At 38.2% G+C, this 102,752-nt stretch overlaps 9 protein-coding genes and 1 long non-coding RNA gene across 17 annotated transcripts; 1 reads left to right on the forward strand and 9 right to left on the reverse strand.

Annotated features, from left to right (window-relative positions):
* Window positions 1-11,251: 11,251 nt before the first annotated feature.
* On the reverse strand, window positions 11,252-14,067 carry LOC131331764 (squamosa promoter-binding-like protein 8). 2 transcript variants are annotated; one of them, XM_058365673.1, is made up of 4 exons: window positions 13,865-14,067; window positions 12,952-13,662; window positions 12,028-12,191; window positions 11,252-11,632 (listed from the first exon to the last, which is right to left on the reverse strand). In XM_058365673.1, exons 2-4 carry the CDS (start codon window positions 13,602-13,604, stop codon window positions 11,478-11,480), a joined length of 972 nt encoding a protein of 323 aa, XP_058221656.1. In that variant the 5' UTR covers window positions 13,605-13,662; window positions 13,865-14,067; the 3' UTR covers window positions 11,252-11,477. The 2 variants fall into 2 exon arrangements, with proteins under 2 accessions (XP_058221656.1, XP_058221655.1); XM_058365672.1 differs by having other exon boundaries at window positions 12,952-13,655; window positions 13,865-14,065.
* Window positions 14,068-23,337: 9,270 nt separating this feature from the next.
* Window positions 23,338-29,219, reverse strand: LOC131331766 (uncharacterized). Of its 5 annotated transcripts, none has more exons than XM_058365679.1 (5): window positions 28,926-29,219; window positions 27,144-27,240; window positions 26,791-27,058; window positions 24,968-25,131; window positions 23,338-23,563 (listed from the first exon to the last, which is right to left on the reverse strand). In XM_058365679.1, exons 2-4 carry the CDS (start codon window positions 27,225-27,227, stop codon window positions 24,983-24,985), a joined length of 501 nt encoding a protein of 166 aa, XP_058221662.1. In that variant the 5' UTR covers window positions 27,228-27,240; window positions 28,926-29,219; the 3' UTR covers window positions 23,338-23,563; window positions 24,968-24,982. The 5 variants fall into 5 exon arrangements, with proteins under 5 accessions (XP_058221662.1, XP_058221661.1, XP_058221657.1 ...); XM_058365678.1 differs by having other exon boundaries at window positions 28,930-29,100; XM_058365674.1 differs by lacking the exon at window positions 23,338-23,563 and adding an exon at window positions 23,672-23,689 and having other exon boundaries at window positions 28,926-29,100.
* Window positions 29,220-36,899: 7,680 nt separating this feature from the next.
* LOC131331767 (malate dehydrogenase-like) lies at window positions 36,900-40,223 on the reverse strand. Its single transcript, XM_058365680.1, has 7 exons — window positions 40,140-40,223; window positions 39,354-39,512; window positions 39,082-39,257; window positions 37,845-38,122; window positions 37,441-37,576; window positions 37,204-37,315; window positions 36,900-37,053 (listed from the first exon to the last, which is right to left on the reverse strand). Exons 1-7 carry the CDS (start codon window positions 40,180-40,182, stop codon window positions 36,953-36,955), a joined length of 1,005 nt encoding a protein of 334 aa, XP_058221663.1. The 5' UTR covers window positions 40,183-40,223; the 3' UTR covers window positions 36,900-36,952.
* Window positions 40,224-41,222: 999 nt separating this feature from the next.
* LOC131331768 (malate dehydrogenase-like) lies at window positions 41,223-47,007 on the reverse strand. 2 transcript variants are annotated; one of them, XM_058365682.1, is made up of 7 exons: window positions 46,841-47,007; window positions 44,590-44,748; window positions 44,336-44,511; window positions 43,400-43,677; window positions 42,269-42,404; window positions 42,044-42,155; window positions 41,223-41,454 (listed from the first exon to the last, which is right to left on the reverse strand). In XM_058365682.1, the coding sequence occupies exons 1-7, from the start codon at window positions 46,881-46,883 to the stop codon at window positions 41,360-41,362; spliced, it is 999 nt and encodes a 332-aa protein (XP_058221665.1). In that variant the 5' UTR covers window positions 46,884-47,007; the 3' UTR covers window positions 41,223-41,359. The 2 variants fall into 2 exon arrangements, with proteins under 2 accessions (XP_058221665.1, XP_058221664.1); XM_058365681.1 differs by lacking the exon at window positions 46,841-47,007 and adding an exon at window positions 46,355-46,562.
* A 1,955-nt stretch (window positions 47,008-48,962) lies between these two features.
* LOC131331769 (uncharacterized) lies at window positions 48,963-54,348 on the reverse strand. 2 transcript variants are annotated; one of them, XM_058365684.1, is made up of 8 exons: window positions 54,226-54,348; window positions 52,519-52,576; window positions 52,186-52,429; window positions 50,494-50,646; window positions 49,957-50,062; window positions 49,728-49,842; window positions 49,406-49,468; window positions 48,963-49,271 (listed from the first exon to the last, which is right to left on the reverse strand). In XM_058365684.1, exons 2-7 carry the CDS (start codon window positions 52,564-52,566, stop codon window positions 49,430-49,432), a joined length of 705 nt encoding a protein of 234 aa, XP_058221667.1. In that variant the 5' UTR covers window positions 52,567-52,576; window positions 54,226-54,348; the 3' UTR covers window positions 48,963-49,271; window positions 49,406-49,429. The 2 variants fall into 2 exon arrangements, with proteins under 2 accessions (XP_058221667.1, XP_058221666.1); XM_058365683.1 differs by lacking the exon at window positions 54,226-54,348 and having other exon boundaries at window positions 52,519-53,588.
* Window positions 54,349-54,820: 472 nt separating this feature from the next.
* On the reverse strand, window positions 54,821-55,599 carry LOC131331770 (uncharacterized). The gene is made up of 2 exons (XR_009201521.1): window positions 55,275-55,599; window positions 54,821-55,176 (listed from the first exon to the last, which is right to left on the reverse strand). It is a non-coding gene; the product is annotated as an uncharacterized LOC131331770 (long non-coding RNA).
* Window positions 55,600-58,240: 2,641 nt separating this feature from the next.
* Window positions 58,241-62,406, reverse strand: LOC131331771 (pentatricopeptide repeat-containing protein At5g04780, mitochondrial-like). The gene is made up of 3 exons (XM_058365685.1): window positions 59,021-62,406; window positions 58,865-58,918; window positions 58,241-58,704 (listed from the first exon to the last, which is right to left on the reverse strand). The coding sequence occupies exon 1, from the start codon at window positions 62,236-62,238 to the stop codon at window positions 59,416-59,418; it is 2,823 nt and encodes a 940-aa protein (XP_058221668.1). The 5' UTR covers window positions 62,239-62,406; the 3' UTR covers window positions 58,241-58,704; window positions 58,865-58,918; window positions 59,021-59,415.
* A 1,385-nt stretch (window positions 62,407-63,791) lies between these two features.
* Window positions 63,792-80,758, reverse strand: LOC131332037 (nuclear pore complex protein NUP62). The gene is made up of 18 exons (XM_058366054.1): window positions 80,398-80,758; window positions 78,822-78,918; window positions 78,489-78,564; window positions 78,144-78,266; window positions 77,372-77,449; window positions 76,977-77,080; window positions 75,005-75,083; window positions 73,662-73,752; window positions 71,743-71,838; window positions 69,589-71,094; window positions 67,767-67,863; window positions 67,414-67,492; window positions 67,064-67,186; window positions 66,300-66,377; window positions 65,898-66,001; window positions 65,025-65,112; window positions 64,838-64,936; window positions 63,792-64,461 (listed from the first exon to the last, which is right to left on the reverse strand). Exons 1-18 carry the CDS (start codon window positions 80,663-80,665, stop codon window positions 64,369-64,371), a joined length of 3,279 nt encoding a protein of 1,092 aa, XP_058222037.1. The 5' UTR covers window positions 80,666-80,758; the 3' UTR covers window positions 63,792-64,368.
* Window positions 75,530-76,133, forward strand: LOC131333474 (fasciclin-like arabinogalactan protein 19). Its single transcript, XM_058368012.1, is given in 3 exon segments — window positions 75,530-75,733; window positions 75,735-75,842; window positions 75,844-76,133. Coding segments are annotated over 3 exon segments (453 nt in total). The 3' UTR covers window positions 75,985-76,133.
* A 4,179-nt stretch (window positions 80,759-84,937) lies between the features above and the next one.
* LOC131331772 (carotenoid cleavage dioxygenase 7, chloroplastic) lies at window positions 84,938-89,745 on the reverse strand. Its single transcript, XM_058365686.1, has 8 exons — window positions 89,303-89,745; window positions 88,283-88,620; window positions 87,924-88,052; window positions 87,672-87,803; window positions 86,624-86,944; window positions 85,649-85,734; window positions 85,236-85,553; window positions 84,938-85,086 (listed from the first exon to the last, which is right to left on the reverse strand). The coding sequence occupies exons 1-8, from the start codon at window positions 89,725-89,727 to the stop codon at window positions 84,943-84,945; spliced, it is 1,893 nt and encodes a 630-aa protein (XP_058221669.1). The 5' UTR covers window positions 89,728-89,745; the 3' UTR covers window positions 84,938-84,942.
* Window positions 89,746-102,752: the final 13,007 nt, after the last annotated feature.

A 102,752-nucleotide genomic window follows, 5' to 3' on the forward strand; every position in this document is an offset into this window, starting at 1 on the left:
ATATATTTATTATGGTTGTAAAGTCTAATTTATAATAGTGGGGATGATTAATTTATAGGGAGAATTTTTCATAAGTCCATTATAGCACTTTCCAAACCCATCTAGTCCACTTCTAAGTTTCATAACCCACTAAGTCCACTAATAATTTTAATGACAAAAATACCCCACCTAAGAAACAAGGGCCTTGTTTGGCTAACACGAAAATATATTTTTCTCTTTTTTTTTTTGTTTTTGTTGCAATTAAGCCGCCGCCACCAATGTCGTCGCTGCCGCATATAACGTTATATGTGTAACAAAAAACGTATTTTTTCATTTTTTATCAATTTTTTTATTAAACCCGCCACACTTAACATTTAACGTTATATATGTGACAAATTTCTCTTTTTGTTTTTTCCTATTTTTCTTGTATTGATTTTTTAACGTTATATGAGTGATAAAAATTTCCTAACATACAAAATTATATGTGTGGCAAAAAATTTCTAACATGCAACATTTGTTTTTGGTTTTCTTGTTTTTAGTCTTTAACGTTATATGTTGGTCCATACAAAACATATAACATTATATGTGAGTTTTTGAATATCTAAATATCGCAATATATATATAACATTATCTCACAAAAAAATAGAACAGAACATATAACATTATATATTCACATATGTGAGCTTCTGTAGTTCTAAATCTAATAAAAAAACAAAAAAACAGAATATATAACATTATATCTAAGCTTCTGTAGCTCTAAATCTCGCAAAACATGACATATAAAATTATATATTTTCAAAACAACATCATATATTTCCAACAATATTATATATCTCAAAAAATAACATTATATGTTCATATATCATGCCACCATTATCTTTCTAACTAAGAATGTTTTAAAAAAATGACATTAAATAACAACAAAAACACACAAAAATATATTTTTTGTGTGACACGAAAAACACACATATAACTTTATATTTTTTCAAAAAACACAACCTGTTCCAACCTTATATGTTAAACCTAGAAAAAAACACACATATAACCTTATATATTTATTCAAAAAACTCCAAATATATCAGAAGCAAGTCGAAGAGGCCGCTGCGCGGACCAAATCAATAAGTGATTGATGAAAAGCACAAATATAACCTTATATATTTATTCAAAAAACTTCAGATCTCTAACCCTAGGAAAAACACATATATAACCTTATGTATAAATCTCCAAATCTAATGAAAATCGAACAAGGGACAAACAAAAGATCGGATCAACTTTCTTCACGAGCCTTAAGATTTCAAATACCACCACTAAGCTCACCATCATTTCAAATACCACCACTAGAACAACACCACTAATCAAAATGGGAAGAAGACAGCAAACTACATAAAAGAGTTCACAGATCTACACCTGTACAAGTCAAACACAAACTCATTTTGTTTGAAAATGAAAGAACACAAAATTGCATCTAAAAGGCCACTGTGCAAAACCAGAGGAGCTCCGGCCCGTCGTTGGGCAATAGACCCTGGTCTCCGGCCCGTTGTTGGGTTGGACCGAAATCGGGGGGTGCGAAACCAGAGGGGCTCGCCGAAACCCAGTGTGGCCGGTTTGGGTGCGGCCCGGGGGGAAAGGACCCGCTTGAATTTTGTCACGGTAATGTTGGCCACAGCTTTGCAGTCGGTGTTTAGTTCCACGGACGAGTCAGAGTTCGGAGGAGAGATTTTAAACTGAGATCTGTAGATACCCATCACAAGCTCCATGGCCATGGCGGCGGCGACATCAATCGAGAGACAGAGAGGAGGCTGTGCTCCAGATTTGTTTTTGGTCTAGGGTTTCTGTCTATATGATAGCTTATATAGGAGGACATTTTTGTCTTGATTTAATTTCTTTTTTAGAAGAAGTGGACTAAAGGCCTTACTAAACTATATTAGTGGACTAGAGGGGTTATAAACATTAGAAGTGGACTAATTGGGTTACAAGTTCCCTATAGTGGATCTTAGACCAATTTTTTATAATTTATACTTGGACGCCATACTTTAGACAAATAAGCGGACTAGGTTGATGGGCTTGGAAAATGAAACTATTAGAGGGCCTTTGGAATAATCAATGAAGCCCGATTATTTATGGGTCGGACTTGAACATGCTCATGTCTCATTATTGTCCAGTTTAAGCCCGATCTGGTCCGATGTATGTGCACCCCAAGCTTGTGTCGGTCTTCTTGGTTTTGTCTTTACTTGATGCAAAACTAGATCTTGTTTTTATTCTTCAAATTCCTCGAACATTGGCAGAGAAGCATGATCGATCGAACCATATTAGGGATGGCAATTCGAACCGAACCGATGGGTACCCGAACTGATAACCGAAATTATCTCCGAACCATAACCGAAATTTTCCCCGTGGGTACGGGTATGGTTGGCATAGAGAATACCCGAACAGGTTTCGGTTCGGTTTTGGTTCAGTCAATACCCGAACCGAACCCCGAACCGAACCGAACCCGAACCCCGAACCGAAGTAGTAGTAAATTACAAAAATACCCCTGCCTATATATATACCCATACGTTTTAGGGCTTTGTCCCAATTTTCACCATCTTTTGTGATGTGATCAGTTTTTTTATAACCATTGATAATATTTCGGTTGAAAACTGATAATATTGATAAGCCAATATTGATAATAGTGTCCAGTTTTTTTTAATGCTTGAAAACTAAAAATATTTCGGTTCGTTTCGGGTCGGGTCGGGTAAACATATTATTCTAATTCCATTCGGTTACCCATTCGGTTCGGGGATTACCCGATAACCGAATGGCTCGGAAATGGTTCCATTCTTCCTTCCCCGTTCGGGGATCGGGACGGATATGGAACATACTTCGGGTTCGGGGATCGGGTACGGAATACCCATTTTCCGCTCCGAATGCCCCGAATGCCATCCCTAAACCATATAGACACACTTTCATATTCTCAATCTCCTTAAATAAAAAGTCCTCCAATGTCCCAAAAAAAAATTCTACATCAATCTCCATGTCCCTACAAAGGACACTCCCCTTCTCTTTTATCACGTGGGGAGCCTGCAAGTCTATATGTATCATTTAGAACCCCACATCATGGAAAATTACTACTTGTTTTAATTTTGAGTACCGTCATGTGATGCTCCACGATCTTTTTTCACTACATGTGAAAGCCATACATATGGTGTTGTTAGATTTATGAGAGTCAGTATCCACTCTGTACTCAAGATGTCTCCTGTTGGTGCGAGGCAAACGTATTGGAAGAACTAACCGTCTTCACCCGTCGATGCTATGTGAATAGCATTGTGAAGCCCCCTCATGTCCGTATGTCGCTAAATGCAGGGCTCTATGTGCTGCTCTTTAAAGGTTAAATTGCGCCTTCCCTTAAAAACAATTGTTTTTAAAGATTAAGTTGATCGAATAGGTGGTGAAACCTGATTGGATGGCAAAAGCCGCTGAAGCACCATGTGCCAGAAGGAAGTAATAATTTTCCCACATGGACCCCACAAAGGCACAACCTTCCGATTCATAAAAACTCTCCACATGCTAGTTCTGAAAAATAGTACCCTCCATAAAGAACCAACCAAACTATAAATGGGTAGCTAGTTGAACTACAAGGGTAGGCCCCCTAGTTTTGACCCAAATATGTGGAATCACATTTCACATGCTGGTGTGAAGCAATGAAAGAGAGAAAAGGATATGGGGTACTGACAAAACCAAGATATTTGGGAATTAATTAACTGAGTGAAACTTTCTTCTTCGATGAGGCCAATTCTCTTCCGCACCTTTCCTAACAAAATGGAGAGCGCAACTTCGCACCCATGCTAGGGGAGGAGTTGAATTTGAAGAAATATGTTGAAATCCAACTTCAAAATTTTGCCGAAGAGAAGAATGGTGATTTCGATGTTTTGGAGGATGGAGAATTTGCATATTTGGATGAGGGTGCATCCCTATCCCTAGAGTCTTAATTCTTATGCTCTCGGTTGGTGATGGTGTTTCGATTTTTGTTTCGAGGTGTTCAGTGGAGTCTTTGGGTGGTGAGGGCTGGTTGGTTTGAGAGGAGTATGCGGATATAGTCTCTCGGGGCGTTTTGAGGGATCGACGTCATTCGGCGGGTTCTCGGCTTTTACTTGCTGCGGAGGCGGCGGTATCTCGTATTCATTCAATTTCAGGTGTAGGGTTCTAGTTGGCAGTGGGTTTGTTTTTGGGTTTTTGTTGGTCTTCGACCATTTGGGTCTCAGGTAGCTGTAAAAATTAAGTAATTTTCATTTTCATTTTGCCCTTGCCCTTTTAATCTTTGTAATTTTTGAATTCGGAGATTAATAAAATCTTTTTGGCTGATTAAAAAAAAAAAAAAACTTCGCACCCATTAGGCTGTTGTTTAGGAGAAAATTTTCAGTGACGGGTGGGCACGGGATATGTGGTGCCCATGCCCATCTCGGCCATCCAATGAAATGTTTGACGGCTCAGATCTGTTCGGCAATTTTAAAGTGTGAAATGACTAAAATACCCCTCGGCAACCGAACAGATCTGAGCCGTCCAACACTTCATTGGACGGCCGAGATTGGGCACGGGCACCACGTGTCCCGTGCCCACCCGGCACTGAAAAATTTCTCGTTGTTTAGACAGAATTTTGGACGACAAGTATTGCCTTTTTCTGAATTTTTGTCAGATTTACGTTAACACTTTTGAATTAGCAATTCATCTTGATGCGCGAATATTGTAGTTGGAGGTGAAAAAAATGAAATGCAAATCCCCTTGCCATTCTTCGAAATTATTTGCCTTGATACAGCAAGGGGATCTCCCGTTCTCAACTCTCTCCCTCTTTCTGTCTCAATCTATTAATAGGCAGCCGTACGATGTAATTAGAATTTTAAAAAACATGCGAATCACGTAACATGATTTCGCAACGAAATGCACTTGGCTATCAGTATCATGCCGGCTGGCGTGCCGCACCGTCTCCCTCAATCCTTATCCTCGCATCTGTATCAATTTTCATTTTTTCCCCGCTTGGTTAGATGCATGTTTTAATCACTCTCTTCGTGGTCCATGATGCACCATTTGAAAAGGGAAAATTCTAAAAATCAGCTCAATGAGTAAATGTGTATTAAAAGGTTCGTAAAAATACGTGTTTTTCTTATTTTTTAGTATGCTTATCGTCAACTTAGTGGGTTGACAATAACAATATCGTTTGAAAAATTCAGTGTCCGGACATTGAATTCCAGCGCATACATGACTCCTGCAATTATGGTCCCTATTTGTTGCAAAGTGCAACAGGTCTCATCTGACAGGCGGCCCTAAGAATTGAGTTCAGCGGTGAAAAAAATGTCGAAAAAAAAACTCAATATAAAAGTAAAAGATATTGGGCTTGGTTTATTGCGGGCTGTAAAACAATATTTTCTACTAACTCACAAGTGTTAAGTAAATTTTGTTTACTTCAGCTTCCTACGAGTGATCCAGTGCACTTCATTTTTGGCCGATCCAAACACAAAAATAGAGTGCTTGGATCGGCTACTTACGCATGTCGGATGTCGTTTATTCTCGCGTAAGCCCACTCGGTTTTTTTTTTAGAATTTTTGGACGGCTCGGATCGGCCGTTCGGTGACCGGAGCGTTCCCGGTGGGGCGTTGGGATTCCGATCGGGAAGTGTAGACTTGCTGGTTTATTGCGGGCTGTAAAACAATATTTTCTACTAACTCACAAGTGTTAGGTAAATTTTGTTTACTTCAGCTTCCTACGAGTGATCCAGTGCAGATGATACTTGAGAAAAAAAATTAAATTGTGAACAAAATGACAAATTTTAGTGTATTTTTTGAAATCGGGAGATTCCTTTGAACTCCCCAAACTATGGCAGAGTTGCCCCTGCCACCTGAATGATTATTGTCGTTCATTTATAGGGCTTGTTAAGCATATGTGTGATATGCAAAAATTTAGCTTAATCGAACAAAACTATCCCCACAATCCACACAAATTTATCTAGATACAAATTCATATGTCGATCTATCATTTCTTTTTTCCAAGAGAGGATTTTCTTCAATATCTGATCAACCTGAATAACTCCTATCATCAAACAAAATTTGTCGTGGCCATTCAAAAGCAGTCCATCAAATGAACTGCACACAATTCAACCCAAAGTCATGTTTTCACAAATTAAGGCTTGTTTGTTTGGGCGTAAAATTTTCAGATAAAATGTTTTAACTATTTTTTGGTGTTTTGTTGTGTAAAAAATGATGAAAAAGTAAAATATTTTCCATTAATTGGATGAAAATGACTTACTCTTAAATCTTCCGTAAGTTATTTTCCGAAATGAACCCTCTGCCTTCTACTGCAATTCTCACTGCTCAGTTTCCTTGATCGTCAATCCTAATCCACGTTCAATTCCAATATTCTCATATTTTTGTACCGTTTAAGAGGGGCCCCCCGCCCCCCCCCCCCCCCCCCCCCCCCCCCCTCACACTATTTTTTCGATTCAAGTGTCAACTAAATACCGGAAATAAAAGTTTGAAGTTTGTTTAATTTCTGAAAAAATATTTTACATAAAACACAGGCTTTACAACCGGGGATGGTGTTGTGCACCATCCGAGCCATCCGTTTGGCAATTCAACAGTCCAATCCCATCTCCACCGGATAACATCCGAGCCGTTCATTGCCGAGATGACTACGTATCAATAGGTTCAAATACTCCTTTTTTCCCTTCCAAACTGTAACCCTTTTTTCCCTTCCAAACCTTACAGTTCAAGAGAGCCTTTTGCACTGAGATACAATTTCTGATGTTTTTACTTTCGTTTAATGAAATATTAAGGAAATCATATGGTTTATTTACAGTTGACATCATTTCATGTGATGTATGGTACAAAGGAGAAGCAAGATGCTACTCCATTCGTATTTTTTCCAGTGGAACTCGAACCACCTTCCTTACATAATGTCTATTTCCATTCTACACGTACATTACAATTGAAAGGTGCTTAATTTTGCGTCCATTGGCATGTATAAGACTATTTCATCATTTGGTTTCCTGCTGGAGTATATCACAACACTAATGAGCCATGAGGCCATCACAATGCTTGAAAGAATAATATACACACAAACGTGTGAAATTCCTCGTTCTCGTATTTATTTATTTATTTTGTAACTTTTGTTCTGGAGAGTTAATAAACCTTTAGTATCCATGTTCCAAAAGCAAAGTCATGCAACTTATACTCCTAATTAGAACACGGCCTAGATAGGACATAGAATTTTGAGACAAGTCATCTGAATTGTGTATATTTTTATGTTTTCCTCTTTCTTAGTTCACAATAACACACATTTGAATGTACTCCTAGCTAGCTAGTTACCTTTCAAAAGAATTCGAAACAAGGCAGTGGCAACATAGTAGGAGCAGAAAAGGATACGTGGCACATAGTGTAGGCAGTGCCAAACTGCCAATTCAAAGAACATTTGATGCAGAAGATCGAGTACTGGAGTGTCCTAAAAGAAAGGACCGGAGTTTCAATGAGGGGTATAAAGTGATAAGGATCACCTCTCTCCAAACATCGTTATACACACACATATGTAGAGAGAGAGAGAGAGAGAGAGAGAGAGAGAGAGAGATAGGATTTTTAAAGTTGCAGTAGAAGTGCAAGTGGAGATGTAAATTTCAAACACGGGATCCTAGGGAGATTTTTGGTCATGTGGGGAAAGGTGGGGAAGTTTGGGGCACGGTACTTTCTTTATTGTTTATTTATGGTCTGGTGTCCCAAGTGCATGCCACAAGGCTACAGTCGTCAAGCCCTAGGCTTACCTATTAAAAAACCAACATCCCCCTTCCGACTTTTCATATGGTGGTGATGATGATGTCATACATGAACCCTATGTACACATCTTTTTGACTTTTCATTTTTCAGTTTCCCTCAATTTAATTATGGACTAATTAATTAAGAACTGATAAGAACTTGAGTTCCTTTTCTAATACTCCATTAGTTGGTGGTGTTTACTGTTTAGATCTTGGGTTATTAAAACCCCGCTTACGTAAAATTAACATTATATTGCACCCGTTTCGTTAAGATTTTTATTTTTTAAGTACTTATTTTTCGCTTTACGAGACAGGTCATTCTCTCACAATACCTCACCTTTAATTCAAAAAATAAGTAGTTATTTTAGTTAGTGAAAAATAATAAAATTAACATTATTGCACTTATGTGAAATTAACATTGAGGCCTAATTTTTCAAGTGTTAAAAGCCTCTTTTAGCTTAGGCCTAGTTTCCTCCTTAATGTTGGAAATTAAATCTACTTCCCCCGTCACCTTTTAAAAGTCGAGTTTTTATTTTGGGTTATTCTTTAATAAATATCCATTTTGAAAAGTTAGTTGTATAGAATGTAATGATGATATCTTTATAAAAAGTTTGATTTGCGAAGTAAGAATCTTAGGAGGGAGAAACTTTTTGAAGAAATACGCTTCTTTCTCTCTCCCTCTCTTTCTCTCTCTGTGAAAAGTTAATAGTCTCTCAAAATGAACAAAGGGAGTGGGTTATGGGTGGGCGAGGGGTGGGAGTCGAGGGAATTAAGGTGGAGGGGCGTCCGTGGGAGGATATTGGTGGAGAGAGAGAGAACCTGATTTGGTTTTTTTTTTTTTCCAGTTGTTGACGTGGGGCCACTCCGCCATCAACGTCATGTTTTGTATCGTAAGTTGGTATCCTGCTCCCTAGACTTATTGTTTGGTTGTAAGTGACGAGACATTATATTGTATGATAATTTTTGTAATTATTTCAATAACTAAAGCTTATATACCAAACTTTATGGTAGTACAATAGTACATACTTACTTGTAAATGGAGTAAAAGTAATTTGTAGGTAGACATACATATATGCAGAATTTCTCAATGTTTTCTTCTTCAGCAAAATGTCCCCTTATTATATCCCTTACAAGTTACTACAACCAATTAAGCATAACAAGAAGAGGAAAATGGAAAACGAAATACTCTCCACTCCAGCAGGCCAGGCCAGGCCAGGCTAGGCCAGGGAAAGAACAAGGAAAGGGACGAGGGTCCACGCTCTAAATTTCCAGGAAGGTGCAACGAACCTTCCAATAATCACCAATCATTACATGGATTGGAAATATGGAAAGGAACCTCTCTCTCTCTCTCTCTCTCTCTCTCTCTCATACAACACAAGAAGAATCATCATGTTCATGCATACGTGAATCACAAGTGACAAGCCATCAAATTATTCAAAAGTTTAGCGCAAACAAACATGAGAATTCAAACATAAGGCTATTGTGCAGGGAAAAAACCCCCCTCAAAAGTAGTTGAAATTGTTGAATAAACAAAACAAATAGTAAATCGAAATCTATTCTTAATCAAAAGTAAACTATTCCATAAATGTAAGCGAATTTTTAAACATGCATCTATTCTTTTCTAATTTGCCCTCTCAATTGCGAATTCTCCATCCGCCTCCTTGTAATACCGTACCGGTGATAACGTTCCAAGAATCGAAAAGATAAAATCAATTAACTTTAGTACTAAGCCCCGTTCCAGAAACTTTTTTAAAAAATAAGTAGCTTATTTCACATTTTCAAACTCAAAAATAATGTAAATGAAAAATAATTTTTTAATTTTTTTTTTGCATTGTATAAAAGATCTCACTCAAATAAGATCCATATTGCATATTTTTAGATTTCAATAAGCCCATAATTTTTGAATTTAAAATTGCCTTCTTAAAAAAATTTTTTTTTTTTTTTTGCATTCTGAAATGGAGCTTAAGTTTTTTCCACATCTATTATTGTTGCATTAGATTCGGGTAAAGGTGATGCCTATCGTTGATTGGTTTGAAAACGAAATTAATTGAAGTGAGCGAAATCTAGTCCGGACCGTATTAGCATAAAAGGTGTTGCCTAAACTTTAACGTAACATTATTGCTCGAGAATCACAAGGCTGATATTCACCCATCAACCTCATACATTTGTTTTCGTAGGCCCCATATCAACAAATTTACCCACACTCGATCGTACAACAGTGAAAAAGAAAGATGCATGTGGACCATCAGATCAAACCTCTTTTTCCTAACGAGGGGCCCACAGCTGCTTGATCATAAAAACAGCCTCCCAGCAGGAGACAGCTTCACTTTTTGACTTCTTCTGCACCAGCATATACCCTTTAGGAAAATATAACCCATTTCCCTGCCCTTCATTTATACAGGGTTGTTCGAAAAATCCGATTAACCATGAAATATTGGTCTGAATCAAATCGATCCGTATGTAATGCACTGTTGCACTTAAACATTGAATGGCGGATTTGGAATGGTGAAAATATAGAATGAATCTGCCAATCAAGAATTCAGAATTCAGAAATTACCAATCAGTGCCTCGAGGGATTGAAGTCGAACCGAATCGTGAGACTTTTGGTCTAGACACAGATTATATTTTCTAAAAACCGTAACTCGCGCGCGAATTAGAATCGGATTCATAGAATCCGAACCGATCTGATTTGAACCGTATGCAGCCCTAACATTACACACATGGGTCACTTTTTATCTTCTTTAATTTTTAAATTGTTTTATGCAATAGAATTTTTGGGAAAATATCAAGGACACAGAATAATGAAATAATAATACAATCACCGGAAATAGTAAACAGACCTGCACACGAGCGTATGTTCCCCAAAGTATACCATAGCAGGTATATAGAGAGAGGTTTCGGGATACATAACAGTAAAGGTTGCACTACAAAGTCTACAGTTACCGAGAATTTTGTTTACAGCAACTGAGGCCCCAGTCTGCTGATTAGCAATATTTTTTTTTTAAGGTTTTGTCTTTGTTCAAAAAAAAAAATTGCATTCGTTACTTTTGTGCAAAACTTTTGTGAATCTTTATAGGAATCGGAAAACCCAAATATTTTAAGAAATATCCAATTTTAAGAAGAAAAAAAAGGTACTCCAATTTTTTTGACTTTTTTTTCCTTCTGAAAAGTGGCAAGAGAAATCAGAAAACCCAAATATTTTTGATAATTTTAAGAAGAAAAAAAGGACACTTTTTTGACTTTTTTTCCCTTGTGGAAAGTAGATATTTTTTAAAATAATTGGATAAAAGTAAAAAAAAAAAATTAACTTTTTCGATTTCTCTCATCGAAACGAAACAATAATTCACAAAAGTTTAGTGCAAAACTAGCGAACGCCATTCTTTGAAAAAGACAAAACCTCCAAAAGGCGTTTTTTGCTTAGTGGAAAAACAACACGTGAGTAGATTGTAGCAATGAAATTTAAATATGCTACCTCAAAAAATGACTTGAGAAGATTTGTCGTGAATGAGAATGAAAGTGCGAGCGGAGGGACTTGAATTTACGGGAATTTAATGTGTCCACAAGTACAGCCACTTTTGATAATTCAAATGCAAAGAGATTAGACTGCTAGATCGGGTTAATAAATAACAACTATTCCTTAATTCTTCTTCACTAATAAGTCATGCTAGCTAGTCAACCTTTGTGTCCTGATTCGATCGGGCTGGTTTTTGAATTGCTGGAAAAAAAGTCACCCATTTGAGAAGAACAGTGAGCTTGTCGACGGAGATGAAGACGTGGCGGCCTGATATGATCTTTGCCGCAAAAAATCCAGGGAAATTCGCGGCGGTGAGATTGCCACCGTGACCGAGGAAGATGAGTGAGCTCCGGAGTCTGCTGGAGACCCTAAAACGCAAAAATTGAAAAATAAATCTCAGAATTCTAATTCGATCTCAATTTAAACGAGCACAGATTGAAAATGCATCAAGTATATATGCATGAGAAAATGGACCGATACTTATGGATTAAAACTGCATATTCGTGAATTACTCCTTATGTATGATGTATATCAACTAGTACTATTTATTTTCACACTTTCTACTAATAAAATCTCGGCGTCTTCATGTGATTTCTGAAATTTCACGTCATTGTTTGTTAAACATTATAATTTCCTGTTAAAGTAAATTTGATTTTAAAGAAATTTAGAGACATAATAAATTATAAACAATAGAGGATATATAAACAAAAAAAAGGGAGAGAGAGAGCGGCTTGTGGCAATTGGTAACATGGACGAGGCTTACTTGGAATTAGGTTATCAGGCGGTGAAGAACGAGCATTTTCGAGGGGGGATTTGGTTTCCTGATGGTTTGGCTGATGATGAGACTTCCGCCTCCGGCGATTGTGATCTGCCAACCTTTTCCGGCAGCTTCTTTTCCCATTGTCAAACTCCGAAAGAACATGGAACCTGCTATACCAAACCCAAAAAAAAATTTAAAAAAATCACATTTCAATTTATATGTTCGGAATCTCTTTAGGTCTCTTAACTAATCTATATGTGATTTTATCCCGACTTTATACGGTAAAATTAATCATCGAAGAATTCATCGGATTGGTCGAAGTGGAAGAATTAAAGCTAGCCTATCCGTGCCATAGGAAAAAAGGATGGTACAACTGGTAGCTTAGCTACAGAGTTAATAATTACAGTAAAAAGCCTAAACAAACAATTTTGGAAGCTGAGTTTGATCAGTAAATGCTCCCAGAAGGAGGAAAAAACAAACAGTACGTAAAACCATTAAACCCTCGGACCAAAGTAAAGAAAATTCTCAGGGACTCAAATGCCCTCGGGATCGCCCCCGCATGGATACGTACGGCTTATAAACAACAATCATTTGCTCCAAAATACCACGAAATCAGACCTATTGTTCGATAGAATGAGGGGATGTGAATAAGGAGAACGTATTTTGTTTGCCGGGGCAACCCCACGTGGCGTGTTAACGCGTTGCGGTTCCACTCATGTTCGGCCGCATGTACTTGAGATGGGGCTTGATGCCAAGCTTCCTAACCACTTATATTGTTGTGGCATCGCGCCCCACCTCGTAGACGAGCATGAGTTCGACCGCAATACCACGTCAGTACGTCACATGTTGTTGTCCCGGTTGCACAAAATACTTACTCTCTCCTATCGGGGGAGGGACAAAGGATGTTAACGTAAATCAGAATACGACCTGCTGCACTGTTGGCAGAAACGCTGAGTCAACCCGTTGGCGACGACGGTGGCGGCCTTGGAGTGGAACTCGCACACCTTGTGGCGCCGGTGGTAGTGCTTGGCGTGGGTCAGATCAGCGTTACACCCCTCCGCCTGGCACCTCGGCGAGTTAATCGACCCGGGCTCCCCCGGCCTGGACCGGCGGTACAGCCGGTTCACGAAATCGTCCTCCGCCGACGAAAAATAAGTCCGCCCGCCCAAATTCAACCCGATCCTCGACCCGAACTCCACGACACCGCAGCCCGGCTCGTTCTTCGGGACCGTGAAAAACCCTGACGGGCCCGCCCCGCCGGTCGGGTCGAGAGACAGCATGGCCGGGGAGGGAGGTGGATAGGACGCGCCGAAGGAGGTGCGGGGGTCGTAGAGGGAGTGGAAATGGGCCTGGTTGTGGGCTTGGGCTTGGAGTTGGGCTTGGTGGTAGTTGGTTGAATGGGCCTGGGGTTGATGAAAGTGGTGGTGGGTTTGGGGGAAGGAGGCGGTGGAGTTGACGAGGGTGTCGTTGAAGGCTTGGGCGTAGTGATCGAAGTTCTGGCGGGAGTGGTCGGAATCTGGTCCGGGTTCGTCGCCGGCGAGCATGACTGCTGACGGGTTTCCCCATTCGTACTCCAACATTGCCCTGAGTTTTCAACGCGTTGGAGAGTCCAAACCAAACAGCTTATTGATCTGTACACTAAGCAAGAACATTAAACATAGTTATACTTATGTAGAGAGAGAGAGAGAGAGAGAGAGAGAGTCAGAGAGAGAAGGGGGTGGAAAGGGTGCAATTGCAAAGATACTGGGGGAGTTAAAAGAGTGTTTTGAAAATTGCTTATAGGGAAATGTCGGGGATTTGAGGGTTATGTCTGCGGAGTGTAAGGGAAGAAAGTACGTACCTTGAAGCAAAGGTAATTGAAACCCTATTTGTTGTTGTTCTCCATTTCTCTGGGTTTTTCCTTTTCTTCCCAATACTTCCGTACGTGCATAAAGTATCCCTTCTCTCTCTCTCTCTCTCTCTCTCTCTCTCTCTGCGTGTGTGGTGTGTGTAATTGTAATTGTAATTGGTTGGAGTGCTGGAGGAACTACTGGGGTTATGACTTGTAGACGGCTTTATCTCCAGTGAGAAAGGTGTTTGAGTGTTCAGTAGGTGCTGGAATTGAATTTACCATTCTGCCCAATAGGTTATTGCTTAGTTGCTGATCGAGAAGGCCACCACAGTTAGATTGGGAGTGTATTTGGGCAGGAGAAAAACTTTTTCATGGAGCAACTCGTAAATAAAGTTTACGGCGCTCAATTGCTCGCGTCTAAAAATATTTTGGATGGTTCGGATTTTAAAAAAACTATTCGCGACCATTGATTGTTGAAAATGACGATTGAAATTGCGCGGAACCTCACGGCGGAGCTGTAAATAAGTTTTTCCCTTTGGGTTGACCTAAGCAAAAAAAAAAAAAAAAGTTATCAACCATCATCAGCAAAAAAAAAAAATTTTTTGAACAGCCAAAAGGATTTTATCAGCTAAAAAAAAGTTACCAACTATCTACTTGAATTCGTATTTAGAAGGGTTCCGACCCGTCGATTGCCTAGATGCCACTCTGCATCGCTCTACAGGGGTTGCTGCCAAAGCATCTCCCATTCATAAAAAGACATACACCCACAACATTGTGAGGCTTTGTTTGGTAAATTACTTTTTGATCATTGTGTTACTTTCTTCTTCTTTGCTATGGTAGTATGGCAATTTTAGTATAGGGAGATTAGCTTTACCTATTGTCATGTCGGCAGTAATGCTTGATCCAGGGGATCATATTAGTGTGGAAAAAATGGGAGTAGTCACCCTCTATATTTTAAAGAAGGCGCGAAATGGGAAATTTTGAATTATAATTTCCTTTGGTAACTCATTGCTAATATACATGATAAGATTGGCTATATTTTATTTTTAGGAGTATTTTTTTTATTTGTCATTTGTTATACCTAATCTACTGTATCTTAAGAGATTGGTTATATTTTACCTTTTTAAAATATTTAACAAAAAAACTGGATTGAAAAAACCATGGGGTTTCTACAATCCAAGTTTAATTCCCGATGTCTAAAAGGCCAAGAAAATTGCTGACCAAAAAAAAAAAGGCCAAGAAAATTTTCATGAAGGGTGTTTTTGTAATTACATTATGAAGTTCTAGACTACACACTTGACTACGATGGACGCATAACGTGCAAGCCAATAGGAACGAAACAGCTACTAGGCTAAATTACCACGCGATTCTGTTGGGCGTGAAATACAACCTACCACTATTAACTACTCCTACAAATAGATGTTTTTGGAATTACGACTTTGTTTAGTTCGAATTTTGATAGGGGTTTTGACATAACGAGCGGGGAGAGATAAATAGAGAAACGAGAGTAATAATTGGAAGAAAATTTATACTTCCTCCGTCCTAATTTAATTATCACTTTTGGAAGATCGTATCCATTTTCAATAGATTATGTCTTGTAATTTATAATATTTTATGTGATTTTAAAAATATTATATTATAGAACAAATCAAGATCTATCAAACAAAATTCATATTAGATAAAAAAAACTCATTAACAATTCAAAATTTTAACTATTTTTTTTGTCTAGTTAGAAAGAGAGGTTGGTTTTAGAGACCCGAAGTGAACATCAGGTTTTTTTGTTATTATTCAAAAAAAAAAAAACCGCATTTGTTATATTAGAGTCAAATTTTGTGAATTATTAGTTCGTTTCGAAGAGAGAAATCAAAAAAATAGAAATTTATTATCCAAACTCAAAAAAAAAAAAGGAATAGAACAAATAAACGAAAAATGTCAATTTTTTTTTTGTCTTTATTAAATTTTTTTTGAGTTTTGATCATAATTTTTTATGTTGTCGATTTCTCTACATACCATTGCTAGTGGGCACTGCCGTAATTAAAAGGAAAATATTTGGCATTTGTGGGGTGGTGACGCATCGTGTGTATTACGGAGTAATTGGCAAGGGGAGAGTGGTCACTAGCTAGTGGCCAATCGTATCATGTCGGGAGATACGAAGAGAGAGATTATTATAGAAGCAAATATGATAGATACTGTCAAAGAAATTTGTGATTCTCGTATGGAAATTGATTTTGACATTTCAGTTTTAGTTACTGACACTTAATTTGTGTGTTAATTATGTGAAAAAAATAAAATAAAAAGTAGAGTGTCACTGGCAAAAAGTAGAATGTCAAAATCACCTCATTTTCATATTTGCATTTCCATCCATGTGTATTGTGGTCTGGTACAGAACAGGAGCGAGAGAAAAGGAGCAAAGGATTGATAGACTTACGTAACGCATGAATGTTTGGAAACATTTCTGTTCGGAGCCGTTGATGCACATGAGTGTCACAACGATGTCTATGCATGTGATCCACACGCAAAAAGGAGCTTTAGTAGTAAAATATATACATACATAAAGGGGTAAATGCATGGTAAGAATTAATCTCTGGACAAATTTTAAATGATTGAGTGATCCCCGTTGACCCAGAAAGATAGTATACTACGAAATAACGTATAATTTTTAGATAAAAAGAAAAACTAAGTATTTCGGTGCATAAATTTTAAAATTTTTTACACCAAATTAAAATTTTCTGTCATTCTTTAATTTGGTGTTAAGAAATTTAGAAAATCATACACGGAAGTAAGCTATTTTTTGTTAGACAATTGTACGACTTCTTGTTGTATTTTCAGGATGGAGGAATATACATAATTAGTGGTTTGGGTAATGATCAAGTACTTGAATTTTCTTGTTCAATGCTTGAGTTTGAATATCCGTAATCGCTTAATAGAACAAAATCTATTTGTTAGCGCTAAGAACCCGCATGGAGATCTAAATTGCGAGTTCTATACGGTCTTAACAAAGAGTCGCATAACTAAGAATAATATTATTCTGTCATGTATGTGGAGTAATTCGGTCAATCTGACCGTCCGTCTTGGTAATGGATGAACAACGGAGGGCTTAGATTTGTACGAGTTTGAATTAAATTTAAATCCGAACAGTCCGTACCGAGATGGACGGTCAGATCGGCTGCAGCAGCAGCGCCCCCCATTCCGAATATCTATTACTACTGCTGCTACTACGTCTTGATCATTTTGGGAAATGTCGGTGCATGTTTACAGGCATGAGGAAAGACGGGGAAATTTTTGTGAATAAAGAGAAAACGAAGGGTACCTGGATAATTATCCAACAAAAAGACAGGAGAGGATACGATCGTATCCATATCGTACGATGTATTATTTGTTCGGCTGTTTGCCTGACATGCAAAGCGTACTCGCGATATCTCGCTGACATCTGGAATTTCTTATTTTCCCTTTCCTCCCTCTTGTATCTAGGGAATTTGATTTCAAATGACAAAAATACCCTCATACGATCACATGTGTGTCGTCGGACGAGGCAGCTCTAGATAGAGCTCGATGATAAAAACAAAATCCACGTAATCGGCCGCAATCGGTTGAGACAAAGGCTCGGTTTAGTCTAGTTATGAGCACGTGCATAGCGATGGCAGCGAGTAGAGATGTTAAGTTATGGTTGGAGAGTGGTGTTGTGAAAAGCGTTTTTCTATATGTATAGGGGTGTGTATGTATATATTTGGATGAGAGAGGTCGTCTGGTTGATTTGGTGGGAAAAGGCTGACACGGACGTTGACTCTGCAGTGTACGGAATGCCGACTAGGTCACGCAGATATGGAAGAATAATTTAGAGAGAGAAACTGTGAGCTTTTTGTCAGTTCGTGTGTGCTTTGCTGTGCTGTGCTTTTAGAGAGAGAGAGAGAGAGAGAGAGAGAGAGAAGGAAATAAAGTAGGCTTTTCTTCGCCTTGAAGCTTGAAACAGTAGCCAAAGAAAAAAGAAGGAAAATAATTAGTGCAGTGATTTTTGTACTCCCCTAATTACTAATTGCACTTTAAAAGGAGTTGATTTTCACACCCTACTTTTGGAATGTATTTGGCTGTTCCACAAACTCAAAATAGTACTCATTTTCGAATAATTTTTTTTTTTTTTTGCAATTTTCAAAATTAAAAATAATGGGTTTACTGAAATTTAAAAATATGCAATATGAATCTTGTTTAAAAATACGATGTAAAAAAATTAAAAATTATTTTCATAAGTACATTATTTTTGAAGTTTGAAAAATTGAAAATAAGAAGGTTCGTGGAATGGCGGTTTACTCCCTCCCTCCCAAATTGTTGTTACTTTGGGAAACCATACATTTTGCATGCAAAAAATAATAATGTATAAGCATGAGTTTTTTTTTTTTCAAAACTTTTTACACCAATTTAACGATCTCATCGAGAATAAAAATTTGGCGAAAATTTATTTTCAACAAAATCCTCATAGGTACGTTGTTTTTTTGCCAGAAAAGGTGCAAGCAATTTGGAATTGAAGAGTATTTATTTTCAAATAATTATTGCACTCAATTTTCTTTTACCCGAACTATTGCACTCAATTTCTACATATAAGTTAGTAGAGTGCAAAAATCATTACTCAAAATAATTGTATAATGATCATTCAAAACACAATCACTTCAGCTAAAAAAGTGAAATGGTGGCAAGTTTGTGATTGAGTTTACCGGATTTACATTGAGAAATTCACTTGGGATTTCCAAAACCACCATCCTTTGGGTACGATTTTCTATTTATTATTCTCATCTCTCTATCTATCTCTCTTCACTTAATATCCGAAAAATCTCCCTCAAAACCCTTACCAAACCTCCTCGTCAATAGCACAGGGCTTTATTATCCATTGTTTTGTAGGATTCAATATCCACCCAAAATTGAATCTCACTTTTAATTATTGCATTTATAATAACTATAAAATGATTAATAAAAACTTTCACCGTTTAAAAAAAAATGCAGAGGGTGTTCCACTTTTGTGGAAAAGTAATTTAAAAAAAAAATGCAATTTCAAGCTCAAAAATCATGTGTTTACGCAAATAATTTTTCTAGCAATATGGATCTTGTTTGATAGATCTCCGATCTTTTAAACGATACAAAAAAAATTGAAAAAATATTTTTCATTTTCATTATAATTGAGTTTGAAATTACATTCTTTTTCCAAATAGTTTTTTTTTTAGAAAGTGGAACACCAAAATAAGAAAGATTTTACTCTCAAAATTGGGTAGTTGAAAACTTGGAATGGAAATTTTGATCCTAAGATAAATAGGGCATGTTTGAGTGACTGACGAAGGGTAAATGCGGAGACCTACTAAATTCAATTGCGGTACGAGCAGATCCGCCTGCTATAGTTCTATTGTAAAGTGGTCTTTAGCGACAAATAAATAGGAAAATGATTTTGCCACACTTTTTTTTTGTTAACGTCACTCCCCTGTAAGTGTATTTTACCAAAAATATACTTGCAAGGGATTGACGTTAACAATAAGAGAGTGACAAAATCAGCAGCCAATAAATCAAAGTGCAAGAACACACGAGAATTTTTACACTTGGTTCCGGTAAATTTGGTTAGGCAAATGATTTTGGCACTACACTTTTTTATGATGACACGTACTCCAAAATTTGTCTTTTAATATAAAAATTATACATAACAAGGCACATTCAAAGACCAATTTTAAAGGGTCATCATAAAAAAGTAGAGTGCTAAAATCATTTTCCATTTGGTTAAACACCAACATATCGTACTACTAACTTGCCAGTTGCCACTAATAACTACTACTTACAGTCAAACATAAGTTGAGCTAGTAAAAAATAGTAAGTGCTGGAGATACACTCCTACTTATAGAAAATTACCGAGAGAAAAAGAACTCCCACAAGAGGTAAAAATAAAAATAATTAACCACCACTGTACAAAAATGTTAGGTAGAAGAAAGGACGACAAATTCTGTAGGGCGCCGCGTGGCCTATCAGAACAAATGAAGGGCTGTCAGGGAGTTGCATATGGAAGGGAAAATTTTTCAGTGCCGAGTGGATACCACATGGTGTCCGCTTGGCGTATCCGAGTCGTTCATTGCGTTTTTGGACGATTTAAATTTGGAGAGAGAAAGTGTTGGCCTGTTGAGGTGAGAGGGTTTTAATCCGAACCATCAAAAATTGTGTTGGACAACCCGAATGTGCCGAGCGGGTATCATGTGGGATATACCCACCCGGTACTGAAAAATTTCTCATACAGAAGATTCGGCAAAAGCTTATTCATGCCCATGTCAAATTTGGTAACAAAAATAGCTTTTTAGAGCATCTCCAATAGCCTCACTACAATTCTAGCTTGATTGGTTAGGAAAAGAGGAATTTTCTCCTTTGGCTAGGCATCAAATAAGAGCACTACCCGACAGCCTAATCAATTTACATGCCAAAACCAAATCTGAGTCTGACCACTGAACTTCGCCGGAGTCCCAAACTGAGTAAACCAGATATGACCGGAGTCCCAAAACCCTAAACAAGATCCGGAGACCCTAAACCCTAAATGAGATCTTGCCGAGTCCCAAAACCCTAAAAGAGATCTCGCCGGAGTCCCACATGGAGTAAACTGAACCCTAGTTCGACGGTGACCTCTCCATACCAAAACGGAGTAAATGAGATCTCACCGGAGTAAACTCAGTACATATACGACGGAAATAACTCACCGGAGTAAACTACATCTCAGTCGTCGGAGTAAATGGCCGGAGTATACGAGATCTGAGTCGTCGAAGTGACTAGCCGGAATAAACGATCGTCGGAGAGGACAAGCGAGGGTGTGGCGAGGTGTTGTATCTCGTTGGGCGTGGCGAGGTCTTCAAGCGAGGGGATAAACTGGCGAGCTTCTGACGAGGCTGCTAGAAACCAGAAAATGGCAGATCAGCTCGCGTCTTTAACCTCGCCGGAGCTTACGTGAGTCTATTGGAGATGCTCTTGCTACTACTAATTTGATAAGTACTGTAATTTCTAAAGCAACTTTGGCTTACCCGTGGAGAACACCAACTTTGCTACATACTACATTTTTCTCATTTCTTTTACCCTAACAATGGCTCTTGTGAAAAGTTTATACAAAAAGGGCAGAGTCTGAGAGAGTTTAAAGCCAAATTCACTGCTCAATTTCAAGTTTTAAGGGCATGGCCACACCAATACCCAGCCAAACTATATGGTGAACAGTGCATTTTTTTTTTTGGGGGTTTGGCTACCCATCTTTCTTTTGAACACCCCAACAACACTAGTCATTTTTACCAATCATCTCTATTAAAAAATAATACTGTAATAATTTCCCTGCCTTTCCCTTATTTTTGTTTACTCCTTTTTCATTAGAACTGTGCAAACTTCAACAAACGATGGCTGGCCATTAGGGGTGTAAACGAGCCGAATCGAACCGAATATCGGCATGTTTGAGCTCGGCTCGATCAGAATTCGTCTGGCTCGAGCTCGGCTCGAGTTCGAATCGAGCCGGAAAAGTTCGGCTCGGGCTTGGCTCGACGAACATGTACAAAGCTCGAGCTCGGCTCGTTAGTATTCGGTCCGGAATAAACGAGCCGGCTCGGCTCGAATTCGTCAACTTTTTGGCCTTGATATTGAAAAATTGGCTAAATGAGCCGAGTCGAACCGAATATTGGCATATTCGAGCCGAGCAGAACCTATATATTTCGAGTAGAGACAAACCTGTTCGCGAACCTATGTATTGCATGTTCGAGCCGAGCCGAGCCGAACCTATATATTTCGAGCCGAGACAAACCTGTTCGAGCCGAGCCCTGCTAGGTTCAAGCTCGGCTCGTTTATCAAACGAGCCGAAAAATTGAGCTCGAACTCGGCTCGTTTATCATTCGAACCGAGCCGAACTCGCGAGCTGCTCAGCTCATTTACAGCCCTACTGGCCATTATACTCCAGCTATTAATTCTCCAATTCCGACGGCCAAAACTTAAAGGGAACATTAATTTGTGAAACAATCAGATCCAAATGTAACTAGTACTGCCATGAAACAGTTCCACCGCCCTCTGTCCCTCAGCAAATGAGGCGAGGTACTGTTCGTTGGGCCTAATTACCGAGCTTCAATTGGAGGGCTCATTTTGTGGTTTGGCCTTGGCTAAAAATGTAATTTACCTAGACTGTTGGGCTTGCCCAAGGAAAGGATTAAGAGAAGATTCGAATCTGGTCCACTTTTGTCTTTTTATCACTTGTAATTTTTATTCCACTCCAACCATCCAAAAGTTCCTACGTAGAAAGCCCTTGAGGCCACGCAAGCAAGAACCCACTAAACTGGCATTTTAAATTGTTTGTTCCGAATTTTGTATAGTGTTATTCATGTAGTTTGGTCAATTCTTTTGGTTTCTTAAGGCCTTACAAGAAAAATGCATGAAATAGAATTGGGCAGAAATCAACGTAATAAGTCTACTTAGCATGGGGTTAAAAGGTCCAGTTCAGTTTGATTGGGTCCCATCTAGTCCAGTTTTTTTTACTTCATGAGCCTATCTCGGGCCCACAACAATGATTAAAACCATGCATTTTGTGGACCTTGTCGAAAACTACAACTGCGCAAAAACATCATGTCGATCAAATACCAATCAATACCTAAGACTAGCATATCTTTCTTTGAAAAAATGCACAATGCACACTAGATTGGACCCATTTGTTCAAGACAAATTTGTCTGATCATTTTCCTACAGATGATATTTTGCACGGTTGAAGTCCTCAACGGGCTTGGCAAAATGAACAGTTTCGATCAATGTAGTGCTCGAGGTCGGCCCATAAAATCAAAAACTAGACCGGACTAGAAGCGAAGGAGTTGGTCTAGTAGTTGAGCACTAATTCTTGAGCTCATGAAGTCGGAGGCTTAATCTCCCGTCCCTCTGCCACAAAACCTGTTTGTTTTAGGTCTCAAAACTAATGCGCAGTCCTCAATAAATTTTCTCCATCTCGCTCTCTAAAAAATCTCCCTCAAAATCCAAACCGAACGGAATAACTTTCACAATAAAAGCAGGACAAGCCAAGAACATTTCCGCATTACGAATCCTATTTCCTATGCAATGTCAACATCTCATTATGCAAGAAATGCCAGTTTATAAGTACTCACAGATGTATGGTGGAAATTATGAACCATTTCCTCTAGACCTTAAGACAAGTTCTACGATCATCTGTATCCACAGATTCTAATGTCCAAAAAATGTCCTCGTTTCGTCATGATATGTTACTTCCACGAAAATAGCAGAACACGCCAAAGGACATTTTATGCATTGTGATGGCTATTTCCCATGCCTTGTCAACATCTGATAACTCTTGACTACAGGTTGATATTTCACGACTTTAAATGGTGTTTACCATCCGATTAATTGATTCAAGCATGAAGCATAATATGTAGACTTCCGTAAAAAGGTCCAATCATCAGTTTTACAGAGAAAAACACAACACCAACTTTAAGCGACGACAATTAATATGAAACACCGAAACAAGAGATAACAATGGATATAAGATGTTTAAGAGGTCGTTACAATTGTCTTCATTGATAACTCACTCAGTTTCTATAGATACAACTTTTTCACAGATGAGGCTTACCTTACCTGGAGAATCTCTCCATTTCCCTGAAGCTTCCTAAGTCACTGTCTCTAGAGCATACCCAATTGGCCCCTCTCCTGAGTCGAGAATCCCTCGAGTGCCTCTACCTGAAAAGGACACGAATGAATATGCTTCTCAAAGTAAGGGCTCGGTGAGTCGGTGACACAAACCAAATAGTTCCCCATCACTAGTCTTTCAAATCCACAGAGCGCTCGGAATTTAAGTGATCTCACCTATTCAGAATCAAGAAAACCAACAGAACAAAAACTGCAATTTCTCTAGTTCTAAGCATCCCATGTATTGATTTGTTTACACATAAGCATATATCAAGTCTAGCTTAAAATAGGACCAACATTCATTCCCTCTAGTATTCATTGAACAGTCTAGCTTAACCGTTTCACCCATGTGAGTTTCAGAGAAGGGACCACAAGGAAACAAGACAAAGGAATTAGAAATTGGGTACGACCATTTGAGCAGTTACCGCTAAACTCCAAAGATTATAAAGGAAGTCTGAAAGTAACGTGGTACATGAATCTATGATTATCCTTCTGGTAAAATGTTTGAACAGGAAAGAAGCAAACTAAGTGAAGGAAAGGAGAGGAGAACAAACCAGACCAAATGCTAGCATTTGTGGTCACGAAACCAGTTGTCAGATATGTTGAGCAGGAGGCAGCAGCACCCCCACAGAACATAACCATAAGGACAGGGTTTAACAAATGTACTTAATAAATCAGTGTTTGGACATAGCTGTCACCATGGAAGAACATGTAATGTTAGGACATTCTAGTTGCAAAAGAACAAGCCATAGCATGACCAATAAATGCATACACACTGGGGGCTGGACACTACGGATTGAATACTCAGAATTTTACAGAGTTCGCAATGGATCCCTCAAGGATACTTCTTCTTTAGTTTTTAACAGTACTACTCCATAGGAAGGTAGAAATGCAAGTAACGGTCAGAACGGTTACTAACATGTTTGCTGAGGGTACATGCAGATCACTAATCAGAAAGATAGAACAAAATTTCGGAAACACAAGCCCCTCCCAAATAAATATCGTCAAATAAAATAACCAATAGAGAGATGCGTGCTCGCAAATAATTGCTGCAACTAATCCCTCAGGATGCGTATGGATGATGACTTTGTGAACAATTATGGAGGGTCACCGAATGGAAAAGAAAATAGATGAAGATTATATGTGAAGGGGTTATTATTTTTCTGATTTCCTCATTATATTCCTTCGCCTTGGGAAATCCCACCCACAGAAGCACGATCCAACAGATTGAAACTCTCTGAATAGAGAAGTTGCGCAAGAAAATATATCAACTTCTGAACATGTGTTACAAATGAAATGGCATTAGAAAGAGAGCTGTTACAGTTTGATCTTTCTTCCCAGATGGGGGTGGTTATTAATACACACAGATATCGGAGGTAATGCAGAGAAAGAAAATGTACACTGTTTAAGGACTTGCTTAATTTTACAATGACAAGTGAAGACCTTGACTATTACCTCAGAATATATAACCTACTTTGGTTTGTCTGTTAAGGTCACAAGAGATCTGAGAACGCCTGGACTGATCTTGTCAGCAAGAGCACCTTTTTCTGAAATCGAAAAGGATTTCTCCTTAACACAGCTTTGTAGAACCTTCGCATCCACCTCAAGTTTTTCTTGATCTGCATTATATTATGGTCAATATTTAAGCACTCCACATACCACAAAACAGAAAGGAACAAATGCACTTGGAGAAGAATGGAAGTTCAGGTAGGAGTATGGAATAAAAATAAACTGCTCAAGAGGTAAAGCACATAACAACAAATGTCACACAACATTCAACTTCTGACATGACAAGATCTCTGAATGGTAATTAGGTCATTCAGCAATCTAGGAATGGATTTAGAAATTGCTTGGACTCAAAAGAGGCTTAGCATTTGCAAGCTGTTAATGCTGAAGCAGGTTTCCTTCATGGTGACAACATTCTACTCTACTGGCCATTAGTGTAACATGAAAAACCCTTTTAGAAGTGAAGGCATGCATACGAGAAATCGATAAGTGAGAACATTTGAATTCTTTCAGAAGTATCATAAACCCTCTTAAGCATTTGCTAGACATCCTTGTTTACTGTTTTTGAGGAGTAACGAATGACGCCAACTTTGTTTTCTTCCAAATCTTCCAATGTCAAGCAGGACAGTGTGAAAGCAAATAGATTCTTAAGTTCTGCATTCTAGAGGCCAATAAGAGCATAACTTACAGTGAATCTGGAATAAGGAGGCTGCGCAATACATGAGAACAATACTTCTAAATTGTGTTAGTAGTCAAATACTTGGCCAAGAAAAATTTCAACTTAAGATTATGTTTAATGAAAATTTTAACCAACTTGATGTTGAAGGGTTAGCCGACCACTCAAGGGTGGAGTTGCTCCTATTCTCAGTAGAGGAGGCCCTGATCGCGTTAGATGAGCTATGGGTAGACAAAGTCAAGTCAAACTATACTTCATGCCATGAACTAAAAAGTGCACAAATGGCCAAAGCTTTGATACCAACTCTGAGCCTCAACTATCAACATCAAGCACAACATGAAGAGAGAAATTATAGTTGTAAGTTCAATTGAACTACTGAAAAGTTTTTTTCCTTACTATCTCTCACACTAGTATTGCCGTCATCAATTCCTAGGTTACTACCATTTCCCTGCATAATGCAAATATGTGTCCTCTTGGACATGCTCAAACCATCTTAATCAATTTGCTATGACCTTACTGCGAACAAAAGTTACTTATGTCATCTCAAGATTCATTCATTTCCAAGATTTGTATCCTTCTGTTTCAGGCTTTCAGCAATGCTCAGTTTTTTAGCGTGTAGTTCCTTTCGACTATACTCATCTTTTAAGTATGTAGCTCCGTAACTACCTAGCATTTTGCCTAACCTGATGGCCTCACAATGGTCTCCTAAATTTTCAATCATTTTGATAAATGTGTCAATTACACCAAGCAACCTTCCACATTTAGCGATACTTAAAATTAATGACAAAACATGGTTATCGATCTCTACTTATGGCAAAAAATGTTTATCAATATCTAACTGTCCTCAATCATCGAGCCGAGGCCTGAGGAATTAAAAACCACCTCATATTTTTGGTATCCCTTGAGCTTTCTTTCCAGTTTGGCAAAGGTTATATCTAACATTTTAAGCTTCAATCCTACCAATTTCATACTCCATTAACGCTAGAGCTTCCCCGCACTCAAATACTGCTTCTATCAGGTAGATATCTGGTATTTTGAGCATCTTTTTACTTTCAAGCATTAAAAGTTTCAAGAGAAAAGTGGATCAACAGGAAACCTTTATCCAAAATGGCATGAGCTGCATGAAATGGAATCCTAGCAAAGACATCAGTTCCAGGGAACATCATCCATGTTTTCTCTGTTGAGTCATGATTGCCACAAGTTGTGCACACCTCCTTCACCAGGGGCCTTGATGCGGACCCCTCAATCTCCTTCATTATTGACTCAAAAGGCGAAGGGATACTGGTTCTGGTCGTCCGAGACCTCTTCCTCAGAGCTGTCAGCGCTTCCCTATTCCCATTCCTCACTCTATCATTTTCAACCAACTGCATTCACAGTTGTTACGGTAACTAACTGCTGATTTTAAGCAGAAAATGAATTAATGTCATGTTAAATTTGCACTTGAATTACCTGGTGTCTGGCCAGTAGAAGATTTTCAGCTTCAATTTCGAGCTCAATTAAACTTTCTAGGAATTGCTCATCCATTTGATTCATTTACAACTTACAACTGCACGGTCAAAGAAATAAGGTTTCATGGTTGAAGTCTTATGTCACATGTAGTATGTAGTTACTACTAAAAGCCCAAAATGCTAAGGAGAACAAAAATGTATCTCTACATGTATATTATACTGTATCTCTGCATGTCTTTGGGGCAATTTAACGAACAGGTGGAAGCCGCTGACAAAAATAAAAACGTGCAAGGCTACGGGGTACGGCCATGGAGGAAAAAAATGAACTTAAAGCCTTATTGCCTGATAACTCACCGGAACACGGACTTAGTGGAGGACACAGGAATTCTATACAACGGGGCAACTATTATTCACAATCTTATACAAAAATTTGCAATCAACCACAATAATATAACACTAGGGTCAAACATTGACCCTATATGCTTCCAAAAGTTCATAAATATTGACATTCTTCCTGCACAGATTGTTACTAGTGTTTTTTTCTTATACTAGATTCTCGTTCTAAAAGCCACCTCAATAACAATCCTGTGTTGTGGTATAGTATCTCATAATGCCTCTCTCTCTCACCAAACTTTATTTTCATGGTGAGCTGTTCTAGCAAGCAAGACTGGTGCTTCTTTCTTTTTTTTCCTGGTCTCTTTATTTCGTTCTTTTTTCTTTTCAGCATTTGGTGAATGACCCCACCGATCACTACTTAGCTGCAGTGTACACAGCCATCAGATGCATCAACGACCCAAAAAAGTAGTATGAAGAGGTAAGTAGTATGCTTCCTGCACAGAACTAAGAATGACATGTCCCCACGGAAACATTGGATACAATTGATGCTGAATTTGCCTTCTCTTGCAATTTAAGGAACCAATTGCAGTCTAAAATGAGGAACCAAAAAACTGCAATTGGTTCCTTGAGTTGGATTTTCCTGACAACTCTTTGATGCATACTTTCGTGGCTCACATTGAAATTTGACAACATTTAAGGAACCAAAATAGGTCTTTTGAAACGAAAAGGGAGAGGAAATATCTATATGTTTTCATTAAAACTTCTAAAAGTTTGGCTTCGAAGATATCTGGTATTGGTGACTAGTTGAAATTGTTGAATATGGTCTTATCTCCAATGCTAATTTTGTTCGTGCAACTCTTAAACTATAGCCACTTACTAAGTATTTAACGGAACTCCGAACTCGTGCCCTCTTTCTCAAAACTTCGGTCCTTGAAGCAGTTTTTTAGACACAATTTCAGATCATGTTTGAGCATAGTGCCAAAAAGACTAGCATTGGTACAGGAATCTATAGTCAAATTACTAAACAAGTGGGATGCCACAAAGATTCACTTTTAGAACTACAGAGCAACAACAGAAGCCCTAATTTGTACCACAGAGCTACAACAGAAGCCCTAATTTCCTAGGTCCATAGCCCTAATTCCACCACTTAACAAAGCCAAGAATAAACCCTCTGGAAGAAAGCAAGTAAACAAAAAAAACATAAATTGGGATTGCAAAACATTTACAAACGCATTACCCCAAAATCCAAAACAGTAACCTCCAACTTCATTGCATCAAAGTTTTTTTTATTTTTTATTTATCGGCTTCATTGCATCAAAGATTGCAAACAAAAATAAACATTCACACGAAGAGGGGAGAAAAAAATAGAACAAACAAACAATAATGGTTCCGTCTTTTGAGTCAAAGCCCTAGAAATCGAAGCACAGTTGAGAAACAAGGACAATACCTGCCTCATACACAGCGCTCCATTACGCAATAGCTCCGACCCAGGAGGCGTTACGTACGTCGAGTAAAATCGGCAGTTAAAAACCCTGCATAAGTCAAGAACTTGTTTCTTCGTGTTTCTGCCATTACAGTTCGAAATCAAGGGTTCCGGTTTCTGCTACTCGTACGGAACGAGAGAGAGAAATCAAGGGTTCCGGTTTCTGCTACTCGTACGGAACGAGAGAGAGAGAGAGAGAGATGTACCTTTTTCTTCTTCGAACTTCTCTTCTTCTTCTCCAGATATTCGTTCGTCTTCGTCGTTCGACCAGAACCAAAAAACTTTAAACACTTACCGTATTTATAACTAGCGTGGTACTCGTTTTATGCACGTGACCAAAAAATTACATTGGTATTTTTTCGTTTCGGTGTATCAAACGGGCAAACCGCTAATTAATAGAAAATATAATTTTAAAAAAAACTAATGTCAATTTTGTTGGTTTCATACATCGAACGGGTACATCACTAATTGATAGAAAAATATAATTAAAGGAAAAAAAAACATAGGATAAAAAATAAAGTTTGATTTTTGGAATTTAGAAGTCTCGTGGTGTTCAAATTAACAAGCAATTAAGATAAATAAAACAAATACTAAAAAAAGTATTGATTTTTTTATCATTCTTTATGTCAATAAAATGAAATTGTAAATTTTCCTAAAAGCTCTCCCTTCCTCTCTCTCTCTCACACACACATTCTCCCTCTCCCCACATCCTCCCTCCCTCTCATTCTCTCTCCCAATTTTAAAAAATAAAAATTCTAAGAAATTAGTATTGGAGGTTTGGAGGCTTGTGTGACTGAACTACATTTGCATATGATATAGATAGAATAGAATAGAATAGATAGATAGATTTACTTTCTCTGGTCCGAATTTTGGTAGGAGTATTTTAATTTAATAAGTAACACTTTCTACTGTGCTAAAAACATTGTTCTCTTAAAAAAGTAATTGACAAAAAAGGATAAGTTTTCTCTCAATAAATTAGGACGAGGGAGCAATATTTCTTATGTGCATGTGAATCTTGTTTCGTAGCTCTCAATTAGTCATGCTTAATAATTTTTCCAAAATTATATACATAAACAAAAAATATTAACGATGATTTCGTTAGGAGCACATATGTCGGAATTGGTCCAACAAACGTGCATTTTATTGGGCAAAAACATTATTTTTGAAGTTATGTTAAAATATTTTCATGAATTAAAACTGCTCCGTCTCATAGCAAGCTTAAGGATGTGTTTGGCATTCACTCCCAATATCAAATTTCATCTCCTCTGGTTAGTTTTCAGAGAACAAAGTTGGAACTCTTCTCCCTTCAATGGTAACTGGTAAGGAGAGCTAAATACTCTTTTGTCTCATATTTCCTTCCCTTTTTCTTTCTTCTTCCATTCTTTATTTTCTTTGCTGAGCTAATAATAAGTACTTTTTTCCTTTGAAAACAAAAAAGGAAAAGCCAAAATGGAGTTAATACAATTCACCTTCACTTTCTTTCCCTTCCATCTTCTTTTCTGTTTCTTTCTTTCCACAATTTCCGAAATCAAGAATAAGCAAAAGCAAACAGGAAAAAATATAGAGTGTTATTGTTCATACACACTGGTCCAAACCAACCAGCTAATTTAATTTAAGCTTCTTTCTTTCTATTTTTTTCCCGCCGGACAATAATAAGCAGAATATTAGAGCATCCACGGTGAAATAAGCAAAATAAAAGGTTGCTAAAGTTAGCAATGGTTGTTCAAAAAAGTGCTTACATTAGAATAACCAAACTTAACAACATCTTAATAACTCATCAAATTTTGGCTTTTGAATAATAAAAACTTGCAACCTTTTGCCATAACCAAATTTTGTGATCCTTACATTTTCTCAATCAACTACACCCATCATTACACAAAAATCTTCTTTCTCTCTCTCCAATGTTTTCAAAAAATAATTATCAAAAACTATTCTTACTATTCTTTTTAGAAACTTTTTCTAAAAAAAAATAAAAAAACCGTCTTTATATGAACTTTTTTTTTCTTTTTTTTTATAAAAACTGTTTCTTCAATTTTTTTAAAGCTAGTTTTAAAAAAAAAAATTGTATTTACACAATTGTTTTTTTACACATTTTTTTTTCATAAACTATTTTTTTATCCAACTATTTTTAACTTAAAATGTTCTTTTTCTTCCAAAAACTGTTTAATAAACTGTTTTTTTTCAAGAACAAATTTTTTTTTTTTTTTATAAAAACTGTTTTTGATATAAACTAGTTTTTCAAAAGATTTATGTGAAATGAAGAGGAAAAGTTTGGAGAAAACTCAGGGAAGGAAGCAATGGTCCCATTGGTTTTGATTATGAGGAAAAAATAACCAATGTGAGACTTGACATTGCTAACTTTAGCAACCTCTAAATGGATAATCAAAATCTAATGTGACATGTTTTGATTATTCACTTTTGCTTATTCCATTGCGGATGGGGTTAGTAGTTATACAAGTTACAACATGAGTCAAACATCTCTTCCATGAGATCTCGAACTAAGAGCATGTTTCTCGAAAGGCGAGGAATGAACAAACTCGTGTGTTCCACTACTAAAATAAGTACTTATTTGAATTATTTTTTGAATTAAAAGTGATGTATTACGAAAGAATGACCAGTTTTATAAACGAAAAATAAATACTTAAATTAAAAAATAAGAACTTTAGCGGAAGGACTCCCTTTTCCCCCTTTTCACCCGACACAATGAGCTCACTGTTGATTGATAAATGAAGAGGCCAATGATTTCTCTCCCATTAGCTCTATTGCTATGGCATCCATCTTCATTCTTGAAAACTCATCGATCTTTAAGTCCTGCCGGGTAGATAGGCTGGAGAGGTATCTAAAAGAAGAGGAAACACGACGGAGAAAAGGAAACTGACTGGATAAACAGGCATAGGTTCAATGATTCAATCCAACAATCCTAACTTATTGAAATTGCAATTCGACGGTTGGAGAGGTGCTCATGTTTAAATGGGTAGACAAAAAACCAATCTGTTATTAGTTTAAGGAGTGGTTTGGCAAAATAAGAAAAATGTTTTTTTTTTGTGTCTTTATTAAAAAAAAATAGCATTTTTTAGTTTTTCATCGATTTTTTTAGAATTATTGCTTTTTCATTACGAGAGAAATCTAAAAAGTAAAAAATTACGATCAAAACCTAAAATTTTTAAATAAAGAAGAAAGAATTGTTCGTGCCACATATATTTACTCTTGGCCGCCGCGAATTACACCTGACCGCGTATATTTACTCTTGGCCGCCACGAATTACACCTGGCTAACTATAATTACTCTTGGCCACCACGAATTACACCTGGTCGCGTATATTTACTCTTGACCACCACAAATTACACTTGTCCGCCTATAATTATTTTTGGCCGCCACGAATTACACTTGATGAGGTTTCTATCCAAAACCTCATCACATGCTTCCATGCTATCCTAAATTATAGACCTAGACCTACACCAAACCAGGGACAACATCCCTCAAAATGAGGAAGAGACATGTGCCGAGAAAAAGAAAAGATTGGATTTGGTTTGTTCTCTTGCATCATACACCGCTATAATATGAAGCCCTGTAAGCCTAGAAGTGGAGAGCAAGAAAAATAGAGAGAGGTGTAATTATAGCATCACATGCTATATTTTTCCCCTTTGCTTTGGGCTCACGCATGTAGTGTAGAGAGAGAGATTGAATCGGCTGGAGAGAGAGGAGGGGAGAGCTCCCTTGCCTATAAATACCAACACCACCGACCATTTCATCACACCTCATCTTCATCCCATTTGTTCTTGTTCTTGAGAGAAAGAAACAGAGAGAGTAAATTCGGCTGTAAAAAAAAAGAAAAAAAAGAAAAAGAATTAAAGTTCAAGCCCACCCCATATTGTCACCTTTCCGCCACCACTCAAAACCACCATTCGATCTTTCAATTTCAAAATTATAAAAGTTGTTCGGGTTTGTAGTAAAAAGAAAACTATTTTTCTTTTTATCAAATTCCAACCGAGGCGACGTCACTTTCGTCATTTTTCGACCAGGCGAATCCGTAACCCGCTACTGCCAAGAAGAACGGTAGAAACCTCCTATCTACTCACCTAAATATAGTAGTGTTACGTGATCATGTGATTTTTTTAAAAAAAAGTATTGTTATACGAGGTAGAGTTTTATATTACAGTAGATTAATTGGAATGTTGGCTCGAAAAGATTAAAAATGTGGATTTCTAATAACTGAAAGCGTGACTGGAAATTTTTAGCTGTGCCGTTACAGATGTTAAAAGGAAATAGAAAAGCATGTGTTATTATTATTAAAATCAAAACTCTAGACTTAACTGTTACTACATGGTGAAATCCATAATGTTTAAAGTGGAAATGTTCGATTGAATTGATAGGTGATGTTGCTGGAATATTTTTTTAGAGATGCATGAGATTAGATATTTGATGTTTTATCGCATGATTTTAGCAAGCTTTGAAAGAATAATGTGATCGCGAGAAAATGATGCATGTTTACGAGACACGAGAAACGAGACAAAAAAGAGACGAGAAAACGGAATGTGAAAAGATTGATAATTGTGTGAGTATGAGAGCCCGATGGGATCAATAAAGCTGGTCGGCGGAATCATGAGTCGGGTGTGCGTGTGTGAGCATGAGAGCCCGATGGAATCTGAAATGGTTAGCGGAATCATGGCTCGGGTGTGTGTGTATGTGTGTGTGAGCATGAGAGCCCGATGAAATCTGAAATGGTTAGCGGAATCATGGCTCGGGTGTGTATGACCTAGGAGCCCGATGGAATCTGAAAGGATGGTTAGCGGAACTAGTGTCATGTGAAAATGGTGAAAGAGCCAATGAAATGAATAAGACTGAGAACCCGATGGAATCTGAAAAAGACGGTTAGCGGAATCAGTGCTTTTGGGTGGAACAAATTAACCTGGGAGCCCGATGGAATCTGAAAGACGGTTAGCGGAACCAGTGCTCGAGAAAATAAAATGGAAAGTGAAATCGATACTAATAAAATGGTGACACGAATTACGATACACTGCGTTGACTCTGAAAAGACATTGACACTCTTGTTGAATTGTTATTTATATGTTGAACTGTTAAATTTCTGAGTTTTACTTTGCAAAGTTATTTATATTATTTTTGCTAAAGTATGGGACATAGAGATAGGAGTTAGCTATTGAGCTTAATTGCTCACGGTGTTACTTTTTGTGGCTTTGGCATCTTATGCCAGAGTTTAGAGATGTACAGGTTTAGTACTATCCGTCAGAAGAGTATGGTGCTGATCAGAGACTTGCTGAGAAGGAAGAAGGATACGAAAAGTAGATTACCTTAGTGCCCACCTTTATCTATTAAATAGATGTAATTTGAATTTATGGAGTTTGTAATGACCTTATATTCATTTTTATTTAATTAATGTTAAAAAAAATTTAAACTAACGTTCCCAAAAATCGGGGCGTTACAGTCTTTATATGAACTTTTTTTTTTATTATAAAAACTGTTTCTTCAATTTTTTTAAAGCTAGTTTTTAAAAAAAAATTGTATTTACACAATTGTTTTTTTTCACATTTTTTTTTCATAAAATATTTTTTTATCCAACTATTTTTAACTTAAAATGTTCTTTTTCTTCCCAAAACTGTTTAATAAACTGTTTTTTTTCAAGAACAAATTTTTTTTATTATAAAAACTGTTTTTGATATAAACTAGTTTTTCAAAAGATTTATGTGAAATGAAGAGGAAAAGTTTGGAGAAAACTCAGGGAATGAAGCAAAGGTCCCATTGGTTTTGATTATGAGGAAAAAATAACTAATGTGAGACTTGACATTGCTAACTTTAGCAACCTCTAAATAGATAATCAAAATCTGATGTGACATGTTTTGATTATTCACTTTTACTTATTCCACTGCGGATGGGGTTAGTAGTTATACAAGTTACAACATGAGTCAAACATCTCTTCCATGAGATTTCGAACTCAGAGCATGTTTCTGTATTTGAATTATTTTTTGAATTAAAAGTGATGTATTACGAGAGAATGACCAATTTTGTAAACGAAAAATAAATACTTAAATTAAAAAATAAGAACTTTAGCGGAAGGGACTCCCTTTTCCCCCTTTTTCACCCGACACAATGAGCTCACTGTTTATTGATAAATGAAGAGGCCAATGATTTCTCTTCCATTAGCTCTATTGCTATGGCATCCATCTTCATTCTAGAAAACTCATCGATCTTTAAGTCCTGCCGGGTAGATAGGCTGGAGAGGTATCTAAAAGAAGAGGAAACACGATGGAGAAAAGGAAACTGACTGGATAAACAGGCATAGGTTCAATGATTCAATCCAACAATCCTAACTTATTGAAATTGCAATTCGACGGTTGGAGAGGTGCTCATGTTTAAATGGGTAGACAAAAAACCAATCTGTTATTAGTTTAAGGAGTGGTTTGGCAAAATAAGAAAATGTGTTTTTTTGTGTGTCTTTATTCAAAAAAAATTTAGCATTTTTTAGTTTTTCGTCGATTTTTTTAGAATTATTGCTTTTTCGTTACGAGAGAAATTTAAAAAGTAAAAAATTACGATCAAAACCTAAATTTTTTAAATAAAGAAGAAAGAACTGTTCGTGCCACATATATTTACTCTTGGCCACCGCGAATTACACCTGGCCGCGTATATTTACTTTTGGTCGCCATGAATTACACTTGGCCGCGTATAATTACTCTTGGCCGTCACGAATTACAGCTGGCCGCGTATATTTACTCTTGGCCGCCACGAATTACACCTGGCTAACTATAATTACTCTTAGCCACCACGAATTACACCTGGTCGCGTATATTTACTCTTGACCACCACAAATTACACTTGTCCACCTATAATTATTCTTGGCCGCCACGAATTACACGTGGCCGTGTATATTTACTCTTAGCTGCCACGAATTACATCTGGCCACTTATAATTACTCTTGGTCGCCACGAATTACACCTGGCTACATATAATTACTTTTGACCGCCACAAATTACACCTGGAGTACTTTTTATTGAGCTAAAAATATTGTTCAAATTAAAAAGTGATTGGCAAAAAGTGTTGAATTTATTCTTTATTCGTACTTTTTGAAATAAAGTAAATGCAATGATGATGTTTTGATTCTTTTCAACGGTAAAAAGAGAAGAAGAAAAAAAGACAAATGCAATAATAATGTTTCCTCAATAAGTTAAAATTTTTAAAAGAAATCAATAAATTAGAACGGAGGGAGCAATATTTTCCCTATTTCTTATATGCATAAGCATCTTATTTCATAGCTCTTAACTAATTTTACTGAATAATTTTTTCAAAATTATATCTATAACAATTTTGAAATATTAACGATCATTTTGTTAGGAGCACATATGTCAAAATTGATCCAACAAAACGTGCATTTTATTGGGGAAAAAAACTTTATTTTTGAAGTTATGTTAAAATCTTTTTCATGAATTAAAACTGCACCGTCTCATAGCAAGCTTAAGATGTGTTTGGCATTTACTCACAATATCAAATTCCATCTCCTCTGGTTAGTTTTCAGAGAACAAAGTTGAACTCTTATCCCTTCAATTTTAAGGAGAGCTAAATACTCTTTCGTCTCATATTTCCTTCCCTTTTTTCTTTCTTCTTCCATTCTTTATTTTCTTTGTTGAGCTAATAATAAATAGTAATTATTTTCTTTCTTTTTTCTTTAAAAACAAAAAAAGAAAAGCCAAATTTCCCTCAATTTCTGTTTCTTTTTGTGCACAACCAAACAAAAGAAAATGGAGTTTTACAATTCACCGTCACTTTCTTTCCCTTCCATCTTCTTTTTTGTTTCTTTCTTTCCACAATCTCCGACATCAAGAAAAAGCAAAAGCAAACATGAAAAAAATTCATCACAGAACTAGTTCACCCAACAACACAAAATCTTCCTACTTCTGTGCAAAATCAGAAGTTTTTTTTCTGCTGCATTTTGTGTTTTGAGTCCCCCTTTTTCCCCTTTTTCTCCCAACACAATGAGCTCACTGTTGATTGATAAATGAATAGGCCAAGGATTTCTCTTCCATTAGCTCTATTGCAGTGGCATCCATCTTCGTTCTTGAAAACTCATCGATCTTAAGCCCTGCCATTGTCGATCTTGAAAATTTTATGCAGAATCAATGGAGACTACTAGAATTTCAGCTGCGTGCGTAATTTTGAAGAACTTTAGCTACATCCAAGATCCAAACACAGCCACGAAGAGTCAAGAATTTGGATATAGAAAGGAAATTACCTTGCACAATTGACCAATTTCCATTCTGGCAAGTAATGGGAAAAGAGTAGAAAAGGCTGGGTTGGATACCATAAGACCCATCAGAGAACACTCCCATGGAAACCCATGTTCCCTAAAGGAAAATCAATGGAAAGAGCAAGAAAAACAAATTGAATCAAATGAGTGGATATATGAAGGAAAAATAAAAAACACCGCATTGTCAATTGGAGATGAAAAAGTTCGGTTAGGGGGGTTAACCTTGGGAGTTCCAAGAAGCCAATCACGTATATGATCACAAGCTGCACTTGCTGCAGATAATGCACTTGACAGCTTCCTTACTTTGAGGATGACATCACCACGTTGTTGAACTGTGGTGATAAACTCATTTTGTAACCTAGCATGATGATCCAAAATTGAAGATTAACAATTTCTCTAGGGAAAAAATATTTATAATGTAGTTATTTCCTCCGCAAATATGGTTACGTCCAGTGGCTCCAGCCATACCAATTCGCAAACTATTTCTTGCCCTACAACGGAATTAACTAGGAAAAATTCTATACTCAATGCAGATTTTGCCAGATTTCAGTGTATGAAATCTCTAAATGTTTTCCGTAGTATTACTCAGCATATAAGAAATTAAAACAAACAATGAACTCTCCTACCAATGATGATCTCCAATTAGTTCTCCTGCAGACTTTTCTCCACTGGTGGTTGTAATAGTTGCATGACTTGCATCTGGGTATTGGGTAGAGGAGTGGTTTCCCCATACGATAACATTCTTCACATCATTAATGTGAACATTTAGCCGCTCCGCAATTTGGCCCAAAGCTCTATTGTGATCAAGCCGCGTAAGGCATGTGATGTTTTTCTCTGGGATCGAAGGAGCGAATTCTTTGAAAATGACTGCGTTGGTGTTTGCTGGGTTGGCGACTACTAGGACCTATAAGGACAACAGCACATGGATCAAATTATGACTTATATTTCAGGTCAGAAGTGAAGAATGTGTAAAAGTTTTCAAGATCATGAGATTATTTGAACCCGAAGAAGAATTATCTTCGAATGTTATCACTAAGAAGATAACAGTTCCGCATTTCAAAGTCAGATAAACTGACAACATGCACAATTGCACATACAAGCAGGAAACTGAAAAAACATTAACAAGCACTTTTAAAAGATTACCGCCAAAGGTAAAGAGTACATTAATACCGCAGTAAGGGATACAAACGAATTCTCTTTGACGGAAATCACTCCTAGCTATGAAGAAAAAACGCGAATGGTGCTAGTAAAACAAAATCAAGGCACTCTGGTAAATCCATTTGTTCTTGCAAGAAACTCCTTTCCATTGAGAAAGGTCACATATTGAGGAGTCCCTTTCCAATAAAAAGTTTTACTATATCAATCATGTGGACAAGACCAATGTGTTAAATGACCTCTATTGCCAAAGCCATTTTTTCTGCCTGCCAAATCTTTCTTTGGCCATCTCATGACTTTGCAAATTTTGAGATAAACTTGGCAAAACTATTTTGCCACATCACCTAGAATAGCTGTAATCTAGAGTCCTGATTTAGAATTTAGACCGGTAGTGTGCCAAAAAACAAGGCTTGGCACGCATAATTGCTAAAAAATGGGAAATCAAATTCCATCTGGCGAAAAAAAAAAAAAACCTTTGGCTATGCCATTATGGCTAAAACCATTGGAGATGCTCTAATGGAGCATATGTTTGACTAACATATACTTGGCTATTGAAGAATATTGGTAGCCTTGAACGAATCTCCAGACTCAAAAGCCTCCAAGATGTAACAAAAACTCATGTATATATGTGGGTTCAATGTTCATAGACATGTACGGAGGATTCATGTGTGGATTCAATTAAGAAACTGTTTAACAATAAAGTCTCACCCTGCAATTAGGAGCAGCATGCTCCCCCAAGGCTGAAGCATGAGCCCTGTATATAGGAAAATTTTTGGGCAACACATCTTTTCTCATCATTCCTTCTTTGCAAGGGAATCCACCGACCATAACCGCAATGTTGACACTTTTACAAGCCTTGGCAGCATCCGTTGTGGCAACAATACCTGTTGCGCACGGTTTCCAACAAAATCCATAAAAGTTTTAGCAACAACACTAATTTGATTTCTATCCCGATATCCTTCGGAATCGAAACAGCACACCTTTGAGAAGTGGAAAAGCAGCATCAATTAGCTCCATTTTCACCCCTTTTAAAGCCCCGGCAGCTGGTTCGATGTCTAGCATGTGCAGAATTATAGGTTGATCTGGGCCTAACATGATTCCTCTAGCAATCATCGGCACAAGAGCATATCCTATTTGGCCTGGCAGAACAAACATCAATTAAATAAAGTAAAGGATTAGCAAATGCAGCAATTGAGTTAATCTCCTTTCAATTTTAATTATGCACAATTGTATTTGCAACATAGTTGTTTTCATGGATATCCAGTTAGCAAATGTAATCCCCCCTTACTCTATATTTGACTGATTCATGAATCTCAAAGGGTTGACCCGGTGGTAAAGTCTTGAAACTTAGGGGTTCATTATGTCATCTCAAGTTTGAAGCGCTATTAACTCTCATGAGTGAGTTCCCACAGAACTCTGTCTCAACTTTAAATGGCCTCCTGGACCGTGCAATTGATAAAGATTTAATCGAGATGCACATAAGCTGGCTCGAACACCGAGTCATCAAAAAATAATATCTGAAAGATGTATGAAATTCGACCATTGGGCCTTGCGGACCAACTTTTACAAGAATATTCAAGTGGATGCATGAGATCCTTGGAGTGTTTCGTTGGAGATCGAATTGCAAGTTTTTTATCATTTGGATGACCAATTCAGTAATTAGATAATCTATACATACCAAATAGATATATGGTTGCGGAAATGCATGCACACACGCCCACACACACACAGAGAGAGAGAGAGAGAGAGAGAGAGAGAGAGAGTACCAGCGGCGCCAGTGACGAGAACCCTAACTGGAGCTTTAGCCATTTTTAGAGCTTAACGTGCGTTGGTGATGGGCGAGAGAGAGATGATGAGAAAATGTAACGACAACTCTATTGGGTGAGAGAGACAGAGTTGTGCTCTTTTATAAGCCGAAACTTTCTGAAGATTCTATGACGGTCTTATTGGGCCCCTGGAGGATTATACATTCACATAAATAAATGGAGTAAAAAGATTTTTTTTTTTTTTTTAAATCCTCAATGGAGTAAAAAAGATAGATATAAAATAAGAGAGTGCAAGTACAGGTTTTTCATCAAAGTGATGTACTGGTATATTTTTTTGGGTAAATCAAAGTGACGTAAATTGAAATTGATTCGATAAGCAATATTACAGTATTACTATATGATTCTTCACAGCTCTGCCTTGTGTGTGTACTAATGGTTATCCACAACATAACTTCTATTGAAAAGAGATATAAAATGTGATATCTAATTCATGTAGCTTTCTTATTTTTTGCCATGTGGGTTACGTTTTTGGCATCAATAATATGACGAATAAGAACATATTGATAAACGATAACATCCACCCAACATGGATGCCGTAGGAAGTTGTAGGAGAAAAGTATGGTAATAAATGGAGTGCAGTATAAACACAAATACATGCATATTTGTGCAAACTACTCTCAATATTACTGCATTTTATCTAACAATCACACAAAGGACATAAACAACTTTTCTCTCTTTCACGAGGTTAGCCCTTCCCTTGAATATAATTTTGACATCGGGCTCAACGAAGAATCCGGAGACGACATTGAAAATGAAGTTCCCAAGAGAATTTTGGACAAGACCGTCACGAGAACGGTCCAAAACCCCTTTCAGAATAGACGAGTGGTTCAGCATCGTCAATGCTTTGGGGTTTTCTTTGTCTGTCCAGAATAGACGAACCATAGTTTCATAAAAGAGGGGGGAAAAAAAAGGATCAAATATTTAGCTAACATTTGAAAGTTAATTAGAACAAAGAGTACAGAAATAACTTCAAATGCCAAACCACATTTGGAAAGTTAGAGAGACAAATATCTGAAAGAGCACTTCAGCAACTGGAGGGAGGTTTATTTATTTTGATCGCATAAAATGGCCGAATAACATCTAAGTTTCTGAAAGATAACTGAATGAAATTATAGATTATCCCTCCATTATCTTTATTTCAAAGAAACATAAACTCATTGTCAGTTGAGGCATGAATAAGCCAATGACTTCTCCTCCATAAGCTCTTTTGCGGTGGCATCCATCTTTCCCCTTGAAAACTCATCAATCTTGAGCCCTGCCATTGCAACAAGTTTCATTAACTCAAACTCCCCCAGCTGCATTACTATAAAAATGTCAGCACTTGCATTTCTATGCCAAATCTGACCCGAAAAAACAATTAGCTCCATATCGTGGTGTATACACCGCCAATGGTTCTTCATCAACCACACAGTCCACATGATTTCTCACAAAAGAAAGCTTCTTTGGCTCACAAGAAGGCGTGGTGTCTACAGATGTCCAAAAGACATCAGTTTGTATCCTTTCATTTTGCATTAAACTGTTTATTTTCTTTGTTGGTGTAGTTGCTATGACAGTTACGAAAGGTAAAACTTTTGGTAGCTTTCTTGTGTCATTTCTCTTCCTTGACGACAAAGGGCAGAACCCATTTCATTAGTTAATGTAAGAAGCATAGTCTGTCCCAGTTACAACAAAATATATTGCCGGCCCTGACTAAAGTTGAAATATTGTTGGTTAGATCAGCCATAATCTCGGTTTTACAAAGGAAACGTATCTGGAGTCAGGTTTGACTTTTCCCTTTTCCGTCTCATTTGCTTAGGCATAGGTGAAATGATTTTTGCAACAGTTTATAGAGCATTGAAACTTACCCTGCACAATCTTCCATTCTCCTTTCTCACAAGTAACAGGAAAAGAGTAAATAAGGCCAGGTTGAATTCCATAAGACCCATCTGAGTACACTCCCATTGAAACCCACGTTCCCTGAATGAAGCAATAAAACGCAAAATAAATAAACAATAAGATGCTGATAATAGTATACAGAGAGAAATAGCAATAATTTTGCAACACCAAATTGTTAGTGAAGAAACTCTAACCTTGGTAGTCCCAAGAACCCAATCGTGTATATGATCACAAGCAGAACTTGCAGCAGATAATGCACTAGACAGCTTTCGTGCTTTGATTATAGCTGCGCCACGCTGTTGCACAGTAGCAATGAACTCGGTATTTAGCCTGAGACATTCAGAAATTCGGTGCTCTTAGTAAATCTAATCCAGCAGTAAAAAAAGATGCCTATGTGGGAAAACAAGACGGGATTGTTGTAACATTGTTAGTTTGCTACATTGCTGAATTCAATGGATTCGATTATCAACTATACCTAACCTCGGATCCTATGCGAGAGCAGTTTTAAAAATTACCTTAAATCTTTGTGTGATTGTCATATGTGAGAGCACTTTTTAAAAAAAAATGACCCTAAATCTTTGGGGGGAAAATGGTTAGGGATTCCAAGATAGGTAACTATGACATTAGTCACATTACACATATCTTCTTAGGAAACAAATGTTTATTTCTTCTGAAATTATGCTCAATGGAATTGAAGGATGGGCATCTTAATCAAGCTTGTTTAAGTGTCCATTTTAGCTGCAAAATGAAAGTTTAACATGGATGATTAACTGCATAATTAAGTGGACGAAACCTGGGAGAGAGGAACAGAGAGGAGTCAACTCTATTCATATTGTCCAGAAAATCCCCTTGGTTTATCTTTATATTTAAAATTTATCTTCTAGTTTGATCTGTGAAGCGAAGTCCCACATGGCCTGGGTACCAAAGTAATATGAAGTATATAAGTGTGAGGGCACCCTCACTTTATTAGCTAGCTTTTGGGGTTGAGTTCTACCCAAGACCATGTAACAAGGTATCAGAGCTAGGTACCAGAGATGGGTACGGTGCGTGTCTCTGGCTTGCACACAGCAGGTGTTGCCGAGTGAGCAGCTTGCACATGAGGCAGGGTGTGAAGCGGCGTCCCACATCGCCTGGGTACCAAAGTAATCTGAAGTATATAAGCGTGAGGGCACCCTCACTTCAATAACTAGCTTTTGGGGTCGAGTTCTACCCAAGACCGTGTAACATGATCTCCCAACGTTCTCGCCCTATTAAATTATCAAAGATAATATGCACGTAAGGACTATCTCGCAAATAAAAAAGGCAAAATAGAATGATGGGAATACCAATTGTCATCACCAACAAGTTCTCTGACAGGTTTCAGTCCAGCGCTGGTGCTTACAGTTGCATGATTGACATCAGGGTACTGAGTTGAAGAATGATTCCCCCAGATGATTACATTCTTCACATCACCAACATGAACTTGCAGCCTCTCTGATATTTGGCCTAGGGCTCTGTTATGGTCAAGCCTTGTAAGGCATGTGATATTTTTCTCTGGTATTGAAGGGGCAAATTCTTTCAGGATGAGTGCATTGGTGTTGGCCGGGTTAGCAACCACTAGTACCTATACAGGAATCACCAAGAAACGCCTAAACATAGTAGATGGATTTGTGGATCTTCAGCACTACATCTAAGCGCAAAGTGAATAATGGAAAAAATGGGAATACTTACCCCGTACGCAGATTAAAAGAAATCTCTGATTTTCTGCCAATAGGATAAGTATGCAGAATGCAGCAAAAGTACAAAATGAAAAAATATTGGCAGAGGCAAAAGATGTCGTCTTACCAAGAACAATTAATGGTAATATTGTGGGAATTAACAATGACTAAAATCTACAGATCGTTCAACCGTCTAGAACATATTTTGGGTTTTTGCACATGCTAGACTGAGAGAGGCTATGCTTTGCAACTTTAGACAAAAAGTAAATTAATAACTACATCCAATGTCCTAAAGGGAGTTGCCTAGTGACTACTTTATGGAAAACATGACAGGCTTTGGAAGCAATAGGCAGAAGAGAGAGCTAAATGTCCAATAGTAGGGTTTACGACCATAAGTCAAGTTATAGCCAATATCAAAGCCTGAGATAAATTTACCATAGATTAATACATCTTAATACGGCATCAAGAGAGCATCTCCTAATTCAAAGGCTTGCCAAAAAATATCCATAACACAGTGATCATTAACTTCATCATCAGAACTGCTTTGCAATTAACCCATCTCACCTTGCAATTTGGAGAGGCATGCTGTTCCAAAGCTGAAGCTTGGGTCTTGTAAATGGATACATTTTTGGACATCACATCCTTCCGCTCCATTCCCTCCTTCCGGGGGAATCCGCCAACCATGATTGCAATATCAACACCTTTACAAGCCTCAATGGCATCAGTAGTTGCAACAACACCTGTTCAACAACACATCCAGTCAACCAAGAGATTAAAAGTGGAACTTAGTCCAGCTAACATCCAAAGTAGAATCATACCCCTAAGAAGAGGAAAGTCAGCATCAATCAATTCCATTTTCACCCCGTTCAAGGCCTCAGCAGCAGGTTCAATATCAAGCATGTGCAGAATGACAGGCTGATCTGGACCCAGCATGACCCCTCTAGCAATCATTGGAACAAGAGCATAACCTATTTGTCCTGTGCAACAAGTTTATAGTAACAAATATGAATGATCTCCTTATAAATCATTTCAAACCGCAGACAATATTGGTAAGTTCATAATATATGCTTGAGAATTACTCAGATCAGATTTGCATGCTTGACTCTGTCAACAGTCTTAGGTTACGATGTTTTAGTTCCTTTATCCAATTTCTCTAATTCTATTTTCTCTAATTGGCAGATATGATTCGCCCAAATACCTAGTCAAGCACGATCACCTTACGACATCACATATTATCATCACTCTTATGCAGTTGGAAAACTTGGATATTCAATGGTAAGCAGTCAAAGACACAATACCAGAGGCAGAACAACAATAGAACAAGAACAGCAAGGCGATGAACAGCGCGTGATGAACAGTAATGTCGGTGAACAGTAATAGGTGAACAGTAACATCGTGAACAATACATGATGGTGAACAGTAATCGGTGAACAGTAATGACAGTGAACAGTGCGCGGCAACAGTAATCGGTGAGTTAGGATTAGGGTTAGGGTTAAGGCAGAGGCTAGGAGTAGGATTATGATTTTAGGGATTATGTATAGAGGCTAGGGTTTAGGCTAGGGTTGTGGTGGTTTAAGATTAAGGTTAAGATCCCGCTCTGATACCATGTTGTAAGAGAAAGAAGGAAAAGTGCATAGGGTGTTAACTTACCCTGACACATAAAGAGCTTTATTTGTATTATGTCGTGACCCATTACATAACATGACTACCCGATGTGGGACTAATATATTCTAACAAAAATTAATTGTTATAGTGATAGTACTATATTTATCTGTTTGCGGTCTCATCGAGCACCATGTTGTGATTACCTCTTCAATGGGATGCTGAATATCAGAAGCATTAGAAATTTAGAAGGATCCTACGTTTAAGAATGCTTTGGGTTTGGGGAGTAGACATTAAGAAAAGCAGGGAGGGAATGTTTTCAGTTGTTGTGGAATGTATTTTCATTCCTGGTTGTTTTAGACTACAAATGGTCCCATGTCATTTGGGTGAGAAGGAGTCTGTGTTTTCACCCAAAACGAATGTCTTCCGTCTTGCCTCCGGTTCGTCCCAACCCCAAACTGAATCAATGTTGAATTCCGAAACACAACAGACTAGCAACTGTCTCTCTTAATGCCTAGCAATCAATGTAGAAAGAGGAACGAATGGAAAACATAGCACGTCGTACCACTGGAGATCATTCTTACTGGATTGGTAGAGAAAAAAACCTTGTCTGCATACTGAAAAGCAATTACATGCTTTTGAAAAGCTCAATGCAAATTAAAGAAGCCTATATCTTCTTTTTCTTTTCTTTTTTTTTCTTTCTTTGAGAAACTAGAAGCCTATATCTCAAACTCTTGGATTTCATGGGCTAAGACGTTTCAGCATACCAAAATTGCATAAGATGAATCATCGGCTTCGCTGATCCAATTCAAGATGTTGATGCAAAAAACTGCAGACTATTTAGTATTAGGATATTCTTAAGCCCATCATTCATGCCTCGTAACAAAATATTCAGATTTCAGACAACAATCGAAATAATGCGAAAAAAGGTCAAACATAATGGAGTAACTTAATCCAGCATAAAAGTTTGAATGAACATGCCTGCAGCACCAGTGATTAGTACTGTAATAGGCTCCTTTTCTACATTCAAGAGGCCCCACATGTGTCTGATAATTTTCCGCGACAGATACATAGAACCCAAAACCACAACAACCGTCTCAACCAATTCCAAATTCTCCATCGACTTGTTTCCCAAAGAACAAACAAAACACGCTGTTTCTGATCGATGTTTTCAAAATTAACAGCATAAAGTTTCAACATTTATGCAAACACACGGGGACCAAGTAAACCGAGAATCCAAGCAAGGATATACAAACACTTCAATCGATTACCTAGACAAACACTATACTCAACAGAGGTATTGATTTCTTCAGCTCGAAGGAAAGCACACAAGGGCAATATCATGTGTGAATTTGTTTAATTGGACAAGAAAAGAACATTAATAAGCGTAGACAGAGGCAATTGGGATGCCTCTCTGTATCTAAATCACTTCATGCATGTAAAAAAAAACATGTGGAGAGAGATTACCAGCGGCGCCGGTGACGAGAACCCTGACTGGATCTTTGGCCATTGTTGTAGTGTGCAGAGGAGGCTGAAGAGGAAGAGCCTATGTTATATGTGTGCGAGCGTGTTGCGCCCATGCTTGCGAGTGTATATGGTAGAGAGAGAGAGAGAGAGAGAGAGAGAGGGTGAGAAGATCGAGAAGGACGACGAGATTCGAGGGGATAATGATAAGGTTGAGCAGCTTGGTGATGTGCAACTGCAGCACCGTGCGGTCCGTGCTGCGTGGCTCGAATGCCGTCCGTTCGGCAATTTAAGGTTTCAAATCTCCGAGCCGTGCAGCACTGTTGGATTCGAACGGATGGCATCCGACCGCACAGCACCAACCCCTGCAGTAACGAACCCATCCATGCAAGTTGTTCTTAATATGATGCCCCCTGCTTTTATTGAACTTTTCAGTTCAAACAGTCAAGCAACTCATTTCAATATTCGAAGTCAAAAGATTTCGTCACAAATTTAGAAATAAATTGATATTCACTTCTTTTTTTTATCCACACTTTTTTTTTTGTTGTTTTTTTTAGTATTAAAAGTTTATGTAATTTTTTTTTTGCTAAAAGACAAAAAAAAGAGTGTAGATACAAAAAAGACGAAGAAGGTGTGTGAATATCAATTCCCATATAGAAATGAACAAAAACTACCAAATTAAGGACACGAATTACTGCAAAAAGTACACTAGGTATCGGCATAATAAATCATGTCCGCGACTTGGGGGTTCAATTCATGGCTTTTATGGGTTTTTTTCCAGACTCATCTCATTGATCAAAGATGGTTTATTTTTTAGATTCCGTGACTAACATCAATGATGCCAAAATTATCTTAATCAGATACTATTATATAGAATTAAGAATGCATTTATCTTTGGGGAAAAATAAAAAAAAAAAGATTGCAACACAAGATTGGAACCCATTTAAAATCATATCAAACATATCCGGCCAATGTGAGTTTTGGTCTTGTTTATGTTTTGATCATCAAGGTGAGTCTAAAAATGGCCCAAAACAAAGGGACTGTGAATTGGACATCAAATAGACTAGAGGATTCAACTTTGAAAAAAATTGGACATCAAATAGACTAGAGGATTCAACTTTGAAAAATCTATTCCGTATTAGAGAGACTAGAAATCTTTTTCTTTTGTCTTTTTGAGCTTTTGAGAGAAGAGTCTAGTGTCGAATTAACTTCGACGAGAGAATCAAACTTGCGACTAGATTTTGGTATGTCTAGGACTAAGGTTCAAAACCTTCGACTGCTATTAATTCTTGTGGCCTCAATTCATACGGGTTAACCCAAACTTTAAATGAGCTTCCAAATGAATAATAGAGTCCAGTGCCTCATAATTTAGTTAAAGTGAAAGTAAACTGACCCAGACGTCCTAAGTTTACAAAAGGAAAAAGAAAAGGCCTTGGCAAGATATAAATCCCAGTCCTTTGATTCCAATTTAAGAGACAAAACTTTATTTTCCTTGCAGAAGGTGAAATAAAGATAATGTTTACAAGTTTCATGAAAAACGAGAGAGAGAGAGAGAGAGAGAGAGAGAGAGAGAGAGAGAGAGAGAGAGAGAGAGAGAGAGAGAGAGCTTAGTCAATTTTTGCAGTTGCCCGACTTTGAGCTATTTTAACAGTGGTATATGGTTCGATGATGTTGATAACTTGCTAAGAGAAATGACAAAATAGTAGCAATGGTTTTTCACTGATTTTTGTCCAATTTGAGCATTTTTACATGTTAGAACATCTCCAATAGATGTACTCCACAGTCTGCGAAAATTCCTTGCGACCACTAGAAATTTGACCAGTCATTAAGTTCACGGTCTCATAATTAATCATGGTGTGCATAAGCGAATGCAAACATCTAGTTATCCCAGAAAAACTAGGGGTAGCTTGCACATCTATTAGTACATTCTCTCTCACAGATCGATGTGTCCCACTGTAAAAACGTACAAATAGATGGGATGTATTGCACTCAAATTTTTGCTTGGACATGAACTATCACAGCACGCCATTAGAAATGCTCGTATAACATACTTCCTCAAGCATTTGTAATCGGTTGTACTGCTAGCAGACTATGATTGTTCGCGTTCATCAGAATCCCCAGCCAGTTAGATTTTTAAAAGTTGGCATTTTCCTTCTTGGAGCTATTAATAGAGTTCCCTTAGTTCTTTCCATACTTTCTTTACATAACTACACCATTTAACTTACATTACCGGCCTTTTCCAGAAGTTGCATATGCTTCATGATGTTTATGAGAAGAGATCTAAATTAAATATAAGTCTGTCCGCAAAATACATTAAGCAATCATCACTGAGATATTCCTACCAAAAACTACGGGCTGGGGCATGTTTAAGTACTAGCTTCACCCATTTCTGCACCGTATATTATCCACACTGAAGATCGCGAAACGTACTTACCTACAACCAAATAACATGTACGAGTCTCCAAATAAAGAATATGCCAAAACAATGAAAAGAGCATTTCTCCTGTAAAACAGTCGAGTTATAAAATGGTTATAAGTTGCCAACAGACTAAAACTGTGAAATAATACCTTGAATAAGTTAGCAACGGGATATTAATCAGCATCTGCAGGAGCAGCATCTTTCTGCACAATCTGCGATCACAAAGATCCTCAGTTCATAATGAAGCAACTGGGGAATATAATTACGGTAAACTGATAACCATTAAATCTACAACAATCTTCACTAATCTCCAATATTCCTGTCATCTTTGCCATAGACAACGGGAGAGTCAGGACAACATTTAGATCTGGGAATCCAATCCCACAATAAGTCTATAATAACTTCACACTTGACACACCAGATACAAATTTACATCTGCCAACGGATTGACGTCTAAATTAGTAGAAGTACCTGTGAGATGTATTCTTTGATCCTCTCACTAATGGGTCCATCTAAAGCTCTCTCAGCAAGCTCATAAACAAGAGTATTTCCTTCCGGGCCATTAGATTTTTCCTTCTGCAGATATCTAACAACGCAAGAATAGGATAAGGGGCATGGTTCTATTTAGGTTAAGGAATTTCTTTAAACAAAAGAACTACCAAGAGAAATCCACCCAATTGGGAAATTCTATGTGTGTAACCTTTGTTGGACAAGTCCCTCCAGAGCCTGCTTGATGTTTCCAAGGGTAGGATGGCCTTCGTCATTTTCAGACAATCCCAGCCGCCTCAAATGATGCCACAGATTTTCTGCAATAGCTCACCAGAACAAGAGGAGTCTTCACAATGTTAGATTACCATGAGAGAACAATTAAGATGACATAAAACTCAGCCCTAGAGAATTTTTGTTACAATTTTGATTCAGAAACAACCTGAATAGGCTAGCGTTACAATCTCAATCGTACATTTTGCTGGAATACCTTATTGATAGGTTCAGTGCTAAATTTAGTTGAAACTTGAAACTATATTTACAACTTCCAAAATTTTAAAAATGACTTAGATCTCTGATTTGTGCCATCTATTCTTGCATTCCAGAATCCGTGTTCCTCACCAGGAGGTTGAGTCTTTACCATAGGCAAGATCCTCCTCCCCCAGGCTCCGGCCTCCAATATACAAAAAAGGAAAATGAAAAGAAATAGTGATTGAAATTTACAATGGCTGAATCCACTCACAAATTATACCTTCTGTGATTTTGCCTCCAGCAAGATATACAACACTAATAACAACGAAAGTAAAACCAGTCAGATGCGACGAATTAGCATCTTCAATATATTTCTTGTACACATCAGCAGGTAGGTGACTTATAATAACATATGATTTTGAATCAGGAGCACCTGCAAAAGCAAATTTAGAAACTCCAATCACAGTCAAGACAGAAAATTAACCACCAGAACAATGACCACACAATGTCCAAAAATGTTGGTGGTTACGTCTATTAGTCTATGTAAAAACTAGGGGTGAGCATGATCCGGATTGGTTCGGTTTTATAGTAAACTAAGAACCAAACCAATGCCTACGGATTATGAAATTGGAGAACCAAACCAACCCATAAAAGGCATAGAACCAAACCAATCCAAACCATTAAAATGCGGATTGGTTTCAGTTTTAAACCACGGTTTGCTTTGAACTAAGCTATTATTTTCAAAAATTATTGGGTTAATTAGTCTTGGTAGTGAAGGAATTATGGGAATAGATATTGGAATTGGTTTTCATGTATAGAAACTTGGGAATTGGAGCATGGAAGTTGACTGATCTAGTGATCCAATATGCTTTTTGTGTATACTAAATTAATAATCATAGAAAATTAGGAAAGGGTTGTGAATCATTTTATATAGAAGTTTAGTCTAAATTACCTTAGCAGGGAAGAAAAAAAACTAAATATTGTGGTGAATTTAATAGGATCAATAAATCAGGAAAATAGTTGACTAAGGCTCCCATATTTATTTGGTGAATCATAATTAAACTATATATATATATATATATATATATATATATATATATATATATATATATATTATACGGATCGGATCGGATCGGTTTGGAACCATAACCGTAAACGTGAATCCTCAAACCAAACCATATAACGCGGATTCTAATTTTTTTAAACCATGACCAAACCATACTACTAAAAAACTGGACAAAACCTTTCAGTTTGGATTGGATTCATGGTTTGACAGATTTTTTGCTCACCCCAAGCAAAAACGTGATCAGAAATGTTTGCAATGAACACATTCCGATAAGTTTGTTCCAGGTTGTCATTTAGAACAAGTTAGGGGGCACCCTTGGGAAGCGAAGGGCCCAAGTTAACCTATCAATGGAGTATCCTTAGGTAGCTAATATGAGTATAGAGTGCAGCCTCAACAAGAACATTAGAAAAACCAACAAAGTAGCCAGACTTTGTTAACATGGTGCAACTTGTATGGAAGGACTTTTGAGGCTCTTTGATGTATTTCACTTGCTCAAAACTTCAACCAAGAGACTTTTATACCAGCGTATTAACCATGTCGTATATGCTACAGAAGTGTAATCTAAAAGCTAGATGAATTCTAATTTAACTAACAACTTTGAACCAGACCAATCCACATTTGGTCCTGAGACTGAATCCAGCTACATGAGCAAAGTTACACAATAGCGTGCTTTGATTTAACAGAAGTAAGACAACACACTTGAAAGTTCTACCAGCCACCAAAACCAAAGGTCCAAAAGTACTTTTCGCTAGGGTCAGTTTCTCAGAGGACTTAAGGGGACCTTCCTTGGCCTCTTTATCATTACCGCTGCATTTGGAATGGCGGTTAGCACGTTAACAAATCAGGTGAAAGAAAAGTTATGCTAGCATTATTTTTCTCAAGAGTTAAATGGTAACAATTTCTCACTCTGTTGTGAAGCGCGACCCTGATTAGTTGAAGAACGAGATCTTTGGAGCTCCCTCATCTCATATCCAAAAGTGTTTAAGAGCTTTTCTTTAGCCACATTGATCACATAACCAGGGAGAGCCCTCTGTCTGTGGTTTTTGGTAACCAGTTGAGTAAGCTCGTCTCTTTTGATTGGGCAACCTGAATTCTGCTGGGTTTTGAAAAGGACATATCTGATCACTTCTGCAACTAGCCTATCCTTTTCCTGTATCAAGAATAAGTAACCAAATTAAAAGATAGAGACTATCCAGCAAAATCAGAAAAATATATATGCAAGTGACGCCCAGTATGCACCTCAGTAGAAATGTCAAACTGAGAGAAATCATCTTCAGCAGTTGCCATCCTGTATGACCTATAGTGAAAGTGAAGAGGGGAAGTAACAAAGGTAAACACATTAATAACATGACTCATGGCATCTTTAAACACCCGGTCCCGCGCACCTACTAGTGCTAACAAATGGTAAGTTTGCAGAATCACTTCATAGAACTTGTACCACCAGGATCCACTAGCCTAGATTTAAACCATTTACTAGCTGCTTTAGCTTTCACACCTCCAAACTTAGGCCTCTAGTTTATTTTTTTTGATAGGCTTAGGCATCTAGTTTTTCAGTATGTGATACGCTACACAGGCGTAGACAAGTGTATCTCGTTGAAATAATAACTTGATGACCCTGAAGCATGGTCTTAGCTGGTTACTGCAGTACAGGACATATTCAGGTGCTAAGTTCAGAACAGCAGGATACATGGGGAAAATGGTTGGAAAAAGAATATGAAATGGTTCCTTTGTTATGTTTGGTTGTACCATACAAGTATACAATAGCTGGAACAGAAAGTTAACTTTTAGTTAAGCCACTAAGTTTAACTCTTTTTTTAGGGACGGTAACAAGCTAACAATGTGTGTATAGGGGTAGTCCTCACACAGTCACACTTACCCCAACCTCAACCTGGTAAACTTAGGGTTCCGTTTGAAGTCCATTGTGCCACGCGCCCACGCTCATGACTTCACATTTCACAAGAGCACGCGTTTTCTTAAATTGACTACTTTCAAGATAATCCATCTAGTCTCATGCACAAAAGTACTAATCTTGTAAACATCGTGTATAATGAGCCATAAGTTCCTGTGAACATTGGGATGTGAAATCCACATGTGCAGTATTCACAGAATAGTAATATGAACACCTCACGCTAATCAGGAATTAAGATAACCCCCGAAATTTTGGAATTGGTAACAGAGAAATCCCCCCTTATTTATCTATATATGCCAATATGCTTAAGCATAAAGCTGTAATCTTTTGTTCGATTGTTGAAAAATGGTTGAGATTTTCATTCCGTGAGACCTGGAGAAACAAAATCCTCCACTGAGCCAAACCCAAAACCCGTTAGCATGAAAAAGGTTAGTGTGTGGAGAGCCCCACATGAAGGTAAACTCACAACCCAGTTCAGAAAGTGCAGAAGATTGAAAAATCAAGCGAGTCTCTAAAATGGAATGACCCACGAATCAATTGTGTTGGGCTTGTGAAGCCTAATTTAATTTTGGTCAGGCTTTGCTGAGGGTTTGGTATACGACCTGCCCGGTCAGGTCACGGGGGTTTGGTGGGTAGCACCTACGGCGAGGCCCAAGGGCAGCCCCCCGAAACCTAGAAGGGGTATCACGGTAATCGGTGATGTGAACCCGAGATTGTACATACTTTCTATACGCAGCAGCTGATGTATCTAGTACTCTCTTCATTCGAATTACCTGGTGAATTGATGTGAGCCGTGTGGATTTACTCAACTACACAATTGAGAAACCGCGTAAAAAAACCCATCAATCGTTGTATTTTTCTATTCTTGATTAATCTTTGCGCATTGTGTGTTTGTTGGTTTGTCCGATTGCTCAACAAATTATAGATAGGCTATGCTTTTCAATTGAGAGACGGAAATATGCACCAAAATGAATAGATCCATGAATAAACATGAGAATTCAAACCAGCAATCTAGTTAGTGACATGCATTAACGTACCGATTTCAAGCCGGAGAGAGAGAGAGAGAGAGAGAGAGAGAGAGAGGCGAAGTTGGTAAGATATCGCTTCCCGCCACTTCAACGAGGGTAGAGACTCGAGAGGGTTTTGGGCGCAATTTTTCCATCGATTTTTTCGACTTTAATCCCTTTATTCTTGGTAAATCAGGTTAACGTCCCCTGAAGTTTGTATCTATTTCGCTTGTGGTTCTACAAAAGTGGGGATGCTTCACTAGGCCCCGTTTAGTTGCACCGAAAAAGATGGAAGAATTAACTTTTCTATAACTTTCTTTGCTCAGATGCTGAGATGCATAACAAGAACTCAAACCATTTTAGAAACTTTATGTGCAACCTAAAAGCTTAAGCTACTAGGTGGAGAGACTGTGATACTATATTAAATGATTACTCATTTTATTTCTCAAGCAGTGTGAGATTTTATCTTTCACATTGTCATATTAAGTGATCATCATTTCTATTCACAAGTAATGTGGAATTGTCATCGTAAGGTGTTTGCATTATCAACAGCTTTTTAAAATGCGGAGTTGAATGAGCCCCACTCTAATACTCCAACATAATGTGTGCTCATTCCATTCCCAACATAGAATTGTACTCTTTTACAACCACGTGTACGGCCAACAATTATAAATTGATTGACATGCGCTTAGAGGATAAATAATACAGTAGTTCTCACACAATATTCAATAGAATAATGTTTAAATTACATTATTTGGGCTTCTCAATTCTCAAAATTACAGACCAATTCAGCCTCACATTACCAGGATACTCTTCATATAGGATCTTAAGGCAGCTTCTGTGAAAATCTGCTATAGAGATTCTACAGTTGTTGCAATAAACACATTCATCTTCATCACAAACAACCTGCGTTTGCTGTGATGAAGATGACCGTGTTTATTGCAACAACTGTAAAACCTCTATAGCAGATTTTCACAGAAGCTGCTCAAGATACAGAAGACTATTTGTGATGAAGATGAACGTGTTTATTGCAATAGAACAGGAAGAATGATAGTAACAAAAAAGAAATACAAGCGAACCTATGTAAGTGCATAGGAGAATGATCATAACAAAACCCTAACTATTTGCAGATAGCCCTGCAAACGGCTCTGTGGTTGCATTGGGGACTTCAAAACCATGAACCTGGCTATTCGGCTGCCTTGGAGGCTTTGTGATTGTTCACAAGTTGCATCTGTACTTCTTGAGAAACTGGTAAATGTTCTTTGTATTCCATTGTGAACTCACCCTTAACCTGCAGAATTTAACAAGATACATCTATCACATCTTGACTGCAGGTTAAGCAATACATATAGAATTTTGCATTTGTATGTTGATCTGCTTCACCCGTGTCATTGAACAAAGAGATGTCGAGTACCCAAACATTATTGAGAGGCACCTGAAAATTCAAGAAATGATTCTTCATAAAACTACATGCAATGTAGAAAGACATTCACTATCATCATCAACGATGATATCTACCTTGCCAAGCTAATCCGAAACAACTTTGTTTGGTTGCAATTTCTATTGAAAATAACAGAACAATTCTCCAAAACTAGCTTTCTCGTAAGTTTTTGGAAAAGAAACGATTTTTCGAAACACTAGATGTTTTGGATTTCTCTCACACAGTTTCGTACCAAAAAAGGAACAAGATATAAAACCTTTTTTTTTTTTGAAGGGCACAAGATATAAAAACATAACTTTCAGTCGATGCTAAAAATGAAAATTATGCTAGGAAGCACTATAAAATTTTGTGATAACTAAAGGACGAGCAAAATTATGCATACATGTGCAGTGATTACTGAGTCATCTCCATCCTGGTCATCTCCATTTTAATTTCAACGGACTTGATAAACGAGGCCAAATGAGTTGAGCATGGAGTTTATCAAGTCTAGTCCAAAAATTTAACGAGCTTGTATGTTCAAGGTTACCTTGTCTGTGAGTCGAGTCGTTCTCAAACAAACTTTAGTCAAGCTGAATACATGTTGGTGATTAAACCGAATACGAGCCGGCCTCAAATAGATTGGACTTTCTATATATCATAAATTGAACGATCTAAGTAACAACTTTTTGAAACTTGGTTTGAAACTTAAAATGAGTTCTAAACAATGCTAGCTTTTAACGAATGAATACGAGCTCGAAATCAAGTAACTCGATTATTTAGTACCCCTGATTTTAACCAGTTCAGCCCTATAAAAATCTACTTATTTTCCTTCTTTTTCCCTCAAGTTTCTTTATAATTTCGTGACCAGGTTTTATTTTTATTGATAAGTACTGTTCCTTTTATAAAGCCTCAGCAAAAACAAACCAAAGTCAAGGATACAATCCTAATTATACAGCCATACTCCTTCACAGGAGACTTAACAAGAGAAAAAGAATACAGAAAAATTGAAACCCATACAGTAAACACTAACAAGCAACACTCCAATTAGAGGAGTTTGAAACTAAAAGCAAAAAGCAAAACCTAATGCTTAAGAATGTACTATTTAGCAGCAAGACCCCACGCAGCCCCTTGTTCTCCATAGATGACTTCACACTTCACAATGTTCACATAGAACATTAGAAAGTCCATGATGGATTGCATGGTATTGCAAGCAACTTGAGCGCTATCCATCATTTTCTGTCGAAACAATCTTAAGTTTCTCTCCCTCTAGATGGAAATGCACAAGAGCTGCCAAGGAACACCCCATTATTCTGCACCTAATGCTATCCCCTTTGACAGTTTGCGCAAACCCATCCAGCAGCTCATCCAGAGAGTTAGGCCCACAAACAGAGGAAGACTTGCTCCATATTGCAGACCACACATCTTTGGAAAAAGAGCAGCCAAAAAACAGGTGCTTGTGAGTTTCTTGTTCTCTACTACGCAAAGGACAGATTTCATCCACAGTCATCCCCCATTTATGTAACCTGTTCAGCTTCCCTTGAGCAGCTAGCCAAAGAATAAATGCCCAGCGTGGAGCATTTTTCTTGAACCAAACCACCTTTGCCCAAGGCTGCACTGGAAAATTTAGTCCTCACAGCTTCCCAAGCAGACCTAGCATCGTAGACACCAGTAGGGCTAGGGAGCCACACCATCACTCTATACTGGATTAAAGCCTGGCCAATGCTCCTTAATCCAAATGATGCAGTTATTCATTTGAAGCTCAATTTCAGTCGCAACATTTTATTTCACATCAAGCTGCAAATTTAAGTATCTACATACTTTATTAAGTGGTTATTAATATTTTACAGGAAGAATCAAACAATGACACAAATCCTATACCACAACTATGAAAGGAGTAGTTTTCATAGGACTTGTGGTAATTCATAATCAAACTCCATACCTCGCAGAGGAGGTTACTAATTTGTTATTTTGGTGGAAATTGTCATTGTTCTTCTTTTTCCTTCCTTGTTCGTTTCTCACACAGCCAGCAATGGAGATTCCATAACACAGGCTTGCTGTTTATAACTCAATCGCATGCATCCAAAACAAACCAAACATGAATTCTTTAAACCCCTCCACTTTAGTAGTCCATCCCAGCCTTGAAAACTACTATCAAACACGGAAGGATAAAAAATGGACAGCAGCTTGGAACGATGAAATACAATGGCACTATGCCATCCTTAATCAGCGGCTTTAAATAGAATAAAGAGCAACTTTAAAAACATTGTGAGCTAATATTTGGACATCACATCACAATTGAATAATGCACAATCAAGTAGTAAGTTCATATACAAGTTCGTGAGGCTTAGATTTCTCTGACTCTATTGAAAGTTTAAAGAACATTTGAAAAACAGAAAGTCCTTAAGACAGACCAAACCAAACCAAGCCTTATGTCCCAGTCAATTGGAGTCGGCTACATGAATCTTGTTTTCCATTGAGCTCTATCTAGGGCTACCTCTTCACTTAGACTTAGTAAGCCCAAGTCCTTCCGTATCATAGTATCCAAAGTCAGTTTAGATCTTCCTCTTTCCCTAGCCAGACTATCCACTACTATCATGTCACTCTTCTTTACTATTGCCTCTGTAGGTCTACGGTAAATAGGTCCAAACCACCTTAATCTATTTTCTCTCAACTTATCTTGTATAGGTACAACTCCTTGCTAGAGACATATAACCAAAATAATAATAGGGGAATTTCTCCTTACTTTTTGTCATCAATAAGAGGTATTTCCAATCGTTATTTCCAAGTTGAAACCAACAAATGATTGTTCATATCACTCAAGAGTTACCTAAGACCTATTTCCCTGCTACATTTCATCTTGGGTCTAATTCTCTGTTAAAGCTCAACACGTAACTTCGTATTGCCTCTGTTCTTACAATTCCTTTCGGTGTTTCTGTATATCATTATGCAGATTGATGATGAAGGAGAATAACCTGACCGAGAATAACTGCTGCATCAGAGCTCTTCAGGTCTAGAGCAAAATGTCTGTAGTAAGGGTGCCCATTATACCACCAAACAAATTCTCCGCCCAAGTGTATCCCTGACAAATCCTACAAAAGAAAACCAAGAGAAAGATGGTAAGAACGTACAGCTGCTTTTGAGAACCACCATTTTCAAAATGTAACGCCATCAAGTCTGCCAATGATGCCAAAAGATAATAACAAATAGGAGTGAACCACACCAGAACAAAACAAAGAAATTTCTACTTACTTCTCCAGGAATACTAAGAACTCGATCACTTTCAGCTCCATAGGCAAGCACAACCTGGTCAGTAGCAACAAATATCCATCAAAAACCAAAAACATTTGCAGGCAATATTCAAAGACCACAATAAGCACAAAATTTCATCTAGAGCTGGTACCTTACCACATCATATATCTCCCTGAGCTCAGACAAAGATACAGAAGACCCAAGTGACCCATTTCCAGTGAAGGAGCATCGTCCGGTTTGAGCAACCTGAGAAAACTGGCTGGTCACAAACTGTTGCAAGTTTTTTGGTAAACTAAGCTCAATTAAGAGCACTACATGAATTCATTAAGAACTACAGAAATAAAGGTAATTCATCAACAGTCAGCTACAATCAACTTCACAAACTTTTATGCAAATATGATGATTTTGAAAACCTTGGTTTTGGGATGATCCAATGCCACACTGGAGCGGACTAATCCACATGGCGTCGGCAACCTATCAATGATATCAACCTTGGCTCCTTGATGTGTTTTCAGCATCTGGTTTTGGAAATTCAATCAAAAACACAAATCCTACCAATAATCCCCACAAGAACATGAGCCATCTCTGAAATGGTGGAACCGATTTACGTCCCTAACGACAATTTCCCTCGAAACAATTTTACAAATGAACTTGAATGTGGTATGGCAATCCAAGCAGACTCGAAGATTCTTCTTAATCCTAATGGGAGCTCCTGGCGGAGTGGCAATTAGCCCAAAAGCCACAGCAAGTTTCTCACTGTGGTGAAAAAGAAGAAGCTCCTTCTCACTTTCTTCAACATCGTGGAGGTCAATCTCTACCATAGGAACATACCCAGCTTTATTCATCAGATCCCTCAGCTCATCAAGCTTTGCATATATCTCTCCACTTCTAGAATGGCTCCTATCTCCGACAATAAACGTGTGTACTTTGTCTCTCACCTCCATCCAACTTATCCCTGGTTCCTTTTTCACATTGCTCTCTTTCATACGTCTTCTCACCTTTGCCACGTGTTCCCACATTCCATTCGATGCATAAATATTTGCCAAAAGAACATGAGTGCCGGATTTTTCTGGTTGGAGTGTGAAAAGCATCTCAGAAGCACGTCGACCAAGCTCAACATTTTTATGAATCCTCGCCGCACCAAGTAAAGCCCCCCAAACAGAAGCATTGGCTTCAAATGGCATCTTATTCACAAGATCCATTGCCTCGTCCAATTTTCCAGCTCGACCAAGTAGATCAATCATGCAAGCATAATGCTCTTGCGTTTGTTCAATCCCAAACGACTCTTTCATTGACTCGAAGTATTTTTTTGCTTCGGTTACCAAGCCAGCATGATTGCATGCATAGAGGACACTAACTAAAGTTACATGATTTGGGGAGATGCCATTTTTAAGCATCTCAGTGAACAAATTGAGAGCTTCTTTTCCATGCCCATGTTGAGCGAGTCCACCAATCATAGCAGACCACAAGACAATGCCTCTATCGCGTATCTCTGAAAAAGCTCGACCAGCATCATCTACACTTCCACACTTGGCATACATATTGACAAGAGAATTTCCCGCAAAACCATCTGACATGAATCCGAATTTTAAGATGTGGACATGAATTTGTTTCCCTTGTTCATAAGCAGATAGATTAGCACAGGCATTAAGAATGGAGCTACAAACAAATGGATCTGGCTTAAGCTCCATATCTTGCATCCTGATATAAAGCTTTAGAGCTTCTTCTCCTTTTCCACATTGAGCATAAGATGCAATCATCGAAGTAAAAGATGCCAAATCACCAAATGGGCACTCTTCAAAAACTTTATATGCGTCTTCTACATTTTCACACTTCCCGTACGAATCAATGAGGCTGTTTGAAACATAGACGTCAGATTGAAGACCTGATTTTACAGAAAGTGCATGAACTTGTTTGCAAATGTTGACAGCTCGCAAGCTAGCTGTGGAGTTGAGGATTGCACACACAGTTGTCTCGTTCAATCCTATTCCTTCCTTATACATATCACTACAAAGGTAAAGAGCTTCTATCTCTTCCCCGTTTTGTGACAGTCCAGATATCATGGCATTCAATGCTACCAAGTCCTTTTGTGGCATCAGCCAATTAACCGCCTTTGCTTCCTCCAACAAACCAGATTTGCAATACATGTCGATAAGGCCAACACTCACAAATAGATCCGATTTAATATTCATATTTAGCAAAACTAAGTGCAACTGTCTACCCAACTTTTCGAGTCCTAATCCAGCACAGGCTTTTAGAGCGCTCGACAAGGTGAACATATTTGGGCAAGTTCCTGAATTTTTCATTCGCCTAAAGAATTTTAAAGCCCAATCATGGTACTCATGAAGAACACAACCAGCAATAATAGCATTCCAACTGACAATATCAGGCTTTCCAATTCCTTCAAAAACAGCCATTGAGTCTTGAAGATCTCCACCTTTTGCATACATGTCAACAAGTGCATTTGCAGAGAATGGATCAGAATCATACCCCCATTTTATCAAATCCCCATGAATTCTTTTCCCTTGATTGATATCCCCCATCCCTGTACAAGCATTCAATATACATGACAAACTATACTCATCTGGTCTTATTCCACTTAAGATCATTTCTCGAAACAAACCCAATGCTTCCTCAAATATATCACTCTGCACGTAACAAGAAAACAATGCGTTCCAAGAAACAACGTTTCTTTCCGGCATCAAATCGAACAATCTCCTTGAATCCTCTAGTGCACCACATTTCGCATACATCACAACCAAAGTATTCGCGACGAAAACATCCGACTCGAACCCTGTTACCATCACAAGCCCATGAACTTGCTTCCCTAGCATCAAACCCTTTATGATTGAGCATGCCTTGAGCACGCTCGGGAGAGTGAACTCATTACACCGAAGACCCAACAAGTGCATTTCGCGGAAAGCCAATAGGGCTTCCTCGCCAAACCCATTCCGAGCATACCCAGATACCAAAGCAGAACAAGAGACCAAATCTGGTTCAGGACATTCGTCGATCAGTTTACGTGCATACCCAAAAGCCCCACACTTGGAGTACAAATTAACCAAATGGTTTCGCAGGTTCGTGTCGTTTGATAACCCGATCCGGGTAATGCGGGCATGGGATTGTAGACCTGTAATAAGAGACTTGGTTTGGCAGCAGTTTGATAGCAGCTTTGAGTAGGAAATGGACGTGGTGGGTTTGAAGTTGTTGCTTTTTTCAATTAAGTGTGACTTGGGTGTGGTGTTTTGGTCAAAGGAATACTCAGGTGAGGTTTGGATGAAGCGTTTAAAGGGACGGTAAAGTAGTTGGGGGAGCGGGTTCTTTTGAAGGGAAAATAACTGACGAGGTTTCATGGTCCATTTGATAGCATTCATAAAACTCTGCCCCTTTCACTTTCACTGATGTCTCTCGAGGTAAATTCCTCCAACCAATTGGGTCCTTTCTTCTGTTTTTCAAACAAACCCGTCACAGCCAATAGGAGGAGTGATAGCCAATAGGATAGGGGGAGAACCAGAGAGAGAGAGAGAGTGAGAGTGAGAGTGAGAGTGAGAGAGTCAGAGAGGAGAGACAGGAGGAGGCTAGCATCGAGACTTCAGTTGTGTGACATGTGTCGTCACCACTATTTAACTTACTAGTCAAGTTTTATTCCCATTTTAAATAGGCTTTGTTGAAGAACAGAAAAAGAACCTCTAAAATTCATGGGGTAAACATGAGTTGATCCGGGCAAAATAAGTTATCGTAATTTCTGCAAATTCATTCATTGGGGTAAACGTGTGTTTAGATCATAAATTTGTTAATAGAGAAACACACTTGTACGAGAGAATCTATATTATATGCTTTCTATAATCTCTTCTTCTTTTTTCTGCATATTTTCAACCGCGACTCGTTTGCTATTCAATTTATTGCCTATTTTTGTCACCACTCTTTACATTTTCCATTATATTTCATGTTGTCACTATTAAGTCTGTAGTATTTTTATGCATATTGTTAGTGGTTCAATAATGATTGAAAATTTTGTATAATAATGCCGGCATGGCAACGAAAAGCGAGGGCATGAATTTTCAACATTCAGGACAAATTGCAGCACATTTACGATAAGAAAGAAGCAACGAAATCATTAATCACAACACTGTGCTGGAGTTTTGGTAAGTTAAAATCCAACTCCTACTCTTAATTTCTTTCTTCTGGAGATTTTTTTTTCTGTATACACAATCAGCAATTGAGATCTCATATCAGGGGAGGCTTATCTGCTGGTAAAGTAGCTGTTCTTTTTGCAAAACTTCTATTACCAAAAATACGTACATTATTATGTTGCCAACATTTTATCGTCTCAGAATTTCCAAAGGTTTATAGAAGAAAACAGAAGTAAATACCTATACTCCTGCTTCCAAGGTGTTTCAATGGTCAATAGGTGAGTACTCCTGGCATAGAAGCGATACTTCTCTCTTTACCTCCTCTTCTATCTTTTTTTTACTCCAGCAATGCACAATGAATGTTGCCATATTCGAGATATATATATATATATATATATATATATATATATATATATATATATATATATATATATATATATAGAGAGAGAGAGAGAGAGAGAGAGAGAGAGAGAGAGAGAGAGAGGTACGACTTATAAGCCACGAGTACTCACGGATTGGCCATGTAAACACCTTGGAAACTATAAGGGTATTTACTTATGTATCTCTCGGTGATAGTCTCTGTATCTCTGGTAAAAGGTGCAACTCTCCAGTTGATCAATGTAACGTATTTGGTTGAGCGTAACCCTCTACTTCCAACAACTAAGGTTGAGTTTCGATCTTGGAATCATACAGAGAAAATGGAGCCGGCGCAAAGACAGCATAACTTTTGGCTAGTTTCGAGCACCATTTCATCAACAGATACATCATTCTAAATAAGAAGCACAATAGGTCACTACATCAAAACAAGCCCCAATTCACACTAGCCTTTTAAAGAGAAAATGGTCCTAAAACTAGCAGATAAAAGTATTCTTACAGTCAGCTCTTCTTCAACCACCACCAACAGAAACACTACAGGTTATTAAGAAATAATTCGCAGTAAGTAGCCACTTCAAATATACACTTCTCTTGCTTCGGTCCAATACTACCTTTCAAATGCATTTCACCGTCAGACAATGTAATCATCTCCATTCCACACAACGCGTGAATTTGCAAATTTAGAGTGTCCTGAAAATGTATTCTGCCGTTGGACTACATAAGAATCCATATATATTGTCTAATTTTGACAACAGTAGTAAGATTCAGACTACTTTGACGTACTTCATAGCTACAGCACCAAACACACTTTTAATGTCAAAAAGAAAACCAGAAAGAGCATAAAAGTAGCAAAACTGTTTTCATCCAAGAGCAGACAGCATTATCCACTTCCACGATGAATGCTCTCTATTGCATGCTAGTATCTCCAGTAGTGAACTAAATTTGTTGATGTCCAAAAGCGTTATGAAATGTATAGCAACGTAAAAGTAAAAGAGATCAACTCAACCAGTACTTTGGGGCAATCAATTCACGGTTCACAGCAGAACCTTGGCTTGCAAGCTTCTGAATACGCGATGAGAATTCCTCAGCCTGAAAGAAGTAAAATCTGTCAGCCTTCAAGCAAATGGAGCAGAAACAAAGCATTTACAGAACTATAGTTGTGTCATTTTTCATCTGAAACAGTTCACATCAAGGAATTATATTCCACATACAAGAAAAAAGACTAAAATTAAGCATTATAGACCACATACGAATTCATGCGTTCGTGGTGCAATATAGAATGAAGTGTTTTTAGATAATTTAAATCTCACCCAGTCACCTTAGCTACCAAAATGGACCAATATAAAAGCGAAAGTACTAGAGCTAAATATCATACTACCTTGTTTTCAATTCTGGTTACTTTAAGATACTAGCACCAGAATAGCACTACTTGTAGAAAGAAACTACAAAGAAATGGGATACTAACCTTTTCGTCAATCCACATCAGGGAACTTAGTTGGTTGTTTAATATTCTGACAACAACATCCAAAGGAGACAATCCATCAACAGCATCCAGTTCTCCACCCTAGATGAATCAAACAGGTAAGCATAGCCTATTGAAGCACAGAAAGATACAAGACCAATGGACTAAAGGCCATCTGATCAGCCATTACCTGGTTGGCATTAAGGGTCTGAATAATAGTTTTGATCTGTTCAGCCATCTGTTCCAGTTCCCTCTCTATGATTTCAGCTTGCTCATACCTGAAATCACACCAAGAGAAGTAGTCATCATAACCATCCTGCAGAAGTGCAATGAACTACACCTAATCCACTTCTGAAATGATTATGAACAGCCAAATTTCTAGAAAATGCTCCCAATCCAGATAAAACTGAAAACTAAGACGACTATCTCAAACACCTGTTATACATGCATTCGCCATCATCTTTCACCCTAATAGTTCAACAAGGGGTTTTTACATGGACACTTCCAAAAGAATGCTCCCATATAACACAATAAAATGTACCTATAAAAAAAACACAATAAAATGGGCGTCCAGAATGGAATATGTGATGCAGTAGTAAGGATGGCTTGGTAGTACTTTTGTAATCAGAGGCTGTACAGCAGAAGAAAAGTGATGGGTTTAGACCTTAGAGCATCACAAACAATTTTCCCACTGTGGGGCCAAACTTAGATTGGTATGATACATTAAACAAAATGATAGATAAAAAATCCCTTGTTGAACTATTTAAGTTTAGAATGGACATGGTTCAACTCTTACTAACCTCAAGTTTTCCTTACCCAAAAAAAAAAAAATGATAGATAAAAAATCCTGCTCTCACAGAGGCAAAAAAAAATTATTTATTTTATTTCCCGCATAAAATGCTATGTATAAACTCGAGATACTCAAAAGTGATGCATTACGTAACCATAGACTTGATCAACCATTTTATTTCTCAAAATGGCTGGAAACAGCCCTGAAATATATTAAAAGAGGCAAAGAACATAAGGAACTGTAGTGTACATGGATAACTATACAAGTGCATACATTGCATCTCGTGTGGATGCTGCTTCATCGTCAAGAAGCACATTACGCTCATCCTTGTAAATGCGCTGAGCTTCTTCCTCCACACTTAACAAAGCCTTATCAACCTAACAACAAAACCAAAGAAAATAGAGAGCATTTTGCAGATCAGACAACATGCAGGAACTTAATCACATTATTATTAGGTTCGGGATAATAGCTTAGCTGCACAAAGCAGGAGCAGAGAAACAGGAGCAAGATCACTTAAAAAATTCTAAGGTCAAGAGTGTCTTACTAAACCTAAGGTGGTGGGATAAGTAAGAGAAGACTTTAATTGTAGGTATGGGTTTTTGTTGCTGCGTAGACTGTGATTCCTTCAACAAATAATCCATGTCTAAATAATCAACAAATTGCATATCAAGATACCTCCTGCTGATGAGTCTCAATAAGCTCTAGTTGTCGTTCCACAGTTGATTGAGTCTCAACAACTTTGGCCACTTCAGCCTGGACAGTTTTAAACATTTAAAGTTAGCAGTGACCATTCAACTCATGCCATAACACATAAACAGTACCCAACAAACTCAAAGAAAGAATGCCAAGAGTAAGTGAGACTCCGCCACTCCAAGGTAAGCTATAATTAATTGGGCAAGTCATTCTCCAGTTAGTAGAGTCCTATGGAAGCAAACAAGATACCAGTTACACTGGGAAAGACACTACAAGAGAACACGTAAATGAGGTAAAAGTGCTTATACACCTATTTGGAGAGGTTATAACTCCCAACTTCCCAAGATTTTTCCTTCTTAGCTTTTATTTTTGGTCGTACGTGGGATTAAATTGGGTTAAACCTGCAGGTCTACCAGGATTGAATAAAGTTATTTCTTGATACTTGGCTTCCAAACAATTCCTTGACATAAATGATGCTGAGTTTGCATTCATTATTCTCATTAACCTTTAACATCTCAAACCTTTAGAAGCTAGTCAATATGTTGGCAATAAAACATAAAGGATCCTACATCCAATGAGTTTTTGAAATTCAAGCAATACTAATGGAAGAAATTTAGGAAGTCATTTAAAAATGCCAACTTCAAGGCATTGATATGACATTAAACACATCGTTAGATAGAGAAGATCAAAATCACCAAATAAAACCCAAAAAAATGACTTGAAAAAATTATTATGAAGTTGATCACCTCAAGTCTAAGAAGAACATCACGATTCTGCAAGATTCTCTTGTCCCACTCAGCTATTGCATTAGCCTGCTTTCGAAATTTCCCAGTACGTTCTTGTAGCTCAGAGTTCCACTCCTTTATAATCTTGAACAACAATACACAGCAGAATTTAGAACATATTGGACAAAATGAAACTGACAAAAGAACAAACAAAGGATAAGACAAGAAAATTGAAGTCATAAAGGAAACTAGCAAATTTTATTCTATAAGTGTTTTGCAGCAATCTAAGAAGTTTAAAGGGGAAAGAAAAAAAGAAGAACAAGAAGAAGGGGGAATCATTTGATTAAGAGGAGATTGGCCATATAAAGTACCTCCTCAACAGTTTTCCCAGTGATCTCAGATGGTAATTTTGGAGCAGGGGATATTGTAGTGCTGACAGTTGAAGTAGTCCTACAAGACCACCAAAAAACAAAGATAAGGCTCGGGAAGGCTTGCAATGTCATCAAACAGATTAACGGCTTTCCACATCACAGTTCCTAATTCCTACATAGTAAGTTTTCAAAAACTAAAATGGAAGGAGCAGAGAGAGGACGAGTGACCTCGTAAAGCTTTTAAGCTTTTCTTGATAATAACATTCAGAAGATTACGAGAATTTTGGTTTTCCTTCCATAAAGCAAAATCTAAAGTCAAATAAAGTCAAGACAGAAAGATAAAGTTTACAGACCCACTAGTAGAAGCAACAGTCAGTGATGTTGACGTCTGAGTAGTAGTAGCACTGGCACTGGATGTTGTTGCAAAACCAGATGTAGAAGGTGGTACACCTGCAAAAGGATAAGCAAAGTAACACATCATCAAAATATCTTTGCCAGGGTCCTCAGAGAGCACCATCTACTAATCTAGGCATCTTGCCATTTGTGCCACAACATAAAGACTCCTTATGCTTAATTTATATCAATTTTTTTTTTTTAAATTTCATATTCAAGAATAAACCTAAACAGTTAACAGCCAACTGCTCTACCACTGAGCTACTAAGGAGCAGTGGCAGATTAGATCTCATAGAGTTCAATTCCCGTTCTCAACCCATGACCAATATTAGCACGAAGCTTCCTTCGTAACATAAGAAGTTAAGTCATGCGGCACAACCAGTAGTTAACATGGTGGTATCATGACATTTGTGGAATGAAGTGAGTGGTCAGTAGAACGACCAAGCACTTCCCAGTCCAGAACATCAGATGAAGTATGCGTGGACAGATGTATACAGAGACATTACAAATAGGACAATCAATTAAGTATTTTAGTTCGATTTCCGAAAAAGTTTTAGATAATTATGTCCCCAATCTTCTTGCGCAATGCAAAGCAGAAAAATTACATCACTTGCAATGGCTTTAGCGAGATCAGCCGCTGTCTTGGTAGTGAACATAGGTTGTAAAATCGCATCCCGCATGCACTAAAGCCTCAAATGCCACGGAATCGAACATCACATGTGCTTACATGTAACGATAATCAGGATCCCCATCCCCTGAATATGCTAAAAGTTCCATATCATCACAAGATTTTATCTGCAAGTCATTCCCCAAGGCACCAAAAGAAACTTCATCAACTAAACTGCCTCTAGCACAACTGCTAGCCACACATTCTGACTCCAACACGGACAAACTTCAGGAATGTTGCAGTTCATTTAAAGCCAAGTCTTCATGGTTCGAATATTCTGGTGCAGAACCACTTTGACCACCAATTCAAAGTTTGTTGCCTTAGTAGCAAAAATCTTCAACCTGCTCCCCATGCTTATGCATACAATTGCTCGCTGATAACAATAGATGAAATTAACACGAGGGAAGTTTGGCTTTCAGCTCCTTGAACAGTTGAATAACTTGCTTCATACCAGTAAAAGAATTGGAGGTGTATGCCTTCAACCTGCATTTCAACAAAAATGCGTGCGTCTTCTTGGCCTAGTTGGATCTCCTTACCAATGCTATGACAACTTTGTACTGACAACACCTTATGGGGCTTTTGCAGCTACTACAAGCATCCATGGGTGACAGGTAGCATTACAGGTACTCACTCCATGAACATCTCCCTCTCCAACACCTACGCCTACTCTCATAAACATTGCAAAGAACTCTGGACAACTTCAATCAATGAGATAACAGGTCCGGAAATATGTAAACCCTGAACCCTGAACCATATCCAGATCACTAATTGCCGACCAATCTTTCCCTTTCAACAAATTGACAACTGTAACTTGCCTTGAGTTCACGAGCTACTAGATACAAGTATTTGATGTGTTGCTGCTTTGAATTATTTTTTCCAAGGCAAGTACCACAGGTATAGATGTCCTTCTAGTTTATATAAAGTTATCAACAACACTTGTCCACTGTCAACCGCTCCATTAAAACAAGTTCAACTAACAACAATATAAGAACAAGGACACAAAAATTTGCAACTAAAAATATGTGGGATATGTAATTCAAGTTATAAAGCTCTGACACTACATCAAGAATCAGATTTGCAGACAGTATTAACCATCGAGAAGAAAACAAACTCACCAAACAGGGGCAAAGCAGTCGTCGATTGAGCTTGTGAGGATGAGGCCGGGGTCAGTGGTTTAGATAGTGAAAAACTTTGAATTGAACTTGTAGTGGCCGAGGTTGCAGCTAGGCTCGTGGTGCTACTAAAACTCGGAAAGGTAGTAGCAGGGGTTGATGAAGCAACTGTTGTTGAAGCAGTAGTTGAGGATGAGGAACTAAGGGCAAATACTGGAACAGGAGCCACCGAAGCAGCAGTAGTAATAGTAGTAGGAGCAGAAGATGAGGTAACTGTGGCGGTTGGAGTTGAAGCGCTTGTGGTGGTTGTGATGGTAGAAAACAAAGTAGATGAAGAAGTTCCAAAGCCTATGGAAGTGGGTTTTGCAGCTGGAGTGCTAGTGCCCGTGCCAACATTAGAAACTACATTTGTGAACCCAAATGAAGATTGAGAACCAGAAGAAGACGCTGGTATCCCAAAGGAGAAATTCGATGAGCCTGTTGACGAAGACAAAACCGCAGTTGTTGTTGTTGAAGAAGAGATTGCCGAAGTGGCTGGAAAGGTAAAAGGCGAAGACGAAGTTGAACTTGAGGAAGATGATCCAAACAAACTAGGAAAAGAAGGTGCGGTTGAAGCCGAAGTTGAAGACCCAAATAACGGAGAAGAAGATAAAGTTGCACTGGATGTACCAGCTCCAAACAAATTGGAAGAAGCAAGTGGAGAAGCAGCGGTAGTACCAGTAGAAGCTGATCCAAACAAGTTTGGACCGGTAGAAGCTGAATTATTCGCAACAGAAGACCCAAAAAAGTTGGCAGTGGGAGTCGAAACTGGACCCGAAGTGGTAGACCCAAAGAGTGTTGTTGTGCTGGTAGTCGAAAGAGGGCTGGGAGTAGAAGAGGCGAACAAGTTTGGCGCAGTAATTGAAGACCCAAAAGCAGTTGAAACAGAGCCGGGAGCACTGGTTCCGAACAAGTTTGGAGTAATTGAAGACCCAAAAGCAGATGTGCTGGGAGTCGAAACGGGAGTGGGAGTCGAAGTACTGGTTCCAAACAAGTTTGATGTGGTTGAAGAACCGAAAACCGATGCACCGGTGTTTGAAACGGAACTGGGAGCAGTAGTAGATCCGAATAAATTTGGAGTAGATGAAAACAGACTGGAATTCCCAAACTGGGATGAAGCTGCACCCGTGCCGAAGAAAGGGGTGGAAGAAGCAGCCGAAGAGCCGAATCCAAACAAAGCCGGGGCCTTAGCGGAAGCCGGAGGATTGGACGAGCCGAAGCCGAAGGAAGGGGGGGCGGCGGACGAGGCCGGGGTGGCGGTTCCGACGAGAGAGGAGGCAGGGGAGGAAGAGGTAGGGTTTGGAGAGGGATTGAGAGAGAAGGAGAAAGAAGAGGCAGGGTTTTGAGAGGAGGAGGATGCGAAGGGGAATGGGGAAGGGTTTGATGAAGAGAATGCGGAGAAGAGAGGGGTTGAGGACGATGAGGAGGAGGTTGATGGGGTGGATGAGAATGAGAAGCCCGACATTTTTGCTCAGAGCGAGATGATTCTCTCTCTATCTCGCTTTCTCTCTCTCTCTCTCTCTCTCTCTCTGCTGTTTCTGTGTTGCGAGGGTTTTGAAATTTGGGGAAGAAGATGGGAATTTTTGGGGTTTTGGTGGGGAGGAGGGAAAACGATGATTCGGATTGGGGAGAATGGGAAAAACCGGCCGGTCTGAGTCGCAGCTTTAGATTTTGCTTATTTGTGACGCTTTTTTTTTTTTTTGGAACAAGTTAGAAATACATTAATAATAAGGATAGAAAACAACTGTGTTGTTGCCGTTACAATAAGGATAACACGCCAGCCGCTTTCTTTTTTGTGCCACAGCAAGAGAGGACATACAACCGTGAGATTGGGAGATGCTGTTAAACGGGTGTGCTTAACAGGTTGACAGTGGTGCCGAATAACCGATCGGGCTCAGATTATGGCACGGAGGGCTCAGATTTAATCCGGCTCAAATCTTGGCACGTATGGCCGTTCAACCATGGGGGGGTTTCTAGTAAGCTAAATGGGTTATGACTAGTTCTCAATTTTCACGAATTTTTAGGCATCATTTTCCTCATGTATATGAATAAAAATACCACTTAAGCCAAAAACAAGTGTTGTCATTAATCTTCAGCAAAAGAATACAGTGGAAATACAAGGCGGTCGGGCACGAGAAGGGGCGGCAACGGCGATTCCCTTGGTTAGATTCATCATGGCAGGGTCTAGTTTGCCACTTTGCCAATCATATGATCCTGTGCAAACAAGCGAGAAAATTCTCACATCACCAAGTGCTCCATTTTGTTGAGGTTAGTTTGTGGACTCTGGCCATTTGTATTTAGTTGGAATTGTGTAGGTGCTGTACGTTTAGCTATTTGGTATTTGAATAAATTTCCTGATGTTTAAACGAGCTTTAGATACAGATCAAGACAAAGTACATTTGACCCGTTTAGAAAAACAATAATGCTACGAGGACCGACCAGCTAAACCGACAATGTACCGATTGAGCTGGCAAATGAGGGTCCCACTCCCACTCACCCGAAAAAGGCGGGCAGAATTAGGAAAATTCAAAAATTTTGGGTTTTGGAAAGTTTGGGCTTTGGTCCTGGTAAAATACGTTTCTCTCTCTCTCCCTCTCTCCCTTTCTCATTCTCATCTAAAACACGTCTCTCTCTCTCTCTCTCTCTCTCTCTCTCTCTCTCTCTCTCTCTCTCTCTCTCTCTCTCCGATTGAATCTATAGCTTCTCTTGTACATACCACCGACGCCCGCCAACATCGACGCCCTCCCCCACCTCACTGATGCCGGTCCGACCCAACGATCGCCGCCATCCCACAGTCACAGCCAGTGTCTCGCCGTCCCTCCATCGCAGCTTGGCTCTCTCGCCTTCCCACAGTCTCTCGCCTTCCTTTTGTTGTCCCACCGTCGCCGCCGTCCCTCTGGTAACGAAAGCCCCAACCAAGTTTGTCCTGATTGTTTTAAAATCCCCATTTTGCAGTTTGTGTGTAAAATAAGTGGTGTGGAGGGGTTGGGTTTGGTTCTCTTCCTTTTGGATGGTGCTTGACGCGCTAGTTCAAAGAGGGGTGTGATGGCCTGGGTCCACGTAGATGGTGGCGGTCAAGAGGTGGCGCATCATGTAGATAGGTGTAATTCCTCTTCTGCGACATTGGGAGAAATCAGAGCTGGCTTATTAGTGTTGGAGTGGGCCTTACACCAAGGATTTCTGGATGTTTCCATTAGTACTGATTGTGTGGCTTTTTTACAGGGGATACTCAAACCTGAAGATGCTGATCCCACTTTGCAAATGGCACTTATGGATTTTTGCTCTTTATATACTCGTTTTAATGTTGTAAAAGTAGTTAAGGTAGATAGGAAGTGGTTAAGGCTGCTCATGTGAAAGCAAGGGCAGCTTTGTTAAACTTGTATCTCTGTTTCTAATGCTAATGAATTGAGCTTGTTCGTCTACTTATTAGCATTTCTTTAGTCGGTTGGATGAAAACACCACTACAGTACTACCAATATTGCAATTTTGCATTCCTTTCCATTGCACAAAATGCACATTGCTTCTAGTTGTGTCCGTGTTCTTATTTGTGTCTGTTTTGATAAAATAATTAGGGGTAAACATGTCTTGCATCTGCATATGTTTTCGTAAGATCAAAAGATCTTTGTATACTACATTACAACAAATGATATCTCATTGGATTAGTATATGTTACAAGAGACAATGTTTACGAAGATCTGTGATTTGATTAGTCTTTTTTTTCCAAACATATTCCATGACCTCTTTTTGATGATTTCCTATTCTTTTATGCAAGTTCCAAACTGAAGTTCTTGGCATGTTTGTGGCACACAACATTCAAGGCATTTCTGGAGTTGCTCCTTTTATATGAGGGACATGAATGCAAGTTGGCAAGCCATCAAAAACTCAAATACTAGTTTGGTAACAGATGGGAGGGGTGCACTTTTATCTTATGCAAACCAAATGTTCCACCAAAAACAAATGGTATTCCAACAGTGAACCTTTCAGAAATCAAGAAATGAATCACCATGTAAACCAAAGAAAATCCAAGCATTTTCAACCATATTCTTTCTCCTTTATTTCTTGAAACAAGGATTCATCAAGCAATTTCCATAACAAGGTATCAAGGCTATGACAACTGTCCATAACAAGCTATTGGCAAAAAAGGATTCATCAAAACAAGTAGAAAAAGAAACCAACATAACTATTTCCAAAACACAGAGGAAAATCACTACTCTAAAAAACAACTCCTGCAAAACAAATCCAATCTCGCCCTTTCCTTTCCCAGACTTGTTCGGCAGGAGAACTTGATTAATGCTAGGCTAAATGTTACCGACCCCAACAACTTGCCAAACTCCTTATCATTCCTCACAGCCAACTAAATGTGTCTTGGAACTATCTGGTTCTTCTTGTTATCCTGCACCGCACTCCCCGCTAGCTTCAAAAGCTCAACAACAAACCACAATCTAGCAATGTTAAAACTAAAATTCCCAAGAAAACAGGCAAGAAACATCGAGAAAATGGAAAAATAAATAAATGTTCGGTACTAAATGAAAAAATACTGCCCAAGTTATATTTCAAAGGGTGTATATTGTGTAGATTCTCATAATGTTACGCACTGTTAAATTCTTAAACCAAAGTAGTGTTAAAGCTAACTGCTTTAAACTATGTGATTGCCTTCCATTGAGTAAAATCAGGACAATATCACCTCAAGTTTGGATAATACCGTGTTTGAAAGAAGGATGTTGGAGAAAATCTTCTCACTCGTACTTAAACTAGGAAACTAATTAGTAAGGGTAAAATTGATACACATAACAAACTTTCCGAATCAGAATTCTTGTAAACGCATTTTTATGTGTATAAATTTGGAACATAGAAGTGCACGGTAAATCTCCCTTTTACATTCACAAGCCCTAATATGAGATTTGGGGATTTTTAAAAAATCAGGACAAAATTGGTTGGGGCTTTTGTTACCAGAGCGACGGCGGCGACGGCAAAAGGAAGGCAAGAGACTGTGGGAAGGCGAGAGAGCCATGCTGCGATGGTGGGACGGCGAGACACTAGCTGTGACGGTGGGACAGCGGGCGATGGTTGGGTCGGACCGGCGTCAGTGAGGTGGGGGAGGGCGTTGATGCTGGTGGGCGTTGGTGGTGTGTACAAAGAAGCTGCAAATTCAATCGGGGAGAGAGAGAGAGAGAGAGAGAGAAACGCGTTTTAGAAGAGAACGAGAGAGAGGGAGAGAGAGAGAGACGCGTTTTACTAGGACCAAAAGCCCATAATTTCCAAAACCCAAAATTTTTGAATTTTCCTAATTCTGCCCGCCTTTTTCGGGTGAGTGGGGGTGGGACCCTCATTTGCCAGCTCAATCGGTACATCCTCGGTTCAGCTGGTCGGTCCTCATAGCATTATTCGTCTGAATAATAGTTTTGATCTGTTCAGCCAACTGTTTCAGTTCCCTCTCTATGATTTCAGCTTGCTCATACCTGAAATCACACCAAGAGAAGTAGTCATCATAACCATCCTGCAGAAGTGCGATGAACTACACCTAATCCACTACTGAAATGATTAAAGGGCAAAGTACGAATTAATTCCCTGTAGTTTGGTCATTTGGTAAATGACCCCCTTGTGTTTTACTAATAGCCAAATCCCCTCCTTACGCTTTTGGAGTAAAGTGCAGCTGTTAAATATTCCGTCCAAGTTAACGGTTTGTGTGCCTCACGCTTCTACGGCATTTATGGATTGAAAATCTGTATTTTTTGTCAAAAGTAAAAAGATAAAAAGACAATAATAGCCTTTGGTTCATCTTCTTCTCCAAATCACTATGTACAGTGAATTCACCTCCCCCCACCATCTATCACAACCCCACCAAGAACCCTTCGGAAAATGATAACCTCTCTCTCTCTTGAATTTCCGTTCATCTTCCATCACGATGTTCACCATCCTCATACTCTCTCTCTCCTCCGCCGCTACCGCCACTGTGCCTGAGCAAGAACTCGAATCGATGCTCACCACACTGAGGACCAAAGGCTACAGCCTCTTCGCCAACGCGATTTCCGCCACCAACCCATTCACCGACATCCTTGCCGTGACTTCATTCACCTTCTTCGCCCCCACCGACTCCTCCCTCCACGCTTCTGGACATGGCCGCCATGGCGGAGGACTACGTCGCGACCCTCCACTGCCACATCGTCCCCCGCAGCCTCTCAGTCGTCGATCTCCGATCTCTTCTTCCCTCCGCTTCGAATAACAACTCTGGACCCAAATCACGATGTGATTCAAGTTTAGAGGCGGCCAGTTTCTGACATCATCTTCGTCGACGGCGTTGATCTTGTTGTGCCTGGTCTGTTCTACGGTGGAGAAGTAGTGGTTCATGGATTTATTTGATCTGAAAACAGGAACAAAGAAAAAGTTCTAAATTTGGTGTCTTACAACATCCAATTTGTTGAACAGGCTTATAGCTCTGTGTTTTGCAAGAACTTGTCTTTGGTTTTTGATTTGTGCTCTTATATATTGAATGAGAAAATGAGTTCCTCTGGACTGGTGGGAGTCAAGCATCCAAACAAAGCTTTGTCCAATCTATTTACTATTTGGGTCTGTCCGAGAGAGAGGAAGGGGAGACATTGCAGAGGGAGGATTAAAGGAATGATAGAGGGTATTACAGTCAATTTAGCAATTTTCGTTAACGGTGTTAGCTTGGCACTTTAGTCCAAAACCACAAGGAGGTGAATTGGCTATTTCTGAATGTTAGGGAGGTGATGTGCAAAAGCTCCAAACCACAGGGAGTTAATCCGTACTTTGCCCATGATTAAATACAGCCAAATTTCTAGGGATAAACCTGAAAACTAGTATGACTTATCTCAAACACCTGGTATATATGCATTTAACACAACTTTTGCCCTATTAGTTCATCAAGGGTTTTTTTACTGTTTTTACGTGGACACTTCCAAAAGAGTGCTCCTATACTACACAATAAAATGGGTGTCGAGAATGGAATATGTAATGCACTGAGTAAGGACGCCTTGGTAGTACTTTTGTATTCAGAGGCAGTACTGCAGAAGAAAAGTGATGGGTTTAGACCTTAGGAAAAGTGATGGGTTTTGCCACTGTGGATCCAAACCTATATTTGTATGATATAGTAACGAAAATGAGAGATAAAAAAATCCTGCTCTAATGGAGGCAATGAAATTTTTATTATTGTTTCCCTAGTACAATGCCCAAATAGACTCGAGATACTCGAGTGATGTGTAAAGTAACCATAGACTCAATCAACCATTTTATTACTGAAATGGCTAGAAAGTAGAAACAGCCCTGCAATACGTTAAAAAAGGCAAAGAAGAACTTATATATGCAACAAGGATAACTAAACAAGTGCATACATTGCATCTTGTGTGGACAATGCTTCATTGTTAAGAAGCAAATTGCGCTCGTGCTTGTATATGCGCTCAGTTTCTTCCTCCACACTTTGCAAACCCTTATCAACCTAACAACAAAACCAAAGAAAATAGAGTGCAGTTTGCGGATCAGACAATGGGCAGGCACTTAAATCACATTATTATTAGGCCTGGGCTAATAGCGTAGTTGCACAAACCGAGAGCAGGGACAGAGGAGCGAGATCACTTAAAAAATTCTTAGGTCGAGAGTTTCTATAGGAAGACCAAATCTAAGGTGGTGGGATAACTAAGGAAATACATTAATTGTAACTATGGGTTTTTGTCGCAGAGTAAAATGTGATTCCTCTAACAAATAAACAGCAACTTGCATATCAGGATACCTCCTGCTGATGAGTCTCAATAAGCTCTAGTTGCCATTCCAAGTTAGCTTGAGTCTCAACAACTTTGGCCACTTCGGTCTGGACAGTTTTAAACATTTGAAGTTAGCAGTGAGCCAGTGACCATTCAACTAACGCCATAACATATAAACAGCAACCAACAAACTCAAACAGAGAATGCCACAAGTCAATTAGACTCCAAGGTAAGCTATAATTAATCTGGCAAGTCGCTCTCCTTGGTAGAGTCGTATTGATGCAAACAAGATACCAGTTTCACAAGGAAAGATAATACAAGAGAACATGTAAATGACGTAAAAGGGCTTATTATACACCTATTTGGTGAGGTTATAACTCCAAACTTGCCAATATTCTTCCTGCTTAGCTTTGATTTATGGTTGTACGTGGGATGAAATGGTGTTAAACCTGCAGGTCTACCAGGATTGAATAAATGGTCATTTCTTGATACTTGGCTTCCAAGCTCAATTCCTCGACACAAATGATGCTGAATTTGCAAGCATTATTATCATTAACCTTTAACATCTCAAACCTTTAGAAGCTAGTAAATGTGTTGGCAATAAATCATAAAGGATCCTACATCCAATGAGTTTTAGAAATTTAAGCAATACTAATGGAAGAAACAATTTAGGAAGTCATTTAAAAATGTCAACTTCAAGGCAACAACGTGACGTTACAACACATTATTCGATAAAGAAGATCAAAATGCCATATAAAACCCCAAAAAATGACTTGTCAACATTATTATGAAGATAATCACCTCAAGTCTAACAAGAATATCACAATTCTGCAAGATTCTCTTGTCCCGCTCAGCTATTGCATTAGCCTGCTTTTGAAATTTCCCAGTACGTTCTAGTAGCTCAGAGTTCCACTCGTTGATAATCTTGAACAAAAATACAAAGTGGAATTTTAAATATATAGGAGAAAACAAAACTGACAAAAGAACGAATAAAGGATAAGAAAAGAAAAATTAAGTCATCAAGGAAACAGGTACAGCATGTTATATTCTTCAAGTGTTTTGCACCAATCTAAGAAGTTCAAAGGGAAAAAAAATAATAAGAAGCATCATTTTAATTAAGAGGAGATTGGCCATATAAAGTACCACCTCAACAGTTTTCCCATTGATCTCAAATGGTAATTTTGGAGCAGGGGATATTGTAGTGCTGACAGTTGAAGTAGTCCTACAAGACAACCAAAAAAACAAAGATAAGTAAGATGCAAGAAGCCTTGCAATGCCATCAATCAGATTTCAGGCAATCCATACATCTGTTTGGAAGTTTTTCCACATCACAGTTCCTAATTCCTATATAATACATTTGCAAGAACTAAAATGGAATAAGCAGAGAGAGGACGAGGCGAACAATTTTTTAAGCTTATACAGTCAGAAGACTAGGAGTATTGTTCTTCCTTTCATAAACCAAAGATAAAGTTTACAGACCCACTAGTAGAAGAAACAGTCATTGATGTTGATGTCTTAGTAGTAGTAGCACTGGCACTGGATGTTGTTGCAAAAGCAGATGCAGATGAAGGTACACCTGCAGAAGGATAAGCATAGTAACACAACATCAGAACATCTTTGTTAGGGAGCACCATTTACTAATCTAGGCACCATGCCATTAATGCCACAAACAAACATAAGAAGGTAAGTCATGCGGCACTACCAGTTAGTTTAAAGTGGTTGTATCATGACATTTGTGGAATGAAATGAGTGGTCAGTAGAACTACCAAGCAATTCCCAGTCCAGAACAGAGAGACGTTACAAATACATCAGTAAATGGCAGTTCGATTTTTGAAAAAACAAAACTAGATGTGTCCCCAATCTTCTCGTGCAATGCAAAGCAGAAATATTACATCACTTGCATTGGCTTTAGCCAGATCAGCCACTATCTTGACAGTGGTCATACGTTGTAAAATCACATCCCCTCACCCACTCAATCCTCAAGTGTCACAGGATCGAACATCACATGTGCTTGCATGTAACATGATAACCGGGATCGCCATCCTCTGAATATGCTAAAAGTTGCATTTGCATAATATCACTACACAACCTTCTATCTGGCAGAGTCATATCCCAAGGCACCAAAAGAAACATCATCAACCAAACTGCCTCTTGCATTACTGACTACTGCTAGCAACACATTCTGACTCCAGCATGGACAAATTTCATGAATAAGTTGCAGTTCTTTTAAAGCCAAGTCTTCATGGTTTGTTTATTCTGGAGCACTAGCACCGCTTCAACCAGCAATTCAAAGTTTGTTGCCTTATTAGCTAATACTATTCATCCTGCTCCCCACGCTTCGGTCTACGGATTTCCCCATGAAAAAAACAAAGCAATGAGCTTTGACATATCCGTAGGTTAGGCAAATAATTGCTCACTTATAACAAAAGATGAAAGTAACACAAGGAAAGCTTGGCTTCCGGCTCCTTGAATAGTTGCATAACTTGCTTCATACCATTAAAACAATTGGAGGTGACATAAATATGACTTAAACCAGCATCTCAACAAAAATGGTGCGTCTTCTTGGCCTAGTTGGATCTCCTTACTAATGCTATGACAACTTTGCACTTCCAACTTATGGGGCTTTTGCGGCTACTACAAAAGCATCCACAGGTGACAGGTAGGATTACAGCCTTACAGGTACTGCACTCCATCACCCTCTCCCTCTCCAACACCTAAGACTCTCACAAACATTGCAAAGAACTCTGAACAACTTCGATCAATGAGATAACAGGCCAGGAAATGTGTGCAACTGAACCTTATCGAAGTGACTAATTGCTGATGAATCTCTCCCTTTCAAGTAATTGACAACGGCAACTTCAATTGAGTTCACTGTTAGTGGCTACTACAATTTGAGTATCTGATTCGTTGCTGCTTTTGAATAAAAGCATTTGAATAACTACTACAGCTATAGATGTCCTCCTCGTATATATTAACAACACTAGTCCACTGTTAACCGTTCTGTTGAAACAGATTCAACTAACAACAATATAAGCACAAGGACAGACAGACTCACCAAGCAGGGGTGTAGCAGTTGCTGTTGAAGAAGATATGGTGCCGAATAAAGGGCTGAATCCGAATGAAGACGAAGCGGGAGGATTGGACGAGCCGAAGCCGAAGGAAGGGGCGGCGGCGGATGAGGCTGGGGTGGTTCCGAAGAGGGAGGGGGTAGGGTTTGACGATGGATGGAGAGAGAACTCAGAGAAGGAGAAAGAAGAGGTCGGGTTTGAAGAAGAGAATGTGGAGAAGAGAGGGGTGGAGGAGGAGAATGAGAAGCCTGACATTTTTGTTCAGAGTGAGATAATCCTCTCTCTATCTCTTTCTCTGCGTTTGGCTATGGAGGTTTCAAGTTTCGGGGTAGCCCTGTGTTCTCGTTTGAGGGAGGAGAAGATGGGTGAATTTACTTTAGAGTGTGGCCGTATTGATTGGAAAGCGTAAAACGCAAACACGTTTCTTTTTAAACTCTGGCCGCGCAATTGTGCTATTGGCCGCAAAATTGTTCTCAAGGCCGCGAACGTTTGTCTATGGCAATAGTGTTGGGAAAGCGTGAAACGCAACCACGCTCTTTATACGAGCTTTGGACTATGGGCCAAAATACTGCAGAAACCCAACTGGAAATCACGCTTACAAATCCCCCGCTTTTCTTTTCGCGCTTTCATCCCTGATCGTTATTTGATTTAATAAATGTGTTTTCAGGGTTTCGTTAACGTGTGCTTCTAAGACATATGATAAGACACTTGATAATTATTCATTAAATGAGGTTAATTAACCCAATTATTATAGAAAGTAGTGAAAGTAGTTGGAATATTAGATGAAGTGTAAATTTTGTTTTGGAGATCAAAATACCCTTTAAATTTTCCCTCCACTCCATGTCATTTGGGTTCCCTCCTTTTTTATTTTACCCTTTTACCTTCTTCTTGACTTTTACCAAAATATTTTCCAAAATATTCAAGATAAATTTCAAAACCCGTGCTTTAACCCAAATCTAGAAAAATTGAGCGCAAAATAATAAACGCGATTTTTTTTTAAATAACATCTGTTAGGACCATGGGTCATGGTTTCTCTGTGTTGGCAAATTCCAAGATAAAAAGCACATATTTATTTGTATCCCCTTTTATCGAGTTGTATTTTATTTATTTTTGTTTCTAGAGTGTCTGTTTAGGAAGTGGAAGGAAATCAAAATTGTGTAATTGAGAGATTGAATTTTTAGGTGGAAGAAAATCAAAGAAGATCAAGGCAATCAAGGAAAGAAAAATCAAGGAAGTTGATTTCTCGGTATATGACATCTTCACAACAACCTCTTGCACAATATATATTTAGCCAAGTCTCTAAGGATTGCTTTTAAGGGGTTGGACGGCATATACATATACTCAGCAACTTCGTATCATTTTGTGAGGGATATTGAAAAGGAGGGTTTTTACTCTTTTGAATCTTGGAGTACAATGGGATCGATGGATCATTGAGTGTACAAGACATCTTCAAGAGGTTTCAACGTTTTCTTCAACTTATTTGATAAAAGCCCTAAGGAGGATTCCTAGGCAAGTTCAAGTCCTCCGGTGGATTTCTGGAAGGCAAAAGAAAGGCTTGTGGATTCAAGGCAGCGACAGTCAAGCATTCAGAGAGGTGTACGTGAATTCGGCAAGAGCGTCTAGATTTAGGTTTGTGGAGTTCAAACTTATTGCAAGAGTTCTTGTAACCTCATGTTTAGTAGTGTTTGATTCCTTTCCGTAGTTTTTTCCCGTTTTGGGTTTTTCATGTATATTTTGGTGTTTGTTATTTATTTGCTTTCCGTTTGTGAGATTGATTTTGTTTATCGCTTGGTGAACGTTGATTGAAATTAAAACATAGCAAATCTTTAAACCTAAAGGAGTTAGGATTTTTCAATTGGTTTTGCTTGTTGAATCGTTGATTGAAATTAAAACATAGCAAATCTTTAAATCTAGAGGAGTTAGGATTTTTCAACATCTAAACGTTCAAAAGTATTAAAAAAAAAACACCAAGGAGAACAAGCACTACATGTGCACCAACGTACAAACACGTTCTTTCAATTGATATTTGCTTTTTTACACTCTTGGATTCGCTTTCCCATGATTCTTCAATGTCTCCGGTAATTTTGGGTTAAATTTGTTGTAAAAATATTGAATTTGTTTATCCCAGTTAAATAAATAAATAAAGAAGGATGGAACACAAAAAAAATAGAGTGGAGGGAAAAATTAAGGGGTATTTTTGTCTCCAATTTTTTTTTTACTCTTCATCCAACATTTCAACTACTTTCTATAATAGTGGAAATTAATTGACCTCATTTAATGAACATTATCATGTGCCTTAGAGACACACATTAACAAAACCCTTTCCTAAAAAAGCCAAATTATTTATTTTTTTCCTTAATCACATCCATGGGTGGTCCCAAGCAAGTAGGAGAGACTTGGGCCCCTACACAACTTCAAATATTTCACTTAAGTTTAATTAAGAAAAATTGTACTAGTATGTAATTGGTCCCTGTAAGTCCCTTGAGTGAAAAATTTATCCTAAGATTTCTATATGTAAACTCCAAATATTCTCGCCTATTATACTAATATTTAGGTTAATTAAGGGAAAAAAATGTATGGAGTTGGCTCCAGCAAGTCGCTTTAGTGAATTTTTTTTTTTAAATTTCTATGTGCGTATGGGATAAAAAATTCTAAAATTATCATGAAAATACACATGATTCGAATCCCAGCTAAACACAAATTATAAGTCCGCCACTGACCACATTAGCATATAGGCTCCATCATTTTGATGATAAAAAACTTTCACATTGTAGAGCACTTTGAAAATAATTAGAATACACAAATATGTTTATATAATGTCAACAAATACATGACCAGATCAAAAAACAAGCTAACCCACACATCAAATAAGTATGTTCTCATCATGCATTTATCTAAATCAAATAAATAAGTATATAGGACTAATGTTTTCAATGCGTTTTATGAGATGAATGTTTCCGATCATCAAAATGATAGAGCTTATACTCTGACGTGATAAATTGGTTGTAAGTTCGGTTGTAAAAATTAATGCGAATAGACTTTCCCTATTATTACTAGGGGTTCTTATTTGCCACGAATTCTTTTTTGTGCAATACTATAATATATGCATAGCAGCATAGGTGTCTCAAGATAAGTGATATACTTAGGGCATGTTTGATGACCTAAAATTCAGCACTTAAAATTGAATTAATTAAGTAATAAGTGATTCAGTAGGTTTAATAACGACATTATACATTGCTTTACAAATTAAGTGCTACTTAAAAATGTAGGCTAAAAAGTTGAAGAGCTACTTAATAGACTTTCCCTATTATTACTAGGGGTTCTTATTTGCCACGAATTCTTTTTTGTGCAATACTATATTATATGCATAGCAGCATAGGTGTCTCAAGATAAGTGATATACTTAGGGCCTATTTGATAACCTAAATTCAGTACTAAAAATTGAATTAATTAAGTAATAAGTGATTCAGTAGGTTTAATAACGACATTATACATTGTTTCACAAATTAAGTGCTATTTAAAATGTAGGCTAAAAAGTTGAAGATCGAGCTACTTAATTTTAGCTGAATTCTTGTGTGCTTGCATCTAATCACCATACTACCTCCACCACCACCACCACCACCACTTTGCCTCCATCATCATCACCACCACCACTCCTCCACCACCACCAACACCACCACTCCCCTATCACTCCATCATCACCACTACCACACCGTCGTCGTCGCCGCCACCACCACAATGCCACCATTGCATAACCATCACTCCACCAACACCACTCACTGCACCATTACACCATCACTCCACCGCCACCATCACTCATTGCCACCGTTACGTCACCATCACTCCACCACCACTATTGCCAACACTCCAACACCACCGCCACCGCTGCTGCCACCACTCCATCACCACCAACACACCACCACCACCACCATCACAATCACCATTCCACTATTATTGTAAGTATGTTGTGATCATTAGTAAATTAAGAGAGAATCGAAACTAAAATTAATTAATTTATTTTTTAATTCAGTACTTAATATGTTTACCAAACAGTTTTTCAGCTTAAAAATTTCAGTATTCAATACTTAATTTTTAAGCATTCAATTTTAGTTTTCAGTTTTATCAAACAGGCCCTTATTAAGTCTTGTTTTTGTAGGTACGTACGTCCATACAAAAATCATAGGTCTTATGATTAAGAAAATTAAATGATTATCTCTTACGATTGTTGAACCAAAAAATGTTTGAGTACTATCTTTGTTTTAAAAAAAAAAAAGAGAACAAAAAAGAAAAGGAAAAGAACAAATTAAGTAACTTGAAATTTTATAGTATAAAATCCCAATCAGGTTGCAAGTGGAGTTGTACGTACGCATACAATCGATAGCACTCACAACTTTAAATTACATTATTCTCATTCAATTTTAATTGTACAAATGAACTCCATTAATAATTCACTACCTTTTTTTCATTCCATTCACAAAACGCATCTCTGAAATTTACTTCTTTTTTTTGTTTTCTTAATTGGTAAATACAGATCTAGGAGGGGGCCCAAAAGCCATGAAAACCAAGGGGGAAATTCAGATTCTTCGGGACTTCGAGTCTTGCAGCGAGTGCATCAGCTTCTCCGATCCGCTTCGAATCCAAAATAACGAGGTAGCATCTTCGTGTTGCCACTGCGTACTGCAAAGAAACTCAATAGAAAGGATGTTAGTATTACTTATTATTAGTACAAGTAAATAACGTCTCGCGCTTCACGCGTATTGAACGACTGAAAGCACGTTATATATATTTTAATCTCATACATTTGACAGTACAAATAGATTGCTCACCTCCACCACCAGAATGTAACCATCATCTTCTTGCGTACCCGAACCGGGAACAAAAATGGGCTCCCCAACGAACCGCCGAGTACCGACCGACCATGTGCGGGTGGACTTGTCCAGAGTGTTCAACTTCACCACCGTATCGAACGGAAAATGAGGCAGAGCTTGTCGAGAACCGGACGAAGTTGCCGCGTAAGTGAACATGTTTCGTTTGCCGGAGAATTCGTGATTTATCACGGGAAAATCTGCAGCTTTGCTCCATTGATTCAATGGCTTCACTGTACAGTTTTCACAATTCCCGTTTGAATCCAAGTTGATTGACACCTGCAGTGGACATTGTTTGGGCATATTAGTAATTAGCAAATGTACTTAATTAATGTAGACGAATCTGATTCATGAGAGAGAGAGAGAGAGAGAACCTGGACAAGGTGAGGCAGTAACTTCTCTTTCCCTTGGTTTAGATTCATCATGGCTGGGTCAAGTTTGCCACTTTGCCAGTCATATCCTGTGCATAACAAAGCAAGAAAAATTTCACATTACGAAAGTGTTAAAAAAATGATAATAGGACCCCTTTTGCCTTGTATATATTTTACCTACAACTACATGCTTAACATGCCTTTAGGTGTTTTGTTTCCTCTAATTAATATATTTTTTTGACCCTAAATGTTTTTCTTCCTCCAATTTGTCTACTTAGATCCCGTTCCATTAACAATTTTTTTCCACTTTTTCTACTCTTTTTTTTTTTTTTGGATTTGTCCTTATTTGAATTTTTTCGCATTTGTTAGTTTTGGATCTCACTTTTTTACTTTTTCGATTCGTCTCGCGTTTCATTGCTCGTTTTTTAAAACTCTGGCATCATAAATATTAAAAAGAAATTTGTATATTTATGGAAAATTTCAAATTCCTCTGTTGCGAACACAAATTTTGGAGATGTTTTATGGTCCGCCCAGTAGAATATAAAGATTTTTTAATAATCCAAAAAATATATATATGCAAAATTCTTGAGGGAATTTTGTGTAGAATCAGGTTTCATTAGTCTTTTTTGGAACAATTTTTGAATTTCATTTTTAACGTTTTCGGAATCACCATAGACACTTTCACTGGGAATCCAAATTATATCGTTCTCAAACTCCCCATCATTATTAGAATTTTGTTCATTTTTGGAAAAGTAAAAAAGTGAGGCGCAAAACTAAAAAACGCGATTTTTTTTTGAATAAGAACAACACCCAAAAAAGTCCTAAAAGTCTTATTGGAACAAGGCCTTATTAAGCGTAACAAGTTGTCCACTCGTTTTAGTCCGCTAACCGATCGACTTGCTATAGAACACGAAATATATACTGGAAAATATCGTATCATATGGTGCTAATTAATTTAGAAGTTGAATCATCACGTACCGAATAATTTCTGGAAGTTGAACCAGCGGTAAGAGCAGCCACTGGCTTGAATTTGAATCTGAGAAGAAGAATTCCCATTCTCATGATCCCTAGTCGTCTCTTCAAAAGCATTACCAATGTGTAGTGCCCACATCTGGGAGGGAGCTTCAATGGGTACTCTCCAATCTCTGATCTCGTTACGGTTCGACTGATCATGATGATCATGATCGACAGGAGCTCCAGGAAATCGAGGGAGCAAGTATATGGGAGAAGTAGGCTTGCTAGGGTTCACTGTTAGCGCCGATATCATGGGAGATAACCCGCACACTGCTGCCATTGACCCTGCACTTTTTCAAAAACCCAAAAAAAAAAAAAGAACACTTAATTCAAGCTGCTTGGTTTGTTTGGCTAAACAAGCCACTTGCTTATTTTTTTGTCTTTATTTATTTTATTTTTTTTGCATTTTTTATATTTTTGTCAATTTTTTGGGGATTATTGCTTCGTCATGACGAAAGAAATTTAAAAAGTAAAAAATTACAATCAAAACCGAATTTTTTTGAATAAAGACAAAAATAAGCTAATAAGTCAATTTTTTCATTTAAAAAAAAAAAAAAAGAGGTTTCGATCGTAGTTTTTTACTTTTTAGATTCCTCTTATCATGAAGAAGCAATAATCCCCAAAAAATTGACAAAAACTAAATGCGAAAAAAAATTCAATAAGGACAAAAAAATAAGCCGGCTTATTTAGCAGAACAACTTTTTGTTGGATGATCAAGATTCAAGACCTATACTCCCTCTGTCCCAATTTAATTGTCTATAGTTTTATTCTAACCGGATAAAAAATTAGTTATATTTTTAAATTGGCAATAAATTTTATATCCAATATAGATCTTGTTTGATATATAGATCTCGATTAGTTCTATAAAATACAATATTTTCCGAATCATGTAAAACATTATAAATTTTGAAAAACGACACGGGCTTCCAAAAATGACAATTAAATCGGGACGGAGGGAGTATATATGTATTTTCTTTTCCCCTTTTTGGGTTTTATAAATGCCTTTAATTACCAGTAATATCAAGCTTAATGCGATTGCCAAATAGTATGTAGTGAGAATCGGTGAATGCCCAGTCATGGATCATTAGGTGCTCTGGAATAGTGAATTCCCTCCTTTGAACCAACTTGAAATTTGTATCAAATTCTGCAAATAACACAGGATATATATATATATATATATATGAAAATTAATTATATATCGAGTGAGAAACAACTTTCTAGTTTTTTTTTTTTTTTTTTCTGAACATAATTAGTATGTACATACCGTAGAAGGTAAAATGACTGCGAGGGAGCAACATGTCCTCTGCATTGCATGACAAGATCATGAGTCTATTCCTACGAGCATCGATCTTGTAATGGGATAAGAATCGTTTCGGAGGCATGCTAAACACTCCTGTGATCAAGTTAAATTATATATGTATCAAAAAAATATTAGATGCAAATATAAAATACTATCGATATTTCTAGTTTAATTGTCGATTGTCAAGGTAATACGAATTATTGATATTTATAAGCTGATCCGGACACCTGAATTATCGAAAAGGTACTTATTGGTATCACGTCCGTTGTCAAGAAAGATATTGGAGTATTCCAATTCATTATTTCATGCGTATATATACGTACCATACAAGATTGGCTTCAACATTGCTGCAGCCACATCCCAGACGTCTGCCTTGAGCCCTCCGCCGGATGCCGATTGATCGCCGCCGCCGTTGATCACGTCGACCTTCCCAACAGTCTCCAACGTCCTTGACTCAATTTCGTAAGGCTCTCCGCCTTCCCACAAGCAAAACAGCCGCCCTCCCCACCTCACCACACTAGTATTTGCAACATTCTTCATCACTTTAGTGTTCCCAACCATCTTGCCACCTTTCAACACCGAAAACGGTCCCCGGTGGGTGAACCGCCACCGCCCGGTTTCCGGGTCCCTCTCCTCCACCTGAGCCTCCGTCTCTATGTACCTAGAGGAATTTAATAGGTGGTGATGAGTGCATATTCAATAAAAAAAAAAATTAATAAAGTAACATTATGTATATATCTAACTTCCAAAAATTATGACGGTGGATAAATAAACTTCGCGAATATTAATAGTGCTACAATAGTATAAAGTGACATCTTTTCCCAAAGTTTTGGGTGGCGGGTGGCTATCAATTCTGAATTTTCGAACATAAAAAGACGAAGAAATTAACCCTCTTAGAATTTGAACTGGTGGGCAATGACAATTAAAATTTTGTCTCGGTTTTGTTTTTCTCTATGGTATTTTGGTTAGCTCATTGTCTTCCTTTGGATCTAGTTCTCGAGTGGCGTTTCGTTGGTATACCCGTGATCTGTTAAATTTTTGTAATCTTTTTCAAAGATTTATAAAAAAAAAAAATTGCTGATAAAAAAATAACAATTAAATTTTTTTTGTTATCCAAGTAAGTGTATTTTTTTTTCTTTGAATTCTAGGAGAATTTTTTAGACCAATTGGTAGAGTTATTCGATCATTACCCCATTTGGTTTGAGTTTTGAGAGAAATTTTAAAGTGTAATGAGTGAAGATAGAAAAATAAAAAAAAATTATTGAGGACTGTGCGCAGAGATTTTGAGTCCCTTAAACGAACAAGCCCTTAATTAGCTAGGAACATTGATCACTAGCTAGTACCTAGCCATGAACTTGACCTCTCCCTTGGCCCCATCAATTGTGAATGTTCTCAAGTACCCATGACCGTCCAGAGGGTGCACCGTGGACCCGTGATCGTCGGAAAAGAGCCCCGGTCCGGTGAGATAGTACGTTCCAGATGGGAACTCCGCCGGTACCGCACCGTCAACGACACGGAGGGTGACCGGAGCGGCCGTCTCCGAGCGCTGCGACACCCAGAGAGATTGATAGTCTCGGAACGCAGCCGTTGAGTCGTCTATAACGTCCGTGGTTGAAACTAGGTCACTTGGAGCGGTGATCGAGATTGCTCGCGGAGTTTTAACCGGTAAAGAAACTCTGTTCGCCGGCAGTGACGATTTTGCCGGCGACGCCGCAGATATTGGCTGGATAATATTGCAGGACTGGACTTGCATTGTGTGGCCTAGCATGTTTGAACGTATCTACTGAAGGTGGCAAGAATAATGCAAATATTGATCCAAGTTGGTGATACGAGAAGTACATATATATAGTACGAGAGAAACTTATTCACGGTAGAGCCGTGAAGAAGTTACTCATGGCTCCGCTCAATCTCGGCCATTTGTTTTGGCTTTTGACGGTTTGAATTTAAATGAAACTTTTTCAGAACGGAGTTGAAAAGTTTCATTAACATCCGGACCGTTTAAAACACTTTTAGACGGTCGCGACTGGTTCCGTAAGTAACTATTCACGATTCCGCCTTTAAAAAAAATTTCTCATATACTACAACATGTTAAAGTGGACGAAAACTGGATCAGACTGAACAAAAGAGAAACCGGACTGGATCTCTGTCCGTTAGTGTGGTGGTGTTGGCATTTTATTGCCACTGATATGGAATATAATTACTGATTTACTATCAGTCTATCATTCTGCTTTGTTTGAAATTTGTCTGAACTCTCAATTTGCATGGTGGGTCAATGTCATGTCTGATAATTTGTGTGCACATTCACGAAGTGGTGGGCCAGTTATGCCTCGCAAATTAGGCATATGTGGCAGACAAAAATGTAAATTTATGGCCGCAAATATGAAGAGCTTTTTTGAGTAAAAAAATATAAAGAAAAGTGTGTCGTGTAAATATCACACATTTGTCTCCTTATGCGCCCATCCATTATATGCCTCTTAATTTGTTTTGCACCATTTGATTTTTTAAGTTACGATTATGCTATTGACAGCCCACAGAACAAAAAGAATTACAAAATATAATTTTTAATGCACTTTTAACACTTTTTAGGCGCTTTTAACAAATGCTAGAAATAAAAAAAAATATATATGGAGTATAATTTTGACAGCCCATTAATGAACTGCTATTAGCAATTTTCTTTTAGGCTCCGCTTGTTTCGACTGAAAATGTTTTCCGGTAAAATAATTTCCTAATTTCCTGTGTTTGGTGGCTTATATATAAGGTCGGTACAAAGTTTTTTCATGTTAAACCTTTTCCTCAAATCACCAAAAACAACTTACAGATCGAGGAAATCTAAATAATTCATTTTCCAATTTCATCCCGATCTCGCTAATCTCTACAAACTCCCAAATGCCTTCCCTCTCTCACACACATGCGCGCGTGTTTCCCACTGATGCACATGCTTAATATTCAACTTATATGTTCACATATACGTGTATACGGTCCGTTTCTCCCAAGGACTACAGCATTTTAAGCTAAAATGCGGACTACCGTTCTAGCCGTTGGATTGTGTTTTGAATGGTAGGATTCGCGGACAATCTATTCACGCGAATAGATCTATTCACGCAAATAGATTGTCCACGAATCCTGACCATTCAAAATACAATCCAACGGCATTTGAGTAGTCTGCATTTTAGCTTACAATGAGGTGGTTCTCATGTAAAACGCTCCGGACATGTATATATATCTGTAAATGTATATTGGATGTTGAACACGTATATGTATCTATTTTAGATTCTCCCAGCAGAGAAAGACAAAAACGTAGAGGATGTCTTTGTCAACTATCAATGTCACTTTATTTCCTGCTTGTTACCTAAGGTTGCAGTCAAATACCAAAAAATATTTTCTCCAATATAGTTTTACAGGTAAAATATTTTTTTGTAAAATATTTTTTCACGTAAAATGTTTTACATCAAAACAAATAGAGCCTTAGTTAATACATTTTTTCCCTATTAAAAAAGGACAGTTCGAAAGTGCATTTCATGGTTTGTTGATTTACTATTAGCTAGCATCAACTTTGCAAGAAACTATCATGTTCGAATTCCAGAGAAATCAAACATTCCAAATCTTAGGATCACTAGAAGGTTTATCCAGCCGTCAACTTCAAGGTCTCGAAATCAATCGAGGTTCACAAAAGAAAACTTCAAAAATATCATACCAATGTATGAATATACTCCCAACTCTCTTATGTAATCGCTCTTAATGGTTGATTTTGAAGCAAATATCTTTGGACGACAATGTAAATCCTAGTTAAGAATCCACTTTAACCGAGAGTACATTTTTGGGCCATAACTCAAAATTAGGATTTATAGCCATTAATCATCACTTAGTAGAATGGTGATTTGGGGACAAATCTTTGGCACTTCAGTGAAATACCAGTCGACAGTAATTAATAAACTAGTGGCGCAAACCTCAAGGAGTTGTTGGTTCGGTGATAAAAACCTAGGATTAAGAAATTATTATAGCCATTAATCATCACTTAGTAGAATGGTGGTTTAGTGATTTGGGGACAATCTTTGGCACTTGAGTGAAATACCAGTTGACATAATTAATAAACTAGTGGTGGAAATCTCAAGGAGCTGTTGGTTCGGTGATCAAGACCTAGGATTAAGAAATTTGCTACTCTGTCTTAAGATTTTATGTTCGAAATCTTTCATGTGCTATAAATTCTTTTCGGGCCAGTCCGTACAGGACATTCGCCCCAACTATAATTGAGCTCTCCGCAAGTGGACAATAGAACTAATTTCTCATGATTAGTCGACATACACGTAAGCTGGTCAGAACAATTGTAAAGAAAAATAAACTAGTGGCGCTATAATATTTAGAATGATGATTAGTATTTTGATACCGTGAAGTATTTGTTGTTGTTCGCCGGCAATGACGATTTAGCCCGCGACGCCGCAGGTATTGGCTGGGTAATATGGCAGGACTTGACTTGCGTTGTGTGGCCTTGTTTGAACGTATATACTGAAGGTGGCAAGAATAATACAAATATTGATCCAAGTTGGTGATACGAGAAGTACACATCAGAATGACTTCTTTTCGTAAGCTAAGTTTACATAGGCTCAATCGTGCGCATTTAAAGCGTTTTTGGACAGTTTGGATTGAAAATTCAATTTTTACAAGTAAAAATTATAATAGTTACCGGTTAAAATTGAAAAGCAATCTCAATTATTGATTGTGCGAATGAACAGATGAGATTAGACGAAAGAGAAACTGGACGGGATCTCTGTCGGTTAGTGTGGTGGTGTTGGCATTTTATATTTTTATTGCCACTAATATGGAATATAATTACTGATCTATCACTTGTTTTGTTTGAAATTTGTCTGAACTCTCACTTTGCATGGTGGGTCAATGTCATGTCTGATAATTTGTGTGCACATTCACAGAGTGGTGGGCCAGAATGCATCGCAAACCAGGCACATGTGGCAGACAAAATGGAAATTTCTGGCCGCAAATATGAACAACTTTTTTGAGTAAAAAAAATTAAAATATAAAGAAAAGTGTGTCGTGTTAAATATTACTCCATACATTTGTCTCCTTATGCGCCCATCCCACCATTTGATTTTTTTTAGTTACAGTTATGCTACTCCCTTCGTCCCTTATTTTGTGTCCAGTATTTCATTTTGGGTTGTCCCTTAATAAGTGTTCATGTTGTAAAGTTAGGAGGGTAAAAATTGGTGCATTGTCTATTTTGTCCCTAAAAGTATATTTCATTTTGAAAAGTTAGTGAGTAAAAGTGGAGGAAAAAATTGACGTGAAAGGAGTAATGATAATATTTTTTTAATAAGTTGGAGTTACGAAGCAGAACATTTAAAAAGGGACGGAAGAAGTATTAACAACCCATTGAACAAGATGAATAAAAAAGAATGTAATTTTTGATATACGTTTAAAGATGCTTTTAACAAATAGAAAATTGTATTTAATTGTTTTTTTTCCTACCTTATTGATAGCCCATTAATGAACTGCTATTAGCATTTTCCTTTTAATTAATTAATGGAGTACATTTTTTTTCCCTTTAAAGAAAGTACAGTTCGAAAGTGGAGTCTATTTACCTTCCAAATATTCCGCGCTAATGAGGGGGTGTTCCAACTTTCAAAAAAGAAGGTTTTGGAAAAAAAAATGTAATTTTAAGCCCAAAAATTATGTGTTTAAGCAAATAATTTTTCTACCAATATGTATCTTATTTGATGATTTCATTGAGATTTTTTATACGGTGCAAAAAATATCAAAAAATTATTTTTCATTTTTATTATATTTGAATTTAAAAATTGAAGAAAAAATACTTTTTAAAAAAGAAGGTTAGTTGGAACACCACCTGATATAAGTACCGACGATCGGAGAGGGAAATCGTACCGATCGGCCGCGCCAGGCCGTCTCCGGCCACCGAACGGCCGATCCGAGCCGTTCAAAAATTTTAAAATAAAAAACCGAGGGGCCTTACGCAAGTATAAACGGCATCCGAGGTGTGTAAAGTGCTTGATCCGAGTATCCCTTTTTCATGTATATATGTATATACATGAAAAATGGGTGCTCAGATCAAGCACCCTACACACCTCGGATGCTGTTGATTCCCACTATAAGCCTCTCGGTTTTTTATTTTAAAATTTTTGGACGGCTCGGATCGGCCGTCCGGTGGCCGGAGACGGCCCGGCGCGGCCTGTCGGTACGATTTTCCTCCCGGCCAGTCGGTACTCATAACAGTACTCAATATTCCGTGCAAGAAAATATCATGTTCGAATTCCACAGAGACCAAACATTTCAAACCTTAGGACCGCTGGAGGGTTTGCGCAGCTAGCCGTCAACTTTAGAGTCTCGGAATCAATCCAGGTGTGCGAAATTGGTTTGAATATTTGGTTATTAAAAAAAAGTTTGCAAGAAAGTATAGACTGCACCAAAAATAAGACGAAAACAGTCAAAACTTCAAAATATCATAACAATGAATGTACTCCCTACTCTCTTACGTAATCGCTAGTGGTTGATTTTGAAGCAAATATTTCTGGACTTCAATGTAAATCCTAGTTAAGAATCCACTTTAACCGAGAGTACATTTTTTGGCCTCACTCAAGATTAAGTTCGCAAGTTAATTATAGCCATTAATCATCACTTAGTAGAATGGTGGTTTAGTGATTTGGGGACAATCTTTGGCACTTGAGTGAAATACCGAGTGACATTTAATTAATAAACTAGTGGCGCAAAGCTCAAGGAGTTGTTGGCTGGGTCATCAAGACTTAGGATCAAGAAATTTGATACTCTTATGTTCAGAACTTTCCATGTGCTATAAACCTATTTCGGGCCAGTCCATACAGAGCATTCACTCCAACTATAATTGAGTTTTCCGCAAGTGAATAATGGAACTAAACCCTCACGATTAGTCAACGTACGCGTAAGCTGACCCTAACAATTATAAAAAAATATAAACTAGTGGCGCTATAACTAGAATGATGATTACTTGATTAGTAAGCATTTGTTGTTGGTGGGATACTGCGGGCAAAATGACAGGAATGGGCCCAAACTCCACCCTTTTGGCCGTCTATAGAGGAATCTGCTTAACTCATACTCTCCAACTCAATTACCAATTGAATAACATCCAATAAAATTGAAACGACGCAAGGCATACTATAGAAACTGGCGCTTCAAACGTTAGCATTTGTATTTGTCAAGATATCGAATTTTAACCCTAGATATAGATCTCAATCCTATATATATATATAGCAAAACGAGATTGATTTGCTCTATTTCAAGGACATGCATCTCTCCCCGTCTCTCTACTATCATACCTGCTTTGATGATCAGTACTGTAACTCAATAGTAGTTGCGGTGATCACTACATCGATTAATAATTTTATTTAAGTTAATTTCTTATTTGATCTTGCGATTCGGCCGTCCATTTGGATGACTTTTGTAGTTTGGTGCCATCGAAAGCCTGAAAGATGGAGGATGCATTATTTAAGGGTGCATGATTTAGAAAACAAATAATGAATGGGGAGGTAAATATTTTTTTTATATACTGATCTACGCAAGCGGGGGCTCCTATGAGCAAATCACAGCAGTGTGCAGCAGCGCCTCGATCTCATCGTTCAAAAGTGTTTTGGACGGTATGGATTTAAAAAAAACTTTTCAATAAAGAGTTAAACTCTTCCATAGAAGAATTCTTTTAAAATCCGGACCATTGATTATCGGAACGGACAATGAAATAGACACGGCTGCACGCTGCTGTGATTGCCCCACTTTCCATGATCCGAACATCAAGAAGGAATCCGTAACATTCATGAACTTCGTAGAAGGTCCCTGTGATTTTTGCGCTTCCTTAATTTTCCCATCACTTCCCAAATTAACGTCCCCTTTGCCACTTGGCTCCGCTACAACCTCAATACCTCTGGTAAACATCCCTGTGGAGCAAGCTGGCGCACCATCTTTCCTTAAATTTTGCGTGCTGGTTTATTTGGCGCCACCGCAATGAGGGACTCTTTGAGATTAATTCCAACTCGCGTCCTGATGATCAAGTCAACCGGGTTGGCAAGCAAATATTGGCACAGTCCATGGAATGGGAATTCACCGTCAGCAGTTCCACCCCCAAACGCCGGAGTTCAATCCTTGTCAGTTGGACCCCTCCTCCATTGCACTTTTCTTCGAACTCAACCCGGATGGGGCAGTCGACATTTCAAACGGATATGCCTCAACGGGAGGCCTTGTCTGCTATAGCTCGGGCCATTGGTGCGGTGGGTTTCACCGCGCAACATGACGGCCACCTCTAGTACCATGGCAGAGCTTTGGGCTATTGGGGACGGGCTTAATTACGCACAGATGGAAAATTTTAAAAATCTGGAAGTGGAAACGGACTCCCAACTTGCCACCCAACTTCTCTCGGCAGTGAACATTGATAATCACCCGCTCAATAACATCATCTTTGATTGTAGGTCCCTCATATGGCGGTTTGACAACATCAACATCAAGCACATTTTCCGGGAAGCCAAGCACATTTTCCGGGAAGCCAATAGGTGCGCAGATGCACTTGCGGCTGATAAGCCAATATCAGTAGGAAACTTGTATTTTTACATTAGTGTTCCGATTTGTATCTCTAATTTGCTTCATGCTGACTATTTGGGGATCTCATATCCCAGACGTATGCTTATGTAATTTCTGTCTCGTTTAATTGAAGTACTTCTTTTCCAAAAATAAAAACTCATGGTATAGACCACAAAAATAAAATGAAAGATTTTGCAAGTTTGCATGGGAAACTGATCATAATTAGATTCCAGACACCATTAGTTGAGGTTAAGTTGACCAGAATACATATTGCCCAATTAATTGATGTTGCTCCAATTGGGTTGGTTTTGATTCTTGAATGGGATGGTGGTAGGGTCCCTCCTTAATTTGGCGTTTCAGGGTACAGGCACAATGGGAGCATGGGCATTATTGAGTGAGTGGCTCAGTGGCTCATCAAATTAAGCTCCATTGATGATGATGGTCAGGTGACAACATCTGAAAAAGGAGAGAGAGAGAGAGTGCGCTCGCAGAGATGTCAATTACCTCCGACCCGTCTCGGCCGACGACCTTCCCGCCCTGATCTGAGCAAATATTCTTTGACCTGATAAGCAAATGGGGAGGGGATGGTATTTGTTTATAATTTTTGCCATGTTTTAATCCGATCCGACTCGAATTGTAGTTATTTATAATTTTTTGTTTATATAACTAAAATCTGTTTCATTGTTTTGATATAATAAGAGCAATATACCATTAATAAATCACTAGTTTGTGTCTTTGTTTTCTTTGTTTCTATTTTTTTTACCTCTCATCACGCATCAATATCTTGTTTTCTTGTCAAAATACCCTGAATAGAAGAGTTAAATATATACTTACCCCCTAAACTATTCCAAATATTTTTTACTTCCCCCTTCAACTATCAATTGTACATCCTTGCCCCTTCAACTAAAAAAATGTTACATAGTCAGGACAATCTCTCCATTTCTGTCCAAACAATGGACGGAAAACTTAACACTCAACCCTACCCTTCTTATTTTGGTGCCAACAGAAAGAAGGGTACAATAGTCATTTACTCCCAAATCCCTACTCAATCCCTGTTCTCCCACTTGAGCCGTAAGCCCTAATTTCACAACTCACGATTGGATTAACACGAGAGAGAGAGAGAGAGAGAGAGAGAGAGAGAGATGTCACAACTCATGATTGTGCTGCATTTTTTCCCTTTCAGATGTATTTTTATTTTTCGTTAAGAATGCATGCTTGTGATGGAGAGTTTGTGTAAATGGAAGCATTATAGCTTTGGACTGCATAACAACTTTTGGAATGGCATTCAGCCAAGCATTTAGCCATTTGGTTTTTGAGCTCTTGAATTCTCCGCATTTTCTCCTTTGTGCTCTTTCTGCACCATTTCCAGGTTTGATGGTTGTTTGGCTGATTTTTTTTTTAACAAATGCATTACGGTAAATGTTGGTAAATTCAACAAGGAAACGAAGAAGGAAACTAATTTACAAAACAGAGTCATTTAAGCGAAAAAATTTCCGGAATGATGTGCCAATGGCAGTTGTACGACATGAACCCCATATGATTTCTTTTTTATCAAACATGAGAGAGAGATAGATGAACAAAGTGAGTCGAAGAGAGGGAGAGAACAGAGTCACAAGTTATGGTAGACCAGATTGTGAGATTGTAAGATAGAGGAAGAAGAGGATAGATACATATACAAATATGGTAGGCAAAAAGACATTTATATCCTTCAACTAACCCAATTAGGGAAAAGGGTTAAGTTTTCCGTCCAAAAGTAACATATTGTCCTGACTGTATAACATTTTTTTAGTTAAAGGGGCAAGGGTGTACAATTGGTAGTTGAAGGGGAAAGTAAAAAAATTCGGAATAGTCCAAGGGGCAAGTATATATTTAATCCTAAATAGAACAAAGTTAGTCGAATTACTATAGTGAATGGGGACCCGATCATTCTCCGAGCCTGGCATGCACCTTCCCGATTTCCCTTGATCTGACTTCGATTAGCTAAACAACAAGGTTGGGATGTGGGACGGTAAATTTGACTCCGATCCGCCTCATTGCCATCCCAGAGAAAGAGAGAGGGGATTGTTCTCAATGAGACTAATTTGAAGGTTATTCAAGTAAGCAGTATGGAATACCATTTTGACAGTCGTTTTGTCACACTGAGTCTGTTTTTAAGAAATTTGTTCCATCATCTTTCTCGTATTTACTTAGCCTTTGAGCAAACTTTTTTAGAGTTTTTTGAGTAGTCCAAAAAATACGCACCAGTCACGCTTTATAGCCCGAACATATGGTTGCTTGGTTGGTTAAATACAGTTTAATGAGAAGACTAGTACTTCTCTATTCTTAACAATAGGTCCGGGAGACTTTTAGTTCATCGTGCTATTGCTCTAGGTTTATTACATGCAAACATTTTGTCTTTCATTTGATCAAGACAATTTTCCAAATTAATCAAAACACCTTAAAAAGTTAGTCCAAAGGCATTAATCTAAAATGAAATGAGATGAAAATGAACCTTGTTTAATGGAGTACTAAATATAGTACTCTAGTTAACCATGCCTTGTAGAATGAAGCAGGAAGAATAAATTAAATTATCTTCAAAGTTTCAACTTCCATAGTTCCATGATACAAACCATTACTTCGTGTTTGGACTTTGGAGGTTGTGAACAAAAAAAGGAAAATGTCACAGATACAAATATTTTTATTTTCACATTTTTTTACGAAAAGAAAATAAACAATCTCCCTGCGACACTGTAAAAAAAAAAGTAGAAAAGGAATAAAAGCAAGTAGCTAGTGGAACCTCCACTACTATTTTTTTTTGATAAAAAGTGGGTATAGTTTCTCTTTGAGTTTTGTCTTTATTAAATTTTATTGCGATTGTTAGTCTTGTGCAAATTTTTCTGAATTATTGATTCGTCTTATTGAGACAAGACGAATCGAAAAAGTAAAGAATTATAACTTTTATCCAATTTTTTTTGAAAACATCCAAGATAAAATCCTAAAAGCCAAAAAAGCCAAGCTCCTTGAGTTTTTTTTTTTTTTTGTTGTATTTTCAGTAATATTTGGATTTTTCGATTTATCTCGTCGATACGAATCAATAATTCACAAAAATTTGACGCAAAATTAATAAACGCAATCTTTTAATAAGGACAAAACGCCAAAAAAACTTTTAGCGTAGCACACTTGAGGAGAAACATGTGCACCCAATAATTTTCCTGTAAACAATAGCGCAGCATGTACGTTTCCTTTAACCGTGGCAGACGCCGTAAATTCGTATCTCCAACGACTCTATGTTAGGATCGACACACACACATACGATTTACGAGTATAAACAGTAAAGAATCAACACAGAGATATACGTGGTTTCCCAAAATCGGGTACGTCCACGGGAGCGAGAGCGGCTGCTGTTCTTTATTATCACAGTATAAATTAGGGTTTACAACATAGAGTATTTATATTGACTCTATTCTAACCCTAAACTGGTATTTGGTCTGTATCCCAAAAATACTCCTATACGAACCATACCGTATAACGCCCCCTGCACCCCCCAATAACATATGAGCCATAGTTCTAACAATCTCCACCTTGGCGAATTCACTCTCGCCCCTTCAGAAGATAATCATCACTATCCAGTAAGTTGGGGGAATGCCTCTCTTTTCCTAGCACCGGGAGACATTAACCAAGTCCAAGCAATGCTTGAACTTGTCTGCAGTAACCGTCTTTGTCAACATATCACTGCATTCTCAGAAGTGTGCACCTTTTCCAGTATCAAATCTCCTGCATCAATCAACTCTCTCACCTTGTGAAACCTCACGTCGATATGCTTGGTTCGAGCATGATACACCTGATGCTTTGCCAAATAAATGGCACTCTAACTGTCACAATGCAACTGAACTCCACCTTGATCTATGCCAAGCTCCTTAACAAACCCTTTCAACCACAATGCTTCCTTAGCTGCCTCAGTCACCGCCATATACTCAGACTCAGTAGTGGATAAAGCTACCAGAGGTTGTACCATGGATCTCCAACAAATAGGCCCACCCACAAGTGTAAACACATAACCAGTTGTAGACCTTCTGTCATCCAAACCCCCAGCATAATCCGCATCCGCATACCCAACAACTGAAATCTGACCCCGTTGCCTACCAAACATAATCCCGCGATCTGAAGTACCTTTCAAGTATCTGAACATCCACTTGACTGCTTTCCAATGCTCTCTGCCTGGTTTGGCCATGTACTTACTGACGGTGCTAACTGCATGTGCCAAATCGGACCTCGTACAAACAATTGCATACATTAAGCAACCCACTGCACTTGCATAAGGCACCCTTGACATATTCTCAATTTCTTCATCTGACACCGGACACTGAGCTGAAGATAATCTGAAATGACTTGCCAATGGAGTGCTGACCGGTTTGGCATTATTCATACTAAACCTCTCCAACACTTTCACCACATAATTCTTTTGAGATAACCACAACTTACCAGCTGACCTATCTCTGCGAATTTCCATCCCAAGTATCTTCCTAGCCGCTCCTAAATCCTTCATGTCAAACTCTTTACCCAATAAAGACTTCAACCTATTTACCTCAACCATACTCTTCGCAGCAATCAGCATATCATCCACATAAAGAAGCAAGAAAATATAGGAACCATCATCAAGACTCTTAACATAAACGCAACAATCATACTCACAACGTGTGTACCCAATCCGTATCATGAAAGAGCCAAACCTCTTGTACCATTGTCTTGGAGACTGTTTCAGCCCATAAAGGGACTTCTTCAACTTACAAACAAGATGCTCAGTCTCTGGCTGCTTGAACCCCTAAGGCTGTTCCATGTATATGACTTCCTCCAAATCACCATGGAGGAATGCCGTTTTCACATCCATCTGCTCTAACTCCAGATCATAGCTAGCCACCAATGCCAAGATAATCCTGATTGACGTATGCCTCACCACTGGAGAAAAGACCTCATCAAAATCAATCCTCTTCCTCTGTGAATACCCCTTTGCCACTAACCGAGCCTTGAACTTTTCCCTCTCCTTTTCTGTTGCTGCCTCTTTCCGCTTGTATACCCACTTATAACCCACTGGCTTCTTTTCCTTGGGCAGTTCTTTCAACTCCCAAGTCTTATTCTTATGCAAAGACTCCATTTCCTCTACCATGGCTTCCATCCATTGGTCCCTTTCAGAACTCGTAATAGCATCCTGAAAAGTAGATGGATCCCCACTAGTAGTAGTCAATGCATAAGAAACCAAGTCATCAAACCCATACCTCACTGGTGGCTTGATAGTGCGCTTGGTTCTCCCAGCGGCCAAGCTTTGCTGCTGCTCCTGCTGCTGCTGTTGATCAAGCTGTTCATCTGGCTGAGTATCACCTATATCAAAACTCTCCAGCTCAATCTGTACGCCCTGTTGTTTGCTGTTCACTTCCTCTGACTCAGAATTTTGAACCCTCTGATGTGCCTTGATCATAGAGTCCTCATCAAATACCACATCCCTACTGATCACCACCTTCTTTGTCTCTGAATCCCAAAGCTTATACCCTTTGACCCCTTTCTCATAACCAAGAAAGATACACTGTCTAGACTTCGCATTAAGCTTTGACCTCTCATCACTGGGAACATGAACATAGGCCGGACACCCAAAAATTCTCAACCCTGAGTAGTCAACCTCTTTCTCTGTCCACATCTCCTCAGCTACTTTCCCATCCAAAGCAGCACTCGGCGACCTGTTTATAACAAAGCATGCCATACTCACTGCTTCTGCCCAAAAAACTTTCGGAAGTCCCGCATTCAATCTTAAACACCATGCCCTTTCTGCAATGGTTCTGTTCATTCTTTCTGCCACCCCATTCTGCTGTGGTGTCTTTCGAACTATAAAGTGTCGCTGAATCCCATGTTCCTCACAAAACTTCAAAAAATGCCCATTCTTGAATTCTTTCCCATTATCTGTCCTGAGGCACTTAATCTTTTCCCTATCTGGTTTTCCACTTCAGCTTTCTACACTCTGAACTTAGCAAATACTTCAGACTTATGCTTCATGAAGTACACCCAAACTTTCCTTGAAAAATCATCAATAAAGGTCAAGAAATACAGAGATCCTCCTTTCGAAGCTACCCTCACTGGCCTCCAAACATCTGAATGAACGTAGTCAAGAATTCCCTTCGTTCTGTGAGTTGCATTCCTAAACTGCACCTTACATTGTTTTCCCAGAACACAAAACTTGCAGAAATTCAATTTACATGATTT

The sequence above is a fragment of the Rhododendron vialii genome, chromosome 7a, assembly GCF_030253575.1.
Source record: "Rhododendron vialii isolate Sample 1 chromosome 7a, ASM3025357v1".
Lineage (NCBI taxonomy): Eukaryota > Viridiplantae > Streptophyta > Magnoliopsida > Ericales > Ericaceae > Rhododendron > Rhododendron vialii.

Coding starts and splice junctions, on each gene's coding strand:
- LOC131331764 (XM_058365673.1), bottom strand. CDS start 13,604: ATGTTGGAGTACGAATGGGGAAACCCGTCAGCAGTCATGCTCGCCGGC. Junction 12,192..12,951: donor TTCTGCCAACAGTGCAGCAG/GTCGTATTCTGA, acceptor TTGGTATAGCAG/GTTCCATGTTCTTTCGGAGT. Junction 11,633..12,027: donor GCCTGATAACCTAATTCCAA/GTAAGCCTCGTC, acceptor TTTGCGTTTTAG/GGTCTCCAGCAGACTCCGGA.
- LOC131331766 (XM_058365679.1), bottom strand. CDS start 27,227: ATGAATCAAATGGATGAGCAATTCCTAGAAAGTTTAATTGAGCTCGAA. Junction 27,059..27,143: donor TTCTACTGGCCAGACACCAG/GTAATTCAAGTG, acceptor CTGTGAATGCAG/TTGGTTGAAAATGATAGAGT. Junction 25,132..26,790: donor TCATGCCATTTTGGATAAAG/GTTTCCTGTTGA, acceptor AATATAATGCAG/ATCAAGAAAAACTTGAGGTG.
- LOC131331767 (XM_058365680.1), bottom strand. CDS start 40,182: ATGGCTAAAGCTCCAGTTAGGGTTCTCGTCACTGGCGCCGCTG. Junction 39,513..40,139: donor TCTCGTCACTGGCGCCGCTG/GTACTCTCTCTC, acceptor TTGTTCTGCCAG/GCCAAATAGGATATGCTCTT. Junction 37,577..37,844: donor CTAATTGGAGATCATCATTG/GTAGGAGAGTTC, acceptor TCATCATGCTAG/GTTACAAAATGAGTTTATCA.
- LOC131331768 (XM_058365681.1), bottom strand. CDS start 46,493: ATGGAGAATTTGGAATTGGTTGAGACGGTTGTTGTGGTTTTGGGTTCT. Junction 43,678..44,335: donor ATGCCTCTCCAAATTGCAAG/GTGAGATGGGTT, acceptor ATTCCTGTATAG/GTACTAGTGGTTGCTAACCC. Junction 41,455..42,043: donor AGAATGGAAGATTGTGCAGG/GTAAGTTTCAAT, acceptor TTGCAATGGCAG/GGCTCAAGATTGATGAGTTT.
- LOC131331769 (XM_058365683.1), bottom strand. CDS start 52,635: ATGAGTCATGTTATTAATGTGTTTACCTTTGTTACTTCCCCTCTTCAC. Junction 49,843..49,956: donor GAGGGACTTGTCCAACAAAG/GTTACACACATA, acceptor TTGCGTTGTTAG/ATATCTGCAGAAGGAAAAAT. Junction 49,469..49,727: donor TCAAAGAATACATCTCACAG/GTACTTCTACTA, acceptor TTGTGATCGCAG/ATTGTGCAGAAAGATGCTGC.
- LOC131331771 (XM_058365685.1), bottom strand. CDS start 62,238: ATGAATGCTATCAAATGGACCATGAAACCTCGTCAGTTATTTTCCCTT.
- LOC131332037 (XM_058366054.1), bottom strand. CDS start 80,665: ATGTCAGGCTTCTCATTCTCCTCCTCCACCCCTCTCTTCTCCACATTC. Junction 78,919..80,397: donor AACTGCTACACCCCTGCTTG/GTGAGTCTGTCT, acceptor ATCCTTCTGCAG/GTGTACCTTCATCTGCATCT. Junction 73,753..75,004: donor CTATTATTCAGACGAATAAT/GCTATGAGGACC, acceptor TTTTGCCAATAG/CTTGTTATGGACAGTTGTCA.
- LOC131331772 (XM_058365686.1), bottom strand. CDS start 89,727: ATGCTAGGCCACACAATGCAAGTCCAGTCCTGCAATATTATCCAGCCA. Junction 86,945..87,671: donor CATTAAGCTTGATATTACTG/GTAATTAAAGGC, acceptor GAAAAAGTGCAG/GGTCAATGGCAGCAGTGTGC. Junction 85,554..85,648: donor TACTGCCTCACCTTGTCCAG/GTTCTCTCTCTC, acceptor TGTCCACTGCAG/GTGTCAATCAACTTGGATTC.